The sequence below is a fragment of the Netta rufina genome, assembly GCF_964035555.1.
Source record: "Netta rufina genome assembly, chromosome: 12".
NCBI classification, from domain to species: Eukaryota; Metazoa; Chordata; class Aves; order Anseriformes; family Anatidae; genus Netta; species Netta rufina.
The window spans coordinates 12,324,455-12,462,711 of record NC_140135.1 but is presented as its reverse complement, the minus strand read 5'-3'; the positions used below and the strand labels follow the sequence as shown (position 1 = coordinate 12,462,711).

The 138,257-nt window shown below is 54.2% G+C and overlaps 6 protein-coding genes across 12 annotated transcripts; 3 read left to right on the top strand and 3 right to left on the bottom strand.

Moving 5' to 3' along the window:
- Window positions 1–466: 466 nt before the first annotated feature.
- GDPD2 (glycerophosphodiester phosphodiesterase domain containing 2) lies at window positions 467–7,267 on the top strand (the record flags this gene model as incomplete). Its single annotated transcript, XM_084294269.1, has 15 exons — window positions 467–577; window positions 1,424–1,527; window positions 1,600–1,693; window positions 1,905–1,964; window positions 2,097–2,195; window positions 2,528–2,621; window positions 3,048–3,193; window positions 3,561–3,643; window positions 3,876–4,026; window positions 4,513–4,728; window positions 5,594–5,745; window positions 6,045–6,192; window positions 6,390–6,472; window positions 6,899–6,927; window positions 7,215–7,267. 15 exons carry the CDS (start codon window positions 467–469, stop codon window positions 7,265–7,267), a joined length of 1,623 nt encoding a protein of 540 aa, XP_084150395.1.
- Window positions 7,268–30,841: 23,574 nt separating this feature from the next.
- Window positions 30,842–79,545, top strand: DLG3 (discs large MAGUK scaffold protein 3; the record flags this gene model as incomplete). 6 transcript variants are annotated; one of them, XM_084294344.1, is made up of 21 exons in its annotated part: window positions 30,842–31,168; window positions 42,997–43,050; window positions 48,089–48,139; window positions 50,846–50,970; window positions 51,439–51,608; window positions 51,798–51,934; window positions 52,077–52,221; window positions 52,392–52,551; window positions 56,413–56,569; window positions 57,108–57,210; window positions 63,167–63,281; window positions 68,645–68,821; window positions 69,318–69,393; window positions 70,038–70,137; window positions 73,782–73,823; window positions 74,404–74,454; window positions 75,565–75,666; window positions 75,821–75,993; window positions 76,414–76,523; window positions 77,463–77,554; window positions 79,414–79,545. In XM_084294344.1, the coding sequence occupies 21 exons, from the start codon at window positions 30,842–30,844 to the stop codon at window positions 79,518–79,520; spliced, it is 2,574 nt and encodes an 857-aa protein (XP_084150470.1). In that variant the 3' UTR covers window positions 79,521–79,545. The 6 variants fall into 6 exon arrangements, with proteins under 6 accessions (XP_084150470.1, XP_084150471.1, XP_084150473.1 ...); XM_084294345.1 differs by lacking the exons at window positions 42,997–43,050; window positions 70,038–70,137; window positions 73,782–73,823 and adding an exon at window positions 72,739–72,784; XM_084294347.1 differs by lacking the exons at window positions 30,842–31,168; window positions 42,997–43,050; window positions 48,089–48,139; ... (6 more) ...; window positions 57,108–57,210; window positions 70,038–70,137 and adding an exon at window positions 72,739–72,784 and having other exon boundaries at window positions 63,211–63,281.
- A 6,998-nt stretch (window positions 79,546–86,543) lies between these two features.
- Window positions 86,544–117,717, bottom strand: TEX11 (testis expressed 11; the record flags this gene model as incomplete). The annotated part of the gene is made up of 29 exons (XM_084294268.1): window positions 86,544–86,615; window positions 87,612–87,776; window positions 89,528–89,648; window positions 90,670–90,778; window positions 91,160–91,309; window positions 92,438–92,510; window positions 93,322–93,438; window positions 94,015–94,121; window positions 95,171–95,257; window positions 96,573–96,613; window positions 97,254–97,307; window positions 97,938–98,023; window positions 98,345–98,469; window positions 99,595–99,697; window positions 100,413–100,550; window positions 102,644–102,729; window positions 103,429–103,580; window positions 104,296–104,374; window positions 106,182–106,263; window positions 106,829–106,924; window positions 107,724–107,781; window positions 110,038–110,123; window positions 112,507–112,587; window positions 113,426–113,545; window positions 113,628–113,708; window positions 114,166–114,245; window positions 115,443–115,527; window positions 117,484–117,596; window positions 117,690–117,717. 29 exons carry the CDS (start codon window positions 117,715–117,717, stop codon window positions 86,544–86,546), a joined length of 2,775 nt encoding a protein of 924 aa, XP_084150394.1.
- Window positions 117,718–117,962: 245 nt separating this feature from the next.
- On the top strand, window positions 117,963–120,626 carry LOC311213745 (nuclear cap-binding protein subunit 2). Its single transcript, XM_084293954.1, has 4 exons — window positions 117,963–118,090; window positions 118,237–118,418; window positions 119,081–119,219; window positions 119,866–120,626. Exons 1-4 carry the CDS (start codon window positions 118,004–118,006, stop codon window positions 119,962–119,964), a joined length of 507 nt encoding a protein of 168 aa, XP_084150080.1. The 5' UTR covers window positions 117,963–118,003; the 3' UTR covers window positions 119,965–120,626.
- Window positions 120,627–122,887: 2,261 nt separating this feature from the next.
- On the bottom strand, window positions 122,888–125,023 carry LOC311213930 (serine protease 23-like; the record flags this gene model as incomplete). The annotated part of the gene is given in 4 exon segments (XM_084294267.1): window positions 122,888–123,205; window positions 123,207–123,972; window positions 124,429–124,556; window positions 124,940–125,023. Coding segments are annotated over 4 exon segments (1,296 nt in total).
- A 1,608-nt stretch (window positions 125,024–126,631) lies between these two features.
- SLC7A3 (solute carrier family 7 member 3) lies at window positions 126,632–133,503 on the bottom strand. 2 transcript variants are annotated; one of them, XM_084294152.1, is made up of 12 exons: window positions 133,376–133,503; window positions 131,407–131,814; window positions 131,055–131,213; window positions 130,790–130,973; window positions 130,541–130,653; window positions 129,632–129,854; window positions 129,298–129,437; window positions 129,114–129,216; window positions 128,654–128,865; window positions 128,035–128,201; window positions 127,706–127,814; window positions 126,632–127,471 (listed from the first exon to the last, which is right to left on the bottom strand). In XM_084294152.1, the coding sequence occupies exons 2-12, from the start codon at window positions 131,774–131,776 to the stop codon at window positions 127,341–127,343; spliced, it is 1,911 nt and encodes a 636-aa protein (XP_084150278.1). In that variant the 5' UTR covers window positions 131,777–131,814; window positions 133,376–133,503; the 3' UTR covers window positions 126,632–127,340. The 2 variants fall into 2 exon arrangements, with proteins under 2 accessions (XP_084150278.1, XP_084150279.1); XM_084294153.1 differs by having other exon boundaries at window positions 131,055–131,207.
- Between the last annotated feature and the right edge of the window lie 4,754 nt (window positions 133,504–138,257).

Below are 138,257 nucleotides of genomic sequence, written 5' to 3'. Positions count from 1 at the left end.
TGGTGAAGCGGTGCAGCAGGACAAGCAGTAACGGGGATGGGGTTTCAGGGCATGAATAAAGGCAAGCCCATTACATTTTGCCTGCTACCTGCAGCTGAGCACCGGGAGTGTGGGGACCGTGGCAGAGCTTCCCAGCCCTCTTCCTCCCCTTGCTGGTGTGTGAGGAGCCCTGCACGCAGCCTGGGTTCTTGCTGGGGGTGCTGAGCCTGGAGCCTGCTGGACTGGTTGTGCTGCATAACCAGTGCCCTCCCTGGGCACCGCCGCTTGTTCTGGCACCGTACCTCACCTGGGGCCATGGCCAGCCGCTCTGCTAAATCCTGGGGCTCTGGGGCAGCTACGGTTACCTGGAGCCGGGGTGCTGTAGTGCCCCATCCCCATGGGGGCTGGGAGTCAGGAGGTGTGTGCTGACATGCCGTGTGCATCCCCTGCAGGATTGTGACCCACTGGCCCACGACTGCCCTGCGCTATGGCTGATCCCCCCGGCTGCTGCCGCCCCTGTGCTACCTGCCTGCTCTGCCTCTACAGCTGCCAGTGGATCACTGCCAAGAAGAAGAGGAAGGGCCTGAGAACCACCAAGGTGATGCTGTGGGAGGTGCTGAGCTGGGGCTGGCCAGCCTCTGTGTCAGAGTGTTGGGGAAAGGCTGAGCCCCCCAGCCCAGATATTGGGCTGCTGGCCCCATAGCACTGGTCCTGAGAGCCTGGGCTGCTCTGGGACCCTCTCTGCCCAGGGGCTAGCAGTGGGGGAGAGATGTGAGAGTGTCAGGGAGAGGATGAGCCCTGTTCCCACTAGGTGATGAGAAAGGCAGCACAGCAGTGTGAGTCTGAGCCCCAGCCATCCCCTGCCCAGCTTGGCGCACGTCTGCGGCGAAGCTCGCACGTGCCTGGGCGGGCAGGTCCTTGGGCACAGGGTGCCCTGTGAGCCACGTGGAAGGCACGGTTCCCGGGCAGGGTGCATCCCTGTCGGGGTGCTGGCAGGGGGTGTCCCCAGTGATTTATAACTCGAGAGGGGTGAGGCTCTGGGATTTTCTGAGGTCTCCAACTCCCATGGGAGCGGCTGCGCTGCTGCTTGCCCCGTCTTGCCTGGAATGTGAGAGCTGGTCCAGGCTGCCAGGTGTCCCGCTCGGCACCTGGCACCTCCGTGCACATGCGGGGCTGGGGATGGAGACCTTGAAGCTGGACCTGGCTTTAGCTGGGTGAGTAGGAGCTGTCTGGGGGCTCAGAGTTGTCACTGCTGTTCTGGAGCACAGCACCTGTCTCTGCCCAGTCCTTCCAGTCAGACCAGCTCATGCTCAGCCCAGTTAACAGGACAGCTCCTGGTCCCTGCCCCTGCTGCTGGCTGGGTGCTCCCTGGGGTCTCAGCACCAGCCGTGTGCTGGGTGCCCTGCAGATGAGTGCATGGTTGTCCTCTCTCTCTGGCTTTCAGTGTGACTGCAGCTGGTTCCTCTTCCTCTTCTGCGTCTTTCTCTTCACGCTGGTGTGGCTCTACTTTGCCATCATCATCCTCAATGATTTCCACAACTTCAATGAGTGAGTAGGATCCCCCATCCAGCCTTGCTCCTCACACGCCCCCATCCCTCTGACCATCCCCTTTGCTTGCAGGTTCATTTTCAAGCAGCAGAAGCTGTGGCTGGACTGGTCCCTGGTCCTGCTGATAGCAACAGCAGTGCTCATCACCTACTCAACTGTGCTGCTGGTGAGCCTTGCCGACCCCCCCTGGGTTGCCAGGAGATGGATCTGTGCTGGGCATGGGCCAGGTGGAGCCTGCAGCACCCAAGCCTGTGTGGCTGGAGACCCTGCATGTGTTCAGGGGCCAAGGCTCCTGTGGGAAGGCTGGGTCTTGTGCCCTTTGAGGGCTGAGGTGTGGGGTACAGCCCAGCTCTGATGTTTCCTCCTTTTTCTTGCAGGTCCTTGCTTTGTGCTTGCAGCTCTGTGGCCAGCCCTTGAAGCTGCACTGGCTGCACAAGGTGAGAGGTTGGTGGGGAGAGATGCTGCATGCCGGGCATGTTCTCTGCCCAGCCTCTCTCCTGCATCTTTCTGCCCCTGGGTAGCAGGATGCTGTATGTACACCCCTAACTGCCCTCTGCCCTACCCCACAGACCCTGCTGATCATAACTGCCCTCGTGGTGGCTGCGGCATTCACAGGGCTGGGAATAAAGTGGGCGGAGGAGTGGAAAAGCGCACGCATCTCCCTGCAGGTGAGTCAGCTCGACATCAGGGACACCCCCACTGTTCCAGTACCTGACTTGAGGGAATGAGATGCAGGGTGGTGCCTAGAGCCCTCAGCATGGCTGTGTGCCATGGGGAATAACCCTTGCTTCAGCCTGGACTGTGCAGTTCTGTCTGGAGCAGTTGCGGTCAGGTCACGGATGGTGGTGGGACTGGAGGGGCACCCGGTCCTTCACTCCCTGGCATTCTGCCTCTTCCTGTGTCACTATCTGCACTGGCAGATCCCTGCCATTGGACCACGTAGATTTTGGGGTCAGGGGCTGGGCTGGTGCTGGCTGACACCCTGCCTTTGCCTCCCCAGGAGACAGGTCCCTTCCTGCACATTGGAATTGTTGGGGGAATGACTCTCCTTGCCTGGCCACTGGCCAGCGTCATCTACCGCACCCGCAACACAGGTAAACCCCCCGAGGTCCCCACCTCTCCCTGTGGCTGGGTGCCCAGCCTCCTGCACCCCACTGGCAGCAGAGCAGCATACAAAGTGCAGTAGGAACAGGTCCTCAGGACTTAGTCTGGTAGTGATGCATCACCCCTGCTTGTATTTATTGCTCATCATGCCTGGCCCTTGGTGCAGCTTCATTTCTGACTGCTTTGTAGATGGATGAGAGGTACGGATGGCGGATTGGGTCCTGCAGAAGTCCTGGGTTAGGATGCAAGGGCACGTGCAGGGTTTTTTTCTTAGCCCCCCACTGTTCTTGAGGCTGGGGATGCAATGTCTGATCTAGGGCAGCCATAAGTGAAAGCTGAGACAGCCTTGGCTTGTTCCTAGCAGCCCCCAGAATGCTCCCTGTGTACCTCACTCCACCTTCTGTCTGTGCCTGCAGGTCTCAAGGTGTTTCTGCTGCTCGCGTACTGTGCAGTGATGATCGCACTGTACCTGGCTCCTCTGGGAATCACCTCCCCTTGCATCATGGAGGAGAACCAGCTGCCCCCCAAGCCAGCCCTGGTTGGCCACCGAGGAGCCCCCATGGTGAGTGACAGCACCTTGGGCTATCCCTGGCTCTGAGGCACTGGCACTGGACCCTTGCTGCTGCAGCTTGGCTGAAAGGGGTGCCTTGGGCCAGCACAGGGCTGGAGGAGGTGGGTGAGGAGCGTGGGTGTTGCTTGCTGAGCTCTGCTGGACCAGGAGCAGGTAACTGCAGAAAGCTGGACTGTGTAGGATGTCGGGAAACAGAGCAGACATGCTTTGCACCCATCCTTCTTCAATCCCCCACTGCACCAGGGTCACACAAGTCCTGTTGTGGGTGCCCTAATGCTCAGCTGAGCTGCCGGGTGCTGCCTGCAGCCAAGTGGGTGAGTGCCTGCCCCTTCCTGTGCTGACACCACATCCTTTACAGCTGGCCCCCGAAAACACCCTCATGTCGCTGCAGAAGGCAGTGGACTGCGATGTGGAAGTCTTTGAGACGGACGTCATGGTGAGGTAAAGGGGCAGCAGGGATGTGGTGGGTGGAAGGGGCCTGTGATTGCAGGATGTACAGCCTGCACTTGGTGTTAGACCTGTTAAAGGGTCCTGCCATTCCCACCCACCTCCCCCCAGCATGAGACTGAGGTGGGGGCTATGCTTAGAGTGGCTGGGAGGGGACAGAAATGCTGAGGCAGGGTTAGGAGGCAAACAGCTTGTGACACAGCCTCCCTCTCTGCTCCTTTGACAGTGCTGATGGGGTCCCATTCCTCATGCACGATGAGAAGCTCACCAGGACCACTGATGTGCAGAAAGTGTTCCCTGAGAGAGCTGACATGAACAGCACCACCTTCAACTGGACAGACCTGCAGCAGCTGAACGCTGGCAACTGGTTCCTGGAGGTCAGGATGGGTGCACTGGGGGGCCAGCGAGAGCCCTGTCCTGGGGAGCACTCCCTTTGCAGATACCTGAGCAAGGTGTAGGAGCACTTCCATGCCTGCACGAATCCCCGGGGTGCAGTTACACCCTGTGCTGAGCTACTCTGACTCCGCAGCTGAGTCACAGGGAGGCTGGTTTGAGGGCAGATGTCTGATGTGCCCTGACAGTGCTTGTGCTGAGCTGCGCAGCCTGCCTGGGCTTGGAGGCAGCTGTGGCAATGCTCTTCAGGTGACTAACAACCTGCTGAATGCCCACAGGTGCTGGGGCTGCTGGAACAGTGCTGTTAGCAGGGAGAAGGGGAGAAATGCCCTGTGGATGGGCAGGCAAATGAGCTTTGTGCCCCTCCACAGAGAGGCCAGGATGGGAGGCTAGAGCCGTTACAGGCACAAGTCTGGGAGATGGAGGCTTGCAGGCTCTGCTAGTGGTGACTGATTCTTTCTCCATTGCAGCGGAAACCATTTCCCACTGTGCAAAGCCTTTCGGATAGTGATCGTGACGAGGTGGCTAAGCAGAGGATCCCGTCCCTGGAACAGACACTAGAGGCAGCTAAGGAGAGCAATATCTCCATCATGTTTGACCTTCGGCCAGAGAAACACAGCGATTACCAGAGCTTTGTCAATGCCACCCTAGATGTCATCTTAAAGTCAGGCATCCCACTTCAGCAGGTGAGCTGGCCTCCACCCTGCTGCTGCTGGGCCCTGCTGTCACCCTGCTGCTCTGCTATCCAAAACACCCCCACTGCCCTGCACGCCTCATCACCACATGCTCCCTGCTGGGCATCTTGTTGCACAACAGACGCTGGGGCAGCTGTTGGCTAGGTCCAGGCATGGCCCTGATAGAGATCCTGGGGATTTCCAGCTGTGAGATGTTGCCAATAATTAAGAGGTTAATGCCTGAAGCTTCAGACCCCTGTGAATACTCCGATTCCCCACGACTGGCCACCCTGGTGTGTAAACAGTGACTCAGTCAAGGGAGGGGAGCACAAGAGCATGAAACGAGTGCTCATATTTCCACCTCCCTGCGCACCGCACCTCTCCCTGCAGCTCCTTGACTTGCTGCAATCTCCTCGCCTTCCTTTGCACTTCACCCAGCCTCCGCAGCCCAAGCCACGTTCTGCCCTGCAGGGATGAATTAGCACCCAATTCACTTTCACTCCTGGCTCTTTGGGAATTCAGGGTATAGCAAAAGCTTCCACTATAATGCTGGTCCAGGGTGCGTTCCTGCTGCAGAACTGGGGGCAAAAGCTTGCGCTGCTTGATCTATTCAACCACCCAGAATGACATAAATGTCTTGCTGCAGCTCTTTTAGGCTAGAGTTGCTTTCCCCTTGCAGTGGGGTTTGTTGTGCTTGCCTCTTGGCTGGGACAAACTCCTAGGAGTTTGCCCTGGCTGAGATCCTCCTGGGGACCTGAGCAGGGAGATGGGCAGGAAGCAGCTTTCAGAGCAGGCAGCGTGTGCCTGGGTCTGCACAGAGGTCTCTGGAGAGCTCGGGAGTGCCTCTTACTGCAAGTGCTCCCTGGCTCTTGCCTAGGTCCTGTGGCTGCCGGATGACTTCAGGGAGCAGGTCAAAAAGAGAGCTCCAGGCGTCCAGCAGATTTATGGCCGGAAGAGGAACCAGAATGAGAAGGAGCAACTGCAGCGTGTCAACCTGTCCTACCAAAACATGAGCTTTGAGGAAATCAGGTGAGAGCAACAGGCTGCGATGAGGAGAGGTCAGGGCACAGTCCCAGCTCTGTCCCAGGGTCTGGCAGAGGTGAAGTTCCCCCAAGGCCACATGTGCCCCACCAGGCAGGGCTGGGGATGGAGCTGGCTGCCGTCCTCTGCCTGGTCAGCAAATCTGCCCTGGGTCTGGCTCTCCAGGCGGTTCTCCCACGTGGCTGCAAGCGCTGGATAGCATCCCAGACATACGGGCCTCTCCGGCTGTGAGTTGAGCGTGCTGGCACTCTGCTGTCTGCTGCACTGACCAGGCTCTCCCTGTGCAGGCAGCACCGCCAGGACAATATCTCAGTCAACTTGTTTGTGGTGAACCAGCCCTGGCTCTTCTCCGTGCTATGGTGCGCAGGGGTGAGCTCTGTCACTACCAACGCCTGCCAGGTGCTGAAGGAGATGAAACACCCCATCTGGCTGCTGGTAAGTGAAGCCTTCGTTTTCCACAAGCCTTTGTGCAGCACAAGGGTGTGGGTCCCATCCTGCAGCTGCCAGCAGGGTGGGCATTGTCCCATGCTGTGCTGCTGTGGCAGCGTGACCCTGCAGAGAACTGCTGGCATGGTGGGCTGCGTGGTGCCACCAGCACGGTGATCACAGCTTGGCTCATTGCCTCCTTGCAGCCCAGCAGAACATACCTCATGATCTGGATTGTTGTGGACTGTGTTTCTTTTCTGATGATCCTCTGGGCCTTCCTCTTGCTGAAGTAAGTTTGACCCCTGGGGCAGACTCAGGGAGGCTTGGGTGGGCCCTGGGTGGCTGGTGAGTCCCCAAATCTGTGGTATCTGCTGCCACCTATCCTGCACTCAGATCTTGTGGTCCTCTCCCATCTGGTTAGGTGATACAAAAGTGCATGGAGGCAGCTTTTTTTGAGCAGTCTGCTCCTAAAAACCTGACCTGACCCTCCCCTAAGCTGCTGGATGCCTTTGGCCTGCACTCGCTACCTTGCTGTGCTCCCAGGCCAGGGGCTGGGGGACCTTGGGCTTCCTCCTGTACCAGTGCCACATCTGCCAAGAGCAGATTCCTGTGGACTGGGTCCTGTGGGGCCCCACGCTCTGCAGCTGGGAGCTTGAGGGAGGGATGGGAGGGGCCCAGACTGAAGCACTAACATCGATCCTACTCCATCTCCTAGGAAATGCTCCCAGAGAAGGCAGCCAGTGGGTAAGTGCATGGAAACCAGCTCCCCTTTTTCCTGGGGGCTCCCCCCACTGCTTCCTGGCTGGCAGCCTGCTCCAGGGGGGCATGAGACGGAGCTGAATGGGCTGGGGGAGGGCAGGGAATCCCAGCACAGGGAGCTCCTGTCCTGCCCTTAGCAAACAGTCCTGTGGGGTGGTGCTGGGGAGTCCCACACTCCCCAAGTCCTTCCAAACCGGCTTTTCAGGCAGCCCTGCCTGTCACTGCGGGATGGTGGCTGCCCACACTGACTGTCTTCTTTCTGGTCTCCGCAGAGTCTGAGACAGACGTGCTGCTCACGAAGATCAACAGCCTGATGCAAGACTGACCCCTCCAGCCTGCATCAGCCGTGGGGAGGGGCAGACAGACGTGCGCAGCTCGAGCAGGGAGTGTTCCTCTGGCCAGCTTCAAGGCTGCTTTCCTTTGTAGGCTCCTTCCTGAGCTTGCGGTTCCTGGCTCCTCGCGTGGTGCAGAACTGCCCTCAGCTGAAAAGACCTGGCACTGTGTCCCCTGCGCCTGCTGGCACGGAGGGGACACAGCCTGGGCGGGGGGTTGCTGGTGCTGGCATGGGCCCTAGGGGCTGAGCTTTTATCCAGCTGTGCTGGGGTCAAGACCTCAGCCTTAGGATGCCGGTTCAAAGGCTGGTGGGGTTTCGAGGCACTGTTTGGTGCAGGTATGGGGCAGTCTTAGCCTGTCACCATCATCTCCGGTGGCAGGGGCAGCAGCACTTTAACCACGGTGTCCATGGGGCATGAGGAATTAGGACTGGATGCAGTAGGGGCATAGGATGGAGCGGGAGCAGAGCCCTGGAGGATGCAGGAGCTCTCCTGCTGCTGGCTTCATGCCTTGGGGGGGGACGACAGGGCACCAGCTACCCACACAGCCGCTGGTGCTGGGGGGTGGAAAGGGGCTGTGGGTGGAGGGGGCTGGCTGGGCCACGGTCCTGTGTTACTCAGCATCGGGCACTTCGCGGCGGGGCCTCGACCTTCCCTCGCTCCTCCTTATTTATGTCAATAAATGAGAGGCACCGGCGGCGGTGAGTGAGCTCGGCAGGACCAATTCCTCCTCCCCAAGCCTGCGGCGGCGCCAGCCGGGGTTGGGCTGCGCCGTGCCCGGCTCGGGGCAGGCGGCGATGCGCGGTGCGCCCGTGCCATCTAGCGCCGGCACCGGGGAGCGACACCGGGCCGGGTGGGGGGGACAGCGGGGACACCGGGCGGCCGGCGGGGACACCGGAGCGGGGGGACCCGGGGATGCCCCTACCCGGGGTGGGGGAGGCCGGCGGAGCCCCAGCCCGGTGCCGGGGGCTGGAGGGGCGCTCCCGGAGGCGGTGCCGGCGGCGGGGGTGGGAGGGGGTTGGCGGGGGCGGCTCCGGTTCCCGCTGGGCGGGGCAGGCGGCGGGGCCGCTCCCGGGGCTGGCACCGAGCGGAGCGGCCGCCGGTCGCGGCGGAGCGATGATCCGCAGGGAAGGTAAGGAGAGCCCTGCCCCGCCGTGCCCTGCAGTGCCCTGCCTGCTGCACCGGGCACCGCGGCTCAACAAGTGGCCGCCCCGCCGCCGGTACCGGAGAGCTGCGCCCCCCCCCCCCCCTCCCCGGGCTGCGTCCTGGTGCTCGGGGTGCGGGGATGCGGGGTGCTGAGCGCGGCACCCCGGGGTGCTGCGGGAGGGGTGTGGGGGGCACGCTGCCGGTCGGCGCGGGGTGCGCCCCGGGGCAAGGTGAGGGGGGGGTCCCCGGCACCGGCTGCTCCTTCCTGGGGGTGCAGGAGGGGCTGGGGGTGCCCCCCGGGTTTGGGGTGCGGGGTCACCCTGCTCCCGTTCCCCTTTCTCCCGCTGCTCCTGCACGGCATGGGCTGGGGCGGGATGCTCGCAGCGGGTGCCCGGTCTGTGTCCTGCTGGCGGGATGTGCCCCCCAGTTCTCCTCCTGCCTCTTTAGCCTCTGCCGATAAGGTGAGGGATGACCAGGCGAAGATGACTCAACCCCGCTCGCAGGATGCTGGGCACTTTGTGGAGCCGCTGATCCTGCGGAGAAGGAAGTGCTCGGTGCGAGCACGGGGCTGGGACGCCCGTAAAGCCCGATGAGGCTGGAGGGCTGGGAAGAGGGAAGTCCCTGTTTTTCCCGAAGCAGCCGTGGAGCCCGGCTCTGAGCAGGGGCGACTCACACTTCCCCAGACTCCTTTCTCTTCTCCTCCCGCATTGAGTCACCGTGGGCTGGTGGCACAGGCGAGCCCCCTTTCTCTTTCAGGAGTGGGGAGGAGAGCCCGTCGGGGCGAGCCGGGACAGCAGGTGGCACGCGCCCTGCCAGACACAGGCCCCCTTGTCTGGTGACCTGAATTCCCTGCCCAGAGCCCTGGGACAAGCAGGCCATCCTTTCTGCATGAGTTCCTGGGTCAAGAGATGAGCCCCTGACAGTGGCGGGATGCCTCCCCCGCCTCCGCACACAGACGCCCTTTGTCTGCGGGCTGCCTGGGTGACAAAGGGAAATATTCAGTGGCAGGGCCGGGACGGGCTCAAGGTCCGTGGGAGCTCCCCACCCATCCGATATGGGTCACATCTGGGGCTGGCGTTGGATTTTGCCCAGCTATGGAACTGAGCTTGGCAGCTCCGCACGTCTGCCCAGAGAAGTATGGGGCCACCCTGGCACAGGGAGATCACAGCTCCATTATTTTGGGCCCAAAATTGTCCCACGGCTATGGTGAGCCAGTCTTCACAGCAGCCTCCTGCTCCGCTCCCGGCCAGCATCCCTCTCAGCAATTCTCACACTTCATCCTGTAAAGTTTTTCTGCTCGTGGAGCTGAGCTGTTTGCAATATCTTGTGAATGGGGCAGCTGCAGCTGCACTCATCTTTGCTGTGGCCATCTAGCCCCTCATGGGGACTGTGCAGTGCCTTGTGGCAATGCCAGCAGCCCTGTGCAACAGGGATGTGTCTGGCTCCTGAATAGCTTCTCTGCCTGGCTGGGAGGTAGCAGTGGTACTCAGGCTGCCTGCAGGGACAGCGGCACGAGTCTAGCTCTGATTTTCAGGGTCAAGGAAGGCCAGCAGACAGGATGAGTTCCCTTACAGTCCCTGTCTGCCCCTTCTCCATGGCTGCTCTGCAGCTCATGGTGGGTTTAGCTGCACTCACACATTTAACTGGTGTGCCTGGGGTTTACCAGATATAAACATGGTGACACAACTCTTGCAGGTATGTGTAGAAGGCTGCTTTGGTGGCTGTCCAACTCTTTAAAATCCAGAGCTAAAAAACAATTGAGGTATTACCTACATGAGCTCATTGCACCACTCTGAGGGTGCACTCAAGCCTTCCTTGAGGATGTCTGTCCATCTTTCAGTATTAATGCCTTGTTACTCCTTTGTTGCCTCTACAGACACCGAAAAGGCAGTGGAAATCCTTACAAGATACCAAAGCACCCTGCTGTCCCCAGAGGAACAGGAGTTAAAAGCCTCCATCGGAAAGATCTCGCACATCTTCCAAAGTGAACTATTCCAGGCTCTGCTGGGTGAGCCCCTTTGTTTTGTTCTCTGGGGCTTTGTGGTCAGTGGGTGCTGCTGGTGGCCTGATCCTGCGTGGGTGCGTGGTACTGACCGGGCTGGGTGCGTCCTGCACAAGCACCTGGGTGCCTGTAATGCCAGGGGCCTGGACTGCATCTCCACTGTGGGGCTTGGGCAGGAGGTAGAGGGAACAGGGGATACAATTGCCAGCTGTTTGTAGTGTGAACGGGATTCCTCAGGCAGGAGACTGTCAAGGGGTAAGGCCTTTTCCATCCTGTCTAGCACCTCCGATCTATCCAGCACCTGCTAAAGGATGCTGCGATGCCCTAAGTGTGCCCTGCGTGTGCAGACAGAACGTGTCTGCAGCTGCTACTGGGTTTGCAGCCCTGCTGCCATCCAAGGACACCCTGGCGGCAGGCTCCCATTCCTTCCTGCACCCCTCAGCCTGATTTCAACCTGCCACTTCCTATTCTTGCTGCTGACCCAAAGGAAAACTGGATCTTTCTACCTCTGGGAGAGAATCTGCACACGCGGCACAAGATGGCCTGCCCGTGCTCAGCCCACGAATGCTCTTGAGCAACGTGCTGTGTGAGCACCTTCATTTCATTCAAGACGTGGACGTGATGGTGAGGCTCGTGCTTTACCTGGGACCAAACACGCAGTTCAGAGTATGGTGTAGTTCTCTCCATGTGGATTTAGGCAAACGCAGCTGGACTCTCATCAGGGAACACATCTCCTCTGTACAAAACGCAGCTGGCTTTCTGAATGATGCCATTTGAAAACCCACTTTCTCCATGAAGGTCTTTTCTTAAAATGGAAGATCCAATGTGTTTTGGTTCAAAAATTGCTTGAATCCACCCTCTGCGAGGGCAGACCAATTCCTAGCTGGGTGGTATCAAACACAAAATGTGTGGTGGACACAAATTTTGGACATAATCCCAGAGACCCATTTACAGAGGATCTGACAAGCCGAGAGGTGCTCCTGCCACTTCCCACCTCCTGCTCAGCTCCTCTCCTCAGTCCTGCGTGCTGCAGGCTCAGGGGAAACACGTGCAGCCCTCGAGGTTTCCATCCCAGGCCTCCTGCAGAAAAGCCAGGATTTCTTTTCCTACTGTGCTCACACTGATGAAGCCCAAACCAGCCCAACCCCTGCATCTGCCTCGCATGCTCCCCCAACCCAGCTCGGGCTGATGTGGAGGCAGCAGTGCAGCCCTCACAAAGCACAGGGCTGTTTATATTAGGACAAAAGTGACACGGAAAGAACAGACCTGGAAGGAGCAGGTCCATGCACACGGAGCCAGCTGCACGTTGCACGCTGGCGTGCAGGGAGGGAGGTGGCACGGGCTGCTCAGCAATGCTGTAAGCCGCTGCCCCAGTGTCCTGTCAACACTGGCACAAGGGAGTGTCGCTTGATTGCTGGTGACCTTTTCAACTGGTTTAACAGGATATTAGTTCCTGTGCGACAGCAAGTTTTCTCTCGATGGGTTTACCAAACTGGAGTTTGCATTAATTACTTCCGCCCCCTTCCTCAGAGTGTGTGTTTGTGAATTCCTCGCACAGTGCTGTGTCCAGCTGCCTGGTGGCCATGCCCGCACAGCTGGCACGTGCCGGGCTTCTTCAGTGTCCCCACTGGGGCATGGTGACAGGTGGTGCTGGCTTGCTCCAGGAGGGTGGAGCGCTTCCATTTGATCTGCTTCTCACCCACCCTTTTCCCAGTGGGCTGCTGTGTCTCTGGGTGAAGTTTGCTCAGAGCTGGAGGGCTGGGTCGGGGTGTTTCTGAGGCAGGCTTGCAGGGTGTGCCGCGGCTCTGGCTTGTGCCCTCGCTCCCCTTCACACAGCAGCAGGTGCTGCTGGCTGCAGACTGCTCTCAGCTACAGAGCTCCATCCTCTTCCATGGTGTCAGCAGCACGTGCTGGCTTTTTTTTGACCCCTAGAGAAGGCAAATGCACAAGGCTGGTACTTGCTTGTCCTCAGACATACACCGAGTTTGAGCACCAAAACGCATTAAGCAGTAGTAGAACTGCTGGAAGTGCTAAACGTCATGGAGCTTTACACGTTGTTCCACATGAAAAATGCAAGGGATGTGGCTTCTTGTGCACTTTTTTTAGGAGTAAGCTGTTTTGTGGACTCCAGAAACCCCAAACTGCCCAGCTCCAGGAGCGGATCCGCTGGGACATTCAGGTGGAACCGTGCATCATGCCAGGGCTGGATGTCCCGCTGGCTGCAAACATGCCAGTGTTGCTTTGCCCATGCACCACTTTCTGCCAGACTCCTCTGAGCACAGCACAGCCCCTTACATCCCTGTGAACACCATGCAGGACCCGACCACCCTCCCTGGAGCTGCCAGGGAACTTGGGCGCACACTGACCCTGCCAGGACGGATCCTGCCCCAGCAGGGTCTCAACGCAGTGCAGGGCAAGTAATGCGGGAGCTGCTTTGTGCTGGAATGCACCAACCACAGCACAAAAGAAATTCCTTGGCTGCGCAAGCTTCACTGGTTCCCTCCTCCTGGCCTCTCTGAGCGGTTTGATGCCGCAGAGCCAAGCTCGTGACTCGCAGGGAAGCCTCCTGGCAAGAGGGCGCTGAGCCTGGGGTCAGGAGCAGCCGCAGCTGGGCTGAAAGGGGCCCTTGTGCCCTTTGCTGCTGGTCAAGCTGGGTGGACAGGCACAGCTTGTGCGTGCTTGGCCACCCCATGCACCCGCAGCCGAAAGGGCAGCTCCTCCCGAAATCCCTCGGGGGCTTGGTGCTGGTCCATGCCTGGGCAGTAGCTGGCACAGCCGCTGCTGGATGCTGTTTCTCTGCTGCTTGGGCCCCCAGCCCTCCCCCTGCATCCAGGAGAAACACACTGCTGGGGTTTCTCCTCGGGGACAAGCTGACCTCTCCTGTGCCAGCAGCTGTATTGTCCCTCAGATGCAGGTGCTGTGGAAATGTTTAATGACATTTATTTGACGCATTAACCCCAGGAGGAAATTGTTAAAGTCTAATCTCTGTTCATCTGTGTACGTCTTGAGTTACTCTTCCTTATTAGATCTAGAGTGGATTTACACTTTCATCAAAGAGAAACCAGCCTGGGAGACAGAACATGCAGAATAGCTTTTGCAGGCACGCCGTCTTCTTACTGAGCCTTTTCGGGTAGCACCACTCTTAGAGCGTGCAGGTGAAGCAAACTTGGGTGCAACTTGTGATGCACAAAGAAATGAAGGAAATGAGCATATATTTAAATAAGCATGAATGATGCAGGCACGCATGTCCTAAAACATCCTTCTGTTGCTGCTGTGCTCTTTGCTGCCTGAACCCCAGCAGCTGATCCCAGTGGATTCCTTCGATGCCTGGTGCCAGCAGCAGTTCCCTCTCCTGGCAAGTGCCTGCAGAGGGCAGGGGGCTCAGAGGTGGTGCAGCTGCTCCCCAGGACAACCTCCCTGTACCCCAGGCTCCTCAGCAGCCTGGCTGCCCGAGGCCACGTTCCTGCAGCAGGCGGGTGATGAAGGAGGCTGCCAGCAGCGGTGCACCCCTGCGACGGGGCCGTTCAAATCCTGTTTTCGTTTGTGTGAAGTTGTGTGCATTCCAAGGGTAATCCGCGCAGCGAGGAGCTCGTGGTATCCCGTTACGCAAGGACTATTTTTATGAGCAGGGGGAGAGATGTTTGTGTACTAAAACAAAGTCCCGACTGTCTGGCTGCGCGATGAGTGCTCGCTGTGACCTCGTGGCTGCTTAATGATGGCTTTGGAGGCTGCCAGCAGTGTTTTCGGCACCAGTGAAGATGCACCTGATGCACGGCGGGTGGCCCTGGGGACTCCAGCCCCTCCTGATGTTGCCAGCTGCCCGGTTTCTAATGGGGCACAGGACAGAGCCTGGTGATGACGCAGCCTGAGGCAGAAGCTCCCGAAGTATTACTGAAGCTGGGCAGTGAGATGGTGCTGCCCAGACAAGGGCTCCCAGCAGGCACAAAGCTGCGCAGCGGGTGGAGTGGATTTATAGCAGCTTTTTCCCCGCAGCCGGGAGGTAACCAGGAAGCGCCCAAGAGCAGGGCGATGGAGGATCGATGCTGCTCTTCTCAGCTGCAACGTGGACGCGCTGCTGCAGCGAACGGGCACATGGTGAAGTGGGGGAGAGAATGGGGATTTCTGCATGGGGTGTAACCCTGCTTTGTGAAACCCTCCTTGGCAAACGGCCTTGGACAGTGCTCGGCATGGACCTGCCCACAGGCTAGGGCACCTGTTTTGTTGTTTATTTTTATTGTTATTTATTTTCCTGGGGTCTTGCACAGTTCTGGGCACTGGGGTAGCTCTTTTGAGCACTCCCCAGCCCTGTGCTGAGCACTGGTGCTGAGCTTTGCCTGGGGTTTGCCGGAGAGGCGTGCACAGAGCAGGGTTTGCTTTGGCAGAGGCAGATTTCCGCATTACACGAGCACGTGCGCTGTTGCGCAAAGCCTGGGGACAGCAAGGCAAGAGGCTCTCAGCACTCTTGGTACTTTCTAAGCTCAAGGGAGTGAATTTAAGTTATTGCTCTGCCCAGCCTTGCTCCCTGTACAGCCCCCAGTGCAACTCTGCTCACATTTTCTCCGCAGTGACAAACAGCCCTGTTTTTCTGCTCCTGTTTCCTGCCTTTTGACTTTTGGCCATCCGCATCTCCCCTCTCTTCCCATGGCAGTGGGATTTCTTGCAGGGAACCCTTGCCAAGCACCAGGTTTCCTTTGGAAATCTTATTAAACATGCATTCACTAAGTACCCCTTGAGCCGAGAGCTTTTGGCTGCCCTCCGGGCCGCTTGCAGACCTGGTGCTCTCCAGGCTCCTCTGCAGTGCAAGCAGAAAATGAATTTGGTTTTCCTGCTGTGGCTTTTCCCCTTCCAAGTGCTTGTTTACACTGCAGTCACTTTTTGGCCCTGCAGCCTCCTACCGGCTTCCTGTCTCCTGTGTGCCTGAAGGGATTTATTACTTTTTCATGCCTCGTACTAGGCATTTACCAAACTCTCTTGGCTGACCCCTCGGAGCTTTACATTTAACCTGGCAGCATTTACCATCCTTTCTGCTTTTCTCATTTGGAAACAGCTTAAGCCGTTTAGGAAAATGTCTTCTCCCTTTTAATAGCCTCCCTCCCCTGCAGTCCAGCCGTGCTTTCCTCCGTTTCGCCTTTACAACATGCTCCGGGCCGGCGCTGCGCGTTGGCTCTGATGTCTCGGTGTGGTGCCTCTAAATAGGCTCACTGCTTCCCACCCTCTTTGTTACCCCTTTCGCTTTCTTTTTAAAGAGCTTCTCACTTTTTAGGCAGTTCCCCTTCTGAAATCAAACACTTGTGCCGTAGTCCTGTGAGCTTTTGCTCTTCCTACAGAGATTCTGAATCTTGTGGTCAGAGCCCATCCGGGCTCTGGAGCAGCCTGGGCGTGAGGAGCTGGGGCTGCTGAGCACCGTGGGGGCTTCAGTGGGAAGGAGCAAGGACCACTGCAGCCCTGCTGCTTCCTGCAGTCCCCTGAGAGACTAAAGCACTCCTGGCAGGGGTAGGAGAGGGTCCAGGCACCCACATCCTCTCTGGAGCCACCTCTGGGGCAGTGGCTGTCCCACTGTCACCCCATAATTGTCTCCGGAGCAGCGGGGCTGGGATGTCCTATGCTCACATCTCTCTCCAGAGCCCCTGTGTATAACAACAGGCCAGGCTGAGGGTTTCTGCTTGTGGCACTCTGGTTGCATCATGCCAGGTGGAAAGAGGGAATTTATCAGGGAAGGAGCAGGAGGTAACGCAGTGACAGCTGTCAGCTTCAGAGCTTGTACGTCCTGGACCTGGTGCCCTGTGACTGCACTCTGGAGGCAGAGCTGGTGGGCACAGACACGGCACCCCTTGCAGGATGCTGGCATCAGGCCGCCTGCCGAGTCCTGTGAACATTTCTCACGCTGTTTTGCAGATATCCACGAATTCTACGACTTCACGTTGCGCTCTGCACCCCTGCAGCCTCCCGGCCCGGACGCATGTTGCAGCACAGCCCGGCAGCAGCATGGGGCCGGCAAGCCCGGCTCCTCAGACACCCCCAGAGAGCCCCAAAATCTCCCCGAGGTAAGAGCCATTCCAGCACAATGCTGTGGGGCCGGACTCTGCACCCCTGCACCACGGGACAGGCTGGGCACCAGCTCCCATGCCCACAGCATGCAGGCAGGCGATGCCTGCTGAGCACCACAGCCCAGCCAGCTCACACCACAGAGCGTTTCCACACCTCCTCTGTTGTAGCTTGTCTCAATAATTAGGCAACATCTCTGGTTCAGAAGTGTTAATTGAATTATTCCTAATGCAAGGGGCTTCTGCTCCAGCTCTGCTTCCTGTTCTGATGCGTTCTCCCATGGACACGTTGGGACTGTCTGATCTAGCCGCCTCGCAGGCTGCTTCTGATGACTGAAGTAGGTTGGGCCTTTTAAGTTTATTTTTTTTCAGGATTTTTTCTAGCTCTCAGATAACTTCCATGTCTCTCGTTTGCGTTCTCTTTAATTTCCAACAGCCTTTAAAAAGATAGGCACCAGGCAGGGAGGCAGCAGTTGAGCAGTAGGGTCTGTGTTATCTCAAAGGCATGAAGGCAAACCAGCAGGGGCAATTTGGCCTTTCCAGGCCCTGCTCCCCACGCAGCTCTTCTCTGTTGATTGCTGCCTCGCACCTTGCTGAGGGATGCTCTGGGATGCCTCTGTGCTGGGGATATGGGAACATTTGTGAGTCATTTGATGGTCAACAGCAAGAACAGGGGGGACAAAAATGCGAACAATCAGTGCAGGAGATATCCGTCCCTCTGGCTCAGGAACCTTTTTAGCCCCATTTTTTCTTGAGCCCTTCACACTGATGGTCTTCTCTTTAAAGGCAAAACTCCAGATCTAGTCTATTGTTAGGGATTGGTTTTCACTGGAATTATACCTTATTTCTGGAGCAACAGGCAGTGAGATCCCATTTTGTTCTCATGGGTCTCTTGCGGCCCCAGTCTCTGCAGACAGGCCCGCCCGTCAGGCCCTGAGGGATGTGATGGTCAATAAGGGCATTTAAAAATCCATGTGGAAACAAGTGGGAAGCCTGCACTGAGTGAGCTGCAGAGGTTTTGCTTTACCCGAATGCAGCCCAAGCACATGGACACCATCAAATCCCTTCTTAAAAAAATATGCATTGATGCATCCCGTATTGGCAGAACATCTGTGCAGAAGAAAAGCAGCAGGGAGCTGCCCCTGCCCAGCTGCACGATGCAGCCCTGCTGCCCCCTGCAGTGACCCCGATGCCCGTCCAGAAGCAGTGGGGGAGATGCGGGTGCATCCAGCCCGCCCTACCCACCTGTGTCCCTCACCTCGTTTCAGGAGCCGGCCGAGGACGGTGAGCGGAGGCTGCCCGTGGCCACCTGCGGCACTCCGGGGACCCCTCCGCGGCTGGTGAGGGTGACAGCCCGCAGGACGGAGGCACCGACCAGCGTCTGCAGCCTGGTGCTGGGCTCCCGCAGCGCCCTGCCCCAGGTGAGCCCCCGCACCGCGTCCCGCCCGGCCGGCGGCTGCCACCGCGGGGACAGCACCGGGGCCGCGTGCCCCTAGCACCGCGGGACGGTGCCGGGGAGGTGCTCCCCTCGCCGGGGCTGGCGGTGTTTCCTCGGGCAGTTCCCAACGGGCTGGTGGTGCTCAGGCTGGGAAATGTGGCAGCGACCCGCACGGCTCCAAAAATATCCCTTTGTGCTAGCGCTAGTGTGGTCCAGTGGCAGCCCTCCGGGTTCGGAGGGCAGATGGATGTGGCATGGGGATGGAAGCTGCGTGGGATGGAAATCCACCCAGCCCTGTCTCTCTTGCCCCCCAGCTCTGGCACTCTCCCACCCCGCAGATTTCCAAATTTCTCTCCAAGATCTTAAATGGCAGGTCCATTCCTCAGCATACCAGGAGCTTTTCTCCGCTATTTACCTGCAAACGCCGTCTGTTTGGATGTGCATCGTAAATCTCAGCTTCCTCCTGGTGCGAGTACATCGTCTGGGCTGCGCATCTGATGCTAGTTTTAGGGACGAGTGAAGGGCAAAATGCGCTCTGAGCCTTTTGGGAGGGAGGAAGTGGCTGTGATGGATGGAGTTCACCGCAGATTTAAAATAATATGAAAACGTTGTTTTCCTTGGCATGGTTTGAAACAATGCTTGTTTGCTAGGTCGGATTCTTCTTCCAAGATACTTTAAAGATGAAAATTACTCTGCTTCTTTTCTCACCTTTTTAAATGTTTCCCTTCTTGTTCTAGACCACAATAAAATGGGTAATGCCCCATTTTTTCCTTACTGTTTAATTTCTCCTTTTTCCTCTTTGCTACTCTCTACGTTTTCAAACATTCACCAGGTCTTTACCAGTGGTGGGAGGGTGGGACTGGGGTTGGATGAAGACGACAGGAGGACGGGAGCGGTTCGGATCAGCTCAGATGCTGGTCAGCAGGGAACAAAGGAGAGGTGCAGGGGACAAAGCTAGGAGCCTCCCTCGCAGAGGCACTGGGCTCAGAGAGAGGGAACGGGCCAAATGCTGGCTCTGAAAGAAGCGTTTTTGCAGATTTCGGGGAAAGGTTGCTTTAGAAAAGAGCATATTTTTTAAAATTAAGCAATTGGAATAAATTCCTGGGCTGCACCTGCGGACATGGGGCAGGCCTGGGGCAAAAACCCACAAGGGGCAGGAGCCTGATCAGTCACCAGTCAGCCTGCGGATTTCAGGGATTTTCTTCCTCAGTGCCCCAGGCTGTGTAGTTTGGGTCTCTTGCATCCAGCCCCCCACGTCTGCCCGAGTTGCAGTGTTCCCTTCAGTAAACGACACCTAGCCTCAGTTTTGGGACTTCACACAATGGGTGATCTGCTGTGGGGAATCTATAGCCTGGTTGTCCCAGTGGTTATTTATCTTTTCCATTAAAAATCTGCACTTTGCTGCCAGCCTGGATTTCTCTTGCTTTAGCTCCCAGCCCCAGGAGATTTTGCTGCCTTTGTTTGCTAGGATAAAGGGCCGCTGCAATCAGAAATGTTCCCAACATGTAGGTATTTATAGATGCGTCTGAGTTCCCTCTTAACTTTCCCTTAGATAAACTAAACAGATTGGCTTCTTCACTCTCTCAGTGTGAGGCAGGTTGTTCCAGCCCTGAAATAATTCCTGTCGTTCTTTTCTGAAGCTTTGTTATTTTCAGCCTCCTCCTTTCCTACCCTCTATCAGTACGGGTCAGGAGCAGGTGCTGGGTGCTGCTGCCTCCAGCCAGGGGCCTCTCACCTGCAGCCTCTTCTGTCCCAGAGGATTCCCATGTGCAGAGCAGGGACCTGGAGGGATAAACCTTCGGGATGGTGACCTTCGGTGCTGGGCTTGACCGCTACTCAGCTTGTAGCCCTGCCTGAAACTCAGCTTTCTGTGCGGCGTGGGGCAGCTTTCCTGGAAAATAGGACCAAGATGTGCTGGAGAGCTGCGGGCTCGAGAGCTGCTCCTCTCTGGGCACTGCTGAGCCAGGATGCGGGTGATTTGACGTGGAGGTGAGCCCGTTCCCTCAGATGCCATCGTTGGAATGAGCTCGTCACTGAAAGCAGGCTCTGTCCTGGTGGAGCAGGACACCGGCAGGCCCCATGTGAGTGACCCAGACCATGAGGCGAAGGCAGCAGTGCCTGGGGGATGTCTTTGTGCTGAGGATGTCCCAGCTCCTGCCCAGCACCGCTTTGGGTCTTGGCTCTCAACAGCCCCAGTGTGCAGGATGCCTTCGGGGCTGGCTAACCCCCTGCATCACACTCCTGCCCAGCTCCTCAGCGTCTTCCTGTTGCCCGGCTTTTGGTGTGAGCATTTTGCCATGGACATTTCCAAAGCGGGTTGCAGGAAAACGCTTAAGTTGGCAAAGGGCTTGCAGAAGAACCGGGGCAGCAGCTATAATAGGTGATATTTGATGCTAGGGCACGTGGGCACCAGCTGCAGGGCAGAGCAGCTGCACCCCGGTGCTGTCAGCCCAGGCACAAGAGCTGTAGCGGGCACCCTGCCACTGATAAAAGATGGAGAGATTAACTGGCTTGTCCTGCCTGAAGTAAGTGCAATTCTCTTATCGCATCCATCAGTGTAAATAAGTTTTCTGTTGTCCTGGCTTTGTCCTCTCCCCTGCCCGCAGCTCTCCCCGGCGGTGATGGCAGAGCAAAAGCCACCATAACCTGCTTTAGCCGGGAAGACGCTCAAGAAACAAATTGCCTGTCTGCACAAATGCTTCCAGGAACAGGAAATTTTCTATCTGCTGGCAAGGCTGCGCGTGCACTCGGAGTAGCCCTGCAGCGTGCAAATGGCTGCTGCTCAGGAAGCGGGACCGGCACATCGAGCACCAACGTGTATCCAGCGTGTTTCCTGACGGTGAGGCTCAGGGCGCTGAAAGCATCCCTCGCTGGAAAAGTGGATGTTCAGCCTGCTAAGGGACTCAGCCAGCTGAAATGCCCTGCTGAAGCCCTCAGAGGCACAATCACGCCTGGGCTGAGGGCTTCGTGGGGTTTTGCCAGCCAAATCCTCCATTTCGACCTTTCTCTGAGCCCCGTGGTTGCCTTAGCAGGGCTCCTCAGGGCTTGCGTGTGCCTGCAGGGGGAAGACCCGCGAAGCTGCTCCTGCAGCCGGTGCTGCTCGCCTGCACCCGGAGGGTGGCAGGAAGGCTTCATCCCTCTGAGAACCCCATCCTCATCCCCCCCCTCCGAGGAGCAGAGAGCAGCCAGCTGGAGAGATGAATTCAAGAGGAACAATACCGCTGATGAGCAGAAACTCTGCGCCTGCGAGGAAGCGCTGCTCTTCCCCTGCCATCCCCTCCTGCCTCCCGGCACAGCTCCGGAGCTGCTCTGACTTCATCTCTGTCATGGTGCCAGCGCGGTGCCGCCCCTCCTGCAGCCTCCTGCCCTGCATCCATCCCTCCTTCCCCGCATCGCTGAGCGCCACGGCTCTGTCCTTGCTCATCCCGACAGCCACTGCTGAGCACCAGCAGCTCTTAGCGTGACGGGGAGAGAGAGCACACGGGAGAGGCTGCTTCAGTAAACAGATGTGCCTTGTGTGCTTCTGCAGTGCCAGGGGATGGAGAAACTCACTGGGAGAGCGTGCTGCTGCTCCCCCAGGCTGGGGGTGCAGGGGATGCTGCGGAGCGTGCCTGCGGTGTGCTGGGTGCAGGCTGTGCTTTACCCCTGCTGGGCTGAGGCCAAAAACATCCCCTTCCCTCCTTACGTCCAGGGAGGACGTGGCCCAGCTCAGCAGAAATGCCCCTGCCGGCTGTTAGGAGCCAGCAGAAGAGGCATCTGTCCGCTCTGACCTGCAGCTCGGGTGCCAAAAAGGTTCATGGAGCTCCCCAGGGGCTTTGGCAGAGAAAGGCAGGCTGTACCGCCAGCATGGCGACCGGCTGTCTGGTTCCCCCCTCCTTCTCTTGAGTGCTTTTTCCTGCCTCCCCATTTCCCTTTGGCCAAAGATAAGGATGTTCCCGTGCTCTGCGCCTTTGCTGGCAGGCGCAGCTGCTGCTGCAGTGGCCCAGGGCACCTGCAGGGCTGGGGTGAGACCAGCAGATGCTGTGGCCACAGAAAAGCCCGCTGCAAGCTCCCCGCTGCCATAGCTGTAGCCCCACAGCTCTTAATTTCCTCTGCAAGGTGTGCAGAGGGAAAGGGAGCCAGGCTGCCCGGCTCCAGCCAGGTGCCAGGTTGCTGGAGCATCAGGTCAGAGAAGCAGGTCCTGAACGCAGGTGGGAGTCTGACAATTAATGCAGCCCCTCCCCGTAGCATTCCCTGTGCACTTCTGAGCATACATTTAATTTTAGGAGAAGCAGAGAAGAAAAGCAGCAGCCCAGAGGCCCCGGAGGTGAGCTTTGGGTTCTGAACTTCGTTTTTCTCCAGCAGTTTTGTGGTTCAGCATTGCAGACGCAGCCTTGGAAGCCAAAGCACTGAGGCCAGGAGGATGTCTGCCTGCTGTAACTCGCTCCAACTGAGCCGTACGTCAGCCTGTGCAGCACGGACACCCGGCTGGGCATCTGGCTGCCCGTGTCGCGAGGACGCTGCTGTGCAAAGGGGATTTCAGCGAGCGCTGTGTCAGTGAGAGCTGTCACTTCGGTGGACGTTTTGGGGTTGAATGGCCTCGGCTTTACTAGAGGCTCTCACTATTCCTGCTGCTGAGATGAACAAGGAGATGCTTAGACCTCGGTTCTCCCGACTCAATATACAGCTCCAGTGAAGGATGAAAAAGTTGGTGGAGCCACCAGCCTGTCAACCAAAGGGTCGTGCGCAGCCACCTGTTCCTACTCTGTTTGGGGCCTTTCTGTCTGAAACTGGTAGCAAAAGGAAGATCCTCATCAGGCTCCGAGGCTTTTCTGGCTCCACAGCATCAGAAAGCCCTGCTGGAGAAAGGGCTGTTGGTCTGTACGTTCGTTCAAATCAGTGCCTTGCCCAGGACCTCCATGACCACCACGCAGTCCCGTTGGTTTGCTCATCAAGTTTCCAAAACGAGCTGGTGCACCCCGCTGCGGCCCCCCAACAGCACCAGGTCCCCGCTGTGCAGGAGGTGATGCTGTGCAGGGGGTGAATGACCCTGTTACTGCTGGAGCCCACCTCCCGCAGCACAAAGCAGCCAGGAGCTTGGAAGGGATCCTGGTGGTGCTGCGCCGCCTCCTTGCCCCCACCCTGCTTTGCTCGGCCGCCCTCCTGCTCGCTTCTGCCTGCTCCCCCGCCAAGCCCCAGGTGCACGCACATCGTGCCTTGCAGCAGTGGCTTTTGTGCCAGAGCCATTTGGATTATAGGACAGGTGCTGGCACAATGGAGCAAAATCCTGCTCCGAGGCAGGCGCAGGGGGTCTGTGACCCATGGGGGAGCCTGCAGCGGGGGATCTGCCACCCCGATCCCCGCCTGCCTGCACTCCGCTCCCCCTGCAGCCTCCCCAGTCTCTCAGGAGGCTGATGACAAATCTCCTGGGTGCCTTTCCGCAAAACAAACGGGCTCTCCTCTCCATTTTTTTTTTAGAGGAACAAACCAAGCTTGAACGCGGAGCCTGGCAGGCCAGCTGCTTTCTATCTGGAACGCTGGAGCTGGGGGAACGTCGCTGCATCTTAATGGCGCCGGGCTGGACGGAAATCAGGATTCTGGTGGCAGAGGCAGCACCAGCGCTGTTATAAATAGAGCAGCCATGATAACTGCTCGTGAGGGCTTTTAGTCTTTAGGATTTGGAGGATCAGCACTGAGCTATGCTGAGAGATCCATTATCCTTGGCTTTTGTAGGAATTAGGGGAATCTGCAGGGGAACAAGGGCAGTGGATGAGCGCAGGTTTGGGAATTGTCCCTCGTGTGAGGCTGAGCGTGGACCTGTTTTAAAGGAGCTCTGCGACATGCTGCTGCCTCTGGCTTTGCTCTGCTTGCTCTGAGGCGGTTGGACCACGCGTGGCTGTGGTGACACGAGCGTTTCAGTCAACCTGGTGCTCTGCTGGGGGAAAGCAAGGATTCGCTCCAGCGCCTGTTGTAGCCGTGCAGCCTGCACGCACACAGCACCGTGCGACAACTTGGCTGGCGTCGCGCCTAAGAAATGATTCCAAGCACTGGGATTCAGGCAAAGGACCTCTGCGCTCTGTGGCCTAGATAGCTGTTGGAGCTGGCACCGCCCCGGCGTGCCGGTGCCCAAAGCAGTGGCCTGCAGAGCATCGTGCCTGGCCGGCACTGATCCCCAGCCCCACAGCCAGGCGCTCACCTGAGCGTGTCCAGAGCAGGGCTTGGGGCTGCCAGGACCACGGCAGTGTCCTGCCAGACACCTCCCCGCTTTTCAAGGTAATTCTGAGAGCAGCCGGGTTCCAGCAGGCTGCGGGAGGGTTTGTAGGTAGGAACTGAGGGAGAACCTGCACTGCAGCGCTGGGGGAGGCACAGGCAGGTCCTGGGGCCGGTTTCACTGCTGAAACCGGGGCGAGCTGCAGCGCCCTGTTGTGCTCTCAGGTCCCTCTCCCTGGGCCAGTTGTGTCACCGTGTCCCACCCCGCAGTGGCAGATTCTGCAAGCTGAATGTCTCCTGGTGTTCTTGCAAGGAGATTCTGTGCGCGTCGGCGCTGCCTGGGTGCACAGCAGGAGCGTGGCAACGAAACCGCTCTCCCCACTGCCTGCCCGTGATGTCCCACTGACATCACGGTGCCCAAACCAAGCCTGAAGCCGTGGTGGGGGCAGTGGCACTGTCACCCCTCCAGGTCTCCTGTCACCCCGGGCTTGTGCCAGCGGCGTCTCAGCCCTGTAGGTGTGTCTGTGCCTCTGCCAGGCCGAGCTGAGCCTCCTGCCTGCCCCGCGGGTGGGCGCACACCTGAAGGTCACCCCAGGGCTTGGGAACGCTGCTTTCCGCCCTCGCCGTGCGGGCGGCGGAGGGGAAGGGCTGGTGGTGGCACTGCGCCTTTAAGAGAGGGCCGGGAGCCGGCTGCGGCCCCGCGGCTCGCCCGCTGATTGGCCGAGCGGGGGGCAGGCGGGCGCGGGGCGGGGGCAGCCATTCAGAAATTCCGCGCAGCGCTGGCTCCCTTAAAGGGGACGCGGCAGTGACGGCAGGGAGGGTCAGCGCCGAGGGGGCGGCCGCCTCGCGGCCAGGGCGGGTGGCTCCGGGCGCCGCCGACCCCATAGGGGCATCAGCAGGCTGCTCCCCTGCTTGGGGAGGTCGCCCTGACCCCATGGGTGCAGGGATGCTGCACCTGCTGCAGGGCTCCAGCCAGCTCAGACCTCCTCTGAGGCTGCGTGTGCGCCGCCAAAAACCCCAAAAGCCGAAAAAAAAAACAAAATCCGACCAGCCGGCACCCTACGTGTCCCACCTGTGCAGGCGGGAGCTGCAGGAGGGGTGTTTTGTGGTCCGGGAGGGGCAGGTTGGAGCAGGGCTGCCCGTTCCAAAGTGGGCACCCAGCGAGCTCCCGTCTCGTCCTCCCACGCAGGGTGGGAACAGACCTGGCTCCCTGCGCCCTGGGTGGGTGGAAAAGTCCCTCTGGGCAACTCTGTGTTGTCCTGGCTCTGAGCAGAGCAGTGCCAAGCCCTTGCGGGAGTCTCATGGCCTTATACAAGGAGAGGTAAGAGATTTCCCTCCTGAAAGGAGACGGAAGGTTTCAAAGTACCTCCTTTCTCTGCCTCTGCCCCTAAAGTTGTGTCCTCGCCACATTCTCCAACTTTCCCCCTGCTCCGTCAGCCACAAGCATGCTCTGTGTAAGAGGAAGCGAGGCGTGCACAAGGACTGGGCACCCACGAGACGTGGCAGGGCTGTTAATTGCCATGCCAATGCAGCAACTGAGTCCTGTTAATGTTTAATCTGGGGTAAGGGCCTCTTCCCTGTATTTTATGGGCTTCCAGCTGAGCCTTTGGTGCTTAAAACCACAGTTTTGCCCTGACACGTCATTTCCCCAGTGGACATGCGCTGCAGACCCCCATAAAACCCCTGTGCTAGGAGCAGGAGGATGGGCTTCAGGGCCAGGCAGGAGGCTCTGTCCCAGGTAGCTGGGGGGAGTGACTGTGTGCACGGTGAGGCCCTCAGTAAATCCACAAGGCTTGCTGGAACTGCAAAAATATTAAATAGAGCCCCAGGCCCTCCTCTGTGTGGAGGGAGCGTGGGCTGTGCTGTAGGACCTGCCGCAGGTCTCCGTCATGAAGCTGCGGTGCTCTGCTCCTCTGCCCCTTCCACACGCTGGGGAAGAGGTTTCGTTTGCTGGAATTGCAACTGCTGCGAGCAGAGCTTGGTGTTTGCTGAAGAACCTCGTGCAGTTGCTGCCACGAGTGAGGATACGGGAACCGTGGCACTGGGCAACGTCTCAGGGATCATTAATAGAATGAAAATGGTTTCGCCCTGGAGGAGAATAATTTGTTTGGCAACTGTGCTGAGAGTGCTGAGAGCTATCGGTCCCTTGGTATGCCCTGTTATTATTATCCTAACTGTGCTTTCCCCAGCGTGAATTGCTCCTGGTGGGGGGGAAAGCAGTCTCAGCAGGAGGTATTTGCTCTCCTGCCCCTTCCTGTCCCTGTGGCAGTGCAAACCCTCGGTGGCTCACAGGACCCCAGCGGCCCCATTTGCTGCTCTCTGCAGCCCAGGCAGGGCGGTGCTGCAAAGTTTTCATTTGACAATCCACAGATATGGCAAATCCCTGCTGGAACGGGGTCTGGAGCCAACTGGCAGGGCTGGACCAAGTTTGTTTGGTTCTTCCCTTTGCTTCTTGTCTCGCTGTGGCCTGCTCCCTCCGTGCCTTTACCTCCCATTGCTCCTCGTCCCTGCTGTCGGCCCTGTGGTTTGGATCTTGGGCAGCTTTCTGCAGGTGCTTGCAGTCCAGAAAGGTACCTCCTATGCAAGACTATTCCCAGCGTCCTCTTCATACATTAATTAGAAAAATGAGGCTTTCCCCACCTGCAGCCAGGCCCCACACTAGCACATGGCTTTGGGGCAGTGGCAGCGCACCCCGCTGGCTGTCACGCAGGCACTGCCAGCGACCAAATTGCCCCCACAAGAGCCAGCACCGCTTGGGCTAAAGGCATCTTCCATTCCCAGAAAGGCTGCACGTGCTACAAAACCCTCTGAAATGGCTCAAACCCCTTTCTTCAGACTGCCCTTGAAAGGCTGCTCAGGGAAGGATGCGCCGTGCCTCACACTTGCCTTCCTCTTCCCGCAGGGCTTCATGTGAGAGGAAGGAAGCGTCAACAGGGGCTGAAATGCCGGCAACGCCAGATAAAACCTAGCTCCGTGCCGCCTTCGTGCCGTGTACATAGCACCATCTCCGGGGATTTCTTGATGCTTTGCAGAAATTAGCACCTGTAAAAAGAGCAGCTGCCAGAGCTGAATTTAAATAAGACGGGCAGGCTTCTGGTGGGAAGAGGCTAGAGGATCAGAGAGCACTTGGTTTCCTTGAAATGCTTCCGTCGGTGAAGGCACCTGCCTGGAAACCAGCTCCTGGCTCCTTTGGCAGTGCTCAGTGCCCAGGTGAGCAGGGCAAGATGCCCACAGCTGCCTGAAAGCATGAGGCACATCTCATGCCCCACGAGACCCAGGTGTGGGCACTCTGGTGCAGGTGCTTGCACCCTGGGGGTTCGGCAGCGCCGTCCCCAGCAGCTGAGATGCAGACACACGCTGAGGGTAGCTTGGGCAAGGCACAGCGTGGATGCAGCTATCAGCCAGCACTGGCCTCCTTGGAAGCCTGAGAAGGTGTCTCGAGCCCCACATGGTGTTAGGGAGTGCTGCAAGCAGGCAGCAACAACCAGGGAATTTTCTCCTTGTAACTGGGGCTAGCAGGCAGCACGCGTGGCTCACTGCAAATGAGGAATTTTTTCAGAGGAGCTGAAATGGGATGGGAGGGTTTTCAGGCAGGGAACTGCAAGTGGTGGGAAGCTGGGAAGGACTTAGTGAGAGCGGCAGCAGGTGAGGCTCCAGGGCAGGAGGGAGCTCCTGGTTTGCAGGTGTCAATTGGGCACCCACAGATAGGTGAGCTGGGGGAAGAAATGCCTGCTGCATGCACTGTCCTGTCTGTAGGGGTGCCAGAGACTGACCAGGGGGAGCACCAGAGACCTTCTTGTGAAGGCAACATTTCAGTCTGCCATGGGGGAAAAAATCAAAAGCTTCTCTTGTTTATTCAGCTCCTTATTAAAGTGTTTTTTCCCTAACAGGTCTTGTCCTTTGCTTTTGCACTTATCCTCTAAGTGCTAGCCCCTATCCCGACCCGCCCTCACCGCAGGGCTGAGTGAAGGGAGACGTGTATGGAGCGGGGCAGCTGTGAGCACTCAGGGCTGCAAACACAGCACGTGCCCTGCCCTAGCGCTCTCCTCCTGCTCAGGTCTGCCTCTTCCAGACCCGGGTGTCCCACCTGGCCATGGCCCAAAGACGGCTTTGGCAGAGGTTTGTGCGGGTGGAGGGTGCCCTGGATCCGTGGTGAGGCTCTGCAGCCAAACTGGGCCATCTCTAGGGTGGGAACTGCGGTCGGAGGGAGGTGTGCAGCTGGGTCAGAGCAGGAATTAGCTATCATCCTGTTACAGACTCTGGACATGTCTCTTTGATGCTGACGTGACTCAGGTCTCAGTGTCGCAGGGTGGGAGATGGCAGAAGGCCAGGATGGACTTCATGTCCATTGACGTTCACGGAGGAGATGCTGACTGCTTGTTTCTACGAGGCTTATTGCTCTGCTGTGGTGCATCACTCCCGTTCCTCAGCTTCATTCCTGCCCCAGTCCCTCTGTTCCCACCTCTGCCCTCACTGCTGCCAGATGCCCTCTGCCTGTCCTGGTCACCCCCGGCTGTCAAGGTGCAGCATTTCCCCAGCACAGGGCCATCAGCCCAGCATCCTCCAGCACCACGTGCTCTGGGAGATGGCAAAAGGAGCAGCAGCAGATGTGTAGATTATCCTAATTGCTTAAAGCCTGAAGTGTAAAGTTCTCTATTAATTCCAACACTGCATGCTTTCCTTCCACACAAAAACACAGTTTTTCATTGATGAAAATCGCTCGGAACAGCCTCGCTTTGCATGCAGGCATCCAATCCTCCTTTGCCTTAGTGAGCTCTTGGTGGCTGCAGTGTCCTGTGGCACTGAGCTCTACAGGTCCTTACGTGCATCTCCTGGGCACTGGCTCGGTGCCACAGTGTGCCCAGGTCCCGTAACTGCCTGTATGTCCGTGAGAGCCCCTGGGAGCAGCAGGGCGAGCCTCACCTGCAGACCTGCTTTCACAGAGCTTTCTGAGAGCTCAACAGACTTGCTTGTCTGGGGACATGACTCTCCTAAATTTAGAGCCAGGGGAATTTCAGTGTGAACCTGAGCACAGCTCCGTGTCACTGAGCACAGAGCAGCACATGACGGTAGCGTCTGTCCTGTGACAGAGGTAACCTGAGCAGCCCAGAGGCAAGGAGGTGCAGCCAGTGCTGGAGAGGATGGGCTCTGCACCATGTGGTGCTTGGGGCTTCTGGGACAACGTGGATCTTATGGGGGTGTCTTCTGCCCTCTCCCCTTCACCCAGAAGCAAGCGTTGCACTTGACTGCTTGGGAGCAAACACTGCAGGAGCTCTTCTGTCTGCTTTAGTGAAGTGCAGAAGGATTGCTGCACTGGGGCTTAAAGAGCTAAAGGAACAAGGTGTGGGCAGGGGCATGCGTTTGACCCACTTGTACTTTCTCCACCCAAAAGCCTCACTTGTGAGCTGGGCCAGCCTCACGGTGGCCAGTAGGAGCCTATGGATCTTGCAGCCTGAACTGGGGTGTTGAACCGCCACATCTTATGGACCAACTTGTGGACCCCTCCTGCTTGTCTTGTTCTTTTACCTGTGTCCCGCAGGAGCCCTGGAACACCCCTTTCATCCCTCTGCTCTTCTACCCGGTTATGTACTAGTTCTTCAAATAATTCTTCACCCACCCCAGTGTTTATTACAACTGTTAAGGAATAGAAGGCCAGGTTCAGGTTCTCCTAACTGGTCAGGTATGCTTTTTTTGCCCTGGTCTTTCTTTCTATCCTTCAGTTTGCCTCAGTGCCAGAGGCAAGGGGCTGTTGAGCGGTGCTGGGGGTGGTGTCCTCGCCCTGCTGTGCAAGCAGGGATTTCTGCAGCCCCAAAACACTGCACTTTTACCACCCTTGATGGCAGTATCTGTAAGGCCCAGCAAAAGCCCTTGGAGTTTCTGCACACCAAGCATGCCTGTGGCTCACAGGGCGATGGCAGCATCCCCAGGGTGCTGTGCTGGGGCGTGCAGGAACAAAGCAGGGAGAGGCAGGAGCTGAGGTGGGGATGCAGCAGAGCTGCTGCCGGGCTGGTGACGAGGGTGAAGTGAACCCCTCCGGGTGGGAACCACAGAGCCGGCAGGGCTGGCAGCACCCATGTGTCCGGAGCTGGGGATGGGGTCGGGGTGAGGGTGGCCGCAGGTGATTGATGCATGACACTGTCGAGCAAAGGCTTTCCTTTCCTCCTGGATTCCCACGCAGCACCCCACGCAAGGACGTTTCCAGGGTTTGCTGCTCGCGGGCGGGTTTTGGCAGGGCCGCCCGAGGGGAAGAAGCCCCGGTGGGTGCGGGCAGCCCCCTCAGCCCCCGCCTCATCCCCCCCGGCGCTCCGGGGGCGCTGCGGGGCGGTGCGCGGAGGCTCCGAGGCGCAGATTGACGGGGAGCGGGGCCGGGGGGGGGGGAGGCAGAGGATGCTCAGCGCCGCCGCAGGTGCCGCGCTCCGCGCTCCCGAGCCGAACCGTGCCGGGCCGAGCCTCCCCATGCAGCCGAGCACCCCCGGGCCTGAGCGGCGCGGCCCCGCGGAGCTGCCCGCGCTGTAACCGCCCCCCCCGCTCGCCTCCCGCGGGGCCGGGGGCGAGGAGGCGCCTGGAGCGGGGCGGGGGCCGCTGCCGCCCCCCCGAGCATCCCTCCCCGCGCCCTCCCCGCTCCCTCCCTCCGTGCGCGCATCGCTCCGCGCCGCCCCCCGCTCCCTCCCTCCCTCTCTCCCTCCCTCTCTCCCTCCTCCTTCCCTCCCTCCCTCCCACCCTGCCGGCTCTATGGTGTAGGGCAGCGATGCACAAGCACCACCACTGCTGCAAGTGCCCCGAGTGCTACGAGGTGACGCGGATGGCGGCCCTGCGGCGCATGGAGCCCCCCTCCTACGGCGAGTGGCAGCACGAGCAGTACGGCTACGGCGGCTACGGCTCGCAGACCCTGCCGGCGCCCGGGGGGGCCGCGCCCGCCGCCCGCGGCAAGGCCAAGCTGGGGCCCCCCGCCCGCGACGCCGCTGCGCTCAAGCCGCCGCCGCCGCCGCCGGGGAAGAGCGCGCCCAAGGTGAACGGCAGCGGCCCGGGCTGGTGGCCCGAGTGCACGTGTTCGAGCCGCGACTGGTACGAGCAGGTACGGGCCAGCCCCCGGGTAGCGCTCCCCGGAGGGGGTCGGTGGGGACGGGGCGGGCGGCTGCCGGGGGGCTCCCCCCGGAGAGCGGCGGGGCCGTGCCGGCACCCACGGGGCGTCGCGGGTGGCCGCCGTGGCGGTGGCTCCAGTTGGATGTCATCGTGGCTTGGGTTGGTGGCCAGTGTCGCTTGGCTTGGCCGCCACCATCGCTCGGGCCGGCCATCGTGGTCCTGCCTGGTGTAGGGGTCGTGCGCCCAAGCATCCTCCCAGGGGGCTCGCCGTGCACAAGGCAGGTGTCGGGCGTGATGGTTTTCGGCACCCACCCGCCATCCTCGCCGCTTGCGATGCCGCTGCCTGAAGCCCCGGTGGCGTCGAGGGCGTCTCATCACGCTGTGCTTAGCAGGCGTGGGGCACGCTGCCCGCCGGGCAGCCTCGTGGGCTCTCGGTGCCTCTTGCCAGCGCTCCCAAACTGGCACCCGCTTTTTCCATTGAGTTGTGGATTCCTCGCTCTGCTGCTACGTCCCTGCTCCCATAGATTATTACGTAACCCTTCTCTGATCGCCGGCATGCTGTGTGCTTTCTGCCCCATTTCACTGCCTCCATTTCTTCCCACACACGTTCATTTTATTAGTGTTCTCCTCCAGGACCCATTCTCAGGCTGTCTCTCTCTTTCTCCTCTAAATGGAGAGACCAGTCTTGTTTTGAACCCACAAGCCAGCTCAGAAAATGGTTGGAGCTGTTTGCAAAGCATTAAAATGGAGGCTAGACCCTGCCTGAAAAACAATTTACCCTGCTTTAAAGAAAGGCATTTCAGTTTGCTTCTTCTGCCTCTTTCATTCATTATCTTCAAACCTCACATGATTTCTTATTGATCCTTCTAATTATTATTTCAAGATGCTGTAGCAGGCAGGCACACGGGAATCAATGGGAATTCTCTCCTCCTTTCCCCTCGGAAAACACAACCCTCTTCTTCCCTTCCCGTGTTTTTCTTCATTACTGTCTGAGTCTGTAGCTCTGGTCAAAATAATCTGATTCCAAGCTGATACGCTCAGAAGATGTTTACAGAAAGCACCCAAAACCCCAGCTACCTTGCTATAAACCTGCTTCTGGTTTCTCTCTGTTTCTCTGCCACTCTTTGCATCAAAATCAGCCTCATCTCTCTCTCTCGCCTGCTGATTCCTGGCATGCGGTTTTCATCTTCCCTTTGCTATCTCTTTCCTTCGCTCCATCCAGTGCAGTGAGCTCTGGGAGCTGGGTAGGAGCAGGGAATTGGAGCCGGTCTGCTCCCTCCTTTCCTTTCCTTCCCTCTCCTGCTTGCAGGCAAGGTCTGGCCCAGAGCTGCTGGTGAGATGACTGCAAGCAGGCTGGAAGGGAAGCGATGCCAGCTGCAGCACTGCCGTGGCTGGCTGGGCAGGGGAGCCCCTCGTGCATTGCAGTGGTGGAAGAGAAATCATTGTCTTTGTGGTGCCGCCACAGAGCCCCGGGGCTTGGGCTGGTCCCAAAGTCCACGTAGGGAATCTCTGCTCAGCCTTAGCCTTAGAAGATGAAAATGAAAACCTCCTCGCTGCATTGCAAGCGGCAGAGGATGCCAGTGTGTGAGGCTACGTGAGCATAGCGGGGTCTGCATGTATAAAATGACGTGTGTGGTATGTGCGCTGCCTGTATCAGAGAAGGCAGGATTGCTCCCTGGTGTGTGGCAAATGTATGCAATGAGTAAAGCTTTGCAGCAAATACCTCGGCACCGTTCCCCTTCTGATCCAAGGGTGCGAAGTGTCTGAGCCATCGGGAAGCCACGTTCTTCCCGGTCTGGCCGTGGGCAGAGGGACAAAAGGTGGTGAAATGGGAACAGCCGGGCCATGCTCCCACCTGGCCGGGGGTTTTGGCACCAGGGGGCCAGGAGATGTCATGCTCGGGGGGAAATTGGCTGGGTGCTGGGTGCGAAGCTGCTGTGCTTGGCTGGAGATGAGGAGGCAGCCCCTCAGACCTCGAGAGCACCGGGGGGAGGCAAGGCTGCCATTGTTCAGGGCTGCCCCTTTAAGCGGTGTCCCTGTCCCTGGAAGCACTTCCAGCAGCAGAGGTGGGAGCAGGCAGAGCAGGGAGGAGGCAGAGCAGGGCCAAGAGGCTTCCCCATCAAAGCGAGGACCTGCTCACCTCCCTGGGATCTCCACCAGCCCCCGTCGAAGCCTTTTTCTCCTCTTCCTTGCACGCAGGCAGAGGAGAATGAACAGCCAGTGCGTGTGCTGGAGCGGCGGCGTGTGCAGATGCTCTGACACGGGGAACATGCTCAGGGTTGCGTGTGGCGGTGTGTGTTGCTGCCATCATGCGTACTCGCAGACCCTGTGCGCAGCCCCACGGCGTGTGAGCTGTGCCCACACGTGCCCAGCACACAGCACAGTCCCAGCATCAACCCGCACCTCCTCCCACTGCCGGCAGCGCGTCGTTCCTCTCCTTCTGCCTCTCCCCTTCTCCAGGACACAAATTAGCTTGCTCAGGCAATGCCAGTAACTGAGAACCCCTAATCCTGGCCACAGGGAGAGAGGAAATCTCTCAGCTCTGGGTTTCTCATTTCTTTTTGCTGCGCTTTCCCTCCCTCCTCCTTTTTCCCATCGGAGATCTCTTCCATTTCTTCTCCCTTATCTCGGTGTTTATTACTTCATGTTCCCCGTGCTTGCTGCCATCGCCGCTCTCCATTGTTTCCTCCTCCATCCCTCCATCCAGCCCTGCGCCCTCCCCGTTCCCCCTCGCTCACTGGTGGGGGACACAACTCCCCCCCCCCTCCCGCTGCCAGACTGGGGTGAGAGGAGGACTCCCCGCTTTGGGGGAGGAATGGCAGCGCGATCCGGGGAGGCATCGCTGATGCGCAGCGGCTGGAGGAGCCAAGTGCTCCAAACCCCTCCTCTCCCCGCACAGTGACGCCCACGGCTGCTCAGGAGCGCAGCGCTGAGATGCTCGGCCGTGCTCGAGCCCCTTCTCCAGGGCTGCTCCCCGTGCCGGGGTGAGGCAGCCAGCACCGTGCCAGGGAAAGGTCCAGCCCCGCGGTTTCTCTCACCCGGGGTCCCCAGTGCCAAGAGTGGGACCCGCCGTGGGGCTCACCAGCCTTTTTCTGCATATTTGGGGTGCCCTGGGCATGCGCACCTCCTCCCTGGGAAGGGCACAGCTGAAGGCTGCGTGGGGTGGGTGGCTGGGAAGTGTCCTCTGCCCCTGGAGCCTGCCCCGGCTCTCCTGGCCCTGCTCAGCCAGAGATGCCATCCCTGTGGGCACGTGGCAATGCCCTGCTGTCCCCTGTCCTCCCTCTCCTGGGGCTGGGGGGATGCGGGGTGGGTCCCTGACCAGCTCGGGGTCACACCAGGCTTTCATGGGCCTCCTGGGTGGAGGCGTTTTGTGGCCAGGCAGGTGGAGGAGGGGGAAAGGACCTCGCTGCCTGTCTGGGGCTGCGAATGTGTCACCGAAGGCGGTATTTTTCCACGCACAACCATTGCTTGTTATAGTTCCTCCCGTGCGCTGGGGAATCACCTGGAGGAGGTGGGCACAGTCTTGGCGGAAGCAGCAGCCCTCGCACGGCCTCTGGCTGGGCGCAGCAAAGATTTGAGGCTCCTGGGGCGTAGGAAATGGAGGGGGAAAGAGCCTTGGGAGGGAGCTGGCCTTCACCCGGCGAGGACGTGGTGGCCAGGCCAGGTTTCTGAGTGATGGGCAGGCAGGGCTGGAGGGAAAGGGGTGAGCGCTGAGGGGCAGGCGGGGAGCCAAGTGCGGGTGGCTTCGTGGGAAAGGGCTGGAGCCCCAGATGTTCCCTGGGGAGGTGCGAGGGAGGGTGAGAGGAACGGGGTGCCGGGGACACGGAGGCAGTGGAGGTGGTGAGGTTGGCAGGGTGATGTTGCTATGGCTACTCATGTGCTATTCATAGAAGAAATTAGCTAAATCTTTGCACTCGAAGGTGGAGGAGGAGAAAGGAGGAAGGCGTTCTCCGTGTTTGGAGGGAAGGAAGGAGGGAAGGAGAGAAGCCAAAACAGGAAGGGGGGTCACTTTTCCTCCTGTGCTCCATGCCCGTGCCACGAGGGAGCATTTGGGGAAAGCACTGCCGCTGGCCTGCCCGGCACTGGCAGGGTGTGAGGGGACACGGCAGGGATGAGCAGCCCCACGGGACGGCCCCCGCGGTGTCCGTGCAGAGCCCCGTGAGCAGGGCGAGCTCTGCGTCACGCCGGGAGACAGGAGACATCCTTTTAATTAAAGACATCCAATCTGCCAGAGGTATTTTTGGCAACCTAAATGTAGATACAACTGTAGTGAAACTTGCGTTTCGTGCCTGGCTCCCTCACGCTCAGCGGGGCGTTGCGGTGCCCGACCCCGGCCGCCCGCTCGGCCCCGCGCTGTCCCCTGGCCCCCCTGCCACCCCCAGCGTCTGTCCCCGCCTGTCCTCTTGGCAGCCGGAGTCCCGCAGGGTCTTCCCTCTCCACCGCTCCTCATCGCACCCCACTCCCTCGCGAGAGTTTCATTCCCTTCCCACGGACCCGCTTATCACCTCCTCACTCACGATGTGTAAATCTGCGTGTCTGTTCCTAATATATCTCCTTCCATCTGATTTCACCTCTCAGCTTGTTTCTCGGGCATCTCCGTCTGGTGATCCTGCCGTCACCACCGACTCGGGTGGCTATAACCAGGCACCGAGCTGCTCTCCTTCCCCCAAACTGTGCCCCACCACCAGCCCGGCCCCTCACCCCACAGACCTTTGAGGCAGCCACTATTTCTGATGGATGATCTGGACCTTCCTTTCCTGCCACCCAGCCAGTACCATGGTCCAGCCAACACTTTTGCAGGTCGTTCCTGGGGTCACCTCCCTCTCTCTGTGTCTCCTGGGAGTGGGATTCCTGTAAACCTGCGTGCTGGCTCCTTCTGATCCCCTCACCCTCCCTGAGCATCCCATGTCCTGCTCTCACCCGAGAGCACCAGAGAAGCAGCAGAGCTTTTGCCCAAACTGGCTGTGGCAGAGATGTGGCTGCTACAACGAAGGCTGAGTCTGAAGCCATGCAGGTGGGAGAAATCCCATCAGCACAACGTGGAGGAAGAGGGAAGTACCCACTGGAAATAGGAAGACGTGGCCGTGCTGTGTTGCTGGGAGAGGAGGAAGGGGAGAGCAGTGTGGTGAGGCAGCCAGGCCAAGAACAGGCAGCTTCCAGCAGGGACGTGGCCAACGTGGAGGAAGTGGCTCCTCACGAGGAACGTGGTGGTGGTAGGAAGGTGTCAGCCTCCCCTGCTGGAGGGTTCCCCCCGTGCTTTGTGCTTTCAGACGGTCTCTTCCCTGTTGGCTTTGATGTTACTGATTTGGTGGGAGCTGCCCCTGTCCATTCCTGGCCATCTCTGGGGTCGTGGTGGGGCTCTGCCGGCTGCTCTCAGGGTGTGCTTGAAGCAGGGAGGGGTCTGTGGGGGCTCTGTGTGAGAAGCAAACTCACTGGGTCATCCATCCACCTATCCATCCATCCATCCATCCATCCATCCATCCTGGTACCCTGGGCGGGGAGGTGGGAGCAAAGCAGAAGCCGTGGCCATCCCCAGAGAGCCACCTCGCTCGGGTGAGGCCCCCTGCACACAATCTGCCATGATCCGAGGAGCTTCCGCTCCTTCCTTCGCTGCGGATGCTCATTTAGAGAGAGGAAGTGATTAAGACTAATCAGGCCGCAATCAGCCGTGGCTGCGTGCCGGGCGCTGCGGCGCTCAGCCCCATGCAGGATGCCCTCCCGAGGGGTCCTGGTCTCCAGTTCCCAGAGGAGAGCGGATCCAGCACGGGTCTGCTCTGGGCTGGGAGAGCTGGGCGTGCTGGGGCAGCCCGGGAGGGACAGCGTGTCCCTGGCTCAGCATCCTGGCTGCAATTTGGGAATCAGCTTAACCCTCGCTCTGCCTGCAAGGCAGTGAGAGTGCTGTGAGTGGCACAGGGCGTGCAAGCGCTCGTGGCTGGTTGGAGCACAAGCAAGCATGGGATGATGTGGGGATCCCTCAAGGGCACTCGTAACTCCAGCAATATGCTATGAACGTGTATCACTAATGTGGAGAGAAAAGGCTTTAACAGAGCATTTAACAAGCTCGGAATACCTGGATTTGAAATGCAGTTCACAGTTCCGTCTGCAGAAGCTCATTTGAGCAGGGCTCGCTGAGGGACTGTTCAGGGGTTGTAATTATTTTTGGTGACATGTGGCACTTCAGAGCACCCTGGGACCTGAATACCCTCTTGTTGCCTTCATATCAACTGTAATTTAGTTTGAGGCTGTGTTGATGGATCTTGGTTTGATTTTGCAGCACAGAAAGAAGTGTATTGAAATTTTGTACCTAGGCGTGCATTGGAACTTAGAGAAAAAAGCAGGATATTTGAAACCCAAAGAAATCTTTAATACTTGCATTTATTTGTTCATTCTTCCCCTGTATATTTGCGTTTGTTGGGGGGGGGGAGGCATGCAAGTTTTTCAGATGATGATAATTCTCCCTCTGCGAAAAGGAATAGAGTCATTTTTATTTGGCAACATCAGGTCAGAAGGAAGCGACTGGAGCCCAGCACCTCTGCAAATTGGGTCACTTATTTTAGCGGTCTGAGCCTGGAACAGGATGTCTAACTTTCAAGCATGAACACACTGGCCTTAATGGCTTCTAAATGGAAACTTAAACTCCACAGAGCTCCTGTCTGGGGAAGCTTTCTTCCTTTCCCACCGAGTGAAGGCTTTTTCCAGTCCCTATTTAATTGTAGTCTTTAAAAAAAAAAAAAAATGGGGGAAAGAAAAGCACCAAAGCAAAGATTAAACCCTCAGTAGCTGCTTGTGTTCGCATTAAACTCTGGGCATTTCGGTGGCGTTGCCAATGATCCTTGTGACCACGGACCTTTCAAGTTCTGCCGCCGCTCCCCATCTCCAGGATGCCCGTGGTGCTTTGAGCCCGTGCCAAGGCGCAGCACAGGGCAGGGGCTGCTCACGCCACCGAAGTGACCAAGCTGTCCCTGACGCAGCCTGGAGGGGACATCTGGTGTCCCAGCCTGCCGGACAGGGCATGCTGCTGGGGTGTTGTGGCAAAGGCTCAGGGGGAGCCAGCCCAAGGAGTGACAGCCAGTGGGCAAAACAAAGTGCAAAAAGAGTTATTTTGTCTAGTCTGGTCAAAAGGAAGGGAGGTTCATCTCTGGACATGAAATTCTTCAGCCTCCAGAAGGTTTCAGCCTGTTTTCTTTCCCTCATCCCACCCCTTGGCCCATCCGTCTCACACTGGGGTGGTTGCAGCCCTCTGACGCTCCCAAGCAGAGCTCAGCTCCTGCCACAGTGTGGAGAGAAGGTAAAACTAGGTGGTCATGGAGAGCTGTGAGAAGGGGACCAGCCTCTGGCAGTGGTTTGTTACCTCTTCCATTAAGAAGTGGAGGAGTAGGATTTGATATTGAGAGGTAGGAAAAACCCACGTGTTACCACGGAGCCAGCATTCATTCCAGGGAGTGATGTGCTGAGCATCATTTCTTGTTGGGAAGGCTGTGAGGTGGCTTTGGGGAGCCCCTTGCACCAGGTGTCGGTCCTGCATTGAGCTTGGAAGCGACACCTGGGTGTCTGTGGAACAACCGTGCCATCTCAGATGCTTTGGGAGAGGATGTTTTTGGCAGCCACAGGTTTGGGCTCTCTGTTGGTGCTGGGAAAAGCAGCGTCTACGTGGAGGGCAGGAATGCCTGGCGCAGAACAGATGAGCGTGTCAGCGCTCATCAGGGTGAGCCACGGCGAGTGCTGTGCCGCCGGGACCTGGGCTCACTCCTGGGAAGTCCGTGGGTTAGCGCGGTGTGACCCCGCTCCCCGCGCATCCCCCGCCGACACCGCTCCCCAGCATCCGTCTGTGCCAGGACCTGCGTGCTCACAGCAGGGCCCTGCCCTGCAGCAGCTGTTCTCCACGCTGCACATGCACAGCTTTCACCAAGATTTTACACCCTTAAAAAAAAAGAAAAAAAAAGAAAAAAAAAACAGCAACTAAAAAACACAAAGCAGATGGAGCCTGGCGACGAGCAGCCCAGCCTGTCCACTCAGTTCAGATGCCTCTGTTGGGCATGTCCCCACTTGGTCTCTGCCCCTGAGAGCTTTTAAAAGGATGTAAAGACTGAATTCCACTTATCTCCAGAGCCATTTCCTTCTGAGTGTTGCTATTATACCTGAGATGATATAAAGGAAAGGATATTAAAAGGCAGATAGACTTTTCACTCTGATCCAATCTGGGAACGTTGCAAAACTCAAGCAGATAACTTAGTGCTTGGCTTCTTGTGCACAAGCTGAGGGTAGCAAATAGCCGCTCTGTGTCATGCACCCCTTTGTGTGTGACACCCAGGGCATGCGGACCTCCTGCAGAGGCCAGCTCTGTGCGTCCAGACATGAATTTGTCAGCTCTGGAGGCTTCTGCTTCAGCCCTGCTGCTGGCTGAGATGGAGATGGGTTTGTGTGTGGGCACAATCCAGTTGCAGCAGGTCTCAGCGGTCTGCAGCACATTTATTTTGTCTGGAGGAGGTACATAATTCCTGACCTCTGCAGGCCGGCCCCTGTGCCAGATCTGCGGAGGATGTGAACCTGATGCAAATCTTGGGGATATCAGCATGGAGAGAACAGCCTGGGCTTCCAGTTCAGAACCGACCCAGTCCTCGTGGGAATGCTGCAGGATGAGCCTTGCTCCCTCTGTAGCACGCTAACAATCCTCCTCCATTTGCATTTAATTGCAGCTTTTCTTTCAGTTGGAAGTTTTGGAAAATTGTCACGTTTTGCAAATCCTACCTTCATCCCGGCAGATGATACCAATAGAAACGGAGGCGAAGGGGTGATGCACTAAAAATAGTTGGAGCTTGACTGCCCACTGGTGCCTGGCACTAGCGCCCCTGGGCTGACAAGCCTCTGCCTTCCTCCATCAGGCAGGCACATTTACCAAGCCCTCTGCTAGCCAGGGCAGGAGAGAGATCATCGTTATTTTTTGCTGGGCAGCAGGGACATGCTGGTGAATTAACCATGCCCTCAATTCTATAGGGAACGGTAAGTAATTTATGCCCTAAGGAGCAGGGGTTTGCCGCATGCAGGGAGGAGAGGGAACAGGGCTGTGCATTCAGGTCACATTCAATGGGGGCTGTCAGATCTCTTCCATCTAAAACGCTTCATCACGCTATTATTATTTACCAAGCCCTGCTGGTGCTTGGCGGTTTACAAGTGAAAAGAGGTCCAAGCCCTACGGCGTTCACCACACGGCAGCATGACCACCGAAGCCTAGAGGAGCTGGAGGTGCCCCGGCCTCCCTCCACCAGGCAGAAGCTGCACGGATCCTCCAGCTCAGTGTCTGAAGGCTGCAGGGAAGGTGGCACTCAAGGAGGACCTTGGGGAGCGAGGGGGGTCACCGCACATATGCGGAGAGATTGATCGAGGCACAAAGCCAGCGAGGCAGAGGACAGCTGTTGGGAAAATCTGGGCAGCAACAGGAGCTGAAGGGAATAGCGTTGAAGGGGGTGAGGTTTGAAGGTCAGGATTTGAGATTTCCCTGGTCGCTGGGGCCTAGAGAAGTGGAGCCTATGCTCCCAGGCAAGGTGCAAATGTTGGGATATTGGGAAGTGGAAGGCAGAGCTAAAATCTAATCACCTTTCTTGTAGTAGCTGGAATAGCTGGCCACAGGAGGCAAATGGGGATTTCCTGGTCTGAATTCCTTCTGACCATGTGCGACTTCGTTTTAAGCAGCCACTCTCATTCAGCATCTCCTGGGTCCCATCTGGAGCCTGAGTGGGAAATTGTGCTCCTAGCAGTATTCTGAGATGTAAAAATCACTAGTGTGGAATGGCTGCAAAGGATGCTCAGTGCGCAGCGGGCAGGCTAGACAAAATATGTCCTTAGGGCTCACCACTGTGTGAGTGAGGCAATGCGATGTGTGATTTGTGGGCTATTAGTAATTCAACAAAGAGACTGCAGTGGGGCTCACTGGAGGACTCAGGCTGGACCTGCAAACGCCTCTATAACATTATCATACAGAGCACTTCTCCCTGGGAGGGATCCAAAGCATCATTTGTGGGGTTGAATTCATGTCGTAAATCAGGGGGCACGTGATGGACTGCATTTACTTAGGCTGCCTCTTCTGCATCCTTCCTGGAAACTCATCTAATAAGAGCTGGCCTCTGGCACACCAAGGTTCAAACATTCACCGTTTGTTAATTGCTGGCAGTAGAAGTGCTGCTTTTTTGCCTTGAAATGTGGAATCCCTTCCTAGAATTGCACTGGGGACTAATAAAAGCCAGTGCCAGGTTTAATATATGCTATCTCACAAATTATCTGGATTAAATACAAGGACTGTGTACTGCCAGAGAGGGGATATTCCCAGCTTAACACTGCTTCTGGGCCATGGAGATCCCAAGACATTGGACCTGAAAATTGTGATTCTCTTACGTGTGTGGGAGGGGTTTGGCAGGAGAGCTTGGAAGTGGTCATATTTGCCTGAGCTAGAGAATTAATTGCCATAAAAACTATGGGTTTGTAACCAATAGTTACAGCTGCAGGAAAGATCAGAAAGCATCTGAATAAATCAAATTAACTACCTCCTGCTCCCATCCTTATGAGAGCAGAACCTTTCTGGGCAAGACCAAAACTATAATCCAGCTGACCCTTAACTCTCCCACCTACAAAACCACAAGCAAAAAGTCCAGAAATATCGCCAGATAAATCAGGATAAGGGGGGGAATGCAGTGCTGGGTTATGGAAGGAGGTGGGTTGACATCAGGGAGATTTATACCAGAGGAGGGCAGCGAGGCCGTAGTCTGCTCCTGAGGAAGTCTCATAGATTTAGAGAGGCCACCGGGCTGTGCAACCCGCAGTATTGGACAGTCCGTGGTTCCAGTTAACTGCTACCCTAGCCTCCACTATGTCTCAGTTGCTCCTTGCCCTGACTGATATTTGTGATGCCCCAAGGCAGAGGACTCACGTCCCCTTGTAGCTCATGTCTCTCAGCATTTCACCACCCAGCTGTGGCCGTTGCTCTCCACACCAACCTTGGGATGATGCCGTGAATCCCAGCGCACCCCCAACCCTCCAGATTTTGCATGGCTTGCTGGTGCATGCCGGTGAGGAGTGTCAGCCTTGTATTAGCCTGAAATTCCTCCTCTTTAGCTGCTTCTCCCTCACGCTCTTGTGGAGAAACCTCCCCGAGCTGGGGATGCTCCTGGGGGAAGGAGCAGCACCTTCAGGAGGTTGTGGCGCTGGACAGCTCTCGGCACAGCTCGGCACGGCACGGAACAGCCCGGCATGGCTTGACTGGGCACGGTTCGGCTCCACTCGACTCAATGGCAGGACCCCCTGGTGTAGCCTTCCCCTCAGCCTCGGGGCTGGAGCACTCCCCTGAGGGAGCCTCCCTACCTAAGCAGGTCTCCCCCATGCTTAGAGGGACAGCAGCAGCTGCTGCAAGGTGCCTGAAGGTCTCAGGGCTGGTCTGCTGGCAATATATTCACCTGCAGAAGGACTTATTTCCCTACCCCTCCTATTTCCTAATCCCTCAGCAATGTGGATTTCACATCAGTTTTGGTGCTGGTGTGATTCTTGCCAGAGGCTGGGAGAGTTTCTGGTGTTCCCTGTCTCCCTCCCTGCAGCTGAGGCCTGAGGGGGGGATAGACCGGGCCAGAGGAGGGGACCCATGCCCCGAACCGTGCCGTGTCCCCACATCCATCCCAGGGCTGCTGGGCACGTGGAGGAGGGCCAAGAGCAGAGCCCTTCCTCAGCTGCCTTCTCCTGGAGGGCCTGTGGTGGCACAGCTGGGTGAGGCTGTGCCCCACGAAGGGCTGGGTTCGGCGCTCAGCTCGGTGACATGCCGCTTTTGTCTCCCCACAGGCCAACCCTGCTCCCATTATCGTCAACACAGACTCGCTGGAACAAGGGCTCTCTGTAAGTCTCCTGGTTTCGTTTCCCTTCTTTTCCACAAGGCTCCTCCACCCGGGGAGGCCCCAGCCAGGTGGCAGAGGAGCCTGGGGCCCGCGCCACGTCCCCACAGCACATCCCAGCCCCGAACCCTGCTGGAGCTGGGCCACACTGAGCGGAGCCATGGCTGCCAGCAGCTGAGCAGCGCTCGGTGATGGGGAGTGTTTGCAGCCATAGTGTGCTTGGCACTCTCGGCTTGCTATAGAGCTACTCCTCCTCGGCTCATTGCAGAGAGGGTTTGGGAGCTGCTGCATCCCTCACCAGAGTGTCTGCAACTCATTCCTGCAAGGGGGGATGGAGGGAGTGGGGCGGTCGGCGTGGATTTCTGCTCTGCTGGCTCTGTGCTTCAGGGGTGCTCCCATTTTCTTCCCGAAAGGGAGCTCAGTTGACTTCTTGCCAGGGCTGTGTGCTTTGCACCTGTTTTTCTTACGATACAGCAAGTTTTGGTTGCCTTCCACGTTAACGAAGCAGCACTGGGACTTGTTTGAGACTTGGTTAGCCTTTGAACTCGGGGCGGAAGGCTGTGGGTTACTTCTGGTGGTCGAACCTTCCTCCTAACAAATTGGAGATGTCAGCCCACAGCCTCTCATAGGCTTGGTGCACATCAGAGCCGTGCTGGGCCAGCTGGGCTACCAAAAGGAAGGGAGGCCCAGCCAGGCCCTCTGCAGCCCTGGACACGCTGTTTAATAGCGCCTCAGGTGCTGAGCCAAATCCTCCTGGTTTTCGGGAAGAAGGTGATGGTGGTCCTGGGCCCAGCAGCCTTGTAGAGCTGTGGCAGAACACAGTTGTTATTCCCAAAGGATGTTCTGCTTTGTGTGGCACCAGTGCAGAAACCAGCCTTCCCCGCTGGAAACTCAGTGCCAAAAAATGGCTTGCAAAGAACTTTGGAGCCAGGGCGAGCCCTGCTCCATCCTGTCACCCCCTTCCTGGGGAGCCAGGCTCCACGGAAAACAAACCTCAGAGGCTCCCCTCAGTGGTCCCGCAGGTCAGCAAAGGAGCCACAGCAGGGGATTTCTGCAGAAGAGCACAGTGAAGTGGCAAGTCTGGCACAGAGTTCTTCTACAAAAACAAAAGCCGAAGCCTGTTGGTACAGTATGTATTTGGAAGGGTTAATGTCACATCTTCCAGTCTTTAATTACTTAACTATTCAATGCTTTCCTTAATGATAAACAGATGGATGTGGTCTAGTTCCTTCCTGTTCTAGCTCCATTGATTACATTGGACTAGCTGCTGGGCTGAATTTGGCCCCGGCTGTTTATCAAGAAGTCTGCTCCACATTTCAGTCCCTCTGTCCACCCACCTCCATCCCCAAGAGCATGTGGCACCAGCAGCACCACAAGGTACAAGCTGTGGCCCTGCATCCCGCTTGCTGCCAGGGCCAGAGCTCAGCTATGCTGCCTGCGGCTCCAAACCCAGCACTCCCAGGGTGTAAAAACCCAACAAAATCCTCATCGAATTCCTTCTCTATTAAAAGCAGCCCCTGAAGGATAGATAGTCTGCAGCTTGTAGTCAGGCTGGGCTCACACAAGCACCCACCTGCAGCTCCAGGTTGCCGCTCACCATTTCACCCATTGGTGTGTTCTGCACACCCTGTCCCTAGAGGGTAGATGGAGCATCGGGAGCACAGCTCCCACGGCAGGCAGTGCTGTCTGTGTTTCCGAGCTGCCTCTCTGGAGCTGAAACAACTTATTTCTGCCCAGGGTGTGCAGAGACTGCTGCCAGGGAGCAGGGAGAGTCTCTCCAAAGCCCTATTGTGTGGCTTAGGAAAGGCTCGGCCGTGTGCCCCGACCTGCAGCCTCACCCAAAGCGAGGTGCCGGTGCCTAGTCCCACCGCGTGGTAACAGCAAGGTGAGGGCCACATCCTGCTCAGAAAGCAGGAGGATTACTCTTCCTGTGGTTTATTCTTCCTGCAGCCTGTTGGGCAATTTGGGTTAGTTTGAGGAACCCCATCTTATCCTTCTAAATTTGGCCTCCTTTTTTTTTTTTTCTTTTTTCTTTTTGAAAAAACCCCAACTCTCTAGCAAATTGCAAACTGTGTTCCACGTGCGACGGTGCGGTGTTGGCCGGCTGAGCCTGCAGACAGCTTGCAGTAGCTCTGGAAGGTGTGCGCTCTTCTGTTTATCAAATGAGTGTTAACTCTGCAGCCTTCTGTTGATGATTTAAATGTCATCATCGCTAACTATTTCCCTGCTGCTCAAAACACGAAAGAGAAGCGAAGGCCAGAGAGGGGGCCTCTTCCTGAGGCCTCAGGTGGGCTTGCTGCGTGGGATGGGCTTGGAAAAAATACCCTGACTCTTCTCCATTACAAACCAGCTGCTGCTCAGGATTGGGCTGTGCTGGGAACAGCTAATGAGCCCCACACCCCCGTGGGCTTTGCAGGTGGAACCCAGGGAAATGAAAGCAGAGTGGGGTAGGCTCACCCTGCCCAGGAAGGGATGGCCCTGGGACATGTCCCAGGACACCCCCATGAAAGCCTGGAGCCAGACATCTCCCAAACAAGTCCCAGATGGGAGCCAAAATGTGTCAGGTCTGCACCCCCCATTAACAGGGAGGCAGCACCTAAATTGTGAGGGAGCTCAGGAGAGAGTTAGATGGGGAATCAGGGTATCCCTGGGAGTTTATCATCATGTTGCAGGGGACATGGTCCCAAAGCAAGCTGAGCAGGAGCACAGGGTGCCCCCTGCGAGCACAGGGACAGCAGCCTGTGGCACACTCAGGCCATGGTGGCTCTGGTGGGTGCCACGGGTGGGTTTTGCCGTCAGTGAGTGACTGGTATTCAATTTTCCGATGCTGGAACGTTTGCTTTGTTGGCTTGTTCCCTTGGTTACGTGGTATATATTAAGGTCTCCATTTGGCTTCCTTATGCAATTAACTGGCGTTCTGTTGCACGGGTTTTGGAGACGTAATCAGAGCTAGAACTTCACGTCCAGGCTCAGCTCACCTGGCACACGCTGTGCTGGGCAGGTGCTGACCCTGCTCATTTTCAGGGAAAGGTGCAAAACGTGACACAAAATGCAATACGAAATGCCCCTTGGCATTGACAACCCCAAGGTTTCGAGGGGGAGCACTGTGGGACCGTGTCCCGGGTGCCCCCACACCCCGTGCCGCGGGTCCCTGCCCGGGTGCTTCCCGGCGCGGGCGCTGCTGGCTCTCCCTGCGGCTCACAGATTGTCAAAGTTTTCTGCACATCCCCATCCTGGAGGTATGTATGTGCTGTTCCTCTGCGGCCGTGGGTGTGCATATGGCTGTCTGTGTGGCAATAGCGTTTAATGCCAAAGCGGAGAGGACAACGTGTGTAGTAGCGGCGGGTGCCAGGAATCTGAGTTGCTGGAAAGCTGGGGGGGAGGCAGAGCCACGCACCGCACGCCGGGCCACCAACTGCGGCGGCGAGAGGAGCCCGGGGGCTTGGGCGAGGGAGGCGGTGAGGGGGACTCAGGATTAGTCAGTGTGGTGGGACGGGGAGGAAAAGCGGTGGCGGGGGGGTCCCGCAGCCAGGCAGCGATGCCCCTGCCCATGGAGGACTCGTCTTCCCCTGCTCTGTACCGTGACGGTGCTGGCTGAGGGGGTGCAGCATCTGTGCCCCCAGGATTTGTGGGCAGAGCAGGAGCTGGAGGGGAGAAGGTCTGCCAGCACATCTAGTGACTTCCTCTCAACCCCTGAAGCCCTTCTGAGGGGTGGCCTTGCTAGACTCCAGCCCAACAATGCTTCCACAGCTGTCGATACCCTAACAGCACATCCTGGAGCTTTCCTTTTCCCCAGAGCTTTCCTTATGTCCCACTTGAATCTCCCTTGTTTCAGGCCTCTGGCTCCTTCTCTTGATCTCAGTTAGCACAACAAAGGTCCTGCAAGGCTCTGGAGCTGGCCTGGCCCCCTGCCCCGGCCTTTCTCCAGCCTCATTCTGGAAGCACAACGGGCTGGGGGACTTCCACTCTGTGCCTCTGCAGCAGTGAAGAGCTTTTAGCCTGGGCAAAACCACTCTGTCTTGCAGCCTTGTAGCCAGGTCCCCCATCTCCCAGGGGGACCTAAAGTGTGAGGTTTGAGCCTCCCAAGGTCCTGTGGCCACGTAACAACCCTGGAGGTTTCAACATGCAATCGGTTTTCAAATCTTCCTTATTCTGAGGCTTTTGCAGCTGCCTGAGGCCTGACTCTAATGACCTGGGGCATGCAGGTGAAAGAGGTGTCTGAGTGCGTTTTGAAACTGCCACCGTGTTTTTCTGTACGTTTTTAGTGATGGGGAAAATGGAAGTTTTTGACCTGCACATTTAAGGTTTGCTATTTCAGAGCCTACAACCGCAAGCCTTTGGCTTTTGGTTTTCTTTCTGATAAGCATTTCTCTGTCCCTTCGTGTGAGAGGTGTTCGGGCCCCTCACCATTACATTTCATCATCTTTGACACGATGGCTGTGGGAGTTTCTTGAGTGCAGGGAGCAGCATGGCATGCAGCATCGAGGCTGTACCATTCTGTTATTTAAGGGGCACCCTATATGAAAGGTGTATATCCCACTTTGTTTCCTTTGAGACCAGCTAATTCAACAGAATAGATTAATCCAAATTACCTTGATCTTCCATGTTAACAAGACCAGGCTGCAAAAAGATTTTGAAGATATAAGCTACTGAAGATGTACATTGTGTTATTACAGACCTTTCTTTTTTTTTTCCAGTCGACCAAGCCCCTTTCCTTGCTTCCTGCAGCAGTGAATTCCCGAGGTTAATTACATGCTGGGTAACAAAGGCGTCATTGCTTTGTGTGGATTTGGTTGAGCTCCTTTTCATTCCTCACAAAATGAGCTGCCAGAATAAAAGGTTTGAGCTAAAGTACATTAAAGTCAGTGGGCTTTGGATCATGCCCAGAAAGAAAAGCAGCGAGTGGTTTAATTCCAGGGCAGGCTTGCACAACTGCATTTGAGGTTGTCAGCTGTGACGGCACGGGTTTTGGGGTGGATTCTCCATATTCCAGTGCCCCGGGATGCATGCGGAGCCCTAACGCGCTCTTTCCCTCTCCCTAGGTGAACGGCAGCGATGGGATGTTTAAATACGAGGAGATCGTCTTGGAAAGGGTAAGTGCTGGCCGGGCGGCACGGTGCCGACCATGCGGGTGCCCTCCCCACAGGCAGCCCCCACTCACCCCAAAACACTCCCCAAAACTGATGGGCACGGGGGGGGGGGGCTCTGCTCCCCTCCCTGGAGGGGTTTGGGGGTGTCTGGCTTTCCTTCCCCCGCGGCAGGGGGCTGGGCTCGCCGCTCCCCCCGCGCACCCCTCCAGAAGGGAGGGAGGAGGGTTTCTCCCTCACCTCCCTCATTCGCACCCTCACCCCCGCAGCCCCGCCAGCGCAGAGCTGGGGCTGGGGGGGGCTCTTTGTCACCGTCTTCGCTGGAAAATGGAGGCAGAAGGAGCTGCACTCGCGCACGCGGGGGGGGTTCTGTCTCTCGCCTCTCGCCCGGCTGCCGCCCCCCTGCCCCAGTGGCTGGCTCTGCCTCGCCGCGGGGCACTGAGCCTGGTGATGCTGAGCAGCGAGGACAGGTTTTCTCGTAGCCCAGACTGCGGTGGAGGGGGGGCTCCAGCCTGCGCCTTCCCCCATCTCGTGGTGAGACCCTGGCCACGCAGAGCTGGCGCCGGGTGCTGCGCCACAGCCCATAAAATCGGCTCCCACAGGGGACGGGGTTGGTGCTGGGAGCAGCGGGTGGTGCAGAGGCTGCATCCCTGCGCGCAGGAGGGATGGGGAGGGAGCAGGAAAAGCTGCCCCAAGCTTTGCTCCGAGGCGTGGGCACAGCGGGGTCAGGCAGCGCCACGGGATGAGCGCAGGGCTCCGCAGCCCCAGCTCTGTGCTGTGTGCTGGGGGGCAGCCCTGTCCCACCCCGTGCAGGGCCTCCATCGCCTGGCACAGCAGCACGAGCGAGGCGACGGCCTCCTCCTCGCTGCTTGGCCAGCAGCGCAGGGGAAGACGCATCACTCGTTCTCCTGTGCTTTTAGTCATCCCCCTCCTCCCCCCGGCTCTGCATCACGGAGGTGGGTGGACGGAAGGTTATCTGGGGCTGCAGCCTCACCCACCGCTTCCCCAGCGTGCCTGACGAAACGAGCCCAGGGGATGCTTCCTTTTTGGGCTGAGTGCTGCCTGCTCCGAGCCCTCTGTAGAAGCAAAAGCCTTGTGTTCGGGGATGCTGCAGAGCATCCTCAGCCCACAGCCGGCTGGGGCTGGCAGGGTCAGGCTGCTGTACAGCTCTCACTGCTCTGCTGCTGCAGGGGTCTGCTGCCCGGCTCCAGGCAGCCAGAAACCACAAGGGAAATGCAGTGCCAGGACCAGCACAGACCTGACCCATGTCTGTCCCCTTCCCCGGGCCCAGTGGGACCACTGCAGCCCCATCACCTTGCAGGAGGAGCTCCTTGCCGCCTGTGGGTGAGAGACTGTCCCCTTGCTGGGATGTTCAGCTCCCAGAGACAACCCCAGCACATCCCAGGATCACTTCTCTGTGATTAATCCCTGTCTTTGTTGTAAAGGGTAAAGGCAGCAGCATTTGGGGGCAATAACCAAGGGAGCTGTGCCTGCAGAGGAGCATGGCAGTGGGTTGATGGGCACTGCACGTGTCTGTGGCAGGTGCTGCCCCCCACGTCTCCAGCAGCCCCAATGCCAGCAAAGAAATCCCTTTAACTTGATTTCTTCTGGTTTATCAGAATAAAACCAACCCCCTCCTGGATCATTCCCAGCTTTCTTAGCCAGCATCGCAGAGCACCCTTCCAGAGCCGGACAGAGGCAATGTCAGGAGTCCACTTTAGGCAGCCACACCTCCTGGTGTCCTAGTGCAGCCCTCCTGACCATGGGTCCATCAGGGGGCTCCCAGAGCTCCCCGTCACCTGTGGGTGAGCAGCAGCACCCCGGGGGCCCTGGGCAGCAGGGGCAGTGCTTGGCCTGAGCACAGTTGTGTGTGAGAGGCGGGCACAGTAGGATGTGACTAAGTGTCAGCTCTTCCGCATGAGAAAACAAGGCAACAAGCCATCTGATTTTCAAGGCAGAGCAGGAAAAAAAAATTAAATCAGTAATTGTCCACTTGCATCAGGCACGGCAGGGGAAGCAGTGGCCCTAAGTGTGTGACCAAGTGGGGTCCCCGAGTGGGGCAGGCAGCGCGGGGCTGGGCAGAAGTGCCTGCTGATGGTGGGATGCTGCTGGGACACGGTGAGTGTGCCAGGACAGGGGCACGGCGTGGCTCCCTCCTTCCTCTTCAGGCTTCATCTCCATCCCTACAGCCCCCTCCGCTGCCCTGGTGCAGAGTTTGGCACCAGCACTGCGGGGCTGAGGAGGGAGCCGCTCGTTTCACGGTGTCGAGACCCAGCGCAGCACTGCAGCAGCCGCCAGCCAGCGGCACCCTGAGCCTCGGGGGGCACGGGGGACAGATGCTGGTGGTGGGTCCAAGCCCCGTTTCTCCGCACGGGCTGTGCCGTCGGTGTCTCCTCCTGGGGAGCCGCCAGCGAGGGGAGGTTTTCTCCGCCAAGGACCACCCCCTCGTCCCCCCGCGCGCTGCCTGCCTCAGTCTCTCGGCAGAGACGTGGTGGCGAGGGAGGTCCTGGCGGCTCCCACGCTCCCGCTCCATCTGTTGGGTGCTCAGCGCCCAGCACCCGGGGCTGACGAGCGCCGGCCTCCCCTCAGCCACGCACCCGCTGCCCTCCCGGAGCAGGGGGGATGCTGTAAGGGGGGCTCGCTGCTGTCAGACCGGCGCTGCCAGCGAGGAAGTGGCCGCATGGGACAGCCGCCGCCTGTGGTTTCCCGCAGGGTAACTCCGGCCTCGGCTTCAGCATAGCAGGAGGGATCGACAACCCCCACATTCCAGATGACCCGGGCATCTTCATCACCAAAATCATCCCCGGGGGAGCGGCAGCCATGGACGGACGTTTGGGGTGAGTGTATGGGGCTGGGGGGGTCACCCCGGATCCTGGTTCCGTCTGCCCCACTGGTCAGCTCCCACCCCTGCTCCCTCCCAGCCCCTTACCCATGGCCAGGTCACCTCTGCAGGGATCCCCCTGCCACCAGCATCCTGCCTGCCCACCCTGGTTCTGGCTCCCCTCCTTCCCTGTGCGTCCTGGGGCAGGATCCATCCTTCCCCCATCTCCCTTCTCCAGTAGGGTGACAGCACAGGGACCAGCCTCACTGCCTCCCCCTTTGCCTCCGCCCCCTGGGGAGGGACCCCGCTGTCACCCCACATTTTTACTCCTGCAAACCTCCTCGTCCCAAAGAGTGGGATCTGGCCAGCTCAAGCAGTTCCCCCTTCACGTGAGGGTCCTCACAGCCAGAGGAGGGTGGCAGAGATGAGTGTGGTAGCACGGACTGGCGGTTCTTGGGAGCTCAGGGCCACGTTGTACCCGCAGGGTGAATGACTGTGTGCTGCGAGTCAACGACGTGGACGTCTCCGAGGTGGTGCACAGCAAAGCCGTGGAGGCTCTGAAGGAAGCGGGCCCCGTGGTGCGGCTCGTGGTGCGGCGCCGGCAGCCCCCGCCGGAGACCATCATGGAGGTCAACCTGATGAAGGGACCCAAAGGTGAGTCCCACGGGCTGCTGTGGGGTGTCCCCTGGGTGTCTGTCCCAGCGTTGCAGGGTGGGATGCTACGTGGGGCAGGGTGTGGGGCAGCCCCACAGCGAAGCCCATAGCGGCTGGGCAGTGAGAAGGTGGCCCGTTGGGTTGGGAGCAGGGTCCCTCACCCCCTTCTCCCCTCCTGCTCATCCCCAGGACTGGGCTTCAGCATCGCAGGGGGCATCGGGAACCAGCACATCCCCGGGGACAACAGCATCTACATCACCAAGATCATCGAGGGAGGCGCTGCCCAGAAGGACGGGCGCCTGCAGATCGGGGACCGGCTGCTGGCGGTAAGCCCTGTGCCTACAGTGGGCAGCCAGGCACCCGCAGTGCCACGGTGCCCATTCCCGGTCCCTTTTCCTGGGATCCCTGCTGGGACGGTGCTGCGGGAGGGGACAGCCACCGTCTCACCGCCCCCCTTGCCCCCGGCAGGTGAATAACACGAACCTGCAGGACGTGCGGCACGAGGAGGCGGTGGCCGCCCTGAAGAACACCTCGGACATGGTGTACCTGAAGGTGGCCAAACCTGGCAGCCTGCACCTCAACGACATGTACGCGCCCCCCGACTACGCCAGCAGTACGTACGCTGCCCATGGGGCAGCCCTGGGGCACTGCGGGGCCAGGGGGGGATGGCGCAGCGGGGATGGGGGATGGCACGTGCTGGAGCTGGCGGGAGGTGCCGGGGTGATCTCTGCCATCTGCCCTGAAGCTGATTTCTGCTCCTGATGCCCGTCTCCTCTCCTGCAGCCTTTTCAGCCTTGGCTGACAACCACATAAGCCATAACTCCAGTCTGGGCTACCTGGGCAGCGTGGAGAACAAACCTGCCTACACCGTCCCCCCTCAAGTGACCCCCTCCAGGTACTCGCCCATCCCTCGGCACATGATTGGGGACGACGACTTCACCAGGTGAGAGCCAGGCACGGGCATCCCCAGAGCCTGCCCCTTCTCTTCCTTCCCTTTCTCTCCCTCAGCTCATCCCCGTACCCTACTGTAGAGGGTGCAGAGCCTCAGCCGTGGCTGACAGCCCCTGTTTGTGGGTGCCGTGCAGGGGGTGAGGGGCTGGGGGGCACAGCTCTCGGTCCTAGTACAGCTCCTCTCCCTGTGCTCCCCAAGCCTGGGACCCCAGTCCTCCACCCAGGTGCTGCGAGCCCTGGGATGAGAAGTGATCCAGGGCTGGACGTTGGGCTCCAGCTGCGTGTTTAGGGCTGATGCTTGGGTCAGGACCAGGGTTGGCTCCGTGGTTATGAGCGAGGCTGCAGCCTCATCCGGGCTGGGACGGTCCCGTTCTGTGACACTGATGGATCCCAGAGCAGAAGACCCTGACGTGCCATCGGGCATCAGGCAGGTCGTCTCAGAGAGCCCCTGCCATCACGTCCACCCCATCCCTTCCTCGCCTCTCGGTGGGCCCTGCTGTGCACCACGACCTCTGCAGCGCTCGCCCCATCCGGGTCCACGTCTCCTGCGTGCTCTCGGCACCGATACCACCGGTCCCACAGCCTGTCCCCGCGCTGCTTCCCCTCCGGATGCAGCCATTCACGAGCTGCCCGGGCGCTGGGGGAGGAGGATGCTGTGCTGCAGGAGCTCCGCTTTCTCCGTTTGTATTGCGCCACAGAAGGTGACTGATTCCCAGCGCCACCGCACCATCTGTCCCTCCTCCAAGGACCCCTGATCCCCCCGGATCCCACACGAGCTGATGGCCTTCCTGGCGGGCCGGAGAGGGACGAGAGCATCCTGCGACCCAGGCACCACCCAGCAGCGGTGGCTGTGGTGCAGCAGGAGCCGGCGGCCGCTAGAGGATGGTGCTGCCTTGCGAGGGCCCCACCGCAGCATGTTGAGCCCAGCGCCCCAGCTGCTGCCTCTTCCCCTCCTGCAGGCACGCGTGCTGCTGCAAGCAGGGACGTAGAATCATGGAGTCATCGAATATCCTGAATTGGAAGGGACCCACGAGGATCATCGAGTCCAACTCCTGGCTCCACAGAGGACCACCCAAAAATCAGACCACATATCTGAGAGCATTATCCAAATGCTTCTTGTACTCCATGCTGTGACCACTGCCCTGGGCAGCCTGTCCCAGTGCCCAACCACCCCCTGGGTGCAGAACCTTTCCCTAACCCCCAGCCTGACCCTCCCCTGTCCCAGCTCCATGCCATTCCCTCGGGTCCTGTCTCTGTCCCCAGAGAGCAGAGCTCAGCGCCTGCCCCTCCGCTCCCCTCCTGAGGCTGCCATGAGGCCTCCCCTCAGCCTGCTCTGCTTGGGGCTGAACAAACCCAGGGACCTCAGCCGCTCCTCATACGTGTCCCCAGTGACCCTCGTGTCCTGCAGTGCCCGGGAGCAGAGCAGCTGCTTCCCCATGAGCTGCACCACGGACATCCAGAGCTGGCGCAGCCCCGCTGCGTGCCCAGGTCAAGGTGTCAATGCCGCAGTGTCCAGCGTGGGATCCATCTGCAGGAACATTGTCCCGCTCTGGATGCCTGGAGTGCATACCATGACTGAGACCTGGGATAAGCGACTTACCTGCCTGGGGCTTTATTTCCTCTCCTTGGTTCTTGTGGTGCCTCTCTACCATCTGTCTTCATCCATGCTGGGGACGCTTCCTCAAGGGCAGCAGCAAAAAGCAAGGGGCCGAGCGAGTTCATCGGCTGGTTGGAAGCACGGGCTTGCAGACCCAGAAACCTGACCTATTTCTTCCTCAGGAAAATCTCTAGCCCCAGGCAAGGATTTGCTGCAGAGGGAAAAACAGCTGCAGCCCTCCCTGCCCCTGGCAGCCCCCTGCACCTGCCTGGCCCCACAGCCTCCCCACCAACGCTCGGGGGACAGAGGAGCAGGCTCCAGGACCAAGGCACTGCTCAGCCCCGGAGGCTGGGCAGGCTCCCAGCCACAAAAGCACAAAAGCAGCAGTGGAGCACAGAGCTGGGGGCTCATCAGCAGAGCCAGGTGCTTGTGACAGCCCCAGGATGTGGTGCTGAGCCTCCATGGGGCACAGCGATCCCAGGGGGTTCAGCCTGCTGGTGTCTGCGTGGGGTCTCCTGGGTCCCCCCCAGACCCAGCGCATCCCAACCTGAGTCCTGAGCTCTGCTGAGCTCAGAGCTCAAACATGTCCGGAGGCTGTAAGGATTCAGGCAGCATTTTCTGGAGGACACAAGGTTCAGCCCCTGCTGCATTGACACGCAGAGCTGGCGCAGGCCGGGGTTACGATGCTGCTGTGCCTCCGCGTTGGAGGGAGAGAGGGAGAGGTGCCCGGCGATGCGCAGCGGGGGGCAGGAAGGGGTTAAGCCCACTGGGTCTAGCAGGCGCCAAAGCCTGCATCCCTGTCGTGCTTCTAAAAAAACCCAGGGTGTGGGTATGGGACCGGGAAGCCGCGTGCCCCGCTGCCGCGCCAGGCGGGAGGCAGAGAGAAACAGCGCAGGGTGCAGAGCTCGGGGGTGTTCCTGCCCCCCAGCCCCGCCACGCCACGATGTTCACCGTCAACGTCTCCTCCTCCATGTCCTACCGGGGACAGCCGCCCCCGTCCCCTGCCAGGCAGCAGCGGGGCCACGGGAGCAAGTGCGAGCAGAGGTACCGGGAGGGAACGCGGCACGGGGAGAGGAGCTGCTCGCAGCCGGGAGGGTCAGGCAGGGCTGGGTGTCCTTCCCGTCTGTCTGTCTGTCTGTCTGTCTGTCTGTCTCCTGCTGCCCTTGCTCCTTATAAGGTGGCAGCCTGAGCTGTCTGAGTGACATTCAGCCCATCGGGACTCCCCAAAGGGGAGGGAAGGTTCCTGGGGTGCTGGCTTGGGTCCCTGGAGGCAAATCCTGCCTCCTACAGTGCTGAGAGCACCAAAACCTTCCCCCGTCAGCCCAGGTGACGGCACTGATGCTCCGGGCTGGCCAGGGGGGATGAAGAAGACATTTTCTTGCGAGAATCACCTGGGAGAATGCTGCCGGGCTGCAGGCCTCCGTGCTGGCTGCTGAGCCAAGCGTTATTCCCCTGGGTGCCCGCATCATCCTACCTGCCGCAGCAGCTCGGGGAGCAGCCCCCTGCCCCAGCCTTCCGTCAGCACGGGGCTGCCAGCATTGTAGGATCCACCGCGAGTGCCACGGTGCTGCCTGAGGCACTGGCACCACTTCTACCACGTCCCGGAGGACGTGGGTGGGCGAGGATGCTGAGCTCCCTGGCCTTGCAGCACCTACCCCATATCCAACCCATCCATGCTGGTCACCGAGCCAACACACCGATGGTCCCTGATGCCATGTCAGCTGGCAATTGCTGTCGGTCCGTGCATTTTTGCCAGGGTGCGCTCGCTGGCGTCACTCGTTCCTTGTGCTTTGAACGCAGCCCTTGAGCTGGGAGCTGCCGCCGTTCCTATCGCGCTTATTTTTTTCCTAGCTGAAAAATCGGCGCTGGATTTTTGCGATGCCAGGCAGTCTTTCTGCCTGTGCCTGCCTATTGTTTGAACTGCAGAAGAATTAAGTCATCGTTGAAAAATTCAGGGCTGCTGGTGTGCTGCTGCTGAGCCGTGCGGGGCTGCGCCGTGTGTGTCTGTGCGGCTGCGGGCACAAGGGCCGTGCAGGGTGCGGGGGGCTGCGATTCCCCTGTCCTGGCACCGTCCCCAGTGCCTGGGCTCCCGGTGCCTCCATGCCGTGCGTGATGCCCCTGGCTGATGCTCTGTCCCTGTGTGTGCTCTGCTTTGTGTCACTGAACCCCAGTTGTGTGGTGCACTTCCCCTGGCCCCATCACCCGCGTTGCTTCTCCTCACCCTGATGTCCCCATGTCCCTTGTCTGTCCCTCCAGAGAGCCCCGGAAAATCATCCTGCACAAAGGCTCCACCGGCCTGGGCTTCAACATCGTCGGGGGGGAAGATGGAGAGGGCATCTTCGTGTCCTTCATCCTGGCCGGAGGCCCTGCCGACCTCAGCGGGGAGCTGCGGAGAGGAGACCGCATCCTCTCGGTGAGTTGGCCCGGCGGGGAGGGACAGGCACCGGGCACCGGGCACGGGGCAGACCCATGTCTGGGGGTACTGGGGCTGTGGGGACGTGGTTCAGCACCATCCATCCCTCAGTGCTGGTGTGGCCATGGTCCCTGGGTGCGGGGCCCTGTGGTTCCCTGCCCGGTGTGGTTCTGGGGTTATTGGTGCTGGGGGTGTTGGTACAGGGGGTGTCAGTACTGGGAGTGTCAGTATTGGTGCTGGGGTGTCAGTACTGGGGGTGTTGGTACTGGGGGTATTGGTATTGGTGTATTGGTACTGGGGGTGTCGGTACTGGAGATTTTGGTATTGGGGGTATTGGTACTGGGGGTGTGGGTACTGGGGGTGTTGGTACTGGGTGTGTCAGTACTGGGGGTGTCGGTACCAGGGGTGTGGGTACCAGGCGGGGTGATGGTACCACAGGCACATGGAAGAGCAGGGCCTGGGTGACGGGGACACCGGGAGCACCGTTAGGGCGGTGCAGCGGCTGTCCCGGTGTGACGGAGCCGCGCTGTCCCGGCAGGTGAACGGCGTCAACCTGCGCAACGCCACCCACGAGCAGGCGGCGGCAGCACTGAAGCGGGCGGGGCAGACGGTGACCATCATCGCGCAGTACCGGCCCGAAGGTACCGCCACCGCCACCGGCACCGGCACCGGGAGGGGGCGGTGCGCCATATGCAAATTAGAGGGCGTGGTCTATGTAAACGAGAGGGGCGTGGCCGTGTGTGGCGCGCCGAGCGGGCGGGGCGGGGGAGGGAGGGGGCGTGGATTGGCTGGGAGCGGAGCCGGGGGGCGGGGCGCGGCGGGAAGCGCGGGCTGCGATTGGGCGGCGCGGCGGGAGGGGGCGTGTCCCCGCCGTCCCGCCGGCGGTGCCTGCGCGGCTTTGTGTGTGCGGGCCGGGCGGCTCCGGGGCTGCTGCCGGGGCGCCGCCGCCGCCGCCTCCTTCCCGCCCTCCGCAGGTGAGCACGGACCCGCTCCCCGTCCCCCCCCCCCCCATATCCCGGGTACAGCCGGGCCCGGGGGGCTCCTACCCGGGGCGGGGACCCCCCCGGGGCCGCCCTCACTGCTCAGCGCCGGCCGCAGCAGACAAAGAGCGGCCCCGAGCGCCGCCGCCGCCGCCGGGCCAAGCTCCGGCCGCCCCCCGCTGCCCCCCCCCCGGCCCCGCTTCCGCATCCCGCCGGGCAGGAAGGGAGCGGGGCCGGTAGCGCCGCCCGGGGAGCCGGGGGAGCGCTTGGGCTGCTCGGGGTTTTTTTTTTTTTTTTTCCCCTCCTCCTCGCTTCCAGGAAGCGCTCCCGGCTCTGCTGTCCCCGGTGCCGCTTGTTCCGTGAGCTCCGGCACGGGGGGGACACGGGTGGTGTCTCTGTGTCGCGGGGCACAGGTCGCTGTGACCCCCCCCAGGCGCTGGCTCAAGGCGCTTGGGGGCCCCCCGGGGCGGTGTTGGGCACCCCAAGCCCTGCGGGGAAGGGGCTGGTGGGGCCGGCATCCCCTTGAGGCGTGGGGTGCGTGGTGCCAAGTGGTTGTGTTGTCCGTGCAGGGCACGGGTCTGTGCTGGTGGAAGAGCAAGAGCTGGGTTGTGGGTGCCCCAAGGGGAGCAGTGGCTGCAGTGAGCGTGCTGGCTGTGCTGGCTTCCCAAAAGCACGACCTGCTTGTGCAGAAGGGAATCGCACCTATAGCAATGAAAAGCGAAGCGTGAGCCTGGCTGCAGCAAACCCAGCCTGAAAACAGGGCGTGAGGTGTTGCTAGCCAAAGGCAGGTCCTGAGGGCCCAGCAGAAGGGGCTCTGAGGAGCGAATCCGTACGTGGAGGGCTGCCTTTCGTCTGTCTGCTGTGTGTGAGCAGGGGCAGGGCTTGCACAGGGTGCTGGATAAACCCGCACGTGCTCAAGTTGCGCTCTGCTGTAGGGTCTAACCTCCGTGCGGCTTCGAGGCAGCAGCGAGGCCGCTTGCATAAGCCTCATGGATTAGGTGCCCTCCTGGTGGGGTCCTGTGAGTGGTTAGGAGTGGAGGAGAGCAAAGACAGAGCCGGGGAAGGACGGCAGGAGTCACGGTCCTGCCTCTCTTCTGAGCACCCGTGCCTGGCGCAGCCCCAAGCTGTCTTGCAAGGAGGCCGCTCCGTGTGCTGCTGCCTCGGAGCTGTTTGGAAGAGCTCTTTCCTCGGAGCGTTTCTCCCTGTGAACTTTGTCCGCTGTTATCACAAGCGCTCAGGTTTGGCAATTACACCTCCTGAAGCCCCGCGGAGCGCGGCTTTGATTTTCCTTCGCTTTAAAACACAAAAACCCGAGCGGTGGCGTTCCTCCGAGCTGGCTGCTAAGAGGGAACTGCCGAGACCTCGCAGCGACTTCCAGAAGTTGCCAAGCTTTCGGCACCTCTGTGCTCAGTGCCACTCATCTGAGCGTGCAGCACGGCGTGCCCTGGGCCCGTGCTCACCATGCCTGGGCGGTGTTTGTACTTTGACCCCCCCCAGCTCAAAGGTGCGTGGACTCAGGGCAGTAAAACGCTTTGCTGAAGAGGAGCGATGGAGCAGATTGCAGATCTCACGTGTGACAGGCGCCGGGCTGGAGCCTGCGGCTGAAAGGTCCCCGGGATCTGCTGATGGCCGGATCCAGCCTGAGCCAGGCAGGCGTTTGTGTGCCTAAAGCCGTGCACGTGCACCGGGCTTTGTGCACGCTCAGGGATCACTCTCTGATGCGGCTCCCCGCGCTCTCACTGCGCTTTCTCCCTTTGTGCTCTGGACACAAGGAAAAAGCACGATTGCCGGGGCTGCAGCAGAGAGCAGGGAGGGAGGGAGCGGCTCCGTCGCGCTCTGGCTCCGCTGCCGTGTGCCGGCTCCATTTGCTGGGCTTGTTTGCCATAGAAACAGCAGCTCTGCAGGGAAATGAGCTGGGGGATCACAGTGAGCATTAGCCCGTGCGGAGCTGAAGCCAGCGCTATTGAAAACAGGATGCCTTTTCCACTGCGAGGGTGGAGAGGCAGGGAGAGCTGCAGACAATGGCCCTGTGGATGTCTAATCCCAACGCTTTGAAACCTGGGCAGCTGAAATCCCTTCGGGCTTTCTCGCGGAAGAATGCAGAGGCCAAAGGTTCCTCTGGGAGGGGATTGGGGCCACGGGGGGGGGGGCTGCTCTGTGCCCTGCGGGCTCAGCCCCTCTCCAGGAGCACCTGCGTGGGACCAGCTCTGGAGGAAGGGCCACAAGGGCACAGGCAGGGCGTTGCTTCACCACCTTGCTAGGTGGAAATAACAAAGCGCTGCTCCTCCTGGCGTCAGGCTCCCACAGCGGGACCTCTTGCAGCAGCAGCAAGGCGGTGGCACTTGGAACGAGAGGCGCGAGTTCACCTGTTGCATATTTTCGATCTTGATAAGTGTGTCCCGAACACGTCCAGCGCCTGGCTGCTGTGGGAGTGCCGGGGAGGTGGGGATTAGTAAGAGCTCCTGGCGCTCACCTCCCTGCTGTGCAGCGGGCAGCTTTCCCGGGCGAGTTTCTGCCGCGCGGCAGCTCTCCTTCCAGGATGCAGAGGCAAGGTGGATATGAGCCAGTGAGCAGAGACAGAAGCGCTGCTCGCTGGAGGTTACCTGCCAATAATTGTCGAGGAGGCTGTTCCAGCACGCAGATAAGGGGGGCCCGGTTGCAGCCGAGCACATCCTATGCTCGCTCCTGGGGTAACCCTGCCTCCCCTGTGCTCGCAGGGAGGCTCCGGCTTTGCTTTTGCAGCTGGCTGTTCCTCCTCCGCCCAGTGCTGCCGAGCTGCTGCTTGGCTGGCACCTCTCACCTCGCCCTGCTTCCCTTGCGTCCCGCAGCGGTGGCACCCTGCCACCCCGCTGCTGGCAGAGCCGAACCCTGCAAGGAGACATCTGGGCTCGCTCCGCGCAGCGCTCAGCCTCCCGCACCGCCTGGGAGTGCCCGTGCAGCAAGGTGAGGGTGCCCGGAGTGGCTCTGCCCCGGGCACGGGGTGCCCACAGCTGCCCCCGCTCCCCTCTGGCTCCACTGTCGAGCCAGCAGCTGGGGGTGGCACTTAGGGAAAGGACGAGGTGGCTCAGCAGCGAGCAGGGCAGTGTATGGGGAGGTGCTGGCTGAGGGGGGGACATGGCCGCAGTGCAGGCAGAGCGGTGGCTTGCCCGTGCTGGGAGCTGGCACGGAGCCCGAGCTCCTCTGGGGTTAAACCTGTGCAAAGCAGCCGCTGCCAAGCGCAGCACGCACAGTAAGCAGCTCCGTGCTTGCTGTCGCAGTTTCCTCGCTGGTCTGGAGCCCCGTAACAAATGAGGCGTGGGGCCCGGCGGCGTGCCAGGAAGCCCAGCTCTGCTCCACGCTCCTGCGGAGCTCCAGGACATCGGTTCCTCGGCACAGGTCGTGCCCCTGATCCGTGCTGGGGGTGCTGCGATCCTCCCTGGCGCAGGGCGAGAGGTTGCCAGCAGGGCTTAGCTCAGGCTTCAGCTCGCTTCTGTCTGTCGGGTGCTGCATCAGTACAACTCGGGTCTGGGTGCAGTTAGGGGTGTGTGAAGTGCTGCTTTGGTGTGATAATTTTATTTTCTACTGGAATAAGCATTGCCCTCGTTGTGTGTTTGCCTGTGCTGGCTGTAAGGCTGCCCCTGCCTCCTGATGTCTGGGGGCAGCGCCTGCTGCACGGGGACTCCCGTTGTCCCAGTAAGCTGCAGCCAGCCTGTGCTGGCTGGGACCTGCAGCACCAACCCCAGCCCTTGCTTCTCAGAGGGAAAACCTTTAACACGCAGCTGGGGAGGCGGCAGCCCCATCTCTAACATCCCATAGGACAAATCCCAGTGGCTCAGCAGCGCCCTGAGCACAGCCACGGCCCTTACAGAGCGAGAAGCTGCTGGGCTCATGCACCCCGAGTAGGAACTTGCAGTCAGGGAGTGTTATCCATGAATTTTTAACATGCCTCCGAGCACATCTGCTGCCTTTCTGCCCCTGCCCTGGGCTCCCTGCCTCCTTCTCTGTGCAGTGCAGGTGTTATGGGGTGAAATGGTGGCACATGTAGGAGCAACGCTTCCAAACTTCCCACGGGGCACAGCAAATCCATCAGCCAGATGGGCCAGGAGGGGATGAGGGCTGCAGCATTCACATAGCCCCCCCGAGCCACACAGAGGGGGCTGCGGGAAAGGGGAGCGCAAGGAGAGCTGCTGCTCGAGATGCCACAAAGAGGAGGAAACCCAGCTTGCTTTCCCCTTCTTGCTGCACGCCCGCCAAGGGTAGCGCAGCGGCAGGCTGCTTGCAGATGGCTTGTCAAGCTGTCCCAAACGGCAGGTTCACATGTGCTGCGTATGCTGGGGTTTGGGGTTTTCAGAAAACCAGCAGAGCAGGCTTCAGAGGCTGGGGCTGCAGCACAGCTCCTGTACGTGGCTGTGGAATTTTTATGTGCGGGTTGGGGTTTTTGGTGCGTATCTCTTTTTTTTTTTTTTTTTTTTTTTCCTGTAGTCATCGAGTAGAATTCGACAATTCTGTGCAGAAAGGAGGTCTCGAGCAGGGTCTGGCTGCACACTTTAGGGCTAGATGGCCAGGAAATGCCAAGCCACAGTTGCGTAACCCCAACCCCACCGACAACAGCGGAGCAGGCTCCCTCGGTGCACAGCGAGGGGCCGACTTTCAAACAGCCCGCGGTGCATTTCTCAGCAGTGATCCCCCTGCGCGTGCGGGATGCAGCTCTGCGGGCTGGGCAGCACCCTGCAAGATCCTTCTGCGGGATGGAGCACGGCGTTGGGGGCAGCACCCGCAGTGCACACACATGGCTCGTGCCACCCTGGGGGCTTTTGTAACCCACGTGTCCGTGCCCGGTGCTCCCCGGCAGGCTGTTTGATGCGTCGCACAGACAAACACCCTTTGCTGGGCGCTATCAGGAAGGAGGGAGCAGGGCCACCTCTGTTGCTCTCCGCCTGTCCTTTGGCTGCACGGGAGCAAACCCTCCCTGCTCTGCCCTGGGTGCGCGGGGCCGGAGCCTCCGCCCTCCGCTTTGGGGCCGACCTTTACACCCAGCTGAAGGTCGGGGAGGGAGGGAGGAGCTGCAGGTGGTGGCAGCTCCCGTCCTGCCGCTGCCGGAGGTGCCGCGGGCTCCCGGAGGGTCTTGTGCTGCCTGGGATGGAGGTGCCGACAGGTGAATCCCCCCCTCTCGCTTCCTAGGGCTGCGGGGTGTGCGTTGCCCCCCAGCCCGAGCCAGGGACGGGCTGGGGGCTGCCACCGAGTTGGGGGCTGTGGTGCTGCGTGTGGAGCCCTCACCCTGTGCTGGCAGCGGTGGCCGGGTGGCAGCCGTCCCCCTGTGCCTGCTGCGTGCGTGGGGCTCTGCTGCCAGGCACTGTTGGGCTGGGACCCGTGGCGTGGGGCAGGTGCCCTCCAGCCGTGCCACGTCGCCTTGGCCAGCAGGTGACGGTCCCCTGCGAGGTCTCGTTCTGTCCCTGTGTTCTGGCTCGCTCTGCAGGGCAGCAGCTCGTGCAGGGAGCTGCCACACGCCCCGTGGCCAGGCTGCGGTTGCCTCTCAGTGCTTTCTGGGTTAACCTGGCGTGCTGCTTGCTGCTCGCTGGGGTGGTGGTGGAGTTTTAAAGGCAGCCCCTGCCTGCGCTGACCCTCTGTCTCCCCGCAGAGTACAGCCGCTTCGAGTCCAAGATCCACGACTTGAGAGAGCAGATGATGAACAGCAGCATGAGCTCTGGCTCTGGCTCGCTCCGGACAAGCGAGAAGAGATCCCTCTATGTCCGGTAAGGCTCCCCCATCTCCCTGCCTGTCGTTGCTGCCAGCGCTGGATGCGCAGCACGTGGGGTGCCGTGCTGTCCCACCGCATCCCCTGGGTGTATGTGTGGGGTGGGATGGTTCAACCCGGGCTGGCTTTGCACCCCGGTGCTGCTGCAGCTGAGCAGAGCTGTTACAGGGGCCCTCCCTCGTCCCTGCACGCATGTGAGATCTCACGCAGGGCAGAACACCCGGTGCCAGCTCCCAGCTCTGTGGCTGCTTTCCGCTTCTGATCTCGTGCCAAGCTTTGGGTCGAGGAGGTGGACCTTCCACCTGAGGGAGGAACTGCTCGCTGGGTCTCAGCGTGGGACCCACTCTTGCTTCGCCACAGCTCTGCTGGCAGGGAGGCCCGTTGCTGAGCACACACACACACGCACACACAAGGGTAATGCTGTGCCTGCTGGGGGAAGCGCAGCAAACCCAGCGCTGCTGACACGAGTGCACCTTCCAGGAGGTGTCTGCGGTTCCCCTGGGTGTGCCTGGCAATTGGGAATGAGGAAGGAAAATGGCAGTGCGGCCTTACAGATGAGCAATGCATCCCTGGGCTGCTGCTCCCACGCCAGCTGGGATCACATCCTTGCACCCGTGCAGCCCGTCTGTGGAGGACACGCTCCCCTGCCACTGCGGGGCGAGGGAAGGGAGTGTTACAAACAAGGCACGAAGCCTGCAGCGTGGAGCAGGGGCTTTTACAGGAGTTCTTCAGGGCTGAGTGCTCTGCATTTTAATGCCTTTTGCACTGGGAGCTGCACCATGCAGGGTGAGCTCCCAGGGTGAGCGCTCAGGGGCTGGAGGGACGGAGCGGGCCCAAGGGAGGACGCAGGCAGTGGTGTGAGCAATTGGCTAAGGCCCTGATGGCAGGGGTGCCTGGCCCCTCCGGGTATTGCCACCCACCCACGAGCTGTGGGGTGGCCCAGCCCGGTGGGGGGCTCCCTCAGCTTGGGGTTTCTTGGGGTTTCCAGCAGCTGGAGCAGCCCCGCTTGTGCCCCAGCAGCGCGCTCTCCTCTAACTGCTCCCCACTAACTGGCTTCTGTCTCCTCCCCTGCTGGTCCTGCGGCAGAATCTGGCTGGAGGGGAGCTGAGCTCTTAGGAGGATTATTGCTTTGATCCCGAGATGTGCTTTTGGGTTGGAGCCAGGTGCGGAGCAGGCAGGGGTTAAGTGGCTGCGCAGCGCTGGCTCTGTACCTGCTGCACGTCCTGGCCATCGCGGCCCCGTGCTCGCTGCTGGCTCCTGCCTTCTGCCCCTGCCACCTCCCAGCCTGCTGCAGCGCCTTCTCTTGCAATGAGAGTCAGCGTGGTGACAGCTAACAAGTGATTTTAACTTGCTCATTAAAATAATCCCATAAATCCTCACCTTGCACAGCCTGTTGCGGATGGGGGTTGGCAATAGCAAGGGACGCTGCTTTTTCCCTGTGGTGAGGAGGGTGAGAGCTGGGGCTGCTTCAGCCTCAGCCTGCATCTCCTGTGGCGTGGCTGTGCTGTGCAGAGGGGCTTGGGGTGGTAGGGGACGGCGTGCCCAGCGTGAGCCCAGCCTGGCACAGGGGAGAACTGCAGCAGCAGGCTCCCGCAGCTCACAATTGCACGAGGCTCTGCAGAGCCTTGCTTGATTCGAGATCCGCTGTCGCAGTGACATCCTCATAAATGGAGCAGGGGTTTAGGCTGGGTCCAGCATGAAATGAGCGTGCAAATCTCTTGTTCCCTGCCCGGAGAGCTGCTGCACGTGCCAGGGCAGGCCTGCAAAAAAATGCTGCTCCGCTGTCAGGCTCCCTTCACTCTGCTTTTTAGCATCCCACATCTTTTGAGAGCTGCCCGCTGCTTGCTGGGGTCCTTACACAAGGAAGGGGCATGGCTGTGTCCCTCTGTGTGACTCTGGTGGCATCTACAGCCCTGTGCCAGACAGGAGCTGGGCAGCACCTCGCTGGGTCCCCCAGCTCACCAGAGGCCAGCCCGGGGCTCTGCCCTGCTCCGGCGGCTGCCGCACGCTCCCCGTGAGCGTGTGAGAGCTGCCAGGGCTGCCCCAGCCCTTCTGGGCGGGGTGGTTTCGAGCGCAGGTTCCCTGAAACCGGCTGAGCTGCTGCGTTGTGGACAGGACATCAATTACGGGACCTGCTACCAAACTGCTTGAGTCAGCCCCGCGAGGCTGCGGTGCGCCCCGTCAGCGGGGCCCGGAGCTGGGCACGCCACCTCCTCGTGCAGCTCCTTCCTGCGGCTGCCGGGGCAGCTCCTCGCCCCGTGGTGCTCAGGTTGTGTTTTGGGGCCAGGATCGTGTCCCTGCAGGGCAAAGTCCTCGGAGCCTGGAGCCGTAGTGTGCTGTGGCCCCCCAGGTCCTCACTGTGTGCGCTGCCGTGCGCGCTGAGGGTGGGCCCCACGGAGCGGAGACGCCTTGGGGAAACACCCCTGGGGCCCTCTGGAAGAGGTGCCTCATGCCTCCGCTGTGCCCATGCGTGGAGCAGGAGCTGGCAGCGTGACCTGTTTCTGTGACCCATCAGCTCAGGGAGCCCTCCTGCTGCCCACGGTACCTGGGTGACCTGTGCTTCGTACCTGCCCGGGGCTCTTCCTGCTGCGTTTGGCTGCAGCCTGACCTTGGCACAGGGGCTGCCGGTGCTGAATTCCCCGTGCAGGCACTGGGAGGAGCGGGGCAGGGCTGCCCTGAGCACGGGGCAGGGCTGCAGCACCCGGCCGGTGCCGTCTCCTCTTCCCCCAGCCCTGCTTGCCTGAACTCTCCCTTTCTCCCCTCCACGGGTTGCGGCACAACACTGTGCGCTCAGGGAGCTGGTGGCAGAGGAGGTGCACGGGGCGTGCTGTCAGTGCCCCGTGCTGCAAAGTGAGCTCAGGGCTGGTGCTGAGCTCCCCGCAGCCTGTGTGCAGGCTCAGGAACCTGCCTGGCCTGTTCCCTGTGCTCTCTTTCCTCCTAATTGCGCTCTCTCCTTGCTCCTAATGGCGCTGGTCTGGCAGGGGCGTGCCAGGCACGCAGGCAGCCTTATCTCTTGGCAGGGAGCAGGTGCCTGTGAGGGCTGCTTGCCTCCAGCTGAAGGGCCCTGCAGTGTTTTCGCTGCCGGCTCTGGTGCCACGTGCTGCGCCTGGGGGCCGCTCTCATTCCTGTTCTCCTGCGGGACCGAGCACGAGAGCCTCTCGGCTACAGCAGGTGAGCCACAGCCTTGGGCAAGCTGGAAAAAGGAGGGTGACCTGCTGGCTGAGCGAACCCACACGCACAGGACCTCGTCCAGCCTTCAGGTTGCTTCATAAGAGATGACCGAGCAGTCCCCGGGTTGTTCCTGTCCTGGCTGGAGCTATTGCTGGAGCTGTCTCTGAGGCTGATCCAGCCAAAATCCTTTTTTTGCAGCCTTGCGAATGACATCTGGTATTTGAACTCACAAGCTCTCATGCGGGCGGGGGCTGTTGCCCACTTGTGGTGCCTGGGAGGTGGGAGGAGTGTTCGGGACACCAATTCGGGGGATGTTCAGAAGGGGCAGTCCCTTTGGTAAGGTTCCCTCTGGGCTGGAGGATGATCTGGCACTTCCTAGCTTGCCAGTTGACACCATCACCAAAAATAAGGTCCTGCGGGTCGAGCTTGGTGCCTTAGTGAAAGGCAAACCAGGCTGGAGCTGCCCCTGCAGCCACTCCGCGTGGTGATTTAGCCGGTCAGGACAGGTGAGAGAAGCCGGGAGCAGGAGCAGCTTTCCTGATGGTGCAAGAATTGATGCTTCCTCTGCTTCCCCGGAGAGAGGAGCCCCGGCTCACCCAGAGCTGCCAACCACCGCCGGGAGGGAGACCTGCCCTGACTCCTGTCAGCCGTGCCGGGCAAGGAGAGGTGTCTTGTTAAATGTAGCGGGGAAGCGATTTTTGAGAGCGTTATCCAGGCAGCTAACCCTGCAGGAGGCTGATGCGCAGCGTGCCTGTTGCTTTTACTATTTATGTAGCCACGGGTAAAAGGATTCAGCTCGAAGATCAATGTCACTTGTGCTGTGTCGCTTCAGACCCCCCTCCGGGTTCCTTGTAGAGGAAGGGGGTGATGAGCAGGGCAGAGGGACTTTGTTCTTGTGGCTTTCCCCTTTCTTTTCTGCCTGGATGAGGCTGGCTGCTGGTGCAGTAAGCACCCGTGCTAGCCGTGCCCCAGCCCCTGCCACAGGGGAAAAACAGGGGCAAAAATGGGGCTCCCAGCTGCCCTGCCAGCAGCAGGGCCCTGCGTGACTGCTCCTGTGTTTCCATTTCTTGCAGGATGGACAAGTCTGAGGAAAATAGATCTGGGTGGAGATCTGACATTAGTAGAAAATGTTAGGAAGCCACTGAAAGCAGCTTGTGGCAAAGAGCTGCAGCACGGGTGTGATAACTCGCACAGGCAGAGCATTAGTGCTCCTCTTCCTTGGTATAAAAAATAATCATCTCTTCTGTAGCTGGATAGTTGAAGAATATTGAAGCTTCTCTCTTGTAAATTAAAAATTTGTCCTTAAAGGAAGTATTTAAAAGTCTGAAAAGGAACAGCTGGAGGAGCAGATAAACACTGAGAGGCATTCATAATTCTCAGCCTCTGGAATAAAATGCCGTGTACGTAAATAAAAGTGAATGCTCCGCGTGCCCTGCAGTCGTCTTCTGTGTGACTGCTCACCAGCAGCAGGGCATGGCCATATCCTGTAGCATCCTATCCGCCTCCCCAGCCTTCTTGGTCATGACAGAGGAGCGGGGCAGACGCTCTGCTCCCTTTTCCTTGCGCAGTCTGCCGGCCTGCGGCTTTGCTCCTGAGACCCAGCTTACCCCCGGAGCCGAGTGGGCAGCTGGGGTTTTCCTCCCGTGCTGTCTTCCTGATGGGCAGCGGGGCAGGAGGTGCCTTCTCTGTGCCCAGCCAGGCTGGGAGGGTGTCATAAGGCTGGTGGGGGCACGGTGAGCTTACAGGATGCAGGGCAGTGGGCGGAGGGGAGCAGGGAGGGCTTTTTGAAAGTTCGCCCTGGGGTACCGCATATGTGCTGTTGTATTCTTGAGGTCGCTGAGCTTTGGATGGTTGTCTACCTGCTTGCTAACCACAGCCTTCTTCAACATTTCTGTGGTTTGTGCGCCTCTTGTAACTGAAGTCAAGAGCTAGTTTGTTGGTCCAGGACTGTTGTTCCGGTGTTGCACACTGTTCGTGTCAAGCACCTCACCCTGGGCTAGAAAGGGTGTACTGGTGGCTGCACGGCATAGTCAGCTGCAGGAGAAGCTTTCCCAAAAGTTTGTTTTTAAATCCTCAAAGGTGTGAGGGCAGTGCTGCCCTAGGACACCTGCAGTGCTGGTGCTTGTTTGCGGTCCTTGATGCTGCTAGGCTCGGTAGAGGAAGGTTTCACTCCTCTCTGTTCCTTCGCAGAGCTCTGTTTGACTATGACCGGACCCGGGACAGTTGCTTGCCCAGCCAGGGCCTCAGCTTCTCCTACGGGGACATCCTGCACGTCATCAATGCCTCTGATGATGAGTGGTGGCAAGCCAGGCTCGTGACACCCCATGGCGAGAGCGAGCAGATCGGGGTCATCCCCAGCAAGAAGAGGTGAGTGCCCAGCAGCAGGAGCTGTCACACACAGGGCCTAGGCCCCCCAGACCTCGGGGCAGTGCCTCTGCATGGCGTTAAAGGCGCTGTGGAATTTGAGCAGAGCCCGGCCCTGCTGCCTCTGCACTGCCTCTGGTAGCCAGACACAGCCACCCTGCTGCTCGAGTGCTGAGCCAGCCTTTGGAAGGCCTCCTGGAGTCAAGGGGGAGTTTTTCAATACACGTGCCCCATCTCCTCTGTCCTCCATCCTCCTAGCAGGAAGGCTGGCTTGTTCCCTCACCCCTTGGGTGAGGTTTTCAGCCTGCCCTAGTCCTGATCAGACCCGGGGCAGGTGCCACCTCCATCCCTCCATGGAGAGGAGCTCCCCTTGTGAGAGGGCCCACCACCCGTGGGTGCTCAGGACACCCTGACAGCCGAGGGGAGAAGCGTGCTGGGCCCGGCGGGGACAGCCGGTATGCAGGACCAGCAGCATCTCCCTCATTTAACTCCCCATCAGGGTGGAGAAGAAGGAGAGAGCGCGGTTGAAAACGGTGAAGTTCCACGCCAGGACCGGCATGATAGAGTCCAACCGGGTAAGTGCTGGGGCTGGGGCTCAGGAGGGCGCGCCGAGCCGGTAGCTAGCGGGGGCAGGATGAGTGCCAGCAGCCGGTGCCGTGTTCCCACCGGCAGCAGCTGGAGCAACCCCACGGGAAGAGCAGCGCGATTGGACTCAAATTCCTCAGGCACGCGTCCACCTGGCTCGGCCCAGCACGGGTCCCCTCGACAGCAGGAGGGTGAGCAGAGGAGCCCGGGCAGATGTGACAGCGCTGGTGAAGGACACCCGTAGTGGTGGCAGTGGTGAGGGAGCGGAGCACATCCCACTGTGGCCCGGGCAGAGCACTGGTGGCTGGGAGCTGACTGCAGGCAGCTGGTGCAGGAGAGCGTGGCTTCCCTCACACGGAGCGCTTGAGCGGACGGCCGAGGCAGGGAGAACGGCCTTGCTCCTCCTGCAGAACTGCTCGTTGGCTCATCAGCTTCCCGACATCCCTAAAAAACCACATTTTTCTCTGCACTTAATTTTTTTCCTGCATTACAGTTTTCATGTAATCTCCATGATTTCATTTAAGGGTAACCGCCCTGACACGGCTCCTCATTGTCTCTTCATTTTAATTTTCCTTGCATGCATTAAACACCATTGTTTTTTCTGTCCTCCCTTCCATCTCCATGTTCTTCACAGTCGATCAAAACGAAACGTAAAAAGAGTTTCCGCCTCTCTCGAAAGTTTCCATTTTACAAGAGCAAAGAGAACCTGGCCCAGGAGAGCAGCGGACAGGAACGTAAGTAGCAGCTGGCCAGAGAGGGCAAGCGTGCAATCCCCCCCGGCCCCTCTCCTGCCTCGGGGAGGAGAGATTTGGCACTTTTCTGTAGCTGCTGAGCCTGGCACCTGCCTGCATTGGCCAAACAGCGCTGTTCCTGCGAGGCAGGCAGAGGCCAGGTACGTGTCCTGCAGTACTGGCAGGTTTCCTCCCAGCGCAGTCAGGCACAGATTTGACCCAAGGAGCAGCTTCCCCCTTGCTGGATGCTGGTGGGAAAGGTGTTGACACCTTGTCCGGCCTCCCCCTCGGTGGCCGTGTGGGGCTTGGATCAGGTTCTGTGCCCTTCAGCCATGCCGTCAGCTAGGGAACAGCCCCAGCTGGAAATAAAAGCAGCGGCTTCTGTAGCGCTTGGGGCAAATGCCACCCGGATGAGGGACCTCACCGCTGAATTTCTCGTCCCTTTGCACCCACTGAAGTCCCAGCCACGAGACCTGTGCACAGGCAGGCTCTCCCAGCTGCTGCAAGTCCAGCTGCCTCTGGCCGTGTCTCTGTGCACGGGCTGGCTCTCTCTTTCTCTCTCTCATGTTTGATGTCTTCATCCTTTCACGACTTTACACTTGCCTCGATCTCCGCTCTGCCTCCTCCTGCTCTCTCCCGTGTGCTGTGGGCTCTGCTCCCTCCCTCTGCCTGCCAAGGGCTGCTCCCCTCCCAGAGCAAGGGGCCGGCTGAGCTGTACAGAAGCTTGTCTCCTGTCCTGTTAGGGGCTGAGGGGCTGGGGATGCCCTGCCTGTGCTTCCTGCCTCCCGTAGACGTGCCTGTGGGCTACGTATTCCTGACAGCCTCAAAGCCCCTCCAGGGGGTGAAACCCCGTGGGCGTGAGGGACGCGTGCCCTCGCTGGCAGAGGCGCTGCCCACACGCAGCGGCTGAGGCACGTCTTCGGTAGCTGGCTCCAAATTTTGGGGAATACCCAGCTCTCACCTAGGCCCCGGGGCTTCCAGCGAGGGCAGGCTGTGCTGCGGCTCCTGCTGCTGCTGCTGCTTGCTCCCTGCAGGCCGGGCTGTGCACAGACACATCCCGGGTGTCGAGGAGGGTGGGAGAAGCGGGGTGTAAGCTGGGGACACCTCCAGGCTTGAGAGCTGCTCTTTAATTTGGCAGAACGTTCGGCTTGTTGCCCCAAAATCCTGACATCAGGAAGGCTGGGGCCCAGAGCATGGGGAAAGCTGGCTGGTGCGGAGCAGCTGAGAGGCAGCTGCCGAGCACAGAGCTCCCCCTGCACCGAGCACGGGGCTGGGAAGGGCTCGTTCCCCGCTCTCCAGCGCAAGGACAGAACAGCCTGCCCTTGCCGGGCACAGCTGCTCACCTCACCCAGCTCCTCCTCTTTCCAGATGCTAAACTGCATCCAATCCTTCAGCAAGCACCCATGGGGAGAGCTGCAGTCCTTGCAGCTTTGAGCAGAGGAGGTGGGCAAGGCAGAGCAGTGCCCGTGCCCAGGTGGCAGCGCAGTGAGTGCATCCCCTCCAGCTGCTCTCCTGGGCTGCACGCAGAGGGGGGTGGCTGGAGCCAGGCTGCTCCAGGACACTGCCCGTGTCCCTCAGCCAGGCTGCCAGCGGGTGGCAGAGACCTCAGCACCCAGCCTGATGCTGGTGGTGTCCAGGAACCAGCAGAGCATGCGGCTGGGCTCACAGCAGACCCCTGCCTGTGGCGTGCTGGAAAATCTCTGATCAAACAGACCTGTCTGCAGAGGACAGGCTCAGCCACAGGGAGCTTGTTCCCTCCTGGCTCCCCTTGCTTTGTGGCGGGGTGCAGGCACCCTGTGCTGGAGGTGGCTGAGCAGCAGAGCTCCAGGAGGAGATGGTGCGGGGCAGGGGTGCTGACAGAGCCTGGTTTCCATGTCGCAGCCCTCCAGGCTCAGGTCAGCACAGTGCCTGTAGCTGAAGGCTGTTGAGGTGCTGCTCTCAGCCAGCCCTGCGGCGCAGGGACATATGGCACGGGCACGGGGCAGGCTCTGCTCTTCGCTAGCCCACGTCAGAGAAGCCTGCAGCCACATGCTGCTGCGCTGCCTGTCCCGGTGTGCTGCTTGCAGCAGGGGGTCCTTTCCCCCTGGTTTTCGCAGCCTGTGCAAGTGCTGGGGCACGGGCAGCTAACGTGGGGAAAAATCTGCCCCCCTGCCGTGCCATCAGAGGTACAGCAGTGCGCTTTTCCCCTCTAGAGAGGCTTAGGGGAGACAGATCTTCTGTACCTCATGAAAAAAAACAAGCGGGGCATCAGAGAAACACCTCGGAGCTGCTTGCTGGCAGCTCTGCCCCGGCCACGCTTCCCTCCCAAGCCCTGGAGCAGCAGAGCAAGGGGCCCTCGGTGGCCTCTGGGGCTGGGGGGCAGCGTGGGTGCACCCGGCTGGGTGCTGGGGGGGTCGGCAGCACGGGGTGAGACGTCGGCACTGTGCTGCCCGTGTCACCTCCGAGAAACGTTTCTTAACCTCACTTGCAGTTGCAGCTCTGGGCCGTTCCGCACTCCTGTCACTAATGCTCATCTGGCTCTGTCTTCTTTTCCCCTCTCTCTGACCGCCCCTCTCCCGCGCTCTCCTCTGCCCCTCTCCCTCTTCTCGCTGTCTGTGAAATCAGGACTTCCCTGGGTTAAGTGACGATTATTATGGAGCAAAGAACCTGAGTAAGTCGAATTTCAATGCGCATCCTTCACTTTCCGTTGCTGGCATGCCTGGTGGTGCCTGGGGGAGGTTCGTGCTTCTCTGGGTGCAGGGCACGAGGAACCCCGCGGGCTTGCTGCCTCTCCCAGCAGAGGGTCCTGGGCTTTCGGAGGTGCCGCCTGCTGCACGGGAGAGGGGACGGGGAGTTTGCTTGGGGATTTCTGCCATGCCCTAAGCACGTGTGAGGGGACTGCCCGCAGCACCCGGGGGGAGCTGTGCCTCCTCCCCTGCACCCAGCCGGGCTGGTTGCTGGCTCTGCTCCATTCTCGGAGCCCTGGAGCCGCTGGTTGCCGGTGGGGAGGTGGCTGTGCCCAAGCCAGCTTCCCTCAGGGGCAGGTGAAAGCATCTTGCTGCCTTCCTCTGGAGGCCTATGGTTGCCTGTGCACTCAGAGCTCCACCACAACAGCTCCTCGGCTCTCCCTGCTGTGCTGCAGCTCCCGCTCCCTGCGTTCCCAAAGCCCCTGTGGGGCTGGGGACAGGCAGCAGCAGAGCGGCCGCCAGCCTGTGCGGGGAGGTCACAGCACTGGGATCAACCGAAGCAAGCAAAGCCCCGAACTCTGTCCCATCCTGTCACTGTCTTGTCTCTGTGAGTCCCAGCCCTGTCCCCGCAGGCAGGCTCCCCTGTCCCCAGCCCTCCGTGTGCATGCTGCACCCGCTCCCTCCCGCGCCTGGGCCAGCCCTGCCCCTCAGCCCCGCTCCCGGCTCCTTCTGCCATCCCTCCAGAGTAGCCAAGCAGAAGAAGTTCCCCTTGCACGTCCCCCGTTTCCCCCTGAGAGCAACAAAGGGCGAGAGATGCCATCCTGCCTTGGCACCCCCGCTCCCAGGACCCGTTTTCTCCGTGCCGCCGGTGCCACCTGCGTGCCGCCTGGCTCCCTGCCCTCCGTCACTAGCGCCGGGTGACAGCTCTTGTGCCCGTGGCGAGCGCTCGGTCTCAAGGGGGTCTCTCTGGTTGCTTTGCAGAGGGCGTGACATCAAACACCAGTGACAGCGAGAGCAGTTCCAGTAAGTATGCACCTCTCCTGCTGTCTCACCTCCGTGTGTGTGTGTGTGTGTGTGTGTGTGCGCGCTCTCGTCTCGTCCTGTCCCAGTGGCGTTTCTGTTCGGAGGCTGGTCCTTCCTGCTGGTGACACCAAGATGCTGTGGCCAGCTCCCTTCCCAGGGGTCAGGAGCAAGCCTGGCTGGTTCCCCAGGCTCCCCTGGCCGTGCAGAATTGGTGGCAAATTTCCCAGCCCACAGAGGACCTGTCCTCGGCAATGGCCAGGTGCTGGGTCTGGAGCACGAGTGGCTCCCAGAGCCTGAGCCTGTCTGAGAGCATTTTGGGTCCAGCTGCAGCCAGTGCTCCTGTTAGCCCTAGCAGGTCCTCTGAGTACCTGCAGCACACCCACTGGCTGTGCCTGCCCAAGTCCGAGCGTGCAGTGGAGGGGAGGGAAGGAGGAGGCCAACCCCAGAACTGATGTGTGAATAATTACTGTGAATAACGGGCTGATTGCTGGGTGGGCGTGAGAGCCCGTCCCCAGGGTCTGAGGTGGCTGGGGTTGGAAAGCTGCTGGTGCTCACGTGCCTCTCCTTGGCTCTGTTTCAGAAGGACAAGAGGACACTATCCTGTCATACGAACCGGTGACACGGCAAGAAAGTAAGTCCTGGTGCTGAGCTGTCCTGCTTGGGCATGGGCATCAGAGCCCGTGTCCCTGCTCACAGCTGCACTGTGTGGGTAGCCAGGACGATCTTGCCTGCCCCTGTGGTGAGATAGAGTGAAAATCAGTGGAGTTTCTTGGCTGCTTGCTTCAGTGCGGGGCATTTGCATGCAGCAGGGGACCTGCGTGCACGCTGCCTTCTGGGTGTTTCCCTGCCCTCGTTCACAAACCCTTTTGTAGTCACCAAAGAAGAGTTGCAACCTGGTCTGTCAAACAACAGCCAAGGGAGAGCCAGAGCTAAAACCGAGCTGGGTTTTGGTCCCCAGCTGAGGGTGGGATCATTTCTTCTGCTCCAGTCCCCTCCCTCTCACACAGCCTCAGCTCCCCTTTCACAGGCTGAACGAGGGGAGCGGAGCGGAGGGGCAGGCGCTGAGCTCTGCTCTCTGGGGACAGCGACAGGACCCGAGGGAACAGCATGGAGCTGGGACAGGGGAAGGTCAGGCTGGGGGTTAGGGAAAGGTTCTGCACCCAGAGGGTGGTCGGGCACTGGGACAGGCTGCCCAGGGACGTGGTCACAGCCCCGGACCTGCTGGAGTTCAAGAAGCATTTGGGCAACGCTCTCAGATGTAGGGTTTGGTTTTTGGGTGGTTGTGTGTGGAGCCAGGAGTTGGACTCGATGATCCTTGTGGGCCCCTTCCAACGCAGGATATTGGGTGATTCTGTTCTAGTCCCTGCCTCAGCAGCCTGTCCTTGCCAGGAGCAGGATCAGACTCTTTCAGCCCTCTAGCTCACATCCAGATGTCCTGGCTGTCTGCTTCATGCCCCAGGCAGTGGAGCAGCTTGGCTGATCTGTGACCTATGAGAGCCTCGGCACCTTCCCCAGTGTGCGGGCTGGCGCCCGCTGCCCCGGGGCAGCTCCTTCCCCTGGGTCAGCCTCGTGCTGGCAGGGGGATGGAGATGAGGAGATGCATTCACAGCAGCATTTTGCCTGCCCACACAGATCATTAGGGTCAGACCAGAAAGATTTTGAATACATCCAGGAGGAGATAAACTTGCATGGGGCTTCCTGGAGCGCAGACCTGGTCTCACAGTGTGGCTTGTGTTCGCAGTTCACTATGCGAGGCCAGTGATCATCCTGGGGCCAACGAAGGACCGAGTTAACGATGACCTCATCTCCGAATTCCCACACAAGTTTGGTTCCTGTGTGCCACGTAAGTCCCAGCAGGTGCTTGGGCCTTGCCGCAGGGAGGGGAGGGCGGTGGCTCAGCGACCTGCGGGTCCGGGCGTGAGGAGGAGGAGGGCTGTGGGGACACAGGTTTGGTGTGGGTTGCTCTGGGGTCGCTCCTGAGGCCTGCTCTCCTCCAGACACCACCAGGCCTCGGCGCGAGAACGAGGTGGATGGGCAAGACTACCACTTCGTCGTATCCCGAGAACAGATGGAGAAGGATATTCAGGACAATAAGTTCATAGAGGCCGGGCAGTTCAATGACAATCTCTACGGGACCAGCATTCAGTCGGTGCGGGCGGTCGCAGAGAGGGTGAGTGTGAAGGGCTGAGCCTTCCTGAGGCGGGGGCTGTCACTGCGCCAGGCGGGGTCTGGCCCAACTCATGGCCAAAAAATGCTCAAAAGCCCAGCTCGTATTAAGGATTTCACAGGACAAAGCTGCCTGGCTGCTCTCAGAGGAGCCAAAATGTTTCCTGTGCAGGACTGCTGGGGTGTGCTGATGACTCGTGAACAGCTTTTCAAGCATTCAGAGAAAAAATCAGTCCCCTCACATTGCTGCTGTCCTGCCCTAAGCAGATGGGAATGTGAGGGCACTGGGAGTTGGCCCGTGTCTCGGGACTGGTGTTTCATCTCTGTGGCTCCTCTCTTTTGCAAGCGCGTCTGTATGAGCAAGCTGTTTTCTGCACAGAGCAGACTGTGTGGGTAGGTCTGATCCTGATCGTCTCCTTTCCAGGGGAAGCACTGCATCCTGGATGTATCTGGCAATGCTATCAAGAGGTTGCAACAAGCACAACTTTATCCCATTGCCATTTTCATCAAACCAAAATCCATCGAAGCTCTCATGTAAGTGTAACGACACCTGCTGTTGCCTCTCCGGGGTGAGCAGCCCTGGCAAGTCAAGGGTTCGTATTTCTGCTGCCTCTACTTTTTAGAAAGCGGTAGAGGTGGTTGCTGGTGCTGGAATTTCCTTCAGCTTCTCTTCCCTTAAGAATTGCTGGGCCCGTTACTGTCTCTGCAGTGTTTTTCCACATCTAATGCCATGGTGCATCCAGGCTCCATGTATTGCTGTGGCTTAAAGCCCTTTGTTTGCACCAGAGAATTTTCTGTGGGCAGTGTACAAATGCTCGCAAATATGCCTAATGTAACCTGCTCACCTGGGCCCTGAGACCAGCCAGGAGAGCTGCTGATAGCCTGGGGTGATGGATCACAGCTGGAGGAGACATTTCCTGTGCCCCTCAGGGGAACCTTCTGCTGCTTGTGGCCCTGGGAAGGGTGTGAGATCTGAGCTTGCAAGTCTTCCAAGTATCAACAGAGAATGTTATCTGTGAGGAAATTCTGTAGCTAGAGGTGAACTTTAAGGTCAGAAGAGGCTCTGCTGGTACCAAGGGGACTGGGAAAACCCCTTCTCAAGGCAGCAGTGGTAGAATTGTTAATTCTGGTATTACATGAACGTGAGGGAACCTAGGCAAGGAGGGTGGTGATGGGCTTTGGAAAAGCAAGGAGATTTTTTTCAGTGGTCTTGCAAATTCAGAGGATTGCCTGGACTTCCATGCATTTCTGTGTTATGGTGCAGTGGGAAGGACTTCACTGCTGGAAGTTGGGGTGAACTGCCAAGGCAATAAAGAGTGTGTGGGGAAGGTTCTTGCCTTTGTAAACTGGGTCTCATGCAGCTTCCATTTCTGATGTGCGGAGGCTTCCCAGGCACCCTGGGTCTGTGGGATATTTTTGCTTTTGTTCGTTGCTAAGAAAGAGAGCTGAGTTTCTATTTTTTGTGCATGACAGGGAGATGAACCGGAGACAGACGTACGAACAGGCCAACAAGGTCTTTGACAAAGCCATGAAACTCGAGCAAGAATTTGGAGAGTATTTTACAGGTGAGCGTCCCGAGTAGGTTTGTGTCTGATTTAATATTTTCTAGCTGGCAGCCGTGACCTCTGCCAGCACTGTCTTACTGCAGGGTCATGAGAAAATGTCCAGCTTCATCAAAGCAAAAAGAGATGGCACTCTGCCAGCATGGCTGTGCAAAGGGACTGCTCAGAGATCAGCGGATAAGAGTAAACCAGCTCTAGAGGAGAGGAGCTGTCAGGCAAGATTTTCGGAGTTTGTGAAAGCCTATCACCAACTTTAGTAACAGTAATTAAAAAAAAAAAAAAAAAAAAAAAAAAAAACAGCTCAGGGAAGCACAGCATAGATTGAAGGTGCTATAAGGCTGCAGGAAATAAAACTCCCTACACTGGGGAGAGGAGAGCATTTCCAAAAAGAGAAGAGTCTTTTTAAAGAGGAAATGTAAGAATTAGTGACCTAAATGGTGGAGACTGTCCAGGGTTATTACAAAACATCTTCCAAAAAGGACTGGAAGTTTGGCTGACTTCCTAAGTAGTCTTTTCTGAAAGTCAGGGGCTGCCTGGTAGTTCGTGCTTGCAGGGATGAGCTGCTCATGGCAAAGGCATCCTAGTGCATTAAGGAACTAATGTTTGCAGCATGTGGTTAATTCTGGAAAATCACGGACAGGCAGAGAGGCAGAGGAACTGGTCTTCCTTCTGTTCTCCATTGTGGTAACTGTTTGCTCTAAAGCTGAGGAATGATAATCCTGTCAAATACTGCATTGCCCACCTAACAGTTACCATGAAAAATCACAGGCAGAATGTTTTCCAAAAATGGATCTCTGCAAATGTATCAGCACACACAGCATAAACGCCTTCCCCAGAACTCCTTTCTTGGGGAGCACTTCCAGAGCTGCAGGCTGCTTTTCCAGGAAGAACACAAAGGAAACACATGCCGTAGTTTTGCCAAACCCTCAGCATGTCCACGTGAGGCTGCACGACGGCAGTAAGCTTGCAGTTGACCTGAGGAAGGAATGCTCTTGGCTGAGCCCCAGCCCAGTTGAAAGCAGTCAGTAATGGGCAGTAAGTTGGGTGCAGTAGGAAGTTCTGTGCCAGGAACTTGTAACTGGGGAACAGAGACACTGGAGGACAGCCCTGGCTTGGCTGCAGAGGTAGGCAGAGTTACCAGAAAGTGCTGGCCCACCGTGTACATCTTCCTCTCCTGATGTAGGGAACACGGTGAAGTTCTTAGCGTTGCATCCGTGCTAAGCAGCAGGACTGCAGCTGGTCTTTGGGAAAGCGTTACTGCTGGGAGCAACACACGTAAGCTGGCCTTTTCCAGCACGACAGTGCTGCAATTCCCATCCCGAAGTAGAGCAAGTAACAAACACGAGGAGTCCTCAGCAGGAGACCAGGCTGGATGGACAAATCCAGCACCTGAGGGTATGCGCTGGATAATCCGAGCAAGGCTCCTCCTGCGCATCGCAGCAGAGCAGGGGCACGCATGGAGGCAATTACTCTGGCCAAGCTGCTGTGCTGCTGCACATTCACACCCTGCTCTGTGCCGTGGAGCCTCGGCCAGCTGCCCAGAGCCTCGGCACGGCTGGGTGACACGGTTCGCAAAGCTGATTAGCAGCCCTTGTGGAGAGCCTGGCTGGCACTTCACACGCGCGAGTAGCTGTGCCAGCGTGGGATCAGCCCGATCTCTCGCTAATCCCCTTGGACACACTGGTTTAACCCTCTGTGTCACCGCGTGCCTGTTACAGCTCCTTTGACACGGGCTGTGCTGGTCGTTGGCTGCGCTGTCCCGGCCCCTTGGCTGCAGAGTGAAGGCCCTTCCCGTAGCTCCCGGCCGAGAAGCCGAAGCGCTGCCCCACGCTCAGGGTCTTCCTTGTTCTTTCCTCTTTCAGCCATCGTACAAGGAGACTCTCTTGAAGAGATTTACAGCAAAATCAAACAGATCATTGAGGACCAGTCCGGGCACTACATCTGGGTCCCGTCCCCAGAGAAACTCTGAAGATGACCCCCACCTGCTTCCCTGTAAGCAGAAGACCTCTGAAATCCCACCCCACCCGAGCCCTCTGCCCCAAGGGGGAGGATATGAAAACTATTCCTGCCCCCTTTTTTAGATCGTCGCAAAATTGAGTTTTCTAGTCCTGTTTCTTTTGTTGGGATGAACTGATCTCATTCATCACGTGACTGTTCCTACCATTCCTGCATGGACCTTCCCACTGCTCCATTAGAGACAGATGAGAACCCATTCAAGAGTTGTTTTTTATTATTATTATTATTATTATTATTATTAACTAAACCAAGAATCAAGATGGGAGGAGGCGGCTAAGGACTAATGTAAGAAACAAGTGAAACAACGGACTCTGAGAACATGAGCTGGTATCAGAGCTCCAGGGGCATTTTTCCAAGTGTGACTGTCTAGCAGCTCTGAACAGTGCGACAGAAAGGCAGCAGAAGGCATTTTATTTATCTGTATATGTAATTTATATATAATATAGAGAAAGATATTATATATATATTATATATATGTGTGTGTGTGTGGACTAGGAAACCTGAGGGACCTCTTAAAAGGTACTGTATCATTGCAAGGATCTTTCAGTTTCTTTGTCCCAGCCGCTGGGCACAGGGAGTCCACTTGGGCAGGAAGAGATGAAGCCGGTACCACGTGCTTTGGGAGCGTCTCCCGTCCGCGCCGGCCTCCTGCCAGCCACCCCAGGCCTGTGAGCAGAGCAGAGACCGGGACGCTGCGTCTGCAGAAGGGACCAGAGGTCCGGAGCGACCCAGCAAGGAGCAGCGGCCGCTGAGCTGGGTGAGGCCGGGAGGCATTGACTGAGCAGGAGGCTGCAGAGCAAGAGAATGGCTGATGCTACGTATTAAATTGCACATTGTTTTACACACCACCGTACGTGTTTGCATGAGAGGTTTCCTTTTGGTTCTATTTTTTTAAGCTGATGTTAAACCAAAACCATATTGTGTTGCTGTGTTGGCTTTTTTTTTCATTATCCCATTTTTTTTTTCTCTTGTTAATAATGAACTGAACGGGTATAAAATCCAGTTTTTTAACTTATTTTTTAAGCTGGCTCTATTGTAAATAGAATCTAGACCTGCGGTGTTTAGTTAGGAAATACTCTACCAGCCACATGAAACAAATGTACTCGCTGTCCTGTGTTGCTGTCGAAAACCTGGGAGAGGGGCTGGCCCTGCACCGGCGGTCACAGGCGCAGGGATTCTGGCTTGTGGCAGCACGCTGGCGTTAGCCACTGACAGGAAAAGCCCCCAGCTGTGCCTTGGATGGACGCTCACGCTTTTCCAGATCAGTAACAGCTGAGCAGCAACAGAAAACCTCCCTGCCCCCCTCTCTGCGTGCCAAATTCACCGCTCTGCTTCCTGTGCGAGCGGCCGTGGCCTTGCCGGAGGAAGGGCCGTGCTCCCTGCGCTGCGAGCTGGGGAGAGGCAGGGAAGGGAGAACCTCGCCTGGTTCTGCCCCTGACACCTCTGCAGGAATCCTCTAACTGAAATTGGGCTCTGCTCCCTCGCTCAAGTTCACCTTGGGAACCTGTCCTGCCGTGGGGACGGGGCGATGCAGCCCTGCGCTGGTCTCGGTGCGCTGCGAGTTTTCAAAGGAGGCAGCTGCAAGCGCTGAGACAGTTGGCCCAAAATGCAGAAGTGTCCAACCTGGAGGAAACTTTGGTCTTTGCGCTGGGGTGGGGCTGCACTGTGGGAAGAGAGCCCTGTGGCAAGCTGTGGGGAAACTCTCACAGCCGCTGAGCTTGAGCTGCTTTTTCAGGTACTCATAGTACAGGTAGAGGAGCCCTCTGTCCTTACAAAGACCTTGCCAGTGCTGTTTCTCAGACATGCACCAGAACAAAGGCAGTCACCGCGAGCATAAGCAGGTAAGTCTTGGCCCATTCTGCCTCGCCCTTTTATCCAGGGGTAAGTGAATGCACTGGGTGCCAGGCCCCTTCCCCAATGGCAATGGTTAGCGGTGTCAGTGGGTGCGCAGCACACAGGGCACAGCGCTCAGAGCTGCTGTGAGGTTGTACGGGTGCTCTGGTGAGAAGCTGCCCTGCCTCGAGGAGCCCTGCAGGGACTGAGCAGCCTCCTGGGACAGCAAGCAGGGCTGCAGAAGAGGCGCTGCTGCTCGCACGGGAGTGGAGGAAGGATTCTGCTGCCAACAGGACCTGCCCTAAGGGAGCGAACTTTTGGCCGTGGATCCCTGTTCAGCATCCAGCGCCCTGCCCCGCTGGTCCTGCTCCAGGGGCTGTAGACATCAGTCTCTGGAGAAGTGGAGTAAGTGAAACAAAAGTGCTTAAGATGCTAGACACACGGTTGGTTCCTGTCTTGTCTTTTTTTCTAATAGCCTGTCTCCCTCTCATTAAGTCACATGGAGAAAAAGCTGATGTACTCCATGGCATAGCTGACAGTATCGAATCGATCATGACAACACTAGTTGGTTACCAGTGTTTCTTCCAAGGAGACGTATATTTTTAATAAACAGAGAGTTGCAAAGAACTCTGTCTTTGAGACCTTCTTGTGGAGTCTTTCATTGTGTGTCAGGTCTGTTTTCTGATGCTGGTCTTAACAGTTATCGATAGGTCCCTCCACAGCAAATTTAGGTGTTGAAAGCACCGTACTGTTTTTGTTTTCTTTTGCTTTAAAGAAGTTTCATACTATGAAGTGGTCACTGAGCACTAGCCCAAAAGAGAAAAGGAAGTGGCCGCCTTTATTTCCAGCCATAACCAGGCCACCGAAAAGCTCCCTTGGGTTGCTGTCACACAGGGTGATTTCAGTTTGATGAGCTGATGCAGTAAATGTATTTTGGGTCGCAGCTTGAATCGTATGGAGTTTGCTCTGTGAAGGTGGGTCAAATAATAGGGTTTGTGTGCTGCTACATCGTTGTTTCTGTGTTGGATGGAAAGGCAGCAGAGTGTGTGTATGTATGCCTGTGTGTATACATAGGCCAGCTAATACAGAGCATCCTTCTATGGGTTTATTTATACAGCAGAAGACAAGCTGTAAATACAACAATTATCTTTTTCTAGTATTTTAAAATACAGAGAACAGGAGTGTTCACTGGAAGATAAGTGTGCCTAATGGGGAATCATTACACATTCCTGTCTGAATCTGTTTCATCATTTAGCTGAGCTAATTCAAAGGTGAGAGGATTTTTGTTTCTTAAACCTTGAAGGGTTTTTTTTCTCTTCTGGAACTGCACATTTCTGTCTCTGTGGTTCTGGTTAATTAACCCTCTGGTCCTTACTAAGCATGGGAGCACAGTATCTGTGAGGCTACTGGGAGAGGGTTTTACAGGGAATTTAGTAACAGCTTTCTCTGAAAGTTTTTCCTCATTGGTGCCTGAGATGCAGGCACCTGGGTAGCTGTTGTACGTGGCTTCTCTTGCTACTGAGGCTTGGCAGCATAAGCTGCACGGATTACTCTCCTCTGCTTCCCTCAGCCCTTCACAGCAGGATTCATGGCTCTAAAGCATCTGCTGTGAGGAAGATAACGTCATTGTCATACTAAAGGAGCCTCTTTCCTTGAAGAATCCTTAAGCACTGCCTGTTCTCCAGTGGTTGTTTACATCCCTTGCCTCCAAAATGAGGGGCATGTTGTTTGACTTGGGATTTTTAACCCTAATTAAGAACATGGAGTTGTTTGGGTCAGTCAGCGTAGCAGCGGCTAATGGTACAAGCATGCAGAAGGCGATGACTGTGTGACTAGCAATATCTTGTTGGGACCACACTTGGCTCACCACAGAGCTGTCAGTGGCATTTCCTCCCTATTCTTAGTTCCAGTGCATTACTTGACAAAAGCTTCTGCCCAATCCTCTAATGAGCTTCGGTCCTCTTCCAATTACCTTGATTTCTGATTACTGTGATTGCTTCAGTTCTTCTGGGCTTGACCTAAGTGCTAGAGGCCAGGCCAGCCCCTCTTCCTGCCTCTCCAAAACACTCAGTGCAAGCACTACATTAGCAGAGAAACACTTCTTAAACTGTACGGAGGGAGGTAGCCCTAGGTGCAGCGTCAGGGGAAGGTTTCAAGACACACTGCATTGCCCTTGCTCATCTAGACTGCTGCTGCTTCCCAGACAGTTAAGAAATTATCAGATTAGAAGAAAGGGCACAAGATACAGGCTCGAGGGGGGGGCGGATTTGTGAACTGCTGCCCTGGAGGATGCATTTATGGTCTCAGAAGCAAGAAGAAACTGCAGCTGCAGAGCAAACAACCAGCACGCCCTGTTGTTTCCAGTGATGTGTAAATCAGAAACTGCTGCTGCGATGCCACCTTCTGGAGCACTCTGTGAGTATCTCAGGGTAAGTACCCAAATCCTCTAAGGTGAAACCACACTGCACAAAACTGATTGATAAAAGGAGAAGACTTGTGAAGAGCACAGCACCAATTTTTATTTTATTTTTTTTCAGGTCAGCTCTTGCTGACTTAGGAAGATTTATACCCATACTCATCCTAGCTCAACTGAGCTATAACACAATGTTTAGCTTAGTAAAATAAAACTTGAGACCAACTTAAATGGATCAGCCTTCATCTATGCTAGCAAACTCAGCCTACAAAGCAGGGTGTTTGCACGCAAACTACCTCTTGGAAATGGTCATTGGAAATTGATCTAATTAAGGTCTGATTCAACTAAAAGAGGAATTTTTGCCCTACTTAAAACCTATGGAAAAGCTTATGCCTGGAATGAAGTGTACAATGTTAAAACAAGCAGTGACAATTTAAGATGTACCATCAGCAGTGTCTATAACTGATCTGATTTGGACTCATTTCTATTATACTACTATAATAGAAATCAAACTGAGCATCTCCAAGGGAAGAATTCAAACAATTCTGGCTGTAGGCAAAAACACCCTTAATGCCCCTCTGTGGCTGTATGTAATTACCTGCAATACTTCCTGGGCAAACGTGACCTCCTCTGGTGCAGTCTGACACCTTTACCTGTTTATTTGTGCAAGTCAGAACCAAGAACCATAATTAAAGGTGGCCTGGCAGGCACCGAGGAGATGCACAAGCAGCAAGGAATACCTTTGCCTCCATGGCATCCATTTACAGTGCCTGTATTAGTGTGATGCAGCGTGTCTCCAAAACTGTTACTTGAGAAGAATTTTGTGTGACAGTTGAGGCCTGGCTTTTTAGGGGTTCAGAGGTGTTTCTCGGTTGAACAGACAGCACATAGTTCATTAAAGATCTGAAAGCAGCTGCCCTGAGAGGTCTAAATCAGACCCACTGGACTGAGCTTTCAACAGACCCATCCTCCTAGCTGTGTCTCACAGGAACCATCTGCAGTCAGACAGCGCAGCTGATTTCTCTGGGTACCATCAAGGGAACGCCACACAAGTTCAGTGGAAGTGGCTCCCACTGCTTCTACCACCTCAGCTGGAAGAATGAAGGCCCTGGGGTAGACCTCAGGAATAAAATCAAGTATGTAATCTAGTTGAGGATGATTATTTTTTGCATCCTGCTTGACTATTGCCACAATGTACCTTCCTAATCCTACCACAACAGTTCTATCAAGCTGGGCCTCAAGAGCAACTAAACTCTTCATAACAAACTCTCTGGCAGAGGCGCAGCTCACGCAGCACCAGCCTCAGCCACGTTACCCTGCATCTTGCCATCACTGGCACCAGTCCTATAAACTTCACAACACTTCCCTGTTTGCCATCTTCAGTGTAATGCACTCCTGGGGGAAGTCCCATTCTTGCACTGTTATCCAGAAGCTGATACTGACCCGTGCAGCACTGCAAAGTATCCGGTACAATATGTTCCAACTTATGGTTGCTGTAAATGCCACACGCCTGCACGTATCTGCCTTCAGGAAACGAGTCAGTATCCATCTGCGTAACAGGCAAGAGGATGTGGCAGCTATGCCGGAGGCTGGTTTCAACGTGGTGCCTGGTGCACGTGAAAAGCAGAAATCACTCGTATTATTTGGTCTGCTCAGACTGGGAAAAGAAGATGTCCGTGGAACCTAGAGGATGCAGTGCAGGTAACTGTTTAAATTACTTCTTGTTTGGAAGGGCCCAGGCCACTGCACTAAGCACAGTAAGCTCTTCTTTCGGAATGCAGCACAACTGCTGCAATTTCTTCTTTTCTATAGCCAGCATCCTGCTGTTAGTAGCTGTCCTCTTTCTGAATAGGCTTTAATAATCTGGTCATAAATAAAATATACCTTTTTTAATGAAGTTAGATAAATACTAATCACAGACCAGATGATCTTATAGCTGAAATATACTGCTCCATCAGTACACTGGTCTATCAGCCCTCCCTTCTGTGTACAGTTTGTAAAGAACAAGCAGAAAAACATTTACAGCTCTCTAGTAAGCAAACAAGAGACCCCAAAATGACAATGTCCCTCAGGGGAACTTGAATTTTCTTACAGAAAAAGCAGAAAAAAACATTTATAGGATGTATGCCTAGTTAAAAATTATACAAATGTATACAATACTGAACTATGCATGGCATGTCACAGTCAGTAGTCTATAAAAAAGTAGTACCTAGTTAAAGCTTTAGCTTTTCTTCTGTAGCACCTGCTCTCTTATATTCTAACTAAACTGTGATCCTGGCAAACAGCTCTGAATTCTTACCCATAACAAAATGGACTGAAAACTAAACAATATCTAATAAATATTTATGTAGCAAGGCATCTATGGCATCCAGAGGAGATGCGTGGTCTTGGAATACTTTTATTGTTCATAGTGCCACTTACTACTGAATTTAAATTTTAATATTTAAATTAACCTGTTCCACAACTGCAGGCCCATCTCGTGAGACAGCTATATATTTATTTCTGTTATATAGATCCACAGAATGAAACTTCTTCCCTAGAGGAAAACAATTACATTTATTCAATAAATGCTTCCTAAAAAGTATACAACTCAATCACCAACAAGAGGGAGATTCTAGTTTCTTTTCCACTGCTCCTGTGACCTCACGCCTTGCTGCAGAGCTAACAGCCTCCTTCAGTCAGCAGGATGTTTCCAAGAGACTGCTGTCCTCCTTCCAGTTATGGCTATCGTTATTCTTCATTTGGAATAAACCCTTTTGCTCTGTCCAATTTGTCCAGAACCTCACTATAAAGACCAACCATCTGCAGAAGACAAGCACCATATTTGTCTGAGTCAGCAAGGATGGGTAAAGTATCACACAACGAGATAATTTAAAGAAATGGCAAGGAAGAGGAGTGGGGGAAGAGGTGGGAGACTACAACCAGCTTCTAAATTTTGTATTTTAGATTCATGTAAAAAAATAAACAATTTTAGATTCATCTGAAGATTTAAACATGGGGCTTTAGTTTAAATCAGCTGCACCTCACAAAGGTGGATTTATTTATACTGATATAGCCAAGTTTTCATCAATTAACAAACCTATTCTTACTGTCTTAACTGATGTACTTAAAATAATACAAAAATTGCAACCAGGCTTGTACATAAGAGAATGAATGGTGGTCACATAACACCAACCAGGCTGTGCTGTGTTGCAATCATGAGGAGCACCAGCCAAAAACTATAGCGAGAAGCTTACTTGTGACAGAGTAAGAAAAAGTGTTGCTGCTCTCTGTAGGGGTACTAGCTCTGAAATTTCTCCCTCATAGAAAGTGGCTGAGCTTTAATGATTTCATTAATTTCAACTTAAACCCCAATTATAAGTTATTAGATCATACTGGAAACCAAGCTTTAAAGTATTCATGCAACAGATGATTTAAGTAAAATGGTACAGCATCTTGCCTTTAGTGAAAGCAGGCGAGGTACAAGGAATTCCCCACAGCCACAAATAGTCTGAAGTTTATTTCCAGTAAGCCACTTGTGCAATCCTTCCAGTAAGAAGATGCTACATTACTTTTTCTACCCTGTAGAAATCTATTCTAGCCTCACTTTGAAAAAAATCTTTTAGCATCAAGCTCCCTGAAAATATTTGGGTACCATGCTGCTTCTGAAACTCTTTAAAGATCATAGGTAGTGATTTCTTCACCCAAATCCATTTCTTCAAATGAAATTTCATTTCCTCCCTTCCACTACTAACTATTCCTAACGAATTCAACCCAGACATTCGCCCCCATTCCTAATACCCGTCTGGTTACACTTACATGGCCTTCGTAGGTTTTCTTCAGAGATCCTAGATGATTGAGGAAACGCATTCCTAATCCACACCATTGCTCTGCTTCCTTATATTTACCAACAGTATACTGAAATATTCCTGTATTCCAGGCTCTTGTCATCAACCAAAGGATCTCCATCTCTGGGTAACCATCCTGGAGTAGCAAACGACAAACAGCAGCTCATCAGAAAATGGACTTTTCTCTTGACTAGCCAAGAGTACATCAGAGTTTAGTTTTCGAGTGGGAAAACAGGGATTTTTTTTTCTCCTAAACAAAGGAGAATTCTTTCAGAGCTATTCTGTACTTCACAGTCCATCTGCACTATTGTCAAACAGCTTGTTTCCAACATGGATAAGTCACATTGCAGTTACTTATTGGTAGGTCAGAAAATGCAATTCTGTGGGACTGGGAAAATGCTAGAATGGAAGCTTGTTTTCCTACAGTCCATCTGCAGACAGGCTGGTCTTACTGCTGCAGTACTTAGCAGTTTATCCAAACAGTACTGTAGAGCAGGACCTAGCTGCTCACTGAAGATCAAAAGCAGTTATTGCAGTGTGCAGAATTTCTTTAGATGCTGTGGCAATGCCTTACCAGTGTGAAAGCAGCCCTTAATAATAACCACCGAACAGAAGCTGAAGTACCCAACAGGAGCTAAAACCTCATTCAGTTAGGGAAGGCAAGGACAAGCAGGTAGATTGATAGATCCTTCTCATCCTAAGTATGAGGGCCCAGAGTGAATTTCTGAACTGTAGCATCCATTTCTGAATAGGAGGTATAAATCATGAGTGGTATCCCGGTTTTCTAACTGACAATGTTCTGTTGTGCTGCACCAGGGTCCTTCTCTTAGCATGGTACCAATTAGTATCTGCAGCCATAAGTAAGACTGCAAATGAAGGCCTTCTAGTACAGATGAAATTACGCTGTTATGAGTATCAGTCCACATTAACATGCCATTCACACCCCTCACGATATGAAGTTCTATACAAGAACATTACCAAATTTATAGATGAGAACATTGATGAAAGGCAGGTATGAATGTGGGCATGTTCTTTTTTGGTAAGCAAGGAACAGCATAACTTTATATTATTTTTATAAAAGAGACATTCAAACCTGACTAAAGAAACAGTCATGCACTGGAATAAAATTATGATCCAGTATTGGTTCCACTAGTCCTGCATAACGGGAATACTCCTTAACTGATTAACTCCTTAGCTATCGATTGTAAGTAGAAATATCTGACTGCCTCATTACAGCCGCCTTTGCTGTACAGCACATTCTTCAGGCCTGAAAGGAATACCAACAATGCTTACAGAAGGAAAGGTTTTCTTCTCCATATACCTGTCGTCATAGAAACAAGGCACTCAAGAACAAATGCGGCTCAATAAGTACTGACAGCACAGGAATCTAGTTCTAGGTCATTTGGAAAAAAAAAAAAAACAGTAATACATTAAGTCCCTGAATGCATCTACAAAACATTGAGGGAAAAAAAAAAAAAAAAAAAAAAAAAAAACAGGATTGGTATCCAAATTTTACCTGGCTTTAAAACAATCCAGAAAAGCAATATGCATTTACAAAACCACATTCTGCAAAAGAATGTAGAAAGCAAGAGGAGGAAAGATAAATGTTCTAGCTCAGAATGTTTATAAAAGAGGCACTGAAAATTTGGCCTCAAGTATCTCTAAAAAAGCCCTAACAAAATCTAGGAAAATTCATAATTCAGTTATAAATATCCAAAAGCCATTTCTTTTGAGGTAATTGCAGTGCATCTTTTACTGAAGTCTTAGCTGCTTCATATATAACACTATACAACGTTCAGTCTACTAATTATACTCAATCTGATGGGAAAGTATTTTTAAATGTGTTTTTTCCCAATTTCCCAATCTTTTGTTTCCTGTTCAACTTACTGTGCTGCTGATCACACTCAGAGCATCTTCAAAGTAGCCCCATACCTCTTGCAGCACACAAATATCCAAGTCAGTTACTCCAGTTGGCAAAGAAAGATTAATCAAACTATGTAAGCATTTGCTGTTAATCAAAACAGAGTGAAAGAGGAAACATTAAATACCACATGCACAGAACACACAGCTCCATTTTAGCACTAGCAGCACATTAATTTGTGCATCTATGATTGCCATCCTGGCATGTCCACCCCTGTGCTTATTACGTTCACAGTCTTACAGCAGAGACATACATTTTCCTAGCATCAGAACTCATTCATACAGCCTGTGCAAAAAAGGAACCAAGAGCAGTAAATACTTCTTTATTTACGTGAGTATGAAAGTAGAAATTCATTTCTAAAGTAACTCAGGCTTATCGTGTTTTCATGGGTTGCTATACAGAGCAGCAAAGAAAAAGAGAAGACAACTTTCCTAATTTCACCAAGAGCTAAGTCCTCAGTGTCCTCAAAGAATCAGTAACAATACATAGGTTCTAAAAACAGGTCTTTCTTTCGCAGTGCAAAGTAAGAAAGGTAGTATTAATGGTTGCTTTTGCTCAGTAGTTACTGCACAGAACTTGGTAAAATGGAAAAAAAAATCCATTATGAGATACAGCTGAGAAAGAGGAACACACCAGGTTGTTTTTCAGATTCCGCCAGCAACGTCTGTTGCAGAGCTGGTTACCCAGCAGAATAATTCATGTACGTATTATGGCATCACTAACTTAGAGCTCTTGGCTTTCTTCTTAGCTTTTAATTTGTCTTAATTTTCTAGTTCAGTACTTCACTAGTTCACTGCTGCAGAACAACGTTTGCAATGAACACTTTTATCACAAGAAACAGCCAGAGATCCTTTCTAGATCTAATTTTCATTCTCTATCCTCAATGCTTTCATTTAATGAAAATATAACAGTTTCAGAAAATATGCCTAGCAAATAGGCTGCAGCTAACGCACCTGTTGGGCAGTCACACTTCAGTGGTATGTTGGTTAGCCAGCGATTAGTGCAACTTTGAAAATAAGCTAAAACCCACTTTTTCCAGTTGCAGGCTTTATATCTCTATCACATTTCCCATCAGAGACTCATGGCAAAGCTATGTGATAACACTAACCTAAATTTCACAGCATCAATGGCAGTCTGCTTCCTGTGAAGGTTTAGTGCACCCTGCAAAGCTTTCTTACACAGTGCAGGATACCGAGCTGGAGGCTCCATTGCTAGTGCTTAAAAACAAAAGAAAACAGAGAACAAGAAAGAAGTGACTCGAGCCAGACTTTAATCTCATTGGTCACTAAAAAAAAGCAGGGTATAATATAGAGAAGTGCTATTTACAAATTAACTACACTAAGTTGAAACTCCAAATCTAGACAAATACACATCCTAAAACTTCTGTCTTGGGGCATGAATCAACTAGGGCCATTCTTTTATCAGATCTCCTAATACTGCTGAGAACCGAAGTGTATTTGCTTCAGGACAAAAGAACATCATTTTCTGCATGCTGTGCAATACACAATAATTCTGGTCACCTCAAATGAACAGGAAAGAGTAACATAAGCTGTTTTTCATGGCTTGAAGAGCTATGAAAGTACAAATGCAGTCCTTACATGCAATGATCTCTAGCGTCTTGACCTCTATTTGTGGCTGCTCCCATACTGACTCCATAAGGCTATTGAGTGTTGGATCATTAAGTTTGGATTTTGCTTCAAATTCATATAGCAGCAACAAAGTGTCTGTGGGATCTTTAGCAAAATCTCCTACAAGAAAGACAGAATTGCCTGTTTGCAATGATTCATTTTCTTAAAACTACATATATATATATGTGCTGTACCACAAAGTACACATTTTGCTTCCAACAGGTAGCAAAATCATTAAGGTACTCATTTAACAGTAGAGCAAGTGGAATATAGGAACAGTCTTGGAGAGGAGCCTTAGATGTCCAAAGCAGAACATTTTCAGCTTCCTCCAGGGCAACAGACTTATCCACACACTGGCTAAGGTCCAGTGAAGAAGTAAAGGAAACACCAGGCTACCATCCCACAAACCTCTGCAATAAAAACTCCAATCCAGTGAAATGTCCCTGTACTGAGGTCATCAACCCCATGGGTTTTGAGCATAGGAATACACAGAATTCAAACGCAAGCTATATAATGAAACTTTAGTTCAGAAACAATAAAGCTTATGCAAGTAACATTTTACAGCAAGTAAATTTATTGACAAAAGCTAAATATTAATGCATCTTACTATGGAAACTCCACAATGTCCAAAACCTAACACTGAAAAGAAACTGGACTGCAGGCCAGACAAGGACAGCATAAATTTTTCTACCAATTTATTACCAAAAAGGGGAAGCATGCAGCCTCTAAGCTAACAGTCACACAGCATCTCAGCTGTCAGCTGAAAGCACTCCAGACTCCTGTGATTAGTCTGATCTAAAAGGACACAGAATAGTCAAGGAACAGAGGATGGGTTTTGGCACTTCAAAGTACAGCAATAGGTCTTTCTGTAGTCTTTAATGCCTTATATGGGAAGAGTCCAGTAAAATTATTGAAACCATATCTTACTCCCACACAAGAGCAGAGTGGAAGAAAAAAATGATAATCTGACACCAGTCTAGTCTAGAGCAAAAAGATGGAGTTTCTTAACAGTTAAGACAGAAAAGTCAATCAAATTCACCCTGAAAGATCATTCCCCACTGCACAGCACCTATATAATAAAAAGCCTGCAATGACATACAAAAACCCATAGCTGGCATTGTCAATTCTTATATCATATTGCCATAGATCTGCTTCAACACTCCTCAGCTAAAACAGTAATTCCACACATGCTATATTTTCAATGAATTCAGTGACTACGTCATGTGTACTGTACACCTGGCAGCTTACCTGTTAATTTCAGAACTTTCCATACCTCCTTGCATGCCTGGAGATGTTGAAGAGCCTGAGTCAAAAACTCCATCTAATTCACAAATTTTAGAATAAATTTTTGTCATAATTTTACAAGCAAAAGGAATATACAATTCACAACTAACAACAGAAGAGAGTTCTCCATATCTAATTACATAATAAATGCAGAACCAGCCTAATTAATACATCATCTACATGAGTTACTGTTTTGTTTTTCTCTCTCTCTTTTGCAAAGACCTCCACGTTTCAGGCAAAGACTCTTCACACGGAAAGTTCCATCAGTCCAGAAAGGGCCATACCTGTCCCTATGGGACATAATTTATTTTAGCTCTCAAACATAAAATGGTGTTATTGAGACTGAGAAACCGCTGAATCCCACATAACAAATTCCTTCTTTCCACAGTAAGTAACAAACCCTCAGAAAGGATGTATGAAAAAATAAAAAGGTGAACTTTCTCATAACCATATAACAACATTGGTAATTATTTTCAGTGATGGCATAATCCTAAAGATGCAGTAATTATCTGCCTGGCAATCCTACATTTAGCAGCAGACTCTTTACGTAATAAATGAGGGAGACTGAAATTCCTTTAAGAAAAGACACTGTCCTGACCCTTTGCTGATATAAATATGTTCAGATCCACTGAAGTCAACAGAACTACTTTACAGACATCCAGCAGTTTCAATTGCCTGACAAGCATTAGGTGTATTGATTCAAATTAATTATGGAAGGTTACCATGCCTACATTTTAATATCCTGTTCTCAGTAAAACAATGAAGACTTCAAAATCTAAACAAAAAAATACTGCATTGAATGTTCATTTCATGAATACCTACCGAATCAGGTAACAACAGTGCCCTACCTGTTCAGAAGATGTTACTTGCTGTCTCCCCAATTCAAGATCAATCGCAGCTGCCATTAACAGGCATGTCTTCTGAGCAATTAGAACAGCTTTGTCAGAAGGACAAAACTGGGACAACTGAAACCAAAAATAGGAAGAAGTTATGGGAATTCTGACTATATAAAGAAATTTGCTCTTGAACAGATGACTGCCAAGTGTCCTCTACGACTTGTCTAATAATCAGGCATGAATGGTATATATTTATATTGCAATATTGTTTGTAAAATTACACAAGAAGATTATTTAAATATAAAGAATACAGAAGTGTTGGAACCCCTTCTCTACAAACACATACAAAAAGTACATTGTTGGTAGAAATTCTGATTAGGACTCAAGTATTTCTTTGTGTAACATATTCCTATTAATGATACAGTTCCCAAACATCAGAACCTATTTATTTTAGGAAGTTCTCACTGAAGTCTAAATTTCTTACAATATTTTTAAGCAACAGAATGCAAAGTATGAAAATAATGCTTAATTTTTTTTTTTTATTACAAGTCAATTGCCTTCTGATGCAAGCATTCCAGCATTCCATCTTTGGAGCAGACACGCATGTCTCCAACAAGATACTTGATTACATGGATATAATTTCTAACAGGACTAGACCGATGACAATATTCCTCTATCAGAGATATTATAAGCAAGAGTACGTACCTTGAAAGACAGCACAAAAAAATCCCTCATCTTTTCAGGGCAGTCCTTGAACTGTACAGCTAAGTTCCAAGCTAACAAAGACATAAAATGGAGACTAGAATAAAAATCTTCAACATGTTATTGCTTATGCCCATCTAATCTCTAGTAATAAGCAGTACACATTGTGCAACTCAATTTCTTAATCAAAATATCAACACCTCATTTAATAGCAAGAGATATTAGTGATTTGTTAACATAGTTTTTTCATGCTTTCAAATCTTGTTTTAATCATTTTATCACAATAAAGTATCTGTTCTAACATGTACCCTACCCACAAGAGCATGAATTGGAAGGAGCACTTTCTTGTTAATAAACAAGATCAGAATCTGAATAAAAGTGTTGACTAATATTCCCAAGACAAGGAGAAAAAAAAAAAAAGTTCCATTTTATCCCAGCAGGGTCAGTTAAACATACACTTAAACATACAGCTCTGATTAGTAAATGTTTTAGCCATAGCCACCTAAAGACAACTGACAATTATGTATGAGAATCCAACCCAATTACATGTTTAGATTCTACAGTGACTTTGCAGATTCTAAGTTTCACATTAATTTATTGCCTAGGACATTTTTTTTGCAGTGCGTGAATTGTTTCTTCAGTGCATGAGAATGCTGCCTTGGAAAGAGCACAGCCACCATAGGTCAGTTCCATTCAACTCGTGTTGCTGGATTTGACCTCTACGGCTTCTCTTCCTTCTTTGCTACTTTTAGAGCACTGCTACATTACAGAGGATGTATGCAAAAGCTCATCTTGACAGATGTCTTCTTCTATTGATTTCAACTATTTTCTTCCCTGTATACTCTGGCTGAAGCAAAAATCTAAAACGTTTTTTCAATTCATTACCCTACCCTCATATTTTTATTTACAGGCACCAAATACACTAACTTCCTCACCAAAACAGTTTAACAAAGACCAGGAGAGACATACCATCTCTAATATGAGGCATACCAGATAGTTTCCAAAGATAGAAAATGCATCAAAACTTTAACACTAAGGCAGAGACTGCCAAAGGTGACAAGTTCTGTAATACTGCATCTTTAAACACTTCTTTCTTCCTTGAGGTCTGGCTAAGTGAAGGTGGAGGTGATTCAGTTTAGATCTGAAGAATACAACCTACCAACTTTTCTAAACCAGTGGGCTTCAAAGGTCCTTATGTCCCTTGCCAAATTCTCTTCTGTGAAAGGCTCAGCAAGTTTCCTGTGAGCTGCAGAAAATGTGTTGTTCAATATATGTTACATTTTCTGAGCAGAATAAAAACATTTCCAAGTCTAATAACTACATTACAAACAGCAGTTTCCAAAACTCCCTTGTAATTCCCAATGAAGAGTTATTTTCACAACTTAAATCTAATATGCTTGACTAGAAAAGCTTATGAAAAAGCATCAAACTGTGCCTTAAACAGCATTTAAGGTAAGACACATAAGGCTGCCAATAGGTATTGCCTCTTCAATTTATTGACACTGAAGCCTAATGCAGAGGAGTTTTACTTAATTTGTACAAAAAGTTGGGTGGGGATTAAATTTAACAACTGTTTTTTAAGGCCTTTCTTTAAGGAACCTTTTTTTTTTTTCTTCTGTTCATCATTCTCTTCTCTGAGTTGCAGTTAAGAATGACTAGTACAGAAGAAGTTCTACAATTTCATTAATTTTCTTTTCCAAGGTTGGAGGAGGGGGGTAAAAAAGATTTGGTGAAAAAAAAAAAAAAAAACTATTTATTTTGATGGAAAAAAGAAGTACTCTGTGAAACCACTGTACCTCTTACAATGCAAATAAGACAATTCTACTTCAAAGGATGGCACAACTTAAAAGTGGCCATCAATTTTGACAAGCATCTCCTGTCATTCAACAAATTGCTTGCTCCTTGCAGTTTTCTAAACTGTCCAGGACAAAATAAACAAACAAACAAATAAATAATAAGAAATAAAAAAGCACTAACTTAGTTTTAAAAATCTTTCCTTTTAAACAGCTAGAACAGCAAAGACCATTATTGGCATTTAATTAATGCCAACAGAAAGTCATGCTGCTAATTCAGAGTACAAAACCAAACTTCTTCCTTTTGTGGTAGCCCTGCTACTAAAGATACTAATTTTGTTCCTGCCAATGCAGTCAGAGTATGAGACAGTCATCTGAGGCCACAGGGGCCGTGGCTTGTGCCCAAATATCTGTTGCCTGCATGCATGGCCTTACGAAGCACTAAATTCTCCTTCCTACAGCAAAACTGCCTAGAAGAAAGAGCCCTTTGTCTCAGAGAAGCTGCCAAGAAAAGGCTCTATTGGAAACAGTTCTTCCTGCACTACCCTACAAGCTTTCCATAGCAAAAACTTGTAGCACTGAGATCCAACTTGACAGCACTGCTGAATCTCCAGTGTTAACTTGACCCCTAACTTTCAATGAATTGGGAAGTTGAGAACCTAGACTGAACTAAGGATTCTGAACATTTGGGCAGTATGGACCTAATTATAACATTAAATGTTCAAAAATGGAAAAACTACAGAAAATGTAAACAAAACAAAAACATACCTAAGGTTAAATAAGTCATCATTGACTTGATATCTTTATTTCTAGAATGGAGGAAAAAAACAAGTTTTAGAAAATGTTTGATTAATTTTGTTATAACAGAACACATTATTGATGTTGGAATACAACAGCTTCATAAATATGGATATAATCATTCTTCCTGTGACAAATGTCTCAGGCATTACAAACTTCTAGTATCTGAAGATGCAAAAGGAGTGCTGAAGGCCTGCAAGAAGTTTTATTGATCTACAGTAGTGAAGGTCACTGTGCGAGCGTAGTGGGAGGTTTTCTCAGCTATTAGGTTGCAGTTAGCAGCTGCAGGTTAAACTTCTAATCTCACTGACACTACATTGTTTTCTTGAACATCTGAAAGATAGCTTATCCCAGGGTCAAAGTTAAATGAGGCTGCTTAGCTCACATTCTCCATCAAACAGTAACTGTCTTAGGCATTAATAAAATTGGAACGCAAAAAAGAAATATCTAAAGGAAAGGTTATGCAAGTAGATGTTCTTTGTGACATCATTAGCTTGAGTTGGGAAGTCACCTGTGTGAACTTTTAACTAGCATAAAAACTAATCTCTTGATTACTCTGTAAGAAAATAAGCTATGTATATACATACATGTATAAGTACACTAATTGTGTAAGATATCCACCATGGAATATAGTTTTGCAAATGTACTCACCTTTTCTCTTCATCTTCTACTACGACCTTTGACAACACAAGACGAACCAAGCATCTGAATATGAGAAAAAACAACAATGAAGAAACAAGATAACTTTTTCCAACAGTGTACTTTGACCTCAGGTTTCAGAAAGGATCCCACTTTCTTCTTTACACCACCCGTCCATGTAACTCACAGAATTCAGTGTCAAACTGAGAATAAGATTGTAGTATTTCCCTCCCTACAGCCTTTTTTTTGTATACCATGTTGTTAAATCACGTAATAGTAAGTAAATAAATATACATTCATAAAAGTTTTAAGCAAAAATTGGAAGGAATAGATCTTTCTCCTAACATTTGTTTTCATAGAAGTGATAGAGTGTTTCAACAAGAAGATAGTACTTCATCAGGGGATACAAATGAACCTGTATTTTCACCAGACATATTGTTGCAATCTCTTCAGAGTTGCTGTTGGTCATCTGTTCAAACACAACGACGTCATAAAATTCAGAGCTATTAATATCAGCTTGGAAAAAGACTTGGAATATTTGCAGCTAAGAGTTCAGGACTGAGGTGCATCTACAGTACCAAAAAGACTGCTAACTAATCATTCATCTACTCTGTTTTCCACTTTCTTCAACAAAACAAATTAAGTTTGAAAGAGAAATCAGAGTTCTCTGTCCTTGTAAATCGCTTGAATCCTCACTTTAGAGCTGCAAATACTTGTCGGCAGTCTCGTGAATGTTCAGATAAATACTCCAAAGCTTTGATAGCCACAACTTGTTGTTCATTCTGAAAAGAAATTAAAACATGTTTTGTATGAACCGCACTAGCAATATGCAATGTCATTTCTAGTTATCAATATTTTGCAATTCAGAATCACTAATTTTCCTGGAAAAAAACAGTTTCTTCGTATGTGAAATCAATTTTTACTTTGCTTTACACAATGCATTTGAAAATGTATAGTGAGACCTTGGTTATACAAGCGTGAAATACTCAGAAATGCATGAAATGCATGAAATACATAGAAGTACTGAAAGTAGAAAATATTACAGAGTTTACAGCTGTTCTTATATCAACAAAGCAAAATAAAGACAATGTTATCTGTTCTACCTCTAAAGCAATTTGGGCAGCTAAACTCAGGAGGTTACTGCCTGTATTTTCATCCACCGTCGGTTTGTCTTCACATTGAGATGACTTTTCTGCTAGCTTCCCCATTTCAATAACTGCTTCCACAGCTGAAAAATGCATACATAAAAATTAGTTTTGGGGGTTTTGTTTGTTTGATTGATTGTTTTTAGTAGAAAAAAATGGAAGATGGAAAGTTCTACTGTTTTAGTAAGGCTTTAGACACAACTTACAAAAGGATATATTTTTATTTTTTTTTAATGTGAAACAAGGCAAGAAAACCTGACAATTCCAGCACTTCTCCACAATTACACATTTCTTCCTAGAGAGGTGCCAAAAAAGCATTCCAAGCTACCAATCTAAGGAAACAAGGATGCCACACAAATGAAACTATCTCACATCCTTAAATTTGTTCTGCTAAATATCTGCTTGTCACAGAAGACTTTCTCTTAATATATTGTCTGGGCATGATTCCAAGCTCCCACATCTTGGCTTATGTTAAGGGTGCTGCTGCTTTTATGCTCCCACTGTGCTGTGGTTACCACTCTGTATTATGTGAACAAATTAGGCTGCCATTAAAAAGATGTATACAGAATAATTAATTGGCACAGGACTCATTGGAAAATAAGCTCTGCATGTTCCTCTGTATTCTAATTAACTATAGACTATATTTCTCAATTTTCATTATTTGAGCTAGGATTCTCATTAAAACATGAAATGGCAGAACTCATTAGAAAGAATAAAAAGTCTATAGAGATCTGTCATTCTGTAGGTCATCTCAGTAATTCATCTATTTTCTCGTAACTTCAAGTTCTGCTTGACCAGAAAAATCAAGAGTGGTAATATTGGTTCAATTAAGGTTCATCTAGCTCAGTAGCATTTTTGCAACTGCATATGCTTTTAAAAGAGTATTAGGAATAGTATAATACAGTGATTCTAATCTCAGGATGCTGCTCTAGCTTCTGTCCACAAGATTACAGAATTCCGAGCCAGAGGCTCCAGCCAAACAGTAACCAGATGTGGCAACGGACATATTACATGCCATGTGCTAAAGCATCCCCCTCTGACAGTTTTAAATCTACAGCCTGACAGTTTTAATGATTTTATAGATCCTTCTCCTATCTTCCCTCTATTGTGTCTTTCCCAAAATGAACAGTCCAGGTCTGCTCAGTGTTTTCTAAGACACCTGACACTCCTGGTCTTTGTAGTTGACCCTTTTATCTTTCAAGTTCTACCTTTATCAGTATCATCTTCCATCACTGCAATCTTATAGACACTGAATTGGGTAAAGATGCTGTTTGGATCACACCTCTCTGCTTCTTTAACTGCCTCTTTAGCCTATACACAGAAAAGATTGTAGGAATTCAGTAATGGCATCTTGTAATCAGTCATGTAGGTTGCAAGAGGAGAGAGTTAAAAAGAGATGCCAAATTTTAATGGCTACATTAGAGATATTTATACAATTACTGAACAAAATTGGTTTGGCAACAACCTCCCCTGAAAGAAAAGTAAAGTGATCAGAGCATAAGACGGAACCTAGAGCTGACAATGACTAGAATTCCTGCTTCCTCAGAACTAGAGCCACAGAATTAGAAAGCAAGAGGACGCTGAAAAGATCAGCTCCCTTCTGCCACTTTGAATTACAAAGTTTAACATCACCAGAACAGAAGACCTAAACAGGTAAAGCAGGTGCAGTTCTCTGCAGAGGTAAGGACTAACACACTGTTGTGGGAAGTTCTGGTGTCACCTGCCTAACATTTTTCATGCTGAGGTTCATCTGTTTTGAAGAGAGAATGGCCTCTAATCTGAGAAGAAATCCGATATACTGGGGCATGGTCACACAACTTGTGTACTGTTTAGAATGACAGGTGATTAGAAGGGGCTCCCAAAGCAGCTAAGATGAACAACGGATCTCTGCCAGATCATGAAAGACATGCAAAGACATTTCCCTCTCTCAAAGCAAAAGAGGTACAGTAACAGAATTGTAAATTAAGTCCAAATTATATAACTACAAATATAAAAGCAATGCAAATAAATACATAAATAAACATACCTTGTCAACTTCTTTCAGATGAAGATAGCAAGAAGCCATGTTCCTCTGCAACTTAGCCAAATTCTGATCTATTTGCCCAGGTGTGTAGAAGCTGACAGAATAGTTGTACCAGTGAAGAGCTTCAGAATAGTTTTTTGCCTAGGAAATTAAAAAAAAGTGATTAAGTGGTCTATATTTTCCTAAAATAAATCATAGGAAATGAAAGATTTAGATAGTCAAGTATATTCTAGTGTAATCTTTCCCCCAGAAGAGCAAACATTGGTCCCACAATGCAGGCATATTCATTAGGAGACTAGATGGGTCATTGGCCTAATCCAGAAAGAACAATTATATAACTAAGTACAATATTATTTAAAAAAAAAAAATCCCTCTCTCTTCAAGGTACAAAATAAGTGAAAGTCAGAAAGTAAGAGAAAAAGACAAGTTTTTATGCCATTTAGACATGAACTTCTTGATACTAGGCTGAAGAGTGCACTCCCAACTATGGTTCCAATTTGGACAGAGTAGACTGTGAAAACTATACTAGGGCCAACAAGCCTACAGCTGAGGTGCATTATTCTTTGTATAAGTGAGCCAGCCTATCCCCACTGGTGGAAGAAAAGCAGTAAACTAGGTAAGAGAAAACAAATTCTAGATTCTGGAAGAAAACAGATAGATGAAATCAAGCTATTAAAGAGCTTATGTCCAGTAGACAAAGAGGCTTTGAAATACAACCTTTTTTCACATCAAGCTTTTATATATCTGTCACAAGTCCTGTCTTGTCACAACTTCACTGAACCTGCAGATACTGCTAGTGAAGGATTATCTGGATAAAGAAGAATCCTGTGTCTACTGGGACCAAAATGTTGTTAAGAGTGACAAACAGCTTTTGCATGTTCCAGGGTGATATCATTAATATGCCACTGTCCAAGCATTAGATCTCTAGAACCATATAGAGAGGAAGACTGTTCCTCAGGAAGAATATGCTTTGAGTCACGTGTACTCTTTTAAGTCCCTGCACTGTTTCTACAGGTGACTTGAACCAGAACATCCCTGTAAAATTGTCTTTCAAGACAGGAACAGCCTGTGCTATCAGAACTCCTAATCCAAGTAGGATCCAAAAAGGGTCATCAAACAAACAATGGCATCAGTTTACCTTGCACATACTCCCACCTTCCAACCCCACAAACTGAGGAATCTATCACCAGTGGAAAAAAAAAAAAAAGCAGGGCTTTGGTGCTAACAATAAGAATGGAGGCAGCGGCTCAGTGACGCAAAATTTGGAAACAGTCAGTACTGCTGGTAATATGGTCATGAAAAAACATTAATAAGAGAGCGAGGATACTTGACTTTGCACCTCAGAATCTGGTAATAAAGTGCAGTTTCCTCTTGCAGGATTCCTTGGGATGAAAAAGGGAGGGTAGTAGGGAAAGCCTCTCTGCACCATAAAAATGGGTAGCAGAAGATGAAGCCAAATAAAGTCATGAAATCTGGCACCATTTGGTGCTCAGACCAGTGCCAAACATCACTGATATGACACCCTGCAATAAAGACAGACAAAGAGAAGGCAGCTGAAACAATATCCTCTGGTCCCTTGATGCCACAAATGAAGACACTATCAGTTCTGTTGGCACAGGCAAAAAATTCACTGCCAGGACATTATTTGGCTGACAGAGGAGCCCACAAGATTTAATCATGGCAAGAAACAAAATATGAATCTTTATACACCTCTCTTCACTTGCTGCCTTGAAATTCCAGAGGGGAATATGGTCATCCCAGGTATTACAAAGCAGAACATATTAGAAGAAGCCATGGATACAAGATTCTCATAAGAAAAGTGAATTCAGATTGATTAGAAGTAAAAAAAAAATAAATCAGCAATAAAGGGGAATAATTTATTTTAAAATGAGGAGGAAGCAAGCTGTGTCATTAGCATAGTTTTTGTTGTAGCAAAACAAAATGAATATCTCAATATAAAGAATATTTTAAGTTTTTTTGCACCCTTCCCAGGACAAAACCAGAATGAAGGGCCCATGTTCCCATGTACAAACTTTGAGATGAGATTACCTGAAGTCTGATACTTTAGTGGGAAAGAGCACGTATTGGGATGAAAATAAAACTAGTTCCAACTGGAATAGGGATCTTAGTAACACCTTACACTCTAACCAAAAATAGACATACCAAAGAGGTCAGGAAAATCAGATCTTCATTTTCACTAATACAAATAACAACAACACTACTTGGTCCCAAACCTCATAATGTTTGGCAGCTGTGTCCCACAAGATGATGTGCAGCTGGTTCAAGGTTTCAGACAACAGCTGTTTTCCAGTATAATGACCTGAAAAGACAATGCAAATCATCACTTTATAAGAACTTTAAGAACCACACTCAGAGAAGTCCTTAAGAGCGATCTGAGAAAGACTGTCCCACAGCCTATAACAAGAAACAGTAACATGGCAATATCTTTGGCCATGACCCAGTGTTCCATATGCTGCTTCTGAAAAGAAAAAATGTAGTGAGCAAGGGAATAAATATCATCATGCTTTAATGATGATAGCATGGCTTTTGCACCTAGCTAGATGCTACATAAAACACAATCTGATTTCCAGCAGATCTGACAGTCAAAAAATGCCACAGTGCTACAGGTGTAGAAGACCTGAAAAGAACCTCTAATTCAGCTGCTCAAACAAGGATGTGCAACCTGTTTTAATAGTGACAAACAAAAACGCATTGGGCTGGAGGGACAAAGTATTAACGTTACATAGAATTCCTAGTAAATATTTTATGATCCCACATACATCAATCATACAGACTAAACTGAAAAGTAGGAGCTGCTTTAGCATGTGAATTTAACCCTGAGCTTTATCACAACTGTCATTCATTATGGAAGTTGAGAGTTGCTGTGCAAAAGAAACAGAAGAGAAAACAGACAAACGAAAAGAAATATGAGAATATATTTTAAAAATGAAAATCGGAATTCAAGACTAGCCAGCTAAAACCAACTTTCAGCAAATGACAGCAAAAGATGGATACAGACCTATAATAATTTCTTCAACCTTTTGCTTAGCAAGCAGCTCCCTCTTATTCTGCAACAGGAACTCAATGTAGAGCAGGGTTATTTTTCCAAGGTCAGGTGAAGATTCAAATCGTCCAGCAACAGAGTTCAGAAAATCAAACCCAACTGATTCCCTGTTCACACAGATGGAATTTTAAGAAGCTGCACAGAAGAGCTGTTAATTTTCCATTCTGAAGTGTAACAATCACACTATACAGCATGTTTCTCATTAAAATACTACTGGCACACAATCACATTGACAGAGTGAGCCAAGGTATGAATTTACTGCAGTTCATCTATTCCATAGGTACTTCCTGTTTGTACATGCTTGTTCTACAGTATTCATAAGACAGCTTACCCCTCACAATGAAATTACTGCAAGATAGAAGTGTAAATGGAGGTAATCATGATGGAGCATTCAAGAGTGTTAAATTTCATGCCTCTATTTTGCAGTTTGTTCAGCTTCATACTGATTTTCACAAGAATGATTCTGCGATTCCAGAATCTTTAATTCTGAATATTCGTTAATATGGAAGAAAAATTTCCTTCAGGTAATTCCAGACCCAGGATAACTACTAAAATTGCATAGGGACAATCTTAATCATTCTTAAGTATTTGCTTGGTGTTGCAGATTGCCACTTGACATTATTTCACAGCCTGTTCTGCCACTGTACTAATCTGTATCACCTTGAGAAAGCGAAGACAGGCTGCCTCTCAAAAATGTTTACCTACCTCTGTCAGCTTTTATTTAAAATAAAGTGTCACTGCATAATAGGTGTTCTTTGCTTACAGAAGAATAGCTACAAAGCCCAAATATTGTGTTCACTCCACTTGATGATGATTTCATACCTTCCATTCTCCAGCAGCAGTTTAGCAGCATTCAAACAAAAGTCTAAAGACAACTCGTGGTGCATGAATTCTGCAACAGCTAGACAGAACACAATGACATTGAGATTATCCAATCACCTGACATACTTAACTGCTTGTTGTATGGTCTTATAGCATCTTTAGAAAAAAAAAAAAAATATATATATATATAGTTCTAAAACCAAGGAAGAATAAGATACCTCCATTGTGCTTTGACTTTCCTTTCTCTGTCTCACAGTTAATGTAATACTAAAGAAATGCAACAGACTGACAGCCCCAGAATTCTAGCCTTCTGTCTCTCTAAACAGGAACAGAATAGGCATTAGTAGCACAAATGTTTGCCTCAAGCTGCTTTCCATCAAAATGCTTCATCCTTATCTAGAAGGAATCACTTAAGATGATGACAGAACTCAGGCTGTGTGGTGGCATGGCAGTGCAATGGAAACTACTTAAGTCTATTGGTCTTTAGCATCACCAGTCTTAGACAGACAGGAAAATATTGAATTTACTGGTGCTGATAACTAGATATCAGTTTTGGAACACTCAGATAAAGTTTAAAAATTGCAAAACTGTGCTGGATGGTTTAATAACAAGATTTATACATTCATAGCTTGGATGAGATAAGAGAATGAACACACTAGTAATGTAATGTGGCTATAACAGCTGTTACAGAAAGCACTTCTAAGGCAGCTCTGTACAAGAGCACAATACAAGATTTTAGTCAAATGCCTCAAACCTAGCAGGAACCTTCATTCAAAGGAAACCGAAGTTGCAGCACATAGACACAACACTCTTTTGCCAGCCACCCAACAGAAGACAGACAGCCACTTATTAAGTTTTTTGAAAAATTGACTGGAATCTTCATGCCATTGCTATAAGCAGTAACATGCTACAAGCAGTGTGTGTTTTGATAGGCAACACCATGGCTTCACAATTCCAATTGTAGAACAGAAACCAACTATTCCAATGGTAAATTTGGAATAACTGTGTACTTGGAAGCTGGCTGAAATTCACCAGGAGCCATCTGAAGTGGAGTTTCCTTTCCTGTTAGTCTGACAGCAGTCAGAGCATCCAGCTTTCTGCAAGAAATTGCTTATTTCATTGTACATTTATTTCTCAGACTATTTGTTATGTATCTGGTACTTTTAAAACATAAAGAGCACTAAGCCCCTCCTCCTTAAGATTTCATTATTTATGTAAATAATATTTTCCTGATACATTACCCTTTTTATACTAAAGTCTCCCCTGAAAACTTTCTTCTCCTCTAGTGCCAACAGAAAAATCAGTTCTGTTCAAATTACAAATTTGATGAATAAGAGTTAGTCCTTTATAAACCAAGTAAATTCTGGTAAAACAGGCTTACACTGACACATTGATCAGCACTTGATGTCTCTTGGCCAAAACGTGCAACATCACACACAGAACAGCAATGTTTCACAAGCCTTTCTTCTATGCTGAGTGCAATCCATCCTTTCTAAATAACCTCAGGCGTATGACTAAAATCAGCCATCCTCTTACATTGCTGTATTGCTGCTGCCTTCATTGCCTTCATTCTAACAGGCTTCAGTCTTCTCCTTTCCTTATTTCTGGCAAGTATATTTAAACTCTCAACAAAATAAAATCATCTTTAATTATAATTTCATTATTATATTGTCCTCTGATGCTGACTTCTGCGGCCCACACACCAAACTAGAATTGTTACATTTGACTAATGATGATTCCTCTAAAACACACAAGAAAGGTTTGGCTTTTCTCTCTTTTTTTTTTTTTTTTTCTTTTTTTTTCTCTCCAGTGCACTACTGAGGCTGTCTTTTCTTGGATATGGAGTAGTATGACCTTACAGTGAAACATAAACAGAACTGTGATACCTGAGTTGATCTCTTCATCTGATGCTCCACTTTTAAGAAGAATTTTAACTTTCAGAAAAAACCCTGCTGGATGTAAATTCTCCTGCACAATGAAAAACAATCCATTACTTGGACAACTGTCTGTAGAATACAGATTCTGTGAGAGTACAACACATTCATAACACAAAACCACATACACTCCACAGCATTCTTCAAATCCATTTTATTATCAAAATATAAACTATCAAACACTGATGACAAAAACACTCTTACATCTAAAAACGCTTTGTGAAGGTACACACAATAAAAACTGCAAAGGGCTTGGGTGCAATGGTTTATACCACCATTTATCCTGATCTCACCAGCACGTACTTTATCATCTGTCTGAAAGCCCTACCAGCATGTAAAACACCGACCTTGAACTTTCACTTAAAATAGGATTTTATACTTTGAATTTCTTTGGAATGAAACAAATACTGGAAATTTTAAAACAATCAACCAAAGAGAAACAATGTTTTTAAATGTTAGTTACTCTAAGTAACCTGAAGAAATAGAAGCAAAACATTAATCCAAGCCACTTTCACCAATGATTAACGTGGTCTATATTATTACACTAGTAAATGCTTGAGTTTCAGTTATTGCACATAAATAAAATTGCACATTACTACCTCATTTGCCAAGCTTATAGCCTTCAGTGCCTTGTCAAGATACTGCTTACAATCCCACTCAAAATAGGCTGTAGCTAACAGTCGCAGCACCTTAGCCTGGAAAGAAAAACAAACTAAAAGTTTAAATCCTATCTGCATAGTGGCGGGGGGAGAAGCACTTGTGACCACACATATCAACAGAAAAGACTTAAATTTTAAGGCCACAAAAAACTAAAGCTCTTTGAGTCAAAAGAATGCCTGTCTGAGATCAGACATACAAAGTGGCTGCTCAGCTCCAGAGCCTCAGTAGAAGTACTGGGTCTGGTCTTCAGCACTGCAACCCGCACAGTACATGAATCAGCTGGAGAGGTCAGAGAACAGAACAGTAATAAGGAAATGCAGAGACCTGGAAAAACAGAAAGAAGAAAGTGAAGGAACAGGGGCTACCTACTTCACTGAGAAACACAAAGACATACATGATAGTGGCCTGAAAATATGCAAATGATTTATATAAAGGGGAAGAGAATAAAATCTCCATATCCACTGTCAGTAGTATTAGGAGTAATAGGCCTACGAGACAGACAAACATCTCTCAGAAATGACACAGCTATACCTAATGATGCCTTGAAAGAAGGGGAAGGAGGGAAGAAGAGATGGCCTCTCAGTCTGAGTCTTATTTCTGAAAATTAAATTTCTGTGAAATAGTAGATTCAAATGTGATTAAGGGCACTCATCAGTGACTCAACTCTTGCCATGATGCTCACAGAAAGTGGATTTGCAACTTTGCCAAACTTCCTAGCAAACAGTACTAAAACAGAAGCCAGAGAATCACTGGTCAGATTTGGCATAGCAGAAGCACTAGAGTCAGGTTAACAAAATCCTCCTGTGTGTAAACAGCAAATTCTCTTTTTCTTACCCGCATTTCTTTGCCAACAGAGTATTTCATATCCATCTTCCCAATGTCATAACTCTGGCTACCAAGGATAAGGAAAAGTTAAAGTTACATGGGATGACAGAGATAAATTCAGCCAGGTTTCTGGTATGTGCCACAATCCTATCCTTCCCCACTTCTTAACCAGAGAACGAAAGACTTTTTCTTCCTAAACCCTCATATCATATGTGAAATGTCTTCATCTGATTCGTGTCAATATGGAACAATGCTAGGGCCACATGGAATGATGAATGTGACCTTCTGCCTTACATACCCTTGTATAAGCACAACTCTAAGAAAAACAGAGTGGTTAATGTATATAGTTCTTGTATCTCGCAGAGGAATGTTTTAGCAATTCGTGTCAATAGAGAGCTTGAAGGGAAATGTATTTGTAGGCTTTTCCTTGAAGTCCCTGATATCTGGGGGGTGTCAGAATAACTGCTAACTATTATGACTACTGCATGGGACACTATGCAAGTCTCTGATATCTGGCCAGGAGATTAAGGAGAAGGGGAAAGCTGAAGAACGACTAAAAGACGAAGCTTGCAGGGGACGCTGCACAAGTCTCCGACATACAGCCAAGTTGGACAATTGAGAAGGACAAGAGGGAGGAAGACTATGAGCCTTCAGCACAAGAGATCCCCACAGACCCCCAGAGGGACCACCGGAGACTGATACGCAGGCTCCAGTAGGAAGGTTTGGATTCCAGAAACTAATTATAATAACCCTGGTTTTTTTAGAAGTAGTAATGAATATGTATTAGTCTAGGAGCATAAAAATCAGCTGCTTGGTGTAACTGGTGTGCATCTTGGTGGAACAGAGAATCCCGGTGCACCCAGTGCTGTTTGCTTACCTCTATTCCTTTAATAAATTGTAAACTTTGATGATAGTCCTATTTTGAAGACTGACACATTTATAACAGCCAGGTATCTGGTATGTGCCACATTCCTATCCTGCCCCACTTCTTAAACAGAGAACACAAGATTTTTTCTTCCTAAACCCTCGTATCAAAAATTGTACTCTAGCACTTCCTTCAACCTAGTGCACCACATTCTGTAACAGTTTCTATTCAAACATTTTAGTAGGCTTTATCAGTTTTAACTGAAGGCGTTTTGAGCAAGTCACTGTTCTTATTCTCACCTGACATATAATACAGTCATACACAGAAGTTATAATTGACCCAGTCTTAACATCCCAGCACAAAAACAGAACCTGGGAGTCATGATTCATCATTCTTTTCCTGAAAGTTAAATGACAGCACAAAGGACCACCCAGAGAAAATGCACCGGGTCCGCAAAACCAGATTTGATGGCAAACAATGCAAAGGAATAACTTTTTAAAAGAAAAACAGAACAACCAGACATTTGTTTCCTAATATAATACACTCTCACTACAAGGAAATCTTAACCCACTAGGGGGAGCTAAATTGCTATATCCAGATAAATATTTGCACTTGGCAGAAGTTTATTTCCTCCTCAAATTTTGCCATCAGGACTCAGTATTTAATATTCTACAAGAACAAAATATAAAACAATCAACAAAGCACCAGCTTTAATTAATTCTAAGCATTTCTAAAAATTCTTTGATAGCATGTGACTGTAACTATTCTGAATTAGAGGTGTTGTCATTTGTTTTCTTCAGAGAATTTAAAACAAAAAGAACAAGAAATAAAAGCAAATTTTCTGAGCTCAGTCTGTGACCTTGGCATGAAGATGCTATTCGCAATAGCCTAAATATTTTCTTCCCTAGCAATAACACATTACTTATTTGGAACCTACCTAAACCATCTCAAACTATTTGTTTTTCACCTTGGTGGTTGTGTCTTTCATCAGTCAAGGAACTGCTGTCAATGAAGCACCTCCTTTCTGAGAAATTCAAGTACTGAGAAAAACACATCCATTTCAAACTGGCCAGAAGAATTCCTCTACACTTTTCTTAAGTTTTCAGATCCCTTCAATATTGTTTGTAAGTGGCACAGGAGCTGCGAATAGCCTCTTCATTAATCTCTTTGGAAGAAGAGTTAGGGAAAGAATGGATGAGAACCATGGATATGACTCCCACATGGAAGTTTTCATTTCAATGACATGAAAATCAGTGTGGAAAACAGACATAAATGCTAGGCAACAGCATTTGTAAGCAAGACAGTCACTAAGTCAGTATTTGCTCAGCCACTACAGTTCAGTTAAAAACTTGTGTTTTCAGTTTTTCAGTTAAACATCTACTTTCCTTCCCCCTCTCCTTCACACAGATATTTACATTTGAAATGCAGGATATTATTTTGTTTCCCTTTGCACATTACCTGAGCCAAAAGGAGCTCTGTTCATACTTCTTCCGTTCATAGGTTTCCACCCCAAAGTTGTAACAGAGGATGGACAGGTAACATGTCTGTAATAAAAGACTCCTGCTTCTATAATGTCCTTGTAGAAACATCAACACATCTATGGCACCTGGTCTCAGGTTCTTTAAAACGTTTTTTACTTTAAAGACATGTCTACAATTATCACTTCTGACCATATTTGAGGAGGGTATTGAACATGACTAGAATCAAATTGTATTGTTCCGTGGGAAAGTGCACCAATATTAACCAGTCTGGGACATGCAAAACAGGGGAATTCTTCAAACACACAAAGTAGAATAGTTCCTCAAGAAACCAACCTGAAAGCACTAAACTGTGCATAGTAAATTATAAAAAATAAAACCTAGGAAGAAAAAATGGCACATTGCAAATTCATTTTTAAAAATGACTAAAAGGTTTTACTTATACATAGTTAAATGAATAGGACTCCACGTCTTGCACGGTAGGCTTTTTCCCAGCATGTCTCCTTTGCATTATAAAAGGATGATCCACACTACCAATGTGAGCAGAAAAATATTTTTGAATGCTTGATTATTCAGCATGTTGTTGTTTTCTGCTTTATCAGTCAGCCCTGACAGTATCTCTTCATACCAACTTGTCTTTCCATTGCAATAATTTGCAACTGTCAAATGCTGTCCAAATGGAGACAAAAAGCTGTTTTAAATGCTAACAGACCACTAATATTTGCATTCACTTTGCCACTGAAGTAAGTTTCTTCTCCAAGTACAAGAAGTGTCTCTTGCAAGGGACTTCAAATCCTCGGGCAAGAATGAGAGACACAGAACAACATTTTTCTTTGAACATTTTTTTTTTTATCTCATTGCCATCCAGACACAAAACTGCAAATTCAGTATGGATGAACAACAACAACAAAAATCACTCTCGTAATTAAAATACTCTTTTAATGAATGAATGTGTTCCAGACATCAAGCATAATCCTAAATATTCCCATAAGCCTGGCATCACTCCAAACACTAAGTGTTTAGAACAATTCTAGCATTTGATCCTTTAGGGCTACAGTTCCCCATTGTGGTTCCTAAGACCACTGATGATCCACAAGCTGCAAATCCTCACCAGCTGATCTGTGGTATCATCCATTACCATAATGCAACAACCTCTGTGTGGTACTCCGCAAGTGCTCTCTGGTAAGATGTGTTTCTGGAGGAGTTAAGGAGTGACAACTACATGGTGGTCAAAAATTTCAAAGTCACTCAGAGAAATTGCTAGAGCTTTCTTTTTCTCTCATTGTTTAAATACCCCTCCTTAAACCAGTGGTGAATTGCATCTCTTGTGATCAGAAACCTCTTCCTCGTCTGCATCAGTGCTCGTGGTTTCTGAAGTGCCTTCACCATGAGAAGTTTAATATTATTTAATGGAGGAGTTAAAATGGAAAGCATGAAATTCATTCAAAATGAAATGAGAAACAGAAACATGATGATCCCAGTGAGCATCTTTAACAAATCAAACAGCGAGAAACTGCTCTTATAATTGAAATGAAAGTTAGACCCCCACAGCTGACTTAGTCACTCAGATACTCTGCAAACAGATCACAAAAAAAAAAAAAAAAAAAAAATTAAACTAACCAACCATAACATAAACAGTGCCATATTTCTGTTCCAGAACTCACATCTATCCCTTTGGATTTTATTACCTGTACCACAGAGACAAGAACAAAATGTTTCCTAACTGTACCAAAAAAAATCCTAAAGGTTGGGAAAAAAAAATAAAATAAGCAAATGAAAATGAATGTGGGGAAGCTTATTCTGATACAAACATATTAGCCTTTTATCTTTGCAAACAAAGGACTAGTCTGCATATGTCAAAGCTTGTTTTCTTTGGACATTGTTCTGTGAAATAAGAACTACAAAAAACACAGTTTAGTACAATGAGAAACCACCATTCATAGCCTTACAGCTTCATGAAGATGAAGATTTTAGTACTAACTTGCATATGAAAAGCCTAGAAGCTCAGCTCTTCTCTTGTCCCACCTGCCTCCAGACAAAAGTTCACACATAAAAGGGAAGAAGCAACAGAGAAGATCAAGATGTGAAGTGCAGCTGTTTCTGCAGAAGAGTAGGTGGCATATTCAATACAGAAATCTTTTTGCCTTTCTTGATGATTTGTTTTCACTCATTCTTTACGAAGAGTTTATCATTCTATTTCAAATGATAAACTATAAGCAAAAAAAAAAGAAAAACACTGAACTTTGAAGGAAAAAAAACAACTGCTGCTTTCTTGCAAAATATGTAGCAAGAAAATCTCAGAGAAGCAGAAAAACACAGAACACATACACACAAAGAGTTCTCGAAGTATTTTTCAAAATTTTATATGGCATCTGCCACTCGTTAACATATAGATAGGAAAGCAGATTTTCAAACTTTGGAATGATAAAGAAGATATGATTTCACTAACCTCTTTTGGCAACTTCATCAACATATCTTTACAGCGCTGCACACACATCACAGCTTTCTGAAAATGCCCTTGAGCAACTGCCTAGGAAAGCAGTAGAACATGCCAACAGACTGTAAGTGACTTGCTTGCCTCTAAAATTCATTAAAAGACCAATCTCTAAAAAAGGACTTGGATTTGCATACATTTTTCACATTCACTAAAGCTAAATCTGGGATTAGATATCTGTCCTTCTAGTGCTACAATAATTCTGTTTATTTCTATATATTCCCAGATGACAAAGACATCCAGAAGTACCCTGCCGTCCAGCCGTAGTGTGGAAGGGACAGATAGGTGGTACCAAACCATTCAGATGTTAGATGATGTAACAAACTAGCAAATCTTAAAACACCTCTCCAGTAACGTGGGGTACTCTTTTTGTCTCCGTTATCAATTAGATGCTAAATGAAAAATTTTGGTCTGCTTAGGGAAGCACTTTTCAATCAGGCCAGCTGCAGATTTGGTGAGCAATCTGAAGTGGCAAGTCTTGCTGTGTGCCTATTACACAAACAGAGTTTTGGGGACCCAGGCTCCCCCTTCTTCAGTAAGCACAAGGCACCTTTGGAACCAAAACATTTATGACTCAGAAGGGCAGCTGTTTGTTGTATAAACACTCATGCTAGCCAAATCATAGAGCAACAAATCTGAACTAGAAGATATAAACAACACGGCAGAAATGACTGCGATAAACCAGGCAAATTAAAAATCATCAAATTATTGCAACACTGAATGCAAACATCACGTCTGATATCTTACATCTAAGCAAAGGAAATATATCCTTCAGCAAGTCCTCGGTGCCAAGCATTCATACATCTAATAAACGGGTCAGAGTTTCCTTTGTACCCCCTAGTGACTTATAAAGAAAGCAGGGAAGAACACATACTGATTCAGCCTGATAAGAGAGCACTTTGAAGAGGTCCTTCTCCACATCAGCTTTGTGCACATGAATATCTGCTTCACCATCGCTCCCCTTACGTAATTTTGTGTACAGTTTTTCTATGCTCTGGAAAACAAAGCTTAAGCATCACCCATGGAACTTACAAACAGGTGTGTTTATAAGAAACTAGAACGAGAAAAGCACTTACATTCAAGGCAATCTCTAGAAATTCATCAGCAAGATCAGCTTTTCCAATATCTATCCATCCTTTACCAGTTTTCATTGACATCTGAAAGAGAAAATGATACGTGCTTTGTGACAATTTAGTCACCTCAAAGAAGCAGTGTTAAATTTCTTCTTGTTAACGCACATATCTTATGCAGGAGAGAGGTATTTCAGCTCTTTAATTTGTGACAAGTGCCTCTCGCATCTGAATTAACTCCATAGCACCTAGAGCAGCGTAGGACTTAGAGTGCCCTACTGCACAATACTATAGGATATTGTAGTAATGCTTCTCTCATAACATTTTCACATATGACAAAGATGTGATGCTAACTGCACTGTTAAGAAATTTGTAACTGCACTAACTCAGCAAGGTATGCCTGTGACACGGGCCCACCTTCAACATGCACACTCCCCAGAATTACAGGCTTATTTCACTCACTTCCCAAAGCAATTGTAATAAGGTTGTAAGATTTCCCTTGGTGATCAACTGCATTTCATTGCTTACCTGCCAACAGCCTTACCAAAATCTGTCTTCGAATAGTCCCCTCTGGAGGATCACTGCCTTCACAAAGGCACACCAGTCTACAAGCAACAAATCGCACTACAGGAAAACAAGGTATAATATATTCTTAAGTTTCCTTTTGTCTTTTTTTTTTTCCTTAAGAAAATCAGACCCTGCCATATCCAAAAGACGGTTTACCATGTACAATTGCAGGAAAGAAAAATTTGAAAGCTTCAGTAGTCAAAGCAGTCTGAATTTTAGCCAAGCTCTTTAAAACTGCCTTTTAGGCATCAAGAAAAAAAATGATATTCTCCTCAAAATACCTATTAAACCTATTAAATACCTAAGTTAAAGACACAGCATTCAAAGACTTAATTACATTACAGGTGCTCACAGTAACATGCCTTGAGTGCCTCAGAATAGCCTTCAGCAACATAGGGAAATCAAGTTTAATAATCTTTACATTTTCAAAGTAAAAAGCAAAAATATTTTCTGGCCTTTCTTAAACATCAGGGATAGAAAAGACACTGCTTAATATATTTTAAATAGCCTCTCCCTGGCCCTTCAGCTGTGATATAAGATCTGAGAACATTACACTACGGTAATTATTATTTATTTTGTGTAAACTTACCCTTTTCCCTTCCCCTGACATCATTTATATGATGCAGAGTGTACATAATTTTGACTATAATCCCTCAAGACAAAAATGTAGACCAGATATTGCAATCCTGCAGAACCACATAAGGAACTGGATGACAGAGTAGACCAAAAGCTCACTTCTGATTTCCCCCAGCCCTGCTTCCGGCTTTAAGCAAACCAACTAGCTGTGTGCCTGGATGAGGCAGGGGAGTCAAAAAAAAAAAAAGATTTAGATTTTTTCTGTAAACATTAGTGAGATAGCTATGTTAAAAAACAGTCTCACTTTTTATAAATTAACTGACCAACAGTCTAAAATTTATGTCAGTTTTATTTCCATACATTCTCAGATTAACAACATAGCATTAGAAGGCAAACTACAGTTTCCTTTGGCTACACCATTGTTTTATTGATGTTCATGCACAGAATGGGCAGTGGTAAAAATGCCTATCCTGTTTCTGTGTCACTAGATCACCATTACACCAGAGTGATCCCGAATGGTTTATGTAAGCCTAGCTGTACAGTTTCCTCTGTCTCTACCCTACCTGCAAATATTCAAACAAATCCACAGCACTGCACATATACCTGTCAGCAAAGAGCTTTTCCTTTTCACGCTGCAACACACAAATATGTTTAGAAAGGAACAGGACGCATACGTACGCTTAGCTCTTTGCTCGTCATTGATGACAGAACCCATGTGCTTGGTCACAGCCCAGTTCCACAGGCTGATTGCACCTTCTTCAACCTGAGGAGGAAAATTCTATTAGATTTGATGTTGCCCTAGATTTGGCTCACTTTCAAATTCACTGCTGGATGAGGAACCACCTTTCATGCTCGTCATGTTAATGATCTGTCCACGTTTGTGCAACCGCCTTTGACACTGATGTCAAAGGCCTGAGTTTTCTGTGAAGCTGTTACATGAACCGACCATCTCCACAGGGAGAGCTGGGATAGTGACCCCAAAACAGGCACGCTGAGTGGACCACACAGGTTTTTCTTCAGCTAAAAGTTTGGATCATTCTTTTCTACAGAACACGTATTCCAGAAGACTGATAAGCAGTTGGCAGGAATCACATATTCTTGTCATTTATAAGATACGCTCAGTCTCCTAAAAGACTATTTCACATCTTCTAAAGATTTGAGAGTGTTTCTAAGATGAAGTTAAGAAAGAACATGGCTGCAAATCAAAGGCTGACATGACCTGAAACCAAAAAGAAGTAATCATAAGACCAATAGCAGTATGCACATGTATGTCACGTCAACGTTCAGCTCCAATTTGAAATTACACAAACCAGCAAATTCTGTATGTGAAGTGGTGGACTTCAGAAACATTCAAGCATGTTCCTAAACAAATCCCATTAATCTGTCAAATTACTGAAATATCCTAACATATGTTTCTGTCAAGTCCTTTTCCAAACTTCGCAAAACATGACCTGACTTACCCCATCCATCTGGGATGAAGCTTCCTCAAAAACACTCGCACATAAAAAAATTTGTGCAATAGCACATCGGCACGTCCAACACAACTGATTCCCTGGCAGCTTTCAGAATACATTATGTGTGCTTTAAACAGATGTTGAAAAATTAGAAGGGACTGGAAAAGAGCTGTAAAATTGTACCAGGTTGGGAAGTGCATATGTAGTAAGACTTTACCTCTTTTGCCTACAGAATGTTACATTTAATTACTTTAAGCACCTATGCTGGGAAATTCCTGGTATCAGCAGACAAAGAACAAAGGCTCCTGACTAGATATTCTTGTTAAAAAGATGATGCAATCTTGCATAAACACAATAAGCTCCTTTAAAAACCCATCTCAAAGGGTAGTGTATTTTCCATCACTCAAATCATAGTTTCCAGAAGAGATGTTGGCTACAAATATGCTCTTGCATAACCAGGAAAAATGTTATGGACCCTTTTATTTAAGGGATCAGACGACAAATTAATTTCTCCTTTCTTTAAAACTCATTTAGCCCAACGGGAAGAACCAAAGGATACCAGTTTTATGCTCCTGTACTTCTTTATAGACAGCATTAGGATTATTTTCTGTACTGACACACGCTAACCTGTCCTGCCCTTTGTCGCACACTGAGGACTTTCAAAATCAGTCTTCCTTTGAGGACAACCACTGTGAACTAAATTTCGCATCAAAATAAAATTTTGGAGGAAGAGTTTGGGCAATCCCTCAGCTGGCTTTATTTTTACTCCAGGTTAGCTTATTTCTCATCGATTTCTTTTAAAAAAAGACCTTTTTAAGTAGTCGTTTACCACCTCATAAACGTCCTCTAGACGGCCTACAAAGAAAAGCCCTATCGTTATTATAAGCAGCGCCCTAATTCACTGGTGTGATGTAGGAAAAAGGCTTCCCACCCTGCTGGGCTCCCCATGCAGTTGTTATGAGGTGTGCTTGTTTGTTTTTCTCCCTCCCAGACCCGCTATCCCCAGTCAGTGTGTCGGGAAGCCCCTCAGCTGCTCCCACGCCTGCTTTACTTCACCACCACTCCGCCACCTGCGTTTTCATGTGGAAACCCGCGGCGTGGGCACCGGGAGCTGCCGTTAACGCTTTCTTTTTTTTATTATTTAACACTTTTCTGCTTTATTCCTGCCGGGTTGCGGGGCTGCTCCATCCCCAGGCCGGCAGGGCCGGGTTCCGCCTCACCACACCCAACGCCGGGAGGCCTCAGGCCGCAGGGCCGGGCCCTACCTCCGGCTCGGCCCCCGCCTCCCCGCCGAGGCTCCCCGCCGCCCGGAACAGCTCCTCGGTGAGCGCGGCGATGCGGCCCGGGGCCTCCTCCCGCAGCAGCTCCCGGAGCAGCCCTGCAACACAGGCGGGGAGCGAACCGTGAGGGGAGAGAGCCCCGGGAGGGGAGCGGAGGGCAGCGCCACCCCCGCCTCCCGCCCAGCCGCCACCTTCGGCCGCCTCCCGCCGCGCCGCCATGACGGGGCCGCCCCTCAGCGCCTCCCGCCCTCCCGCCCTGCGCACCGCGCATGCGCAACGCCGCCACAGCCGCGGAGGAACGGGCAGCTCCGCGCGGCGATTGGCCGTCCGGCGCCTCCGCCCCGCCTTCCTCCTCCGATCGACAGGCGCGGCAGCCAATAGGGAGGCTCGGCGGCCCCGCCGGCCGTGAGGCGGTGCCGGTGGGCGCCGTTCTGGAAGGATCCCGGCGGCGGCGGCGGCGGCGGTGGCGGTGGGGCGAGGGGGGGGGGGCGCGGGCACGGCCGCCATGTCGGGGCTGCTGCACACCACGCTCAGCGGCCTCAACAGCGACTCCTACTGCGAGATCAGCCGCTACCGCGACCAGCACTTCCGGGTGCGGCCGGGACCGGGGGCGGCTGGGGGGGGGGGGAGGGTGAGGGGGACGGGGCCTGCAGCGGGGTCGGGGCGCCCGGGGGCCGTTACCCGGTGGCCGTTGGTCGCTGACCGTTGGTCGCTGACCGTTGGCCGCTATGCCCGCAGGGTAGCAAGAAGCTGCAGGAGAAGTTCCTGAAGATCTCCTCCACGCTGTACGTGGGCAACCTGTCGTTCTACACCACCGAGGAGCAGATCCAGGAGCTCTTCTCCAAGTGCGGCGACGTCAAGCGCATCGTCATGGGGCTGGACAAGATCAAGAAGACGCCCTGCGGCTTCTGCTTCGTCGAGTATCCTTCCCGCGCCCTCCTGCTCGCGGCCTGCCACGGCCAGCTCTGCCACCCCACGCTGGTGCCCGCTGCCAGGCATTCGTTTCCCTTCCTTGCCCCCAACCTGTGTAGATGGAACTAGCGCAGGCCCCATCTCACTCATGGCCAATACTAAGGGCTCGTGTTTGCCCTCTGTTCGCCCTCTCGCCTTCACTTCGCACCTAAAGGGCCTCGCAGAGCGGTCTGTGGCACTGCTCCCCAGCACGGGGTGCACGCTTGTACAAGTTGCCCCGTGAGCTGTCTCTGCAGAGCTCTCCCACGAGGCCTGCGCCTCCTGCTCACGTTTAGTCAAGTTTTGCGTGGTAGAAGAAGGCGTCATACAGATTTCTTGCCCGTAGCAAGGCTTTAACGTGTTTGTTTTATCTGCTTGTGATATAAGCGATCCAAAGCTATTTCTTGCCTGTACAGGTACTATCATTAAAGTTCAGAACCTTAGGAAGGAGTGGGAGCTGTTTTCAGCTTGGTTTTACATGACTGCAGTTGTTTGATCCCAGAGAAAAGAGTAGGCACAGCAGGAAAACCTGGAAGGCAGGGCTCTTCTGCCTCTCAAATGCAGTAGTTCTCTTTCTTTTCCCTGCAGCCAACAGAACAGCACATGCAGTTTTCCTTAGAGTGTGTCTCAGATACTACACGAGAGCAGACGCTGAACACGCAATGCGATTTATCAACGGCACACGACTAGACGACCGCATCGTTCGAACAGACTGGGATGCAGGGTTTAAGGAGGGCCGGCAGTATGGAAGAGGAAAGACTGGAGGACAGGTAAAAGCAATACCGGTTCAGACCTTGAGTCGGGTCCCCCTAAGACCGTGTAGAGCTTTTCTAGTTTTGTCTCCTGGAGAACAAAGTGTAGGCAATAAGGACCTGATAATGAAGTACAGCTACTCCGGGTGATTTTGGTAACTGATGCTACCCTGCTATTAGGAGCTAGAAGTAAAACTAAGGCTCTAAAGTTCCTGACAGTACAAGTAGAATTTTCACTATTCCATACTAGTACTCTTAAAATGGTGTAGAATTTGAAAGGAGAGGGGCAGCACATCTGTTAGGCCAATCTCAGAAGCCAGCAGTTTGTCCTGTGAGAAGGTACGTTTCCTTTGCAGACTTTTTTTTTTTTTTTTTTTTGGGGGGGGGGGCAAGGGAAGTAAATGTTCTGGGGGCAAAGCCTGGCATTAAAATATTTTGGCATTATCTTTGCCATTATCTAAAAGGACCTCAGCCATCAGACATATTCTCATGTCATTTGCACCACCATCACTTTTTTGGTGGATTATTTGAAGAGATTTCAAATGGGTCAAAGTGCTTCTAATCTGAACTTCAGTTCTCCACCAGCTGAGCGAGAAAAGGGTGATGATTCTGAAGGATACGAGCAGTGCAGGATGCTAATGTTTGTGTCATTGCTGTGCCCCAGGTGCGAGATGAGTACCGGACAGACTACGATGTGGGAAGAGGTGGCTTTGGCAAGATTATTCAGATGCAGAAGGCAAATCATCAGCCTGCAGTCTATTAATTGCCTCATAGGTCCTAGCTCGTAGAGGGTTCTGTCCTTCCAGAGCTAGCCCTGTTCTCGCATTTTGGATTGGGGTAGGGAGTGAGATCCAAGTTCCAACAAAAGGTGACCCTCCTTAGACTGTGGATATACATGTGTTCATTCCCCCTTCCTTCTGGGCTAGAGAAGATGTTCTGTGCTGATGCAGGGCAACGAGGGAAACAAATGGACAGCTCTGCAGGATTCTGGGTAAGAAGAAATGCAGCATGGCAACACCTCGTGCTATGACGTACTCTTCATGTTGCAGCTAAGCAGGTGGCTTCCTCCAAGTAGGGACTGCAGCTGCGGTTGCTCTCAGATGGAACTTCTTAAAAATGTGCCACCACTGGAGCCCTCCAGGTGCCAGGGCACCTTGTGGGGATGCAGGAGAGTTGCAAATTTCTAATTTACAACCTCCTCTGCTGACAAAGCAGTGTCACTGTTTGGATGAGAGAAGCGCAGCGAGGTCTTACTGTCCACTTGGAGGTGCTTGCCTGCACATCTAGCCCTTGGGTTGGTCAGGGCCTGCAGAGCCTTTCTCTTTATGATGCCCCCAGTGCTGCCTGGCTTTTCTGATCCTCACTGTTCGGTGTGGTTTTGTTAAAAGTTTCTTTCAATTTTTTAAATAAACAGTGAGTCCTGTACCTGTTGCAGTTTGTGCATCAAAACTGTTAGCTCTGTGACAAGAACTGGGGGGAACATCTGTGGGTATTTTAAAATTGCTGTCACTTGCAAACACTAAGATGGATGCTAAAAGAGGGCGCAAGTCTCACTGTATTTCTCTCGGCTTCCCTCTTGCTGCTGGCTTTTCCTCTTCTGTTTTTGCAATAGCTGGTGGCTGACACCAGAAGGAAGTTGCTTATAAAGCGTACAGCTGCTCTGAATAAGACAAACCTTTATGTTTCACGTGAGCAGATTCCAGGAAAACTTTCACTGTCCTGATACCTGTTCCACGACCGGAGGTGTGTAGGAAGCAATATAAAGGTCCAATGTGCACTTAAGAATGGAAGGAACTCCCTTCCTTCTGTTTGTTGTTAACAACCTCCCCCCAGTGCTTTCTTCCCCATTTAAGAAGAGCATGGCTAACACTATTAAGCTGTTTGTAGGGTCCAGACAAGAGAGCAGAAGAGATTACAACACCTACTGATCTGTCCCTAAGCACCTCCAGCCAGGGTAGGCAATGCCGCTGGACAAGTTAAATTGTGACTGTAAATTGGTTTAGTGTGATGAAAATAATAGCAGCTGCTCCCTCTCCAGTAATGTGTAATTGGGATTTTTCATGCTCTGTCTCATCCAAGATAATGAATACTGTTCTGCTGAGCACATGTGCAGGCCAGGCATACAATTTCAATTATTTTAACACTTATGTTAGAACTGAGTGGGAGCGGGTGTAGCATTTAATTTGTTGAAATGTCTCCTACCTGCTTGTTTTGCAAGTCAGGTTGCTGCATCAGTAAAACTGTCACGGATCTTGAAGGAACTGCACGTTTAGACCTCAGCAGACCTAAGGAATGACAGAGTTGACAAGCCTGCGATGCAGGCTGCCCTGACATACAGTGAAAAGGAGGGGACGTTGACACAAGAGCAAAAAACAAGCTCAGTTTGTCATCTGTCCAGCCTGGCAAAGCAGCATCAGCACAAAGTCCCTTCTGGAGGTTATGGATTACATAGAAGAATTGCTTGGGCAAACACAGCAAGCAAAAGGGAATCTGTGAGGAAGACAGGGAGGGAAATCTGCCATGAAACTTGGATTAGCAACAGAATCTTGTATTTATGAGGTAGGGAAACATAAAACAAACTCTTGCTTTGCTCCTGGGAGAGCCTGGTAGGGCCTGTTGGACGTATCATTCCTGTGGATCTGACAGAGCATGTGGGAAGCTGTTTGGTCAGGTGCCTGGGTTATGACTGTGGGAGGCATTTCTGTCCCTATTTTTGCAAGATCCTGCAGTTTCAGCTCTGCCCAGCTCCGCCTGTCCTGCTGGCTTTGGTCTGAAGGGAGAGCACTGCCATGCTTTCACAAGTCCCAAAGCAGGGCTGGCAAGTTGCGCACCGCTCTCCTTTCAACGTAACCTTTGCAAAGAGATTTGTGCTGCCTTTTATTCAAATACACGTATTTGCATAAAATAATCCACCTCAAATACTACAGCTGCAGTAAATGCCAGGGTCCCTTCCTCCTAAAGGCATCCCAAAGAGAACCAAAGAGAGATGAGAAGGTTTACAAGTAAATGGGCGCTCTCAGATCTCAGCCCGTGCTGTGGCGTGGCGGTACCCACGTGGCACCACGCTGCAGGGGTTGGAAGAGGTTTCCTTTCCAAGAGTGCCGTCACGTGCTGCTTCCACCAGCAGGCTGGAGCAGCCCCTCCTGTCCTGGCCGGGCTCCTTGCTGACAGCGTGCCCAGAAGCCTCCGGCTCCAGGGTTCCTTTTCAGGCACCTTTCATCGGCACACAAAGACGCTGTTAGAAGAAAAAATCCTTTGTCCTCACGGAGCTGGGGCAGTGCCAAGCTGGGCAGTGCCAGCCCACAAACAGAGACCTGGTGAGACCCAAGAGAAACTCGGAGCAGCTGAGCACAGGCCTGTGGCTGCCTCCAAGTGGTTAATGGCTTGAGGCAGAGGCCACTGTCCTGACTGCCAGCCGAGCTCTTTGTGCAAAGAACCCGATGCCGAGTTCCCACCAGCACCAACCAAAGGAGCTTACGCACCCTTCAGGCCTAGTGAGTCTCCGCTGGATCCCTTGTGATCTGCGGGGGCCCTCGTTCCTCCAGGAGAGGAACAGAATGAAGTTCAGTGGTGCAGCAGTGTTGGCAGGAGATGCTGCTCCTCCTCGTGCTCCTCAGCCGTGCATTCGCTCTGCAACACCACGCTCAAAGCCTTCTGCACTGGGGAGGGGATAAGGAAGGCTGCAGTTATTCGTTCTGGCAGCTTTTATAGTCCCCTTTGATCCAGTAACAAATTTGAGCAAACTTCGGAGCCGTCAGGCGAACAGCAACGTTATAGTCATGCTGCTCCCCGGCCACCTCGAGCCACTGGTGCCCGGAGAAGACCCCAACCACCTTCCTCTCCCACTTGTGCCGGACGGGGTCCCACACCTTGCCGTACACCCCAGAGCCGGAGGCACCGGGCCGGGCATCGCAGTGCTGGTAGATGAGGTGTGCCGTCTCGTCCTCCACCCCGCAGAATCGGTAGACCAGCTCGCCTGGCCGGTCGCTGTCAAACCCCGAAAAAATGAATCCTCTTCCCAGCCATCTCCTCCGCCGCTGGAGCCACCGCCAGCTTCATGTAGGGGCGCTGGTGTGGCCTGCGCAGCTCCAGCAGGGCGTAGTCGTAGTCCATGCTGACCGAGTTGGGGCTCCGAATCCAACCTTTGGGCACCTGCGTGCGCCGCACGCGAGCCCAGCGCATCGCCAGCGCCCCCGGCCCCGTCCCATTGCCAGCGCCCTGCAGCGGCGTCAGGAAGCCCACCTTCATCTTCCTGGCCCCCTTCACGTAGTCTTTGCTGTCGTGGATGCAGTGGGCAGCTGTGAGGACGTGCCGCTCGGACACAAGCACCCCCGTGCACCCCGTGGAGATCTTGACGGTGGCGGAGAAGGGGAAGTCCAGCAAGAAGTGGGGCCCGCTGATGGAGAACCGCCCGTCCGTGCCGTAAATCTGCCGCTTGCGCCGCCTGCGCCACCTCTGCCGCCTCTTCTCCGCGCCGCCCCCCCGGGGGCTCAGCTCCACCGTGGTGAGGGTGCGGGTGCCGTTGGCGTACAGGGTCTCGTAAGAAAGGTGCTCCTGAAAATCCTGGGGGGCCAAGGCAGCCTCCCGCCGGGCGCATGTGTCGTCGCAGCGTGTCGTCAGCTCCAGGACGGGCTGCGCCGAGAAGCGGGCTCTGCCGAGCTGCAGGATGGACCGGGGAACGAGGGCAGGAAGCAGGCCGCCAGCTGCAGCGCCGGGAAGGAAGGACAGCAGGAGGAGGGCAATCACCCGGCAGCCAGTCATCCTGCCAGACCTGCGGAGGCAAAGCGAGGGGACCATGAAGCCTGCCTGCTTACAGCACCAGCCACCTGCTGCGGCTCGCGGCCGGGGGATTATCGGCTGCACGTGGCCCTGTGCCAGCTACCGGGGAGCGCGTGCTTAAGCAGCTGCCACGGAAAGCAGAAGGGGGTCGGGACCTGCCTGCAGCTGAGTGAGTAACCAGAGATATAAATCTAACCCAGCCTTTGATCTCCTGCAGCTCTTTTGGATGGCGAGGCCCAGCAGCGCGACCGAGCGCTGCTGCAGCAATATCACGAGCAGATGAGTTTCCTCCGTCACGCCAGAAATCCCGCCTGCCCCGGGGTGGATTCCCGGGATTCCAGGGCTCGAGCCCCACCGGTGGGACGTGTCCCACCTGGCAGCAGCCCGGCTCCACCACCCATCACCCGCGGGGAGAAGGAGGAGGAGGAGGAGGAGGGTGTGACGGTACCTGCTGACTGCAGAGGGAGACGACAGCTCTGTCCCGCTGCTCCTACAGGGAAGAGAAAGGTGCGGTGACTCCAGGGCTAGACCTGAGCTGAAGAATTTGGTGTCACGGAGCAGTGAGGACAAGACAGCCTGGTTTAACCCCACAATGGATTACTGTACCCAATCTGCCATTACTTCTCTGTGCACCAGGCCACCCCTTTTCTCGCAGGGGAGCTGTTTGTGGGGCAGGTTCTCCAACCCCAGCTCTGTGCAGCAGCTCAGCCCTCCACCTCCATCCTCCTCGGCACGCGTACCGAGATGGGCTCCCCTTGGCTGACCGCAGAGCCTCTTCCCCGACAAGCAGCTGGAGCACAGGGAGAGCAGCTCCGACGCCTCCGCCGGGACAGCCCCGTGTCCCCCCGAGGCAGCCGGGGTCTGCGCCGGACACGTGGCAGCGCGCTGGGTTATGAAAGTCGCAGGGGAATGAGGGGTGGAGCCACGGAGGGAGGCTGAGAGCCACGAGCTCTCCGCACCCCGACCCCTCGGTGCCGCAGCCACGAGCACGGCCCGTGAGCCTTTGCCGGGACGCTGCCCCAGACACCTGCCCCCCTCCGCATGGCTCGGGCCAAAAGCAGCCAGGGCACGGCGACCCTCGGGCTGCCTCTGAAACCCAGGGGACGGCGATGGGGAGGTGGCGGGGTCCTGCCTGAGTGCCCCCCCTCGGCACAGCAGCCAGCGAGGGCTTTGCGGAGACGGCGCCAAGGCATGAGCCAGCCCTTGGCTCCCCTGCCCACGTGTGTGCCCAGCCTGCCTGGCACCCACACAGCAGCAGCAGAGCTGGAGGCACACGCAGGGGAGCAGCTTCAGCCTCACTCGGTTCCCTCTGGTGCTCTCCCAGCTGTGCAGAGCCTCCCCACGGAGCAGAAAGGCCCCATGCAAAGGAACAAACATCCACGGGTGGCTGCGTGCAGGGCCCGGGCTCGTGGCAGCAGCGCCAGGCTCCAGGGTGCTGCTTTTTGCTGCATTTTCCGAGCAGAGGACTGCCCTTTCGGGCTCGCAGGGAAGGGGGAAGCCCACCCTGCAGCCCCTAACACCTGGGAGCTGAGGTCTGTCACTTCACGAGCATCCTCAGAGCACCGCGTCCCCATCGCAGCACCTCAAGGAACCACCTGCAGGCCGCCGAGGCAGCAGTTCAGGCGGTGGCAGCGGTGCAGGCACCTCCCTTGAGCCCACACCACTCCGGAGCCTCATTATCCACCTCCCCAGCCAACATGTGGAGCCTGCGAGACCGATAACAGGTAGAAGGCAGAGGTGCTGCCCTGGGGCTGGCACAGGAGTCCAGGCTGCCACCCCGGGTCCAACCCAGCCCCGCGGGGACGGGAGGCACCTACCTGCACCCAGCCGGCACCGGCACGGGGAGGATGGGGCTGGCACCTGCTCCTGGGACAGCTACGATGGGTGCTGCCCTGCACAGTCACAGGGATGTAGGCACAGCCGTGCTCAGGGACACGCGTGGGGCTACAGGCACAGCACACAGCCCGGGGGGTGCCGTGGGGCCGGGCAGCCCCTTCTCCTCCCTGCCGAGCCCTGGGGCAGGGCTTGCAGCTGCAGCCCCGGGGCCAAGCAGAGCCGATGGTGTGGGGCCCTCGCTGCTGACCGTGCGCTGACCCTGCTCGGCTGCCAGTAAACAAGGAGAGATGCCAAATCCACGCAAGATCCATCTGCCCTAAATTAGTTTATTTCGCAAAATAATCTGTCAGGGCTGATTTAGACCAGACCAGAATCTGGGAAATCATCTTCTCACATGGATGCAGCCCACCTCCTGGCCCCGCTTCCTCCGCAGGCCAGTGCTGGAGCCTCTGGGGGATATCTGCAAGGTCTGCACCGCAGCCCGTGCCCCGGGACCTGCTGGCACGCTCCCACGCCATGCAGGGCAAGGCCACGGCAGGCTGCTGTCCTGCACCCAGGCACCAGAAGCATGGGGCTGGGCCACCCTGGGGCACTGCTGCCTATTTCCCAGCTAATGTGGGAGGTTTGGCCATGAGCGTGGGTCTCTCTCCCATCCCTCCGGCAGTGGCCAAGCCCTGCTCTGTGCCGGCAGTGCCTGGCAGCCAGCCCAGCGGGGCACGCGGTCCTGCCCTGCTCTGCTCCTTCTCAAGCCCCAGCTTAGGCTGCAGAGCACGGGCATTAAAGCAAGACGCAGCTGGGCCAAGAGAGCAAAGCGGTTAAAAAACACTTAGAGTTTAATAGGTATAAAAATTGACATTAAAACACCAATCGTACAAAGGCAGACGAGTACGGACACTGACACGTCTCTACTGCTGATACCTTCGCAGGCGACTGAGCCAGATGCTCACACCTAGCGGCGTGGCTCCGGCGGCACAGGGCTCAGCGTGGGGCACGAAACTGGAGCGGGGCCTCAGGCGGCTGAGCCCTGTGCTGCTGGAGAGCCCCAGGGCGCCGGCAGTGCCAGGACGAGCCACTTGCAGCCTCCCCGCACGGCTCCGGGCACGGCCACAACTGCGCCTACACAGCCGGCGCGTGGGAAGCACACAGAGGAGGTGACCACGGCCACAGGGACAGGCAGGACGAATAAAGCTGTACCACCACACGGGCCTCTCGTGGGAAGGCAAAGCAGCACTTCTGACAGCAGCTTCCACGGTGGCAGGGCCGTGCCGGTGTCGCTGCCCCTCGGCGGGGGGGGGGATTGCAGGGAGCAGCCCCGGGCCACCGGCTCGCCCACCCGGCCCGGGGCCTCGGCTCCCCAACCTCTGCTCCGCGAGGGGAAAGGGCAGCGCACGGCCCGGCTCCGCGGGGCTCTGGGCTCGCTCCCCACGGGCTGGGGGATGCCTGTGCGGGTTGCAGCCCCGTCCCAGCGCAGGAATACTGGCAGAGTCCTCCGAGTACCGGTGTCGATCGCGGTCGCCGCTTCCCTCAGACCGCGGTGGCCCTGGAGCTGAGGTCCTGCTCGCGGTGGTGCAGAGGCTTCTCGGCCACGGCACGGGGCTCCGCATTCTTCCCTTCCACGCTGTTCCGAATGCCGTAGCCGAAGTAAATCATAAAACCTGCAAGAGATCCTACAGTGAGATGCACGGTAGCGGGCTGCCAGCGTAACGGCCTCTCCGGGGAGGCCCTGCTGATGGGCAGAAGCCAGAACACCAGGATCACACCGCCCAGGCCACCCGGCAGGCTGCACACACGGGCTCCTCTCCAAATCCAGTGGACACGAGGCCACCCTGCTGGAGCAGAGGGCAGACCCCGCGCCATGCGAGCACCGCGCTCCCCTCCAGGACACCTACCCACGGCCATCCAGACGGCAAAGCGCGCCCAGGTGCCGGCACTCAGCTGCACCATCAGCAGGATGTTAACGAAGATGCTGACGAGCGGCAGGAGCGGGAGGAAAGGTACCTGCAAGGGACAGGAGGTGCCACATCAGCCGTGCCCAAGGGACCCAGCTGGGGCTGAAGGTGCTCTGCCACCTGGGTGCTTCCACTCCAGGGGCTGCGCCTCACAGAGCTGTGGCTCCAGGCCCTGGGCATTTCTGGATGGTGGAAGCCCAGCAGCAAGCCCTGTACCAGCCTCAGGTCCAGAGGGATGGAGACAACAAGCTCCCAGAGCCTGCACTCACTTTGAAGTTCAACCGTGCGTTGCTCTGCGGCTGCCTCCAGATGATGATGGTGGGAACGAGCAGAGCCACCGCGAGCAGCACCAGGGCTGAGATCCAGCCCACGTTGGCCTCCTTCAGCGCATTCACCTTGAGGCTCAGGACCACGCAGATGATTGTGATTAGGATGGCTGCAAGAGAGGAGGCAGTCAGCGTGCTGCACAGCGTGTGGCTGTACAGACCCACACCTCCCTGGCAGCTCCCCGGGCTGCAGGGCTGAGCCTCCTCTTGGTCACGGACAGATCACCCAACATCCTCCCCAAAGCCTCAGCACTTTACCAGGAGGAACTCTCCAGCCTGGCAAGCCGAGGGAAGCCTGTGCTCAGCTGGGCTCAAACCCAGCTCCAACACCTACACAGAGCTTGCTAAGCTGCCCGGTTCTGCCTGCACAATGAAACCATTGATGCATGGATCACCGGCCGAGCCTGAGCACTCTCAGGTCCCTTCCCAGCTCTGCAGGGACACACCGACACACCAACACGCCCTGGGGCAGTGCTGCTCCCCAGCAAGGAGCCAGCAAGCCCGGCCTCGTGGCAGGACGGGGCAGGCCAGGAGCAACAGCCGCTGCCTCCCACTCACTCACCGATGACGCAGACGCAGGTGTAGACGATGCGCCCCGAGAGCGCTGTGGGGGTGTCTGAGGGCGGGTTGAAGAGTGTCGTCAGGGACGGCTTCTCTATTTCCTTGGTGCCCATGGCAGGGATGCTTGGGTTCATGACAACCCTCTCCTCCTCATTCCCGTTCAGCTCCAGCATCTCCACGGCCTTCGGGGAGTTCAGCTGCCCGGATTGGTACCTGTGCAGACGGGACCCGCTCAGTGCTGCGCAAGCTGGAGCGGAGCCTGGGGATATTCCCAGCCCAGGGACACAACAGCACCCACTGTACCCCTCCTGCGCTGCCAGCAGCCCCACGGATGTGCCTGGAGGCACCACCCAGCCTCCAGCTCACGGGCTTCAGCTGTGGCCACAAACCCCAGGCTGGCTGCGAGGCCAGCGAGGAGCATCCACCCCAAGGCGAGACCCAGCAGGAGAGGAGGCACCCACCGGAGGATGAGCACACACACGGCGACCAGGGAGTAGGCCAGCAGCGTGCCGATCGACATGAGGTCCACCAGGTCTTTCAGCTCGAGCAGGAAGGCCATCACCGCTGCAACGAGGACGGGCAGCATGAGCACAGCCCTGGGCTGCAGGGGGGGACTGAGCACAAAGTGGCCACCAGAAGCCTTACCTGCGAGGAGCCCGGAGGTGATAGTGGCCGAAAGAGGAGTCTTTGTGCGGCTGTTGATGCTGGAGAGGAACTTGAAGAGCAGCCCGTCTTCTGCCATGGCGTAGATCACACGGGGCATGGGAAACATGGAGCCCAGCAAGCTGCCGTGGGGAGAGACAGCTCAGGGCTCGCCGGGTGGTGGCCAGACAAGCCAAGCCATCTGCACCCACCATCCAGGGCAGGAAAGGACCAGCTGGTGCTGGGAGCAGGACAGGAGCTGCACAGGGCTCAGCTGGGACACGTGCCCCCAGCCCTGCGGTGGGGCAGGCGGCACCACGGATGGGGCTGGTCCTACCTGGTGGAGAGCGCGCAGAGCGAGCCGACGGCGACGGCGTAACGGGCGGGCTCCCAGCCCACTGCCTTGAAAGCCTCGGGCAGCGGGCTCCCCTTGTCCAGAAGGAAGTAGGGCACCATGAGGGTGAGTGCCGCAGACACCCCGAAATAGGCCACGAAGCAGATGAGCAGGGACACGATGATGCCGATGGGGATGGAGCGCTGCGGGTTCCTGGCTTCCTCCCCTGCACGGAGGGAAGAGGCACCGTCTGTCCCCATCCGTCCCCACTCCACGCAGCCATGCCCAGCCCTCTGCCCCCGCCTGCAGCTCCAGCTCCCTGCTGTACCCAGATCCTCCACATAAGCATGGGGTTAGTAAGGCAGCCGTGCTGCCCCCTGCCCTGAGCTTTGCACAGATGTGCTCCTTGCGGCACCGCACTCCCCGGCGAGGGGCTCCGCGGTCGGCGCACGAGGCGGCTGCTCCAGGCAGCCCCGTGGGCCAGGAGGCTGGGCAGAACAGTCTGTACCAGCAACCCGCTAAGTAGATTCCTGGAGGAATGAGGGGAAATTAGGAGGGCTCCCTGCACGCCACCGAGATGATTCTACGTGAACTCAGTCATTTAAAAGAACAATGCTTGAGGCTGTGAAATGAGCACGAGCACCGGCAATTCCCAGCGTGGCTGCAGCCTCGTCTCTGCAGCTGAAAGGCTCCCTGCAGCCCCGCAGCTGCCCAGGCAGGTGGGGAGCAGCCCTGCTCTCACCATGCCTCACAGGGAGCCCCGTTTCCAGGCCTTTTGTGCTGGTGCAGCTGGAGATGGAGTTGCCACAGCAGCAGGATGAGCCATTTCCCACAGCCAGGAGCGAGCGCTGTGCTCCCTCCCCACGAGCCGCTGGCAGCAGCTCACAGAGGGAGCCTCACTAGGGGCACTACCTGTGGTGGCGATGCAGTCGAACCCCACGAAGGCATAGAAACACGTGGCGGCACCAGTCAGGATCCCTTCCAGCTTAAAGGGGACAAACCCTCCGGATCCAAAGTCTTTTATTCTGGAAGAAAGAAGCGGAGCAGGTGAGGCTGCGGCGGGGTGCGCGGCCCCCTCCCGGCACACACGGTGCTCCAGGGGACGGTGCGGTGCCAGCCCTGCGCTGCACACTGGCCAGCTGGACCCTCTGCCCTCCTCACCTGGTCTCCTCATTTGGCACGTCTGGGTACACGAGGTTGCGGTAGTCCTCCTCCGTGAGCTGCCAGTTCTTGATGTTGCCCTTGATGAAGCCGGCGATGATGACGAAGCCCAGCACCAGCAGGTTCACCGCCGTGAAGATTTTGTTCACCAGAGCGGACTCGCTGACGCCGAAGGCCAGCAGCGCTGTGGGACAGAGGGTGTGAGCGGGGGACACACCTGCACCGTGTCACCCCCGGGGCCGCGGGGCCGCTCCCGCACACTCACCAGTAAGCAGCGCGATCAGGATCAGTGCAAAGAAGTCCGGGCGCTCGGCCAGCACCCCTGGCACATGTACCGTGGTCTTGTTCATGAAGAAGGTGGAGATGTGGTTGCCGATGATGTTGTCAAACGCTGCGCTCCAGGCTCGGGCCACGCTGGCTGTACCTGGCCGACGGCAAAGCCGCACGTTGGTCCTGGCATGTGGCAGCACCGGTCCCCCACCCCGACACCAGCTCCTGCTGAGCCCCAAAGCACCCGTCCCGCACCCTGCTCCCGCGCTCCTCAAAGCACCGCGTGCTGGGGCTGCATCGGCACAGTGCCGGCACGCTTCCCGTGCCCGTCCGGCAGCGCCACGTACCTATCACGTAGGACAGGATGAGGTTCCAGCCGGTCGTGAAAGCCCAGATCTCGCCGACTGTCACGTAGCTGTAGAGGTAGGCAGAGCCAGTCTTGGGGACGCGGGCCCCAAACTCTGCGTAGCAGAGCCCAGCCAGTACTGAGGAGAGTGCAGCCACCAGGAAGCAGAGGACGATGGAGGGACCAGCCCTATCCTTGGCCACTTCCCCGGCCAGCACGTACACGCCAGCCCCCAGCGTGCTGCCCACCCCCAGGGCTATGAGGTCCAGCGTGGAGAGGCAGCGAGCGAAACGCGTCTCCTCGGAGCTCAGATCCACCACGCGCCGGCGGATCAGCTTCTTCCCAACGCTGCTCATTTTTCCCCCAAACATCTTGTCCTCCGCAGGTGGTGCTCAGCTGCTCGAAAACCCTGCAAGAGAAGCCACCGTAGGAGCGTGAAGCTCAGAGTCCTGCGTGGAGCCGAGGCCAGAGGCAGCAGGAGCAGGGCAGGCGGCGGTGCCACCAGCAGCCTGGAGGAGCTGTAGCTCTGACCTGTCAGCACCGAGCCCCAGCCACGCTGGCGAGGCAGAGGCCGTTTGGTTCCCCCGTCGTGGTGTGGGGCTGCGCACACCCTCCCTGCACAGCTCCCACGCCAGTCCCCAGGGGCAGGAGAGCAAGCCGGAGACAAACCCAGCGAGTCCGTGCTGGGAAATAGACTGCTTAGACAAACACTGTGTGGTCCATGCCCCGGGGCTCCGGGCACGTCCCAGAGCTTGCCCACTGTCTCTGAGCAACTCCCCACCGATTTGGCAGCCCAGAGATCCCTCAGCCCAAACTTGACTGCTGGTGCATCCTCCCGGCCTGGCGCGTGGGCGTGCGCAGAGGCGATGGCAGGGAAACAAAGCATTCCTCCAGCCGAGGCTTCGGCGTGCTGGGCTGAGTCACTCGGAGATTCCTCCCAGCATCTGCACTGCACCCTCGGCGGGGATGCACGGCCAGGCAGGCAGCAGGCAGGGCTCACAGTCCCCAGCACACAACCCTCGTGCACGGACAGCCCTTGCGCGCTCACAGCGGGCTTTGCCCCTAAAGGTGCTGCTCCCCACCGCCACCATCCCCAAACGCTCTGGCACAGGAGCACCCCACAGGGTGGGCAAGGGGCACAGAGCGAGAGAAGGCGCTAGGAAAGCGGCTCCTGATGCCCACCAGCGCCTGCTCGGTGCCAGCTGTTCCCTCCTCCTGCCTGAGCCACGCACCGCACTTCGGCGGCGATGTCCCACGGCAGGGACCAGCCCAGGCACACGCGAGCAGCACCCCGTGAGCCGCTCCCCGCCGGGGATTACCGGCGTTGCGTTGATCACCACCAGCTCAGCTGCTTCCCCGTGAGCCCCCGGCCAGCCCGGGGCTGATGAAAGCTCCTCCGGAACTGCCGGGTGCCGCTCCCAGCCTTACCCAACGAGGCAGCCGCGCTCGGGACCGGGCCAGCTCCGATGGCACAAGTGCCCCAGCGCTGGCACCCTCCCCGGGGCCACGTCCGAGCCGCCTCCGGGACGTCCCCGCGGGTTCCCCACGCCCGAAACCAGCCCCGCAAGGCGCGGGCACGGCGGGAGCCCCGCTCCCCCCCGGAGCAGCCCGGAGCCGGAGCTCGGGGCAGGACGGCTCGGGGCAGCCGCCAGCTCGGCGCTGAACGGGGCGAGCACCGAGCACCGAGCCCCGAGCCCCGGGCCCGGAGCAGGCGGCCCGCGCCCAGCGCCGCCGCCACGCTCCCGGCAGCGCGCACGGGGCCGAGGGCGGCCGGGGCAGAGCAGCGCACGCCAGCGGCACCGGGAGGCTCCCGGTGGGGCAGCCCCGTCCCGGAGCCGCCTCCACACCGGCTCCGCGTCCCCGGGCGGCCGCCGGTACCGGCAGCACGTGTTGCCTGTGGCTGATGCAAGCGCGGCACCGGTTGCGCCAGGCTGCGCCCGGCCCGGCGGCGGCGCCCGCCGCGAACTCACCGGCGGCTCGGCTCGGTTGGGCTGGGTTGGGCTCGGCTCGGTTGGGCTCAGCGTGGTCCGGCTCTGCCTGGCTCGCTCCCGCTCCGCTCGCCCCGGGACTGCCGCCCAGGAGCAACAGGGGGGGGGGCGGACCGGCTCCGCCCGCCGGATGGCCCAGCCCAACCCCCAGATTTAGAGGGAATTAAAAAAAAAAAAAAAAAAATCCTAAGTGGCAGCGCTGCGATGGCCGGGTCCGGCTCGTCCTCCCCATCCCCCCCCAGGAGCTCTCCAGCCTCAGTAGCCAAAACCAAAGGGAGATCAAACGCCCGGAGCAGCGGGGGCCGTGCCTGCCCTGGGAAAGGCCGAGCTGCCAGAGGCTGAGGTCTCCCGGAGCCCAAACGTGGCAGCAGGGCACAGCCGGGCACAGCCGGGCACAGCCTGGCCGCTGCGGGGCTTGGCGAGGGCTGGCACGCAGCCGGACACGGGCACAGCGGGCAGGGGCGGCACGGGGAGGCCAACCGTGGGGCACAGGAGCACGGGCAGAGCTCGGCCGAGGGCACGTCGTGGGGAGCTGCCGCCACGTGCTGCGCGGGCAGCAGGTCCCACTTGGCAGCACGCTGCTCCCCTCCCGGCTGTCTGATCAGTGGAGAAACTCCGACAGCAACAGGCGGCTCTGCGCCACGGGGATCCCCTCTGGGAAGAAATGCCGGGTGCTAACGCGCTTTCCCCTCGCGGAAGGGCCGGGTGTCGGGAGTGAGGCACACACCGGCTCCCAAAACCCGGCTCCTGATGCAATCTGGTGCTGCCGCCTCGCTCGGGAGCGGTGGTAGGATGTGAGCCAGCCTCTCCCTGCCCTGGTGCCGGCAGCGCAGGCGAGCCCGGCTCCAGCACGGGAGGCTCCCAGGTGGGAGCTGCTGGCAGCAGAGCGGGCAGGAGTGCCGGGCAGGGCCCCGCGGGGGTGCCTGCCCGCCCGCCCGCCTCGCCCCAGCGCTCGCACGCACAAGGGCCGGAAGACAAAAAAGGCGCGCTCAGAAAAATGACGAGCTCAAGGCAATGGAAACAGCGCGGTGGCGGCATCCTGTGCGTGCGGCTGCCAGGCCGTGATGCAAACACCGCGCTCACTCCCTTCCCTCGCAGATGAATGAACCGTGTCCCAGCAACGCCCCTTCCTCTCCCCTCCCCGCCACAGCTCCCCGCCAGCAAGGAAGCGAGCTCAAGATCAAGATGCCGAAATCCCCCACGGCCTCGCTGTTAGCGCCCAGACGCTTCTGCTACTGCTCGGGTTGCCGGCAGGGACCCGGCTGGGCCAGGCCAAGGCCCCGCGGTGCGTGGGCAGTTGCGCCACTGCAGGGCAGGTCCGGGGCACCCCAGGGTGCTGCAAGGCAGGGACGTGCTGGGGGAAATGCCCAGCCCTGCCGAGCAGAGGCTGAAGTGCCCGGAGCAGTGGCGTGGTGGGTGGTGACACCGCGACTCGCCCATTCCCAGAAACCATCTTCCAGCAGCCCCCCGGAGGATGCTGTGGGACAGGGAGCAGCAGCGGGCACGGAGCAGGACAAAGCCACCCCCAGCTCCCAGACCTCCCACACAGCTCCGTGTTCATCGTCACAGCGCCCCGTCCTCACCCCCCCGGCTAACACAGGACCCTCACCCGGCAGCACGGGTGCCAAGGGCTGGGGGTGGGCAGAGGCGCAGAGCAGCCAAGCGCACGTCCCAACAGGAGCAGCAGGAAGGCAGGCAGCAGCAGGGTGCACGTAGCCAGCGCTACACAGAAGCACGGGGAGGAGGTAGCTCCAGGCCAGAAAGGGGCCAAAAGCCCTGCAGAAGCAGAGCTGAACCAGCCCGTGGAGCCTCATCCCCTTTCACGAGCAGAGCTCCGTGATGGAGCGTCCCCAAACAGCTGCCCCAGGAACTCGCAGCCACCCCAGAAGGGGCACAGGCTGCCTGCGGCACCCAAGGGTGGCCAAAAAGGCCAGCCTGAGATAAGAGGGGAGCAGGAGCACGCTAGCCTGCCCGGCCCAGCCCTGGGGCACTGCCAGCATAAAGCAGGACTTAACCAGGGCCTCACCCTGACGCGAGGCAGTTGGACGAGGCACCCACATCAACCTACCACAGACAGACAGCAGCATGGCAGGGCTTGCAAGCAGCGCTTCCAGCACTGGCAGGCAGGAACGGGGAAGAACGGAGCCCCCACATGTTGCTTCCATGCCCTGCAAGCAAGCCACCGGTTAAACTGGTAAGAAGCAGCAAAGAGCTGTAGGAGCCAAACATGCAATCAGCAAGTGCTGGCTCTTCCCACTCGCAGCACGAAGGTTAAGGCAGAAACCTCCCCATACAGCCGCCTGCCACCACCACGGCTGTCACCAGCACGTCCAAACATCCTGCTTAGAAGCTTCAGGTTTCTCCAGAAAGGATTCCCCAGGGTCAGAGCAGCACCACACACCTCCTCCATGCGTGCAGCAGACCAGGCAGCACAGGGCGCTGACCCCCTGCCAGCGGACAGGAAGCAGCGCTGAGAAAAGAAAAAAGAAGTTTATTTCAAATACAAGGAAATAAAATATGTGGGGTTCAAGTGCCCCACAAGTATCACTGGCCCAGCAGCTGAGGTGCCTGGGCAAGTCGCTGTTGTGTCCGTCCCCACGCTGTCAGCCTCTCCCCAAGACACCGTTCTCGTCCACTGCTGCATCTTCTGGACGGATTCCTGGGGAACAAGAGCAGCTTCACAGCCCTGCTGCTCCCAGCACTCAGCACCTGCCCCACGGGGAAGGCCACGAGCTTTGTCCTGACCTGCCCTCAGACCCTTTGGGGCAGCGACTGGGGTCCTGCTCTACCCCCCGACAAGAAGCCAGCCCCCTCCCCACGGAGATGCAGGCCCTGGGCTCCTGGCACAAGCACGGAGGGAGCCAGCTGTGCTGCAGCTCTCCAGCCCCAGAGCAGGCAGCCCCATGTACCAAGCTTGCCCTTCAGTAGCTCCAGCTGCTTCTGTAAACACTCCAGCTTCTGGGACAGCCGATCACCTGCCGACTGGCGAGGGCAGGGTGTCAGTGGGGTGCAGTGACCCACGGCCCAGCCCCAGCACAGGCTCTCCTGACCCCATACTGGGATGCGTCCAAAACGTCAGGAGGTATAACAGCGACAATGGTAACAGCCACGAGGGTTGTAAATCTTGCAAAACTTCCTTAAAAAACTAACTGACCAGAAGCCTGGAGTCCCCTGAGCACCGGGGAGGACGCAAAGCCATGCAGCAAGCGCACAAAGGGCTTGTGTAAACACCAAGGAAAGGCCAGGACGGCTCGGGTGCCAGCTCAGAAATTGGCAGCCCCAAGGCAAAACCACCTCCTCCCACCTCTGGCCCAAGCCCCGGTGCACACCCAGGCCACCGCTGGCTCTCACCTGCTCAGCAGGGGCTGCCTCCCCACAGCCCAGAGCCTTTCCTGCAAAAGGAGTCGTGTTTTCACCAGCAACCCAACCGCCACAGCCAGCAGCCCTTCCAAGCCGGGGCACAGCGCTGTCCGGATAAGGAGCAGCAGGCCGGCAGCAGCTGGGAGCTGCGGGAAGGGCTTGAAGGCCTCTCTCAGACTCCTCGAGCACGTTCTGCCCTCTGCAGGGAGAATCGGCTCCCAATTTGGGGCCGGGCAGCACAGGGAGGCAGCGCACCCACACAGCATCCCCGGGAGGTTAGGGTCAGGTAGGGCTCTGCAGCAAGAGCGGCACTCCCCTGCACGCAGCCGCCCCGGGATGCTGCCCGTTTCCTACCACTCACCCCAAGCCAAACACAAAACCTGACAAAACTCGATGCAGAAGCACAAACACCTCCCACTGGGGCATGCTCCCAGGACACTCGTTTTTCAGCTGGCCTTGAGCACTTCGGCCTGGAGCCAGGAAAGGCTGAGCGAAGGGCTGCGCTCGTGCGGGACCAGGCCTCCATCCTGCCCACCCAGCCCATGCTGCACGCAGCCCGTCTGTGCTCTCAGCATTTTCCTTCAGCTCCTGGGTAGTCGATCCTGAAGTAGGGCACAGGAAACCAAAACAAAAAGCATCAGAGCCCTGCTAGCAGCCGGGGCCGCTCCCTGCTCCGCAGGTGAACCAGAGCACCAGGGCTGCTCGGGCTCCGTCTGGGTGCCTCTCCAGGGAAAGGGACTTGGTGCAGCCTCGCTGCTTGCTCTGCGTTTCACTGCCCTTCCTCTGAGCCTAGGCACACACCGCCCCCTCCTGTCCTTTCCTCAGGATCAGCCTTGGACTCTGCTGCTGAGCACTGAGCGTCCTCCCCAGGCCTCCAGCTCTTCTCCTCCACAGCTCTGGAGCCCAGAGGGCTTCTGCCAGGCTCCCCCCTACCTAGGTAAGAGCTTGAGGGAAGCCACTTTTCCTGGCAGCCGCGGTCGGGAGCGAGAAGCCATGGCAGGGATTGCTGTAGAAGGCCCCTTGGAGGGCTGTCTGTGACCCGCAGCCCTGACAGCAGCTGGAGAGACCACGGGGAGAGACCCCAAGGTCACCGGTGCGCGTGGGTGGGAGGCCAGGCACCACTCGCAGCACGAGCACATCCCCTGGGATGCTTCCAGGCACTCCCCACTCCCCGACCCCTCTCCATGCTGCAGCCCAGGCCTTCCCCTGCTCCCTTCCAGGAGCCAAATCCCCCTCCCAGCACCCCTGCCCGCTTACTTTCCGTCTCCTTGTCCCGGGGGACGGGTCTGGGTATGGCAGATGGAGCCCCACCGGCACGCTGCAGCTTGGGCTTGGCACCCGGCTTCGGCTTCGTGCCTGGGGGACACACAGAGCGTCGGGCACGGGGTGAGGAGCCCGCGGTGCCCGGAGCCAGGCTCTCTCCGGCCGGGGCTTACCTGGGAGCGGGGGGAGCCTCGCTGCAGCGGCTCCCGGCCCCAGTCAGCCCTGGGGGGCTCCTGCCCCC

What these genes read in the sequence shown, in the direction of transcription:
- SLC7A3 (XM_084294152.1), bottom strand. Translation starts at nt 131,776, where the DNA reads ATGTTTGGGGGAAAAATGAGCAGCGTTGGGAAGAAGCTGATCCGCCGG. An exon ending in GTGCCAAATGAGGAGACCAG is followed by an intron (nt 130,654 to 130,789) that starts GTGAGGAGGGCA and finishes TCTTTCTTCCAG; the next exon opens with AATAAAAGACTTTGGATCCG. An exon ending in CTCTGCGCGCTCTCCACCAG is followed by an intron (nt 129,438 to 129,631) that starts GTAGGACCAGCC and finishes TCCCCACGGCAG; the next exon opens with CTTGCTGGGCTCCATGTTTC.
- LOC311213745 (XM_084293954.1), top strand. Translation starts at nt 118,004, where the DNA reads ATGTCGGGGCTGCTGCACACCACGCTCAGCGGCCTCAACAGCGACTCC. An exon ending in ACCGCGACCAGCACTTCCGG is followed by an intron (nt 118,091 to 118,236) that starts GTGCGGCCGGGA and finishes CTATGCCCGCAG; the next exon opens with GGTAGCAAGAAGCTGCAGGA. An exon ending in GAGGAAAGACTGGAGGACAG is followed by an intron (nt 119,220 to 119,865) that starts GTAAAAGCAATA and finishes GCTGTGCCCCAG; the next exon opens with GTGCGAGATGAGTACCGGAC.